General features: G+C 47.9%; 1 protein-coding gene and 1 non-coding gene across 3 annotated transcripts; one reads left to right on the top strand and one right to left on the bottom strand.

Moving 5' to 3' along the window:
* Positions 1-54,395: 54,395 nt before the first annotated feature.
* Positions 54,396-121,723, bottom strand: TOP2A (DNA topoisomerase II alpha). Of its 2 annotated transcripts, none has more exons than XM_078645516.1 (35): positions 121,536-121,723; positions 116,537-116,689; positions 115,670-115,760; positions 108,254-108,317; positions 106,400-106,545; positions 106,154-106,251; positions 105,672-105,884; positions 103,673-103,846; positions 103,277-103,378; positions 102,936-103,073; positions 102,454-102,592; positions 101,923-102,080; positions 92,850-92,975; positions 91,532-91,642; positions 91,077-91,182; positions 88,444-88,553; positions 86,485-86,577; positions 86,248-86,362; positions 86,026-86,147; positions 85,284-85,432; positions 84,885-85,116; positions 84,666-84,800; positions 82,890-83,090; positions 82,250-82,445; positions 81,618-81,709; positions 80,954-81,100; positions 65,531-65,614; positions 64,965-65,156; positions 64,299-64,410; positions 59,007-59,150; positions 58,730-58,895; positions 57,903-57,967; positions 57,177-57,305; positions 56,857-57,065; positions 54,396-56,103 (listed from the first exon to the last, which is right to left on the bottom strand). In XM_078645516.1, the coding sequence occupies exons 1-35, from the start codon at positions 121,566-121,568 to the stop codon at positions 55,927-55,929; spliced, it is 4,722 nt and encodes a 1,573-aa protein (XP_078501642.1). In that variant the 5' UTR covers positions 121,569-121,723; the 3' UTR covers positions 54,396-55,926. The 2 variants fall into 2 exon arrangements, with proteins under 2 accessions (XP_078501642.1, XP_078501641.1); XM_078645515.1 differs by having other exon boundaries at positions 56,857-57,068; positions 121,536-121,718.
* A 1,220-nt stretch (positions 121,724-122,943) lies between these two features.
* TRNASTOP-UCA (transfer RNA opal suppressor (anticodon UCA)) lies at positions 122,944-123,030 on the top strand. Its single transcript has one exon. It is a non-coding gene; the product is annotated as a tRNA-Sec (tRNA).
* The last annotated feature ends 21,149 nt before the right edge of the window (positions 123,031-144,179 follow it).

Below are 144,179 nucleotides of genomic sequence, written 5' to 3'. Positions count from 1 at the left end.
ATTAAAGACAGATAATGCAGCCTATAAAACAGGCTACACTGTCCAGTACTTCGACTAGAAATTCCACCAAAAAATCCACAAAACAGCAAAGCCTGTACAGATTTCCGTTGCTTCAGCAGCAAAAACCCTCTGGAATGATAGAGAGGAGGACCTGGACAGACAAGCCCCATAGACTGCCACTATGTGGCTCAGAATAGGATACCGTGCCTTTAAGAGAACCTTCCAGAACTTCACAGTATCCCAGAATGCACTGCAGGTCCCATTTAGTTTCAGTTCTTTTTGAAGGCGTAACACGCCAGACCTGTAGCATTCCGTACATGAATATCTCTCTCCACCGGGGAGGCGGGCGCTTATGACTATAACAGAGATACCCCACTACATAACTGGAGTTACAGGACATAAACTACTCCTTCTGTAGTAGGGGATCTCTGTGTATACTCATAATCTAGTGAATAGAATGGCAAGCCCATCCCCACACCAAAACGGCGGTGGAGAAAAGAGAAATAACACCACTACTGTGCGAATAGATTTCGCAGCGAAGCCTGCCCAACCTGAGCATCTGCCCTGGCATCAGTGTCCAGGCAGTAATGCTTAGCAAAAGTATGGACCGACTTCCAAGTGGCCGCCTTGCAGATTTCTGCAATGGGAACATTACGAAGCAAAGCGGTCATGGCCGCTTTGCCCCTGGTGGAATGAGCCTTAGGTTTACCCCCTAAGGTCTTATTAGCTTTTTGGTAACACAACTGTATGCAGGACACAATCCACCTAGAGATGGACTGCTTAGAGGTCGCAAGACCCGTCCTGACTGATCCATAATTGATAAACAATTGGTCTGACCTACGAATACCTTTGGTTTTATCCAGATAAAATTTCAACACCCTCCTAACATCCAGGGAATGTAAAGACCTTTCCGCTGGAGATGAAGGATTCTGAAAAAACGTAGGCAAAGTTGTAGTCTGGTTGACATGGAAATCAGAAATAACCTTGGGAAGAAATTTAGGGTGAGTACGCATAACAACCTTAGCAGCATGAAATACAGTATAAGGTTCTTGGCAACACAACGCCTGAATTTCACTCACCCTGCGGGCCGATGTAATGGCCACGAGGAACTCCGCCTTCCAGGACAGGTGCTGCAACGAAGCCTTATGAATAGGTTCAAAAGGCTCCTTCATCAGTCTGGACAGCACCACATTCAATTCCCATGAAGGGGAAGGAAGCCTGACAGGAGGGAACACTTTCTTCAAGCCTTCCAAAAAATCTTTGATCACAGGAATCTGAAAGAAGGAAGTCTGTGAAGGGCATTTCCTGCAGGCAGTCAAAGCAGCCAGATGGACCTTAATGGATTGAACATTAAGGCCAGACTGCGCCAGATGTAAAAGGTATGGAAGGATGACATCTTCCTTGCACGGCGTAGGATCATAGTTCTTGGACTTGCACCAGATGCAAAACCTCTTCCACTTGTAAGCATAAGAAGTCCTAGTGGAAGGTCGCTTAGCCTCCTTCAGTATGTCCATGCAATCTTCTGGGAGATTCAGATGGCCATATTGCACCATCTCAGGAGCCATGCCGCCAAACTCAAAGACGAGAGGTTGGGGTGCCACATCTGCCCCCCGAACTTCGTGAGAAGGTCCGGCCTGCACGGCAGCTTCATGTGAGGAAGGAGAGACCGGTGAAGCAGGTCCGTGAACCACCACTGTCTGGGCCATTCCGGGGCAATCAGTATCATCCGCGCCCTGGACTGGGACAGCTTGATGAGAACCGTCGGAATCAGGGGAATGGGTGGAAAAGGGTAAAGAAAGCTGTTCGACCAGTTGATCCATAACGCATTCCCCAGCGTCCCCGGCTGGTAGTACCTGGAGGCGAAGTCTCGGCATTTGCTGTTTTCGGCGGTGGCAAACAGATCTATGTCTGGAGTTCCCCATCTTGCGAAGACTTCTCCTAGTACGTCGTCATTTGTGACCTATTCGTGGTTTTCCTGAATCAGTCTGCTCAGCGCGTCTGCCTGAACATTCTGCACACCTGGCAGATGGGTGGCCGTTATAGTCAGTCCTCGAGCCAGAAGCCAGTGCCAGATCGCCTGCGCTTCCTGCGACAGGATGCGAGATCTCGAGCCCCCCTGCTTGTTGAGGTAATACATCGTGGCTGTATTGTCCGTCTGTACAAGCAGAGAGTTGGTCTGGAAGGACGGATGAAAGGCCTTCAATGCCAAGTGAACAGCTCTGAGTTCCAGGAAATTGATGTGGTACGTGGACTCCGTCGGGGACCACGTCCCTTGAACCTGTAGGTCTCCGGAGTGCGCTCCCCAGCCCTGGAGAGAAGCATCCGTCACGATAGTCTGAGTGGGAATGTCCTTGTGGAAGGGAACCCCTCTGAGGAGATTCTCCGCTGAACACCACCACTTCAGCGACTGAAGAGCATGTAGAGACAGTCGTATCTTGTCGTCCCAAGATCCTCTCCTCTGGTCCCACTGATCCTCCAAGCACTCCTGCAGCAGTCTCATGTGCAGCCGCGCGTGTGGCGTCAGGAAGATACAAGAGGCCATCGATCCCAGTAGAGAAGACACCGTCCTCACTGTTGTAGATGGAGTGGTCAAAAGAGCTTGAGCCTTCCGAAGGAGTGATAATCGTCGCTCCTCCGAAGGAGACACGCTTGCTGACAGCGTATTGATGGTGGCTCCCAAGTACTGAATGCACTGAACCGGAGTCGGGACCAACTTGGACATGTTGATGTGCAACCCCAGCTTGTTCAATAGAACGCACGTCTTCTGGAAGTGCGCTTGAGCTTCCGAGAAGGAGGAGGCCTTGATCAACCAATTGTCCAGGTACGGGTAGACAAACACCTTGTTCTTCCTCAGGTGAGCCGCTACCACTGCCATGCACTTCGAGAAAGTTCTGGGCGCAGACTTCAGCCCGAATGGCAGTACTGTGTATTGATAGTGATTGGTGCCGACTTGAAATTGCAGGAACTTCCTGTGTTTGCGTGCAATGGGCACATGGAAGTAAGCATCCTGTAGGTCTATTGCACATAGCCAGTCTCCCTGTTGCAACTGAGGATAAATCTGATGCAACGACAGCATGCAAAACTTTTCTCTGCGAATCCACTGGTTTGCCTGTCGCAAGTCCAGAATCGTCCTGAACTCGTTTTTGTCCTTCTTGCGGACCATTAAGAACCGGGAGTACAGACCTCTTCCTATTTGAGACAGAGGTACGTCTTCTATCGCCCTTTTCCTTAACAGGATATCGGCCTCCGCCTGGAGCTCGCGCAGCTGATACAGCGAGCTGACCGGAGGAATCGATGGAGGAGGGCTGGTGAACCGAAGACTGTATCCATTGCAAACAATATTCAGCACCCACTTGTCCTGAGTAATTTTTCTCCACTCTGCCAGAAAAAATTGAACGCTTCCCCCCACCGGAGCGGGTAACGGACGAAGGGGAAGTAGCCGCTCAGGGTCGAGACCCGGCCGGGCCTTTGTTCACAGTAGAGGACTGCTGACCACCTCTACCCCTTTGGCGCTTCTGGAAGGGTCTCCGGAACTGCTGCTGTTGTCCCGAACACTGCCCTCGCCCTTTTCCCTGCGCACTGTACCGTCTCTGGAACGGGCGGCAGGACTTCTTGTCTTTGGGCTTCTCCAAGCCCACAGCCGCCAGGGTCTCCGCCTTCATGCGGGCCATCTCATCATCGGCATGTTTTCCGAACAGTGTCTCTCCGGAAAAGGGCAGATTGGCCACCCGCTGCTGTGCCTCCGGCTTGAGTGACGCAAGCCTGAGCCAAGTATGGCGGCGCTGGTTGATTCCGTGACAATAACCATGGGCCGCCAACAGCGAGATATCCGCCGCGGCGCCGATGACCTGGTTTGATACCAGCATCCCTTCCTTAAGTATTTCCAGGAAGTTCTCCCTCTTGTCTCGCGGCAGAAGGTCCGTGAACTGTTCTAGGGAGTCCCACAGGGCATGGCCGTACCTCCCCAGCAATGCTGAATCGCTGGAGGCCTTCATAGTCGTGGAAGACGTTCCACAAGCCTTCCTTCCCGCCGAATCTATCCATCGGCTTTCTTTATCAGGCGGCACGGTGGAGGACGGGGAGGTAGAGTGTAACTTCCTGGCCGCCGTCACTATCACGAAGTCGGGCACTGGGTCCATCCGCAGGAAGGCCGGGTCCGAATCCGGTGCTCTGTATTTCTTCAGAAGTCGGGAGGGAGCGGCCTTCACCACCGCAGGCGTAAGGAACAGCTCCTCCGCAGGTTCGACCAGCCCTGGCACCAATGGCAGCAGAGGGCGAGACAGATGCTTCTTGTGAAGTGTGTCGAATATCACGGACGTCGTAGGTGTAGGAGCCGTCACCGTGATGCCCAATTTCGTAGCCCCCCTCAGGAGAACCTCCTGGAACGTGCTGATGTCATCTACCGGAGACACCCTTGTCTCCGGTGAGTCCGACAAGGTCGGTGAGTCCTAGAGGAGTCCGTACGTGCTCTGGATCCTCGCCTCCTATGGCGATGCTTAGATCTAGTGGAGGACCTGTGCCTACTCCTCGATCTTACTCTCCATCCGTAGCGTGACCGTGATTTCCTAGGCCTAGGACGCTCTGCCGGTTTCTCCGGGGCGGGCGGCCTGGGTTTGGACGGGGCCTGCGGCTTAGGAGTCCCTTTGGGAGGGTTAGGAAGCCTGGGCAACGAGGCTGCCCTTGGGGGAACCGGGGGCGGCCTATCTGGCATCTGAGGCAGAGGCACCGCTGGCGGCAGAGGAGGCAACGGAGGAGCGGTCGGGGCCCTCGGAGGGGGACCCCTCGGCAGCGGAGGATGAGGCGTAACCTGCTTCTGCGATGGAGTATACACCTCGGAGTACACCGATCCCGGTGATCCGCCTCCAGACCTGGACTTTGGCGAGCCCACAGCATCAGGTCTCTCACCACGCTTCCTTGACGCCGAAGAACGGTGACCTGGCGGCGAGCGCCGGCCCCTCGACGTCGAGCGCCCCTTTCTCGGCGTCGACCGTCTTCCATGCCTCGACGACGATTTCTCGCGTCTCGACGGCGATTTCTCGCGTCTAGACGACGACCTCTTGCGCCTCGACGACGACCACTTGTGTCTCGACGTCGACCTCGATCGCCTCGGCGGCGACCTCTTCCGCCTCGACGGCGGACTCGACGACGAGGATCCCCTCGACGACGATGGCTTCCTCTTCGCCGACGGCGAACGGCGGTGTCGCTTCGACGGCGAGCGCAGACGCCGGGCCCTTCGACATCGATCACTCGACGACGATGAAGACGACGAAATCGTCAAAGGAGACTTCGACGGCGGTCTGTGCAGTTCCCTCGATGCCGACCGTCGACGTCGCTTTGACCCAGAGCCCTGGGGAGACGGGGAACAGACCGTAGTCATCCCTCTCGACGTCGTAGTCAGTGCCACCGACCCAGACGGAGAATGGGGACGTTGGCTGGTCTTCCAGCCCCTGGGGAGCCCCACAGAGGCCTCAGCATGGGCAGAATAAGCCCCTCCAGACCCACCTTGAGCCTTCAGCCTTCTTTCCTCGAGGCCCTGAAGCCTGATCTTCTGTCTTTCCTTCAGGGTCCTTCCAGAGAAGCCTTGACAGATCTCACACTCCTCTGGGATGTGGGAAGAGGGCAGGCAGATGATACACACCTCATGGGAGTCTGACTTCGCCTTCTTCCTGGAGCACTCCGGGCATTTGTCAAATAATGCAGGCATATTGGACTTCAAAAGGAGTAAAATACCAAGAAGAACAGCACCAAAGAACTTAAAAGCACTTAACTTGAACAATAAAGTGAAAAATCACCAATAAACCCTTGAAAAGGGAGAGCTCAAGAGCCGGGAAAAAGAACTGAAACTAAATGGGACCTGCAGTGCATTCTGGGATACTGTGAAGTTCTGGAAGGTTCTCTTAAAGGCACAGTATCCTATTCTGAGCCACATAATGGCAGCCTATGGGGCTTGTCTGTCCAGGTCCTCCTCTCTATCATTCCAGAGGGTTTTTTTTGCTGTTAAAGCAAGGAAAATCTGTAGACTTTGCTGTTTTGTGGATTTTGTGGTGGAATTTCTAGTTGAAGTACTGGACAGTGTAGCCTTTTTATAGGCTGCATTATCTGTCTTTAAATTCTCTCTTAAGTGTCTGTGCAGTTCTGCATTTTTTCGACACTTTTAGAGATTATTTTTGATTGCTCCGGGGTCCACGCACATGGGCGGGACTATTCACTAGATTATGACTATACACAGAGATCCCCTACTACAGAACCTCAGTGTCTCGCGTCAGCATGGTGGTCTTTCTCCTCTGCCTGCCCCAGCAAAAAAATGGTGTTTATATACCCAAAAGGTATCATCCGGGGTTCTACCTTACTGTGTCATGTTGGCAGAGGATGACGAAAGGGACGACCCATATACAAAGTTACTATGCAGAAGATGGTAGTCCTGCTGTGATTGAGAATCCTCATGCATAATAAATGAGGCTACTTTTCTGAGAAAACCACACATTTATGCAGTACTAAACTAGGTAAAACGTCAGCACAAACCAGTTATGTAGTACAATTGTACGGTAAATGTAGGTGAAGGGTTAGGTGACTACGCAAACCTATATTGGGATACATTACAAATAGGGCTCCCGGTTTTCTGTTAAAACTGATTTTTACATATAAATACAGACGGGAAACAAGTTTTCCTTGGTCTATATTTATATATAAAAACGGGAAAATACTAGTATATTTAGTCATTCACTTCAACAGAATCACACCCCCAACCATCTGATGTCTCCCCCTCCTTAGAGGGTTAAGAGGTGTTAGCCCGGCTGAGACAGCTTCCCTGCACACACACAGCCGCACCCGAGTACTTCACAGGTCTTTGAAAGACCATTTACATGTTAATGAGGCTTTATTGTTCACCCCTCAGCCCCATGCCTCTTCCCTCTGCCGATTGCTCCAAGTATAGCAACCAGAGAAGAAAACTCTCCAGGCCAACCTCGGAAAGTCCTGGAGACAAAGCACTGGCCAGCGAGTGCTTTTAAAACTTAAATGAACTTGCAAACAGGACGCACCCTTAAGTCAGCACCAGATGTAGGGGCCCTGGTATCACTGCCCTTGAGCCCCCCTGGCTGTAGATCCAAAATATTCTGCAATTTCAGGCATCAATAAAAAGGACCATTCCGGTGATTAATGTTCTTTCCCGGAGAGAGACCGAAGCTTCGTCTAGTGCAGTTTCTGACTCATTATAGCACAGAGGGTTAATATGCCTGCTGGAAAGAACGTGTCCCATTCACAATGATTTGGGGGCAGCCATGGTTCCTGCGCACGCATAAGTAGGGGTGTGTGGGGGAGGGGAATCAAACTTTCATGTGCAGAAGTCTGCCATCATTTTTGTCGCTTTATTTTTTGTGAATATGTAATTAATAACATCATTTTTGCATGATTCAACGTCTATCAATTGGTAGCCCTGACATGATACAAAATAATGCCCCTTCCCCACAGAATATGTTGAGGGGCCCTGAGACACTTCTACGTCACAAATAATCGTATCCTGGTTGACTGGGGGCCCCAGGAAGGGTGGGCGCCTTCTTGCACCACAGTGAATGCAGGGGTCTGCATTGCCCCCCAACTTTGTAGTGCCACTACACTTAGGACCTGTCAGTTTGCAGACATTGGAAAACTTTTATAGTGCAACAAAGATAAGCAAGTACCATTTAAATGGCTTAACAAATTAGGTTCAGTGAAAGCGAAAGTGGGGTAAATTAACATAATTAACAATCGTATTGAGTAATTAAAATCCTCGTCTGATTTTCACTCAAAAATTAAACGTTTGAAATGTAGGCCTACATTGGCATTCAGTCACGTCTTTACATGCCATTACCACTGTGAGAAGTTGGCCTGATATGCAGTGCTCACTATTCTAGTGATCACTATGTATCATTCCAAACAACCCTTATTGATGATTGGTTGTAAGTCAACCTGATAGACCAGCTATCCTAGTAGCATGGACACAAGCAGTCTTTAGGCTAAACTCTAGAGGGCGTGTTAAGCCAGCTGTTTTACCATCACATTTACCCCTTGAACACCAAGTGAAAGGACACCACACAAGTTGTTATGAAAATAAACTATATTTATTTATAACAAGACTACCCTGATCTCTTTATGAGTCAGGGAGCTAAGCACATAACAAAACTCTTAAGAAAATACTGAAGTCGCACAATTTACACAGATGCCCGAGGGGCACGAAAAACCATATATTACAAAAGTGGAATGCAAAATTACTAGCAGGTAAGTACTACTCTCATAGGCTTTGGGATCGCTAGGACTATTCTACTGAACCTTCAGATTACGAGCAGGAGGCCTAGGGACGTCGTGTGCAGAGTGGGAACTCTCACGCGTAATGCAGAACAAAGTATATGGATCCTAGTAAATGCAAAGTTAGTGTTATCGGACGAATCCGACTAGATAGAGCTGAAACGAAAAAGGATCTGGACACTTAGATAGCTAAGCTATGCTGGAGCACCGAAATGCTCAGGTTACCTAGCCCAGGGGCTGCGGCTGCATAGGTCTGAAAAGACGTCGGGAATCCTCGTTGCAGTCTATGGAGCCTGAAAGAAGAAGTTGCTGGCAGGCGACCAGTGAAGAGATTCGGAGGGATCCAAGCTTGGATCAGGGAAGAAGGAGACCTGTAAGCAGAGGGGACCAAGTTCTGAATCACTAGCCAGTGATTAGGTGGGCACCAGGATGGCACCGGACGAAGTCACCTCGACCAGGTGAGTGGGCGACGCTGGGCTCTGCAGTCTCTCGGACCAGGAGGCGTTGTCGGCGACCAGGATGGAGGTGCGAGCTGTCCCACGAAGGTATCTGCTGTCGACGTCGCTGGACCCAGGATTGGGGCAACAACTCTTGGCAAATGCAAGCCCACGCGGTGGACTCAAAATGGCATCTGGAGTGGACCAGGAGGGTCCGGGGTGCTCCTCTGTTGGAGGGGAGCAAGGGCCAGTCTGGAGCAACCAGACCAGCGGTGTTGTCGTCGTGGTTCGTCGTCAGAAGGGCCACTAGCCAACGGGCAAGTGACCTAGACAACGCGGTGAGCAGCAAAGAGCAGAAGGGCCCCACGCAGATCTCGTGGATGCAAGGGGGCTGGACTTCGGTGCTGGAGCTGCTCAGGGTCGGGGCTTCTCGAACCCCAAAGCACTCACGTGAGGATCCCTCAGTAGTCGTGCTGGGCAAGCGTCGTGCAGTCTTGGCCGGTCCCTCGAGGTCTCGTCACACCCACGAATCTCAGCTGGGCTGATGATGCAGGTAGAGGTCAGAGGTGCCAGGGAAGCCGGTTCTCGTCGAGCTGGGCAGTCTTGATCCGGAGGAGAGACTTACAGCAAACCGCGATGCTTGGATGGTGCCTGCTGCTGCAGGGTGACTACTCCTTAGTCACAAGGGAGAAATCTTGAGAAGAAGTCTTGAGTTCCTTTCGTGGAAAGTAGTTTCAGGATTCAAAGATGATCTGATTTGGAAGGGGGCCTGCTCCTACCTTTATCCTGAGAAAAGGGGCTGGCACGCGACTAAGTCCTGCCCTATGGGTGGGACTAGGAGGGGGTGGTTACACCCCTCTCCCCTGCCGGACTTTCCCCAGCTCAGGGGCTGGTGTGCCCCTGGAACTGGTTCAAGCGGATGTATGACGTTATAACGCATACTTTTACTCCGCAGACCATTACAACGCGACTTTTACTCCGCATACCGTTACAACGCATAGCGCCTTGGGGCGCTGGATAGTGGTAAGTATAATTTACTATTCTAACTCCAGTCCCCGTGGACCCTAGGGAAGGTGTTGGATAGTAAATTATACTTATCCCCTATCCTAGAGCGCCCCCCAGCGCAATGCGTTGTAATGGTATGCGGAGTAATGGTCGCGTTGTAATGGGTCTGCGGAGTAAAAGATCCGTTGTAACGGGTGTATACCGGTTCAAGCCGGCATATGCACAGTGAGCACCGGGGTGCCACTTGCGGTCACCTTCCTCTAAAGCCCTGCCTACCTGGGATACACAAAATCTTGTCTGGGACGGTGCTGGCACTGCCCCTGGCAGGAAACCCTTTGTCCTTGCCTCCCGCGCTGGAAGGACTCCCAGCAGCAGGAGGGCAGACTTGTGTCTCGGTGGCAGCATCCATCTTGTGGAGCTGAGGCTATGTTCGACTTTAACCGGGGTTACAGGTTACCAACATGTCTTCTCCCTCTAGAGGGGTGGAATGCTACCCCCGTCGCCAGAACTGGCGAGGGGGTAGTATTCCAAAGCGTATGACACCTTACACGACATGTTTAGATAATGTCAGGCCAAAGTTACCATAACCGCGAGGATTATAAGGCACTTAAGAGTATATGGTCTGACGCTATCATGGAAACGGCTAAGGGATAGATCCCGAAAGCCGCAGACAGGCTCAGCTCATGCCAGAGCACCATCTCACACGATTCCAAGCACTCTGCCTTCAGGATTGTTAAGGCCTGCCATAGGAGTTACTGATAGATCTGTGTGCCCATTTTAGGTTTAGATATAGGTATACTATATCTAAAGCAAAGGGTGATTACACAACCTTGCTCCCAGCTGTCAAGCAGCCAGTTGTGTCTGTTTAGTTAGTCCGCCCAGGGGTGGCATAATACATGCTGCAGCCCCTGGGAGACCTCTGGGTGCACCTCAGCCCTGGGTACAGGGACTCAGAGAGGGCCCAGTGCCAATCCAGTACCTGGGTACAATTTGGAGTAGAGAGAACAGCTAGGCTGTGGGTCTGATTAGCAGGCCCACAGCCAGGGAAAGTCGTAAACCAGTGAAGCAAAAAGCAAAAATCTGGGTGATCATAGGATTGCAGACCCTACTCTCCTACATGACTCCCCCCCCCCCAAACTTTGGGACAATAAACTAACCTTGACCAGGTGAGTCTTCTTGCTCTAAGTGGAAATACCTGGAGAGCCCATCAGCATTGCCATGATCAGTACCAGGTCTGTGCTCCACTGTAAAATCCATCCCCTGTAGGGAAATGGACCACCTAAGTAGTTTGGGGTTTTCACCCTTCATCTGATTTAGCCACAAGAGGGGCTTATGGTCGGTCTGAATTGTGAAGTGAGTGCCAAACAAGTATGACCTCAACTTCTTCAGGGCCCAAACCACAGCAAAGGCCTCCCTCTCAATAGCTGACCAATTTTTCTCTCTGAGGGTCAGCCTTCTGCTAATAAAAGCAAAGGGCTGGTCGTTACCATCAAAATTCAGCTGAGATAGAACAGCTCCCACACCCAACTCAGAAGCATCTGTTTGGACAATGAATGTTTTGGAGTAGTCTGGACTCTTTAGGAAAGGTGCTGTGCACATGGCCTGCTTTAGGTCATCAAATGCTTTTTGACAGCTTGCTGTCCACTGAACTTTCTTTGGCATCTTTTTACTTGTCAGGTCGTTAAGGGGGGTCACAATGGACCCATAATTTCTGACAAATTTCCTGTAATAACCAGTCAGGCCCAAGAAAGCTCGAACCTGAGTCTGGGTGATTGGAGGAGCCCAGTCCTTAATCCTGTATCTTGCTCTCCAATGGCTGAACCTGGCCTCCACCTACAACCTGTGTCTGCCCTATCTGTCACTTAGTGGCCTTGATAGTGAGACCTGCCTTTTGCAGTGCCTCTAACACTTTCCTCAGGTGGACCAGGTGATCCTCCCAGGTGGAGCTAAAGACAGCTATATCGTCAAGATAGGCTGCACAGAAGTCATCCAACCCAGTGAGAACTTGATTCACCAGCCTTTGGAAGGTGGCAGGTGCATTTTTCAAACCAAAGGGCATTACCACAAACTGATAATGCCCACCAGGGGTAGAAAATGCTGTTTTGGGTTTGGCCTCCTCAGCTAACCTGATTTGCCAATACCCAGCTGTCAGGTCAAATGTACTTAAGTAGTTGGCAGAAGCCAATATATCTATAAGTTCATCTGCTCTTGGTATTGGGTGGGCATCAGTCTTAGTGACTGCATTGAGGCCTCTGTAGTCTACGCAAAACCTCATCTCTTTCTTACCACCCTGGGTGTGAGGCTTTGGCACTAGAACTACTGGGCTAGCCCAAGGGCTATCTGAGGGCTCAATGACTCCCAGCTACAACATTTTCTGCACTTCTGTCTTGATGCAGTCTGACATGATCAGGCTGTCTGTAGATTTTACTCTTGACAGGCAGACTGTCTCCAGTGTCAACCTCATGGGTACACCAATTAGTTTGACTGGGTGTCAGAGAGAACATATGTCTAAAGGATTGCAGAACCTGTCTACAATCCTGTTGCTGATGTTCAGAGAGGCTGCCACAAAAGACAACACCATCTACTGATCCATCATCAGGATTCTGAGTGAGCAGGTCTGGGAGAGGGTCACTCTCCTCTTCCTGTCCCTCATCTGTGGCCATGAGCAAGCTCATGTCCTTCCTGTCGACATATGCCTTGAGCCTATTCACATGGAGCACCCCGAGGGGGCTCCTGGGAGTTCCAAGGTCCACCAGGTAGGTGACCTCTCCCTTTTGCTCAATGATTGTGTGGGGCCCAGACCATTTGTCTTTGAGTGCTGCTGGGGCCACTGGCTCCAGCACCCACACCTTCTGTCCAGGCTTGTACACAGTCAGGACAGCCTTTTGGTCATGCCAAGCTTTTTGGAGTTCTTGGCTTGCCTCAAGGTTTTTAGAAGCCTTTTCCATATACTCAGCCATCCTGGAGCGGAGACCAAGTACATAGTCCACTATGTTGGTTGCAGGCTTTTTGAGAGGTCTCTCCCATCCTTCCTTCACCAAACACAGGGGTCCTCTTACAGGATGCCCATACAGAAGCTCAAACGGGCTGTAGCCAACCCCCTTCTGTGGGACCTCTCTGTAAGCAAACAAGAGGCAGGGTATCAGGACATCCCATCTACGCCTGAGCTTTTCAGGTAGTCCATGAATCATCCCTTTGAGGGTCCTGTTGAACCTTTCAACAAGCCCATTGCACTGTGGATGATAGGGTGTAGTGAATTTGTAGTTGACACCACACTCCTTCCACATTGCAGTCAGTTATCCTGACATGAAGTTTGCACCTCTGTCGTAGACAACCTCCTTAGAGAAGCCCACTCTGGAGAACACTCCAACTAGGGCTCTTGCCTCCACAGGTGCTGTAGTGGTCCTAAGGGGAATAGCTTCAGGATACCTGGTGGCATGGTCCACCACCACCACCAGTATAAACGTGTGCCCTGATGCTGTCTGGGGTTCCATTGGACCAACAATGTCAATCCCCACTCTTTCAAAGGGGACCCCCACCACAGGTAGTGGTATGAGGGGGGCCTTTGTTGTGCCACCTGACTTACCACTGGCTTGGCAAGTGACACAGGAGCGACAAAACTCCTTGGTATCTTCACTCATGTGAGGCTAGTGAAAGTGTGAGACAAGTCTGTCCCAAGTCTTTGTCTGGCCTAGGTGTCCTGCAAGGGGAATCTCATGGGCCAAGGTGAGAAGGAAACCCCTCTGAGACAAGGGGATGACCAGCCTCCTGGTTGCACCAGGCTTGGGGTCTCTTGACTCAGAGTACAGGAGTCCATCTTCCCAGTATACCTTGTGGGCACCTGTGGCGTTCCCTGCAGCCTCAGCAGCAGCCTGCTGTCTGAGGGGTTCAAGGGAAGGGCAGTCTAACTGTGCCTTCCCCAGGTCTTCTCTGGAGGGTCCCCCTGAGCCCAGAAACTCAACTTGATCAAGTTCAAGCTCTTTAGGCTCAGTTTCCCTCAGCTCTTTCAGGTCAGCCTCCTCAGAGACTTGATCCTCAAAGAATAATCAAGATGGCCGCCTGGTAGGAGCTCCTGTTAGAGCTCCCGGTGCTAGGGATCCCAATTTGGGCTTTAGCCCTCCTAAGTACCCACCAGTCTAGGAAATCTACTACCAAAAAGTAACTGGATTGAAAAAAGTAACTGGTTTTGACGCTTACCTGCTTGACGGAGATCGAGAGCCTGCGAAGACCTGCGATCTCCCCTCATCCTCGCCGGACTGCTCCTGGACGCTCTTGGATCGATTCTTCCTGGGCGCTCGCCTGCAGACACCCCCATCGCCCTGCCGAGACTGGGAGGCTGGAGCTCGGGGACGGAGGACTGCTTGGCGGGTCAGTGCGGAGGGTCGGAGTCGGCTGGAGCCTGTGGAGCTGCTGGGGGACTCGCACAAGCCTGGGCGGCCGCGGCTAGAGCCTGCCCCGCCTCGCCGGGCTGCTGCGTTTCCCCTCGGGACCTCGGACGGAGGTCCGGAGCCCACTTGGCCTCGGGCGCTGCGCGGATCAGAGGCGTGGTTGCAGGGCTGCAACGGGAGCATCGGGAGCAAGCACCGTGAGACACCCTGTGTGAGCCACCCGTGAGACGCCTGGCGGTGCGGATCGGCGGGACCCCCGTGCTCTCCTGGCACAGCAGACACTGGTTGCCGGACCGGTGAGGCTGGACGTGCCCCCCCCCCACGATCCTGCCTGTGGTTAGGTGGTGCACACGAGGGCATGCTTGCAGCCGGTGAGCCTGTACCCCAGGACAGGAAGGGTTAAGAGCCCGTTTCATCATCAGCTATCTACAACACAAGCAAGCTACAGCAAGAAGAAGAACAGACCTCAACCTGCCACTAACAGCAGCTGTGCACATTTTTGGCCGGATCATCGACAACTGCAACACTCTGCTGGCAAACTCAACATGCTTTGTGAGCAGTATATACATAAGGTATTTATTTCCCCCCCACCCCACTCGCTGGCTCTCATTTTTAAACCACGTCCTTTTTAAATCACATCCATTGTTCAAAATGGCTGGGGCCATAAAACTGTAGCTATAAATCCCCTCTGGTACCGCTGTTGCCCACGAGGCTCCTTAACTTAACTCCTTCACACAAGACCTCCAAAAATAGAGATAAGACGCTCGCCCAGCAAGCTGGGGGCGGGGACTGCTCAAACAGAAAAGAAAATGCATTTCCCCTGTTCCCAAAGTAATAACAACAGACAGAGGACTAATGTCTCTATCTCCCCTCTCTGATCGGCCATATTAGAATGGCTCTTCGGCGACCATCTTGGACTAGTCATTTTTTGCACCATATGTACTAAGAACTGGACTCCTTAGGCTATCTCTAATCGTATTCTGCACTTTTTACGTAACTGGTACTCATGTCACTTTTCCTTCACCTGTAATGCAACGATCGCTACCTCATATCTAGCTAGGAACTGGGCTTGCTCATACGGAACCTGGAACTTTCCTTCCTTGCTCTCAAAGCAATAACAACAAAAAAAGGACTACCGTCTCCAGCCCCCCTATCTGGCGGCCATTTTAGACTGACCTCTCTCTCTAGTCAGCGGCCATCATGGACTAGTCATCGCCTTTTACTGCAGTATTTTATTTTATTTTATTATTACTGGTTTCCTACATTGTATGTAATATACACCCATCCTCACTTTCACCCACCGACAGTGCACTGATTGCTACCTCATATTCCAGTGTCATATTTGTTATTGCTGTAATTTGTATGCACATATATTGGATTCAGTAATTCATTAGTAGTTTAGCCCTATTTTTACTTTATATGCGGTAAGCTGCACCTATCTCACCTTTATCCCCATCATTCACTGTTCGCTACCTCATTTATTTGTTGGTTTTTCGATGTAAGCTACGTCACGATATTGCACTGAATATTACTACCTCATTCACTTCGCTCAGTCATGTAAGCTGCACCCAGCCACTTTCTACACCTACACTGCTGTTACCTCGTACATTCTGATGTGTAATTTTGCTTCCACCTAATCGGTCCTACCTCTCATATTTGGTACATGGTGTAAGCTGACTGCTACCTCGTATATAGGATACATTTGGTAAGCTGCACCTACGCACTGTTTGTTCGTGGATCACACTGACTTCTACCTCTTATACTTTTGGTCACTCACTAGTGTCATTCCTTGGCCCTGTAACTAGCGGCTGACAGTTTCTATTATCGTCCTATCTCCTACACCCAACACCACAGCCTCTCTAAAATGGAGCTCAACGGCAAGCACACTTTTAAAATTAACTACCCTTCCACTCACCAAAAATGCCACTAAACGTTTTAAACACAACTTCTTGAGGTCGCACCCTGAAACACCCTTTGCCAACACCTACTTCTCACCGGGCAATGGAGCCCTGAATACTGATATCATCTTCCACACCTCACGCAGAGCCCAATGGAGAAAAGCGTTCCTATCCCTACTCACCGTCTCCACCACCAGGAAAACAACTCATGGCCTAACTCTCTCAATCACACCTTCCCACCTCTTCCCTGGCAGGTCTACCATTACTATCTACAATAACGGGATTGTCCTAATTCAATCCACGGACAAGAACTTGGAACTACTAGACAACCTGTTCCCCAAGTTCAAAGAGCACCTCTCCAAGCTGCGGACCCCCACCCAGAACTCCGCCAGCACTATCACCCCTGACGTCGCAGCCACCACCTACAACACCTCTACCCCCAGCACCCCAGTAAATGGCCCACCTGCTGTCAACGCCCCCCACTCCCCAAGGACAGTCACAAATATCTCCACTTCATATACTAGCCGCCCCTCTAACATGACCCCTCTTATCCCCACCCATACCCCCTCCATCCCGCTCCCCCCGGACATAACAACCCCCACCCACAACACACCACCATCTGAACACGCCACCGCCCAGAGTTTATCCACCGCCCCTCCCATCCCCCCCATGACAGACCCCTCTCCCTCCCCATCTCCCTCCCCACTCCCACCCACGAGTCTCTCACACCTGACACAACAACTCTCACCCACAACACGCTACCATCTGCACACCACCATTCGGAGTTTATCCACCCCCCCCTCCCATCCCCCCCACGGCAGACACCTCTCCCTCCGCACTCCCACTCACGACACTATCTCCCTCCCAACAAATGATACAGAACATACCGCCTCCCTTACCTTAGCATCCCCCTCTCTCCCACCTCCTACTCTCAGCCCTCACTACCCTCCTGTCTCCCCCACTGTCTTCAGCCTTCACTCACTCTTCTACTCACCGGCACCGTCTCCCACTGACGTCACTACCTATGCTTCCCACCCACCGCCTGCCTCACCTACTTCACCCACACCCCACGCCCACAAACACGCCCACACTTTGAATGCCATCCCACTCATTAGCACCGCGGAACCTCCCAACAACGCTAGTATACCCCCCCTCGATACCCTGCCCGCTTACCAGCTCACTACTCAACCATTCACCAATGGCTCTTACCACCAACACCATCCCCAATGCTCCTCCTGACCTGACTTTATCCACCTCCAACAAGTCAAAGAGGAAATTCTACAAATCAAAAAAGACGTCCACGCAATCAAAGACCTTCTCTCCTCACAGCCCAGTCTACCTCCCACCATCCCACTACCCTACAAACGACGCACCCTCCCTACATACCCTCGCCTCCGACGACACCAGCGCTGGCCGACTATCCCCGTTCGCAATAACTCCCACCGCCCCCGTAGTGTCCTCAACCCATTGTCGGACCGCGACCTATGCTCTCTCCTACGCTCTTATGGCCCAGGTCCGGTAAAACACATATCCAACACACACATCCCCATACCCACAATTCTTACAAACCCTCTGAGGCTCCCAACACTCAACAACAGAGGCTCCGTCCCTAACAACCTCAGAAAAGTTCCCCTCACACTAGAAAGCTCGACCACCCTTCTCTCTCCCAAACTCAAATGCATCCTACTAAACTGCAGATCGGCCCAGAGACATTCCTCCGACATCGCTGATCTCGTCTCAGCTAGGGATCTGGACCTAGCCATTCTAACGGAAACGTGGCTCACTGAAGCCTCTACCCCAATTATGGACATACTAGTCCCCCCCCAATTATCACATCATTAGGCTGGACAGGTCTCCTGGCAAGACGGGCGGGGGAATTGCATGCATTTTTAGGAGCAACCTCTCCGTTACTAAAGTCACCTCCCCCTCCCTTTCCTCCTGTGAACTCCTCTGCCTCGACATCACCAGCGAGGGCAAACAAGTTTGTGCTTTACATCTCATCTATCACCCGCCTGGTGACAATCTCATATTCACCCAACAACTCATGGACCTGATCACTTCCAATGCCGGTCGGCAGACCACCCAAGTCTACCTGGGTGACTTCAATCTCCACTGGAACGATCAGAAAGACACAGTGGTGAATAGTCTCAAAACTTTCCTTAATGCGCTTGACCTCACCCAAATATGCGATAGACCAACACACGACAAAGGCCCGATACTCGATCTCATCATTGCCAAAGAGAACTCTACACAACTGGAGGCGATTCTACCTTGCGATTGGTCAGATCACCACATTATCACCTTCTTTATCAATGAAAAAGTTAAACCTAACCCGACTCAACCAATCAAATTCAAAACATGGAAAAGAGACATGAAGAATCTTAACCCCTCTACCCTGCCTCCCCACATCGGCAACCTCCTCCTTCCCCCTTCAGGTGCCTCGGATGTTCAATCACTGATTGACCACTACCTTGACTCTATGAATACAATAGTCAATGAAGTCGCCCCTCTGCAACTAAAGAGAGTCTCCACCAAAATTTCTAACCCCTGGTATGATGATAGACTCAATGACGACAGGCGTACTATGCGAATGGCAGAGCGCACCTGGAGATCGGACCCTTCAGCACTGCATCTCAAAAGGCTTAAGAACAAGAGAAATGCCTACTTCAGGAAAATAAAGCGCACAAAGTCGGACTTCTTCAGCCGCCAGTTGGACCAAGCAAAGAACAGGCCAAGAAAGCTGTTCGAACTAATCAAGACCCAAACAAAGGCACAACCCATACAATCAAACAGCACAACAAACGACACCCCACACTGTGATGCCTTCTCTGCTTTCTTTAAGCTAAAGACTGACAACATACGAAATGACCTCATCAAGGATGTAAGCCGATACCCCAACCACACCAGAATGGCTGACACTCAACCTAAAAACAAGGCATCTTGGCTGTACTTCGATACCTATTCGGAAGAAGCAATACACAAACTGCTCTGCACCTTGAAGCCCTCTAATCACCTCACAGACCCTCTACCTGCTAATGCTGTAAAAGACTTCATCCCCTTGCTCCTCCCTCTCTGGACCAAAATCATCAACAGCTCTTTGCAACAAGGCCACATTCCAGACTCCCTTAAGGTGGGGCAAGTCACGCCTATACTCAAGAAACCTACAGCTGATCCGTCTGACCTAAACAATTATCGGCCCATCACCAATATCCCCACCCTAGCCAAACTGCTGGAGAAATGTGTCCAACTCCAACTAACAAAACACATTGACCAATTTGACCTCCTCAACCCTCATCAATCAGGCTTCCGAGCGAAACATAGCACGGAAACAGCTATGACACACATAATTGATGACGCCCTCCAAATTCTTGATCGCAATGAGTCCTGCCTCCTCATCCTTCTTGACCTCTCGTCAGCATTTGACACGGTCAAACATGAGAACTTGCTGGAGCTGCTAAGCACTAGAATGGGGCTATCGGAAACTGTTCTCAATTGGTTTTCGTCCTTCCTTCACAACCGGTCTCAGAGGTTCAAGATCGACAATGTGCTATCTACACCTGTGCCTGCAGATCTAGGTGTTCCACAAGGATCCTCCCTCTCCCCCACACTGTTCAACCTTGTCATGGAACCGCTCGCCACCTTGCTCCAAGCTTCCAATGTCCAATTCCATGTGTACGCCGACGACACACAACTTTACCATCCCCGCTGTGGACTATTTAGTAGTCCGCTCCACTTCATTTGGGGTTCCCCTGACCTGTGTTCTGATTTACCGTCCTCCCCAGTCCACCCCCCAATTCCTCAGTTCTCTTGAGGATCTCTTGGCCACCTTAGTGGTAAACAACGCAGCAGTCTTGCTCCTCGGGGACCTAAACTATTGGCCTAGTGATCCGGCCGAGGACGCTAGATCTAAGGAGTTCTCTGCCTTGCTCACTAGTCTCAATTTTCTTCCCCAGCTTTCCACACCTACCCATACTTTAGGTCATCAACTCGACCAAATATGGACCCTTAACATCCCTACCAACCCCCCCACCGTTTCGCCCTGCCCTTGGTCAGACCATTTCCTCATCTCCTTTGCGCTGAACCTTGGTCGTCCACCTAAACCCCCCCTGCCTAAAAACACCTGGTTTAGGAAGTGGGATAAGGCCGTCCTCCCTGATGTCTGCTCCTCCCTCGCGGGATCTTGCCCAGAGCTTTGTGATCTTTCTCTTCCCACTCAGCTCACAGCCATCAACACCTGGCTGCAAAAGGCATGCAACAGCATTGTTCCCCTTAAGAAAGTAGCCATTAAGCGAGCCCACGCTGCTAACAGGTGGTTTTCCCCCCTTCTTAAAGTTAAGAAGTTGGAGGCGCGCAGAGCGGAACGAGCTTGGCGACGCACCTACTGCCCCCTTCTCAAAGCCAAGTATTGCCTTGTACTCAAGGAATATAAACAAGACATATTAACGGCTAAGGCTGAGCACTTCTCCGGTAAGATCTTGACAGCTGCAAATCAATCGAAGGAAATATTCGCCACGGTGCACGAGCTCGCTGCCTCTGACAGGGTGATCTCCAAAATTCCCCCGTCCCAATCCCTATGCAATTCCCTCAATTCCTTTTTTATAGAGAAGGTGGCTCTCATCAAGGCGAATATCCCTCCCTCACTTCCTATCCTGTCCACTGTGGACCCGCATGCCGCCGCCTCACTTCTTACTCAATTCCCCCTTCTGACACGGGACACCCTTCTCCCCTTACTGGCTCGGGTCAAATCGGGCTCACCGCATGACATCGGACCGGCATTCGCCCTTAAAGAGATCTTTTCCAGTTGTTACTCCCCCCCTCTCACTTTAATCAATAACTCCCTCACTTCTGGCATTGTCCCAACTGCCCATAAATCTGCAGTTATTATCCCTATTTTAAAAAAGCTAGGCGCTGATCCTTCCCTACCTGCCAATTATCGCCCCATCTCCTTGCTCCCTTATCTGGCGAAGGTCTCAGAGGCTCATGTCACCTGCACTCTGAGTTCCTTTGTGGAGTCTACAGGCCGCCTCTCCTCCCGTCAGGCAGGCTTCCGCCCACTTCACTCAACCGAGAAGGTGGTAGTGTCAGTGATGGACAAACTGAGGGAGGGCACTGACATCTGCACCCCCCAGGCCTTGGTCCTCTTAGATCTGTCCGCCGCGTTCGACACGGTGGATCACGACATTCTTCTGAACCGTGTCGAGGCGGCGGGCATCAGGGGCACGGCCCATGCCTGGCTCCGTTCCTTTCTAACGGACAGGGAGCAGGCAGTCCACCTGGCAGATTTTGCCGCCCCCCCTCGCAGAGTGACATGCGGCGTTCCCCAGGGTTCCTCTTTGTCCCCCTTGTTATTTAATTTATACATCTCACCCCTTATTTTTGCTTTACAGCAGATGGAGGTCTCGGTGTTCAATTACGCCGATGACCTCCAACTTATTTTTAACCTTTCTCACTCCCCTTCTTCGGCCTGGAACTTTCAGAGGGTGATGCTCTTCATCCAAAACTGGATGAACTGCAACCACCTCAAGTTAAACCCCGACAAAACAGAGTTGGTTTTGACTGGGGGTGGTTGCAGCCCATGGTCCCCATCTTTCTGGCCCGACTCTCTTGGTTCCCCTCCCTCCCCGGTCCCCAAGGTCAAAACCCTCGGCATCTTTATCAACTCCCAGCTTTCGCTTCACACTCAGGTTCACTCGGTGGTGTCCTCCTGCTTCTTCTCCCTTCGCACTATCCGTAAGGTTTCTCGTTTTTTTTCCGTTCCTGCCCTTAAGCTCATCCTCATGGCCATGGTGCTATCGCGCCTTGACTATGGGAATGTGGTCTACAATGGCGCCCCAGACTATCTGATCCACCGACTTCAGCAGATTCAGAATCAGGCTGCTCGCCTGATTTATGGACTCCCTAAATTTCACCACACCACTCCCCTGTTGCAATCATTGCATTGGTTACCGGTGAAGGAGAGGGCCCTCTTCAAGCTGGGCTGCATGACTTACCAGGCCAGATCTGGGACAGCCCCTGCCTTCCTCTGTGAGATTATATCTACTTACCTCCCGGCCAGAGAGCTCCGTTCCTCCAACCAAGCTCTACTGACAGTTCCTCGCTTTAGGAAGCGGAGGTCTGGGGGGACGAGATTTGCGGTCCTAGCCCCCTCTTTTTGGAATTCCCTACCTTTTGCCCTCAGAGCTTCCACTTCCTACGTGGAATTCCGTAAACTCCTCAAAACTTTCCTGTTTCCCAGACCCCCAGCAGTCTAGCACCCGCATTCGTCCCCTCCAGCTTACCGCTACTTAGCGCCAGGAAACCGCCCCGGTAACAGAGCGCTTTAGAAAACCATTAAAATTCAAATTCAAATACCTAAAGCTACAATCCCCGGAAGATATCCAACATCTGAATTCCACGCTTATTAACACTCAATCTTGGCTGGCCGATAATCACCTCAAACTAAATGCTCTGAAAACTGAGTTCCTACTCATCTCACCCCCGGCGAAAATTTCCACCACCCAAACCTGGCTCAACAACCTAACAGCACTCAATGTCCAACCTACCATCGTGGACTCGGCGAAATCCCTAGGCATCACACTCGACGCCAAGCTCAACATGCAGCAGCACGTTAGCAAAGCCACAAAAGCAGCTAATTTCAAATCAAATTTCAAAGCTTTATTCGACATTTGTCATAAAAGCGTCCTCCTAACCCTAATACAATAAATACTAAATCTAAAAAATACATCCTAAAACACGTATTAAACATTGACAGTCGAATGCTATACATAAAAAGATACAATTACATTTTTTCAAAATTCATAAGGCAATTATTTTTAGAATGGTAATTTAGGATGGTAGATTAATAATAGCAGCCACATTTCACTTTACTGTATTTGACGTAAGAGTACGAGTGCGGATTACCCAAGCCCAAGCAAGAAATGTTGCTACGGCAACTACAAATGGAGCTGAACAATCGGATTCCAATATTCTAAGGGCTATCGATTGGCTACCGGTACCAATGTTTAGGCACACTGGTTTTAACCATTTACGCCTTGGGCTAGTATACAATGGGCAACAGAATAACAAATGGGAGATGTGCTCTACTTGATCTTTACAAAAATAACAATGTTCATCCCACAATGGGGACCAGTGTTTCTTGAACGCATTCACAGGTAACGTTCCTATACGGAACTGAAAATATAGCTTCCTGTCATATGGTCGTTCAATTATATCCCAATATAGTTCACATACCGGATACATTTTTATATCTAAAAAACGAGATGACAGTTTTGATTGGGATCCACTACAGAACATTGTTGTATACACCATTTCCCAATATAATTCTTTCAGTTTTGCTTTTGTAGGAAAACTTGCCACATCATTAGAGCCCCATAAATGGTCCAGTTTTAACTTTACAAGCAGACCTCGTAGATCTTTTAGCCATTCAATGCAATGAAAACGATCGAACTTAACAACGTCTGTCAAAGCCAAAGCATAATGATTTAGCTCTGGAGTCACCATCAAGCATCTCCAATATAAAAGTGGCCGTAGCCTAGCAATATCCTCAATATTTTTCCTGCCAAGGTCCAATTTCAGTGGGATTGTGGGTGTGCTTTGGGGGACCATTACAAGCCCTCGCAAGAATCTATTTTCTGCACGTGCCAGCTCACCCAAGTTTGAGAACCCCCACAATTCAGAACCATATAGGCAAGCACTCAATACTTTCATATTATAAATTTCAAGCGCACAACTTACTGGCTTAGTTAGCGAGGCTCGGTGTTTTAGAGCAACTGCACCTGCGAGCTGGTTGAACTTCAAAACTGTCGTATTTATGTGAGAATTCCACTTCATATTCCCCTGTAAGATAATACCCAAGTAAGAAAAAGCATCCACTTTCTCTAGGGGGGTGCCTTTGTATTTTATTACTCCTTTGAAAGTGTAATGTTGGTTTAGGCACATAAGGAGTAGTTTCTGTCCTGTAACTCCAGTTCTGTAGTAGGGGTATCTCTGTTATAGTCATAATCTAGTGAATAGTCCCGCCCATGTGCGTGGACCCCGGAGCAATCAAAAATAATCTCTTACAGTGTCAAAAAATGCAGAAAATGCATAGACACTTAAGAGAGAATTTAAAGACAGATAATGCAGCCAAAAAGGCTACACTGTCCAGTACTTCAACTAGAAATTCCACCATAAAATCCACAAAACAGCAAAGCCTGTACAGATTTCCCTTGCTTAACAGCAAAATCCCTCAGGAATGATAGAGAGAAGAACCTGGACAGACAAGCCCCATAGGCTGCCATTATGTGGCTTAATTAGGATACTGTGCCTTTAAGGAACCTTCCAGAACCTTCTCTCAGTATCCCAGAATGCATAGCAGGTCCAACTTAGCCTCAGTTCTTTTTGAAGGCGCAGAAAACGCCAGACCTGTAGCATTATGATCATGAACAACACTCCACCGGGGAGGCGGGAGGGCGCTTATGACTATAACAGAGATACCCCTACTACAGAACTGGAGTTACAGGACAGAAACTACTCCTTCTGTAGTAGGGGATCTCTGTGTATAGTCATAATCTAGTGAATAGAATGGCAAGCCCATCCCCACACCAAGCGGCGGTGGAGAGTAAAATAACGCCACTACTGTGCGAACAGATTCCGCAGCGAAGCCTGCCCAACCTGAGCGTCTGCCCTGGCATCAGAGTCCAGGCAGTAATGCTTAGCAAAGGTATGGACCGACTTCCAAGTGGCCGCCTTGCAGATCTCTGCAATGGGAACATTACGGAGCATAGCTGTCGTAGCAGCCTTGCCCCTGGTGGAATGAGCCTTAGGTTTGCCCCCTAAGGCCTTATTAGCTTTGCAGTAACACAACTGAATGCAGGACACAATCCACCTAGAGATGGATTGTTTAGAGGTAGCAAGACCCGTCCTGACTGAGCCATAATTGATGAACAATTGGTCTGACCTACGAATATCTTTTGTCTTATCAAGATAAAACTTCAGCACCCTCCGCACATCCAGGGAATGTAAAGACCTTTCCGCCGGAGAGGAAGGGTTCTGAAAGAACGTAGGCAAAGTGATAGTCTGATTGATATGAAAATCAGAAACAACCTTGGGAAGAAACTTAGGGTGAGTACGCATAACAACTTTAGCATTATGAAATACAGTATAAGGTTCTTGGCAACACAATGCCTGAATCTCACTCACCCTGCGGGCCGATGTAATGGCCACGAGGAACGCCGCCTTCCAGGACAGGTGCTGCAACGAAGCCTTATGAATGGGTTCAAAAGGCTCCTTCATCAATCTGGACAGCACCACATTCAAGTCCCATGAAGGCGAAGGAAGCCTGACAGGAGGGAACACTTTCTTCAAGCCTTCCAAAAAATCTTTGATCACAGGGATCTGGAAAAAGGAAGTCTGTGAAGGTCCTTTCCTGTAGGCAGTCAAAGCAGCCAGATGAACCTTAATGGAATGGACATTAAGGCCCGACTGCGCCAGATGAAGCAGATATGGAAGGATGACATCCTCCTTGCATGACGTAGGGTCATAGTTCTTAGACTTGCACCAGATGCAAAACCTCTTCCACTTGTAAGCATAGGAAGTCCTAGTGGAAGGTCGCTTAGCCTCCTTCAGTATGCCCATACAATCCTCTGGGAGATTCAGATGGCCATATTGTACTATTTCAGGAGCCATGCCGCCAAACTCAAAGACGAGAGGTTGGGGTGCACCATCCGCCCCCCGAACTTCGTGAGAAGGTCCGGCCTGCACGGCAGCTTCATGTGAGGAAGGAGAGATCGGTGAAGTAGGTCCGTGAACCACCACTGTCTGGGCCATTCCGGGGCAATCAGAATCATCCTCGCCCTGGAGTGAGACAGCTTGATGAGAACCGCCGGAATCAGGGGAATTGGTGGAAAAGCGTACAGAAAGCTGTTCGACCAGTTGATCCATAACGCGTTCCCCAGCGTCCCTGGCTGGTAGTACCTGGAGGCGAAGCGTCGGCATTTGCTGTTTTCGGCGGTGGCGAACAGATCTACGTCTGGAGTTCCCCACCTTGCGAAGACTTCTCCCAGTACTTCGTCGTTTATGACCCATTCGTGGTTTTCCTGCACGATTCTGCTCAGTTCGTCTGCCTGAACATTCTGCACACCTGGCAGATGGGTGGCCGTAATCGACAGTCCTCGAGCCAGAAGCCAGTGCCAGATCGCCTGCGCCTCCTGCGACAGAGTGCGCGATCTCGAGCCCCCCTGCTTGTTGAGGTAATACATCGTCGTCGTGTTGTCCGTCTGAACAAGCAGAGAGTTGGTCTGAAAGGACGGATGAAAGGCCTTCAGTGCCAAGTGAACAGCTCTCAGTTCCAGGAAATTGATGTGGTACGTGGACTCCGTCGGGGACCACGTCCCTTGAATTTGCAGGTCTCCGGAATGCGCCCCCCAACCTTGGAGAGACGCATCCGTCACGATGGTCTGCGTGGGAATGTCCTTGTGGAAGGGAACGCCGCTGAGGAGATTCTCCTTCGAGCACCACCACTTCAGAGACTGAAGAGCATGTAGAGACAGTCGTATCCTGTCGTCCCAAGAACCTCTCCTCTGGTCCCACTGATCCTCCAAGCACTCCTGCAGAGGTCTCATCTGTAGCCGTGCGTGAGGAGTGAGAAAGATGCAAGAGGCCATCGATCCCAGTAGAGAAGACACCGTCCTCACAGTCGTAGACGGAGTTTTCATGAGAGCCTGAGCCTTCCGAACGAGTGATAAACGTCGCTCTTCCGAAGGAGACACGCTTGCTGACAGCGTATTGATGGAGGCCCCCAAGTACTGGATGCACTGCACCGGAATCGGGACCGACTTGGACATGTTGATGTGCAACCCCAGCTTGTTCAAGAGAACGCACGTCTTCTGGAAGTGTGCTTGAGCTTCCGAGAAGGAGGAGGCTTTGATCAACCAATCGTCCAGGTACGGGTAGACAAACACCTTGTTCTTCCTCAGGTGTGCCGCTACCACTGCCATACATTTTGAGAATGTCCTGGGTGCAGACTTCAGTCCGAAGGGTAGCACCGTGTACTGATAGTGATTGGTGCCGACTTGAAAGCGCAGAAATTTTCTGTGTTTGCATGCAATGGGCACGTGGAAGTATGCGTCCTGTAGATCTATGGCACACATCCAGTCTCCTCGTTGCAGCTGAGGGTAGATCTGATGCAACGACAGCATGCGAAACTTTTCTCTGCGAATCCACTTGTTTGCCTGCCGCAAATCCAGAATGGGCCTGAACTCGTTTTTGTCCTTCTTGCGGACAAGAAAGAACCGAGAGTACAGACCTCTTCCTCTTTGAGACAGAGGTACGTCTTCGATCGCCCTTTTCCTTAGCAGAACGTCCGCCTCCGCCTGAAGCTCGTGCAGTTGATACTGCGAGCTGACGGGAGGAATCGATGGAGGAGGGCTGGTGAAACGTAGACTGTATCCATTGCAAACAATATTCAGCACCCACTTGTCCTGAGTAATTTTTACTCCACTCTGCCAGAAAAAATTGAACGCTTCCCCCCACCGGAGCGGGTAACGGACGAGGGGGAAGTAACAGCTCAGGGACGGGACCCGGCCGGGCCCTTGGTCGCGGTAGAGGACTGTTGACGACCTCTACCACCCTGTCGCTTCTGGAAGGGCCGCCTGTACTGCTGCTGCTGCTGCTGCTGTTGATGTTGTCCAGCAGACTGCCCCCTTCCACGACCCTGCGACCCAAACCGACGTTGGTACTGTCGGAAGGGTTTCTTTTCCTTGGGCTTCTCCAAGCCCACTGCCGTCAGGGTCTCCGCTTCGGCCTTCATCCTGGCCATCTCATCATCCGCGTGTTTCCCGAAGAGGGTATCTCCGGAAAACGGGAGATTCGCCACGCGTTGCTGTGCTTCCGGTTTCAATGACGTCAACCTGAGCCAAGCATGGCGTCTCTGGTGAATCCCGTGGCAATATCCGTGCGCGGACAGCAATGATATGTCCGCTGCGGCGCCGATGGCCTGATTAGAGACCAGCATCCCCTCCTTGACGATCTCCACAAAGTCCTCCTTGCGGTCTCGAGGGACGAGGTCTGCGAACTGCTCCATCGAGTCCCACAGGGACCGGTCGTAACGTCCCAGCAAAGCCGAGTCACTGGCGGCCTTCATGGACGAGGCGGATGTCCCACACGCCTTGCGACCAGCAGAATCGATCCACCGGCTCTCCTTGTCCGGAGGCACCGTGGACGCAGGGGAGGTGGCATGAAGCTTCCGAGCAGCAGTCACGATGACTGAATCCGGTACCGGGTCCTTCCTCAAGAAGGCTGGGTCTGAGTCCGGAGCCCTGTACTTTTTCAGGATCCTGGAAGGCACAGATTTCACCGTAGCCGGCGTCAGGAATAGCTGTTCGGCGGGCTCAAGGAGCCCCGGCACCAGAGGTAACAGGGGGCGAGACAAGTGCCTTTTGTGTAAAGTCTCAAATATCATCGAGGTAGAAGCCGTAGGTGCTTCAACCTCAATGCCCAACTTCGCCGCACCACGCAGGAGAACCTCCTGAAATGTGCTTATATCGTCTATCGGAGACACCCTAGTCTCCGGCGAATCGGACAGCGTGGGCGAGTAGGAACGGGTCCCAGATGGAGAACGTGACCTGGACCGACGTCTCTTGTGATGACGCCTGGATCGTGAGGAAGATCCACGGCCACTCCTTGATCTGTCCCGTCTCCCCGAGCGAGACCTCGACCTCTTGGGCCTCGGACGCTCCTTCGGCCTCCCAGGGTCAGGAGCTCTAGGCTTCTTAGGAGTCTTCTTCGGAGGCGTCGGAAACTTAGGCATCGACACCGCCCTCGGTGGGATCGGGGGTGGAGGAGCAACCGGACGCGGGTCCCGCGGAGCCGGCTTCGGAGGTGGGGTAGGGGCCTTCGGAGGAGGACCCTTCGGCACAGCAGGCCGCGGAGGAGGTGTAGACGGCTTCATCGGAGTATCCACCCCGGAATGCGCCGGTCCCGGCGAGCCACCATCTCTTCCAGAGCGTGGGGAGCCCCCCACAGTCCTGGGCCTGTCCTTAGGACCTCCAGACGTTGAAGACCGGTGTCCAGACGACGACCGATGTCCCCTCGACGTCGAACGGTCCTTCGGCGTCGACCGAATCACACTTCTCGACGTCGAACCGTGTCTCCGTCTCGACGTCGACCCCGACCAGATCGACGAGCCACGAAACCTCGACGACGGATGTTGCCTCGACGGCGACCTCGACCTCTTCGCCGGCCTCGACGTCGACTTCTTGGATCGCTTCGACGTCGACCCTTTGGACCTTCTCGACGTCGACCTCTCTGACCTTCTCGACGTCGATCTCCTTGACCGTCTCGACGTCGGTCTTTTGGAATGCTTCGACGTCGACCTCTTCGGCGCCGGAGACGCCTTCCGTCTCGACGGCGACCTCGACGACGAGGATCCCCTCGACGACGATGTCCTCGACGGCGAACGGCGGTGTCGCCTCGACGGCGAGCGCCGACGCCGGGCCTCCGATGTCGACCACTCGACGCCGACAGCGACGACGAGGATATCGACACCGGCTTCCACGGCGGCCGGAACACGTTCCTCGACGTCGACGGGCGACGTTTTCTCGACCCAGAGCCCTGGGGAGACCTGGAACTGGCCGTTGACCGTCCCCTCGACGTCGTGGTCAGCGCAACTGACCCAGACGGAGACCTTGGGCGAGGGCTGGTCTTCCTGCCCCTGGGGAGCCCCCCAGAGGCCTCAGCATGGGTAGAAGGAGCCCCTCCTGACCCACCTCGTGCCTTCAACTTTCTCTCCTCAAGTCCCTGAAGCCTGATTTTCTTCCTCTCCTTCAGGGTTCTTCCAGAGAAGCTTCTGCAGATCACACACTCCTCAGGAATGTGGGAAGAGGGAAGGCAGAGAATACAGACCTCATGGGAGTCTGACCTGGCCTTCTTTCTTGAGCACTCAGGGCATTTATCGAATAATGCAGGCATTATGGACAAAAAAAGAGTGCAGAAACACAGAAAGAAAGTCACCAAAGTACTTTAAAAGTACCAAAATTCGAAATCAGTGTAAAACACCAACAAAAACCCTTGAAAAGGGAGAGCTCAATGCTCCAGGGTCCTGCTTGCAGGAGCCGGAAAAAAGAACTGAGGCTAAGTTGGACCTGCTATGCATTCTGGGATACTGAGAGAAGGTTCTGGAAGGTTCCTTAAAGGCACAGTATCCTAATTAAGCCACATAATGGCAGCCTATGGGGCTTGTCTGTCCAGGTTCTTCTCTCTATCATTCCTGAGGGATTTTGCTGTTAAGCAAGGGAAATCTGTACAGGCTTTGCTGTTTTGTGGATTTTATGGTGGAATTTCTAGTTGAAGTACTGGACAGTGTAGCCTTTTTGGCTGCATTATCTGTCTTTAAATTCTCTCTTAAGTGTCTATGCATTTTCTGCATTTTTTGACACTGTAAGAGATTATTTTTGATTGCTCCGGGGTCCACGCACATGGGCGGGACTATTCACTAGATTATGACTATACACAGAGATCCCCTACTACAGAAATTTAGTTTTTGTAGTATTCAGTTCAAGACCCCTCTTATCACAAAATTCTCCAAAGGCGTCTACCACTTTTTGGAGACCGCTCGGCGTACTTGAGAGTAAAAGCGTGTCGTCCACAAACATAAGGACGGGGACACGCGAGCCTGCTATAATTGGCTCATCACTGGAAAGTTTCTTTAGGTGGTCTACTATGCCATTTATATAAATTGAAAATAATGTTGGTGCTAGGACACATCCTTGTCTTACCCCTCGTTCCACTGGGAACGGGTCTGTAACTTCCCCCTGCTTGCCCCACCTAATCTTGGCAAAATTATTTTCATGGAGGCGAACTAGGAGGGTGAGGAGTTCCTGGCTTAATCCTACATCGGCCAGGGTCTGCCACAATTTTTCTCTAGGGACCAGATCAAACGCTGCTTTTAAATCCACAAACACAGCATACAATGACCCCTTTTTTAGTGCGACATTTCTCCAATAGATGGCTATGAAGTATAAGACTTGGTCGACACTGCTAGTCAGGGGTCGGAATCCTGCCTGATAGGGTGACAATATATCCCTTTCATCAATCCATTGCTGCAGTTTGTTTTGGACTAAGCGCCCCATCAGTTTTTGGGCTGTGTCAATTAGACTGATGGGTCTATCATTTTTAGCTAGAGTTTTGTCCCCTTTTTTAAATATGGGGACAATTTCTGCTCCCTTCCATGATGTAGGTACCTCCCCTCCCATCGCCACAGCATTTGCCAGCATTTCAAAATAGGTACACCAGGATTTCCGGTCCGATAAAAATATGTCAGCCGGAATTCCATCCATACCCGGGGCTTTTCCCCCCGCTATACAGTCTAATGCTTTGCTAACATCCATTTCACTGAATATTTGATGTTTAAAAAATACAGGTGGTGGAGGTTTAATGGAGATATAGGCTGGGTTTCGAGCATACTGTGGTTGGAAAAATTCAGTCCATTTACCTTTAGCAACGTGGTTTTGTGGCTGGGCAGCTAACCCTCCCCTTTCCCATTTTACTAAGGACCAAAAACGCTTGGAGTCCTTAGCAGCACAGGCCTCCTTCAGGTCCTGCCAGCATTCCTCATCCCAGCGTTTCCTATCCTGTTTCTGGGTCTGTCTATAATTATCCCTAGCCCCCCTTACTGCTATGGCATTACCTCTTCTCAGTTCTATACTTAAATTAGATCGTGCCAGCCTACAGCTCTTATCATACCACCCTTGCCTAGGTTGCTCCTTTTTAGTTTTACTAGAATCTACTGCTTTAATAAAAAAACTTTGAATATTACAAAAGAGATTTTTGTGTGCCTCCATCATGTAATTTTGGAAGTTAAACTTTCCATAGTGGGACTTAATGTTGTTTACTTGATCGACTACTATTTTTTTGAGAGTCTCAAGTTTTGCAACATCTTCTAGTAACATTCTCCATTTCAAATGTCGTTGTTTGTTTTAACAAACCACGTCTTGCGTGACCATTTCATTTTTATTAGTAGACACATTACTTTCATTATAAGGGTGAAGGGTCAGGCATCGCTTTCTAGTCTCTTTTTCACAACCATATCTACCATTTTATTCCAGGCCCTTACATCCAAAAGTATATAGTCAATTCTGCTAGCTGCTCGACCATTATCAAACGTATTATTCCCCTCTAAATCAGAGGGCGAACGCCCGTTTGCTGCTCTTAAACCTTTTGCTAAACAGAGACTCTTTAGCTGAATTGCCACTGAGCTCCATTTTTTAATAACAGGCACCTCTAGCTGGGGTATGCCCCACTTGGCATCCTCCTCCTCAGATAAGATCCTATCCTCTTCACCTAAGGGTTCAAAGGTGGCATTTAAGTCTCCGCCTACTATCACATGAGATTTTGCTGTTATCATTTCAATATTCTGGTCTAGAATTGTTACAGCCTCTGAAGATTTGCCACTACCAACTCCCCTTGCATAAATATTATACAAGACAAGTTCGTGGCCATTTCCCCAATTGATATCAAGTGCTATGATATCATTTGATGGTACAGGTCTTTGTTTTATAGAACAATTCAATGACTGTCGTATCCAGATTAACAGGCCTCCTGAGGGGCGTCCCACACGATTTCCAGTTGCTGGTATGTGGAAGTTTAGATACCCTTGGCGAAAAGTTGGGGTCAATGACCAAGTTTCTTGTAACATAATTATATCATATTGGTCAATGAAATCCACCCACTCTGGTGTAGATATTTTATTCGCTAAACCTGCTATATTCCATGAGACAAGGGACAATAATGATGTCTCTTGGTGTTCTGACACCTGACATTTCTCAGCATTATTGATAGGTGCCTCGCATTCAGCAATTGGTGTTTCACCATCCATCAGTATTATTTTACTTTCACTTGCCTTACTAACCCTGTTTATACCTTTAAGATCTAACTTTGTCCCTCCCAGGGCAAAAATTGGGGGTTCCCTAGGGCCTATTTTCCGGTTATTTGGTTGAGTACAACTCATAATTTCTGCTTTTTCATTATTTAGGATTATCTGTTTTCTAGGAGAGACAGGTTCGTAGCTTGCGAGTCAGTCGCATTCATTTAGATCAGATAAAGCTGAGTAGCGATTTACCATGTTTAGTCCCCAGTCACAGGTGGGATCTACCTTGGCCCTTCTATTTCCCACTACTGACCACTTAGTTCTTAGTATACTTGGCTTGGCTACAAGACCTCTTCTAGTATAGAAAAAATCTAACATTAGCGGAATTATTTCTGCCGTTCTACATTGTGGAGGGAAAATATTATGCAAAATGTCCGGTAGTACCTCAGGGCCCTTAAGGTTTAATACCACACAATCACCTGCGAATTTCTTAGGTTTAGTCCCTATCCACTTTACCCGTCTCGCTGATAGCAGGTCGTCTAAAAGCTTTTCTTTTCCCCGGGGAGATATATGCATATTGTTACTCAACCACTGCGAAGCTTTGTTTAATAAGGAATCTGGCGACTCACCCTGGCCTGTTTTTAGAGGTGGGACATTAGCAAGTACTAATATCAATGGTGAGGCTTCTACAATTAATTCCATGGGACTTGTTTCAGTGTTACGGTCGGGGGATAAGGTATTCCCTTGATTTGGCAAATGATCTAGGGTTATATAGTTGCTAGGGACATTGCTAGGTCTGGTACTAGTTGGTTGATTAGGAACTGGAATATCTTCTATTCCTTCAGGGATATTTCCCCCTACTATGTTTCCCATCACTTGCTTTTCATCAATTTTATTTAGTACCAGATTCGGTATCTCTCCCACACTATCATTTGTTGTTTTTAGGAGGGACTCCAATTTATTAACTTTATCAGTTAAGTGATCTATTTTAGATATGAGTGGTTTTATTAACCGAGATATCTTGGATTCCAACATGCCCATGAACTTACTTAATAACATATCATCCCATCCATTATTGCCATTCCCCTCCTCCCCTATCCCTTCTGAGGAGCTCTTGTGTTTATTTCTAGGCGGATTTGTTGGTTTATTCCTGCTAGACCGAAGCCCTTCTCTTTTGGGGGGGGCTTTTGTAGACCCTCTTGTTATTCTAGGTGCAGGTACAGGCATTGCAGGAGAGATGCTTTCCTTGTCTATCCCTATCTCATTACAAGATATATTTACCTCCCGCCCAATCAATAAATCGACATTTGTCTCGAGAGCTGGAACAATAGATGCCGAGGAAACATTTAGCGCTATACAATCATTGGTCTCTTCCTCATGCAAATCAATAACATTTATTTCGTCTGAGTCCAATTGGGTTGCACCAAGGTCTACTAGTTGAGCACAAGGTGGTGAACCTACTGGTTGCGCACATGGTGGAGAGTCACTAAGCCCCAGGGAAGACCTTCGTACACTGTTAATTTTTGTCACCACTTGGACTAAATAATTGTCCATTGTATTAGCAGGCGTGATGGGGGTCTTCTGTTTCAACATGTCAAAACCACTCAAAACCTAATACGAGCAAAATAAATTCTTTCCAATAGCAAAATTATCAGGTTTTAGGGAATTTGAACAATTATAACAGCTAAATGAGAAAGCAGCTAACTCACAGCACAATCGATGATAGAGTCCTGGCCCAGTCCAGTCGTAGACAGTCTTGGACTGTCTTAGACTGTCCGCCATTTGTCCGGGCTTCGTCCGGCGTCCTGCACACGCGTCCCGCTATGCGTCAGTGGTATGTTTTTATAGGAGGAGAAGGGGGCGGGAAGAGGAACCAGGTGCGCGCGGTGGACGGCGCAAGCACTGCTGGACCTCGTAGTCCCGCTCCCTATGCAGGTGGCGTGTCAATCACTCCCCCAGGCGAGGTGACCGAGCCGAAGTGCTCCCAGGTCACTAAGGAGGGCAGTCACAGGGCTCCGCTACAGTTAGTGCCTCAAAAACGGCCAGAAACAGAATCCAGTAATCCTCACGCTGCACGAGCGGCACCCGCGCCAGCGGGGGCCGCGAGGAGTTTTAAAGCTTCCAGGAAGGACCAGGGAGGTCAGAGGGAGAAGGGGCGGGAAGAGGAACCAGGTGCGCGCGGTGGACGGCGCAAGCACTGCTGGACCTCGCAGTCCCGCTCCCTATGCAGGTGGCGTGTCAATCACTCCCCCAGGCGAGGTGACCGAGCCGAAGTGCTCCCAGGTCACTAAGGAGGGCAGTCACAGGGCTCCGCTACAGTTAGTGCCTCAAAAACGGCCAGAAACAGAATCCAGTAATCCTCACGCTGCACGAGCGGCACTACTACGCTACTCTCTTACTACCGACCAAGATATGATACACGTTGGTTTACTGATCCACTCTCCCGATGCCCCCACTCATTATTCTCTCTATACTAAAACATTGATATCAGCCATCCACACACCCAAGGGGTACCTGTACACCTCTGTAGTGGGATCAATGACATGTGCTGTCTTATATTACTTCTTTACCTGATTGTATATTGATTTGTTTTATGTATGTTATTACTATCCCTGTTATTACCATGTTATTGACTATTATACTGTTCCCATTATCTCTGTTGACTCCTACTGCCCCTACCCTGTCTTTGTGAAGCGCTCTGATATCTGTAAGGATCCTGTTCGCGCTATATAAAACTTTGAATAAATAAATAAATAAACCTGGGGCAAGGGGTGTAGGAAGGTAGATCCCCGACTATGGTTGCCCCCAACTTTTTGCCTGGTGTTTTGCTGGTTTTCTGACTTAGTTGACCTGGGGCCCTGCTATTCAGGACCCCAGGCCTACTGCTCTCTCTGTAAAATGGATTCCATGTACCTTAGGTACATATCTAATTGGATACTGAGTCGCCTTATCAGTCCCTGTACAGTGTACCTTAGGTGCCCAGGGCATAGGTGTACCCAGGGCCTACCAGGGGCTACAGCATGTATTGTGCCACCCCTGGCTGGCCATCCAAATCTGACAACTGGCTGCATGACAGCTGGGGAAAGGTGGTGTAATCACCCTTTGCTTTAGATATAGTATTCCTATATCTAAACCTACAATGGACACCTATATTCCTATCAGTCACTCCTATGGCAGGCCTTAACAATCCTGAAGGCAGAGTGCATGGGATAAGGTGAAATGGTGCTCTGGCATGAGCTGAGCCCGTTTGCAGCTTGCGGAACCAAGTCCTAATAGCTGTTCCATGATAACGCATACCATATACTCTTAAGTGCATTATAATCCTCGCAGTTAAATGCCAACTCTGGTATCGCTTTATCAAAACATGTCGAGTAAGGTGTCATACGAATTGGAATACTAACCCCTCGCCAATTCTGGCGACGGGGTTAGCATTCCACCCTTCTAGAGGGACACGACATGTATGTAACCTGTAACCCCGGTTAAAGTCAGACATAGCCTCAGCTCCACAAGATGGATGCTGCCACCGAAACACAAGTCTGCCCTCCTGCTGCTGGGAGTCCTCCCAGCACAGGAGGCAAGGACAAAGGGTTTCCTGCCAGGGGCGGTGCCAGCACCATCCCAGACAGGATTTTGTGTATTCTAGGTAGGCAGGGCTTTAGAGGAAGGTGACTGCAAGTGGCACCCCGGTGCTCACTGTGCATAGGCCGGCTTGAACCAGTTCCAGGGGCACACCAGCCCCTGAGCTGGGGAAAGCCCGGCATGGGAGAGGGGTGTAACCACCCCCCTCCTAGTCCCACCCATAGGGCAGGACTTAGTCGCGTGCCAGCCCCTTTTTGCAGGATAAAGGTAGGAACTGGCCCCCTTCTAAATTAGATCAATCTTTGAATCCTGAACCGACCTTCTACACGAAGAACTCAAGACTCTTCTCAAGATTTCTCCCTTGTGACTAAGGAGTAGTCACCCTGCAGCAGCAGGCACCAACCAAGCATCGCGGTTTGTTGCCAGTCTCTCCTCCGGATCAAGACTGCTCCAGCACGACGAGAACCGGCTTCCCTGGCACCTCTGACCTCAACCTACATCATCAGCCCAGCTGTGATCCGTGGGTGCGACGAGACCTCGAGGGACCGGCCATCTTCAGAACTGCACGACGCTTGTCTAGCACGACCACCGAGTGACCCTCGACTGAGTGCTTTGGGGTAAGAGAAGCCCCGACCCTGAGCAGCTCCAGCACCGAAGTTCAGCTCCCCTGCATCCACGAGATCTGCGTGGGGCCCTTCTGCTTTTTGCTGCTCACCGCGTTGTCCAGGTCACTTGCCCGTTGGCTAGTGACCCTCTGACGACGAACTCTAACGACAAACACCGCTGGTCTGGTTGCTCCAGACTGGCCCTTGCTTCCCTCCTTCAGAGAAGCACCCTGGACCCTCCTGGTCCACTCAAGACGCCATTTTAGGTCCACCGCGTGGGCCTTGCATTTGCCAAGACTGTAGGAAGGTAGATCCCTGACTATGGTTGCCCCCAACTTTTTGCCTGGTGTTTTGCTGGTTTTCTGACTTAGTTGACCTGGGGCCCTGCTATTCAGGACCCCAGGCCTACTGCTCTCTCTGTAAAATGGATTCCATGTACCTTAGGTACATATCTAATTGGATACTGAGTCACCTTATCAGTCCCTGTACAGTGTACCTTAGGTACCCAGGGCATAGGTGTACCCAGGGCCTATCAGGGGCTGCAGCATGTATTATGCCACCCCTGGCTGGCCATCCAAATCTGACACAACTGGCTGCTTGACAGCTGGCGGCAAGGTGGTGTACTCACCCTTTGCTTTAGATATAGTATCCCTATATCTAAACCTAAATGGACACACAGATCTCCTATCAGTCACTCCTATGGCAGGCCTTAACAATCCTGAAGGCAGAGTGCTTGGAATCGTGTGAGATGGTGCTCTGGCATGAGCTGGGCCTGTCTGCGGCTTTCGGGATCCATCCCTTAGCCGTTTCCATGATATTGCATACCATATACTCTTAAGTGCATTATAATCCTCGCGGTTATATGCCAACTCTGGTATCGCTTTATCAAAACATGTCGAGTAAGGTGTCATACGAATTGGAATACTAACCCCTCGCCAATTCTGGCGACGGGGTTAGCATTCCACCCTTCTAGAGGGACACGACATGTATGTAACCTGTAACCCCGGTTAAAGTCAGACATAGCCTTAGCTCCACAAAATGGATGCTGCCACCGAGACACAAGTCTGCCCTCCTGCTGCTGGGAGTCCTCCCAGAGCAGGAGGCAAGGACAAAGGGTTTCCTGTCAGGGGCGGTGCCAGCACCGTCCCAGACAGGATTTTGTGTATCCTAGGTAGGCAGGGCTTTAGAGGAAGGTGACTGCAAGTGGCACCCCGGTGCTCACTGTGCATAGGCCGGCTGAAACCAGTTCCAGGGGCACTCCAGCCCCTGGCCTGGGGAAAGCCCGCCAAAGGAGAGGGGTGTAACCACCCCCCTCCTAGTCCCACCCATAGGGCAGGACTTAGTCACGTGCCAGCCCCCTTTTTCAGGATAAAGGTAGGAACTGGCCCCCTTCCAAATCAGATCATCTTTGAATCCTGAAACTACTTTCTGCAAGAAGGAACTCAAGACTCTTCTCAAGATTTCTCCCTTGTGACTAAGGAGTAGTCACCCTGCAGCAGCAGGCACCAACCAAGCATCGCGGTTTGTTGCCAGTTTCTCCTTCGGATCAAGACTGCTCCAGCACGACGAGAACCGGCTTCCCTGGCACCTCTGACCTCAACCTGCATCATCAGCCCAGCTGTGATCCGTGGGTGTGACGAGACCTCGAGGGACCGGCCATCTTCAGAACTGCACGACGCTTGTCCAGCACGACGCCTGAGTGACCCTCGACTGAGTGCCTTGGGGTAAGAGAAGCCCCGACCCTGAACAGCTCCAGCACCGAAGTTCAGCCCCCCTGCATCCACGAGATCGGCGTGGGTCCCTTCTGTTCTTTGCTGCTCACCGCGTTGTCCAGGTCGCTTGCCCGTTGGCTAGTGGCCCTCTCACGACGCTCCACGATGACAACTACTGCTGGTCTGGTTGCTCCAGACTAGCCCTTGCTCCCCTCCAAAAGAGGAGCACCCTGGACCCTCCTGGTCCACTCAAGACGCCATTTTAGGTCCACCGCGTGGGCCTTGCATTTGCCAAGACTTGCTGCCCAATCCTAGGTCCAGCGACGTCGACAGCAAGAACCTTCGTGGGACAGCTCGCACCTCCATCCTGGTCGCCGACAACGCCTCCTGGTCCGAGAGACTGCAGAGCCCAGCAGCGCCCACTCACCTGACTGTGGTGACTCCGCCTGGTGCCATCCTGGTGCCCACTTAATCACTGGCTAGTGATTCAGAACTTGGTCCCCTCTGCTTTCAGGTCTTCTTCCCTGATCCAGGCTTGGATCACTCCGAACTTTCTTCACTGGCCGCCTGCCATCAACTCTTTCTTCAGGCTCATGGATCTTCAACGAGGGTTTCCGACGCAACTTCAACCCTATGCAGCCGCAGCCCCTGGGCTAGGTAACCTGAGTACTCCGGTGCTCCAGCATAGTCCAACACCCTAAGTGTTCGGATCCACTCTTGTTTTCGACCCACCTAGTCGGGTTCGCCCGAGAACAGTAACTTTGCAACTGCTAGCCTCCATAGACTTTTTCCCGCCTTACGCGTGAGAGTTCCCACTCTGCACACGACGTCCACAGGCCTCCTGCATCTAATCCCAGTGTTTAGAATTGTAGGCCTAGCGATTCCTAAGTCTAGAAACGTACTACTTACCTGCTAGCAAGTTCGCATTCCACTTACTGTGTATATGGTTTTTCGTGCCCCTAGGGCATTTGTGTAAATTGTGCGACTTAAAGTATTTTCTTAAGAGTTTTGTATTGTGCTTAGCTCCCTGACTCAAAGAGTTCAGGGTAGTCTTGTTATAAATAAATATCTGTTTATTTTCATAACAACTTGTGTGGTGTCCTTTCACTTGGTGTTCAAGGGGTAATGTGATTGTAAAACAGCTGGCTTAACACGCCCTCTAGAGTCTTAGCCTTAGACTGCTCGTATCCATGCTACTAGGATAGCTGTTCTATAAGGTTGACTTACAACCAATCATCAATAAGGGTTGTTTGGACTGATACATAGTGATCACTAGAATAGTGAGCACTGCATATCAGGCCAACTTCTCACATTGGTGAGCAGCGGTTGGGATTTGAGCTTGCTGTTGTTTTACCACACATATCCTAAGAATATCTTGTGAAAGATCACATAAGTACTAAAGGTACATATAACTTAGCTTAGAATACTCTGAGTTCTACTGAACCAGCTGTTGTAGCTCCTAGGGCCTAGCACACCCTAAACTACAACTCTAGCAAGGGATCAGTAGGTAAACATATAGTGTAGGTAAGTGCACCACTTACACCTCACTAGAAAAGCATGTCTACCCATGGAGAGTCTTCAGAGACTCCCCTTGTGGTTATTGACCCTCCACAGGTCAGCTCAAGATATGCAGCTCTCAATTTCCAGGAGTTGAGACACTTGTGTACCTCCAGGAAATTGAAACAGGGGTCTAACCCCACCACTCCCTTTCTGTTAGGTCTCTTAGAGACTTATGATGCTAGGAAAGCATCTCAGGGAGATGGGAATATGCCAGCCTTAGAAGGGCACCTTGGTGATCCAGACCTCCACAACACTGAAAATGCAGTTGAGGAGGAGGATCTAGAGGAACTCTCTGAGGGTGAGGCAAACAAGGGTCCTGAGTTAGTCAGCAGACTCACTAGGGCCAACTTAGACATACTTGGGGAAGGATCTGGGGGACCCCCAGTACTGACCCTGATGAGGCCTCACATTGGCGTTAGGAGAGATAGATCTCTTTCTAGGGACTCCATTAGATCTCTGCACTCTAATGCCTCTTCTCAGAGGAGAGGGAACTCTCCACAAAGGAGATTGACTTCCCCTCAGAGAAGCGAGCATGAAGCAAGGATGAGACAAGCTAAACTGAGGATTGAAAGGGAAGAACTTGCCCTGGCCAAAGAGAAGCTTGCCTTTGCTAGAGAGCAGCAGATGAGTGGGTTAGCTCCCACTGGTGGCAGCAATCTCCCAAGAGAAAAAGAGAAGGGTTTAGATACTAAACACCTGACAAAGATAGTGCCCCCCTTTAAACAAGGGGATGACATCCAGAAATGGATGGCTGCTTTGGAGAGGGCCTGCACTGTGCAGGGCATTCCCCAAAGTCAGTGGGCAGCTATACTGTGGCTCTCCTTTGATGGCAAAGGTAGAGATAAGCTCCTCACTACTAGAGTTGAGGATGCTAACAATTACCAGGTCCTGAAAAATGCACTGGTTGATGGGTTTGGCTTAACCACTGAGCAGTACAGGTTGCTGTTCAGAGACACCCAGAAAACTCAGTCTCAGGACTGGTCTGACTTTGTTGATTGTGCCACTAAGGCTTTGGAAGGCTGGCTACTGGGTAGCAAGGTTACTGACTTCACAGGATTATATAATCTTATTATGAGAGAGCAAGTCTTAAAGAATTGTCAGAACCAGTTATTACACCAGCACCTGGTAGACTCTGATCTGACCTCTCCACAAGAATTGGGTAAGAGGGCAGACAAATGGGTCAGAACCAGGATTAGGCCCAAGAACCAAGGTGGTGACCAGAAAAAGGAATCAACCAAGCCTCAAGAGAAGGGTGGGAATAAATCTCCAGATCAAACCACATCAGGGCCCCAAAAATCCTCTGAGGGGGGTGGGTCCCAGAATCCTTCTAATAACCAGAAGAAACCTTATTGTTATCCCTGTAAACAGGTGGGTCATTTGAAAACTGACAGCAGTTGCCCAAAGAATAACAATAAGGAGAACATACCCCCAAGTAACATTCCCAAACCTCCTGTTACTACTAGTAGTAATCCCCCAGGTGGTGGGAGTGCCCCCAAGAATTTGGGTGCATTTACTTTGGGAGTTCCTGGGGACTCTGGCCTAACCAGGTCCCCAAACTTAGATACTCTTGTCTGTGAGACTGGCATGGGGTTTGCCAACTTCACAACTTGTCCCAACACTTTGGGCAAGTACAGACAGGAGCCCCTCATCAATGGTATAAAGGTTGAGGCCTATAGAGATACAGGGGCTAGCATCACTATGGTGACTGAGAGTCTAGTCCCCTCAAGGCAACTTTAACCTGGTGCCACATACCAGGTGACCAATATTGATGGAGTACAGAGAGATCATCCCATGGCAGTGGTCAATCTCAGCTGGGGAGGTGTCACTGGCCACAAGAGAGTGGCAGTGTCACCAAACTTGCCTGTAGATTGCCTACTGGGGAATGATTTAGAGCTCTCAGCCTGGGCTGAAGTAGAGCAAGAAACCCATTCTAAAATGGTAAACTTCCATGGTAAGGTTAGTGGGGCAGTGATAGCCACAGCCCCAGTCCAAGATGTCCTCCCTGAACAGGTCAGGAGGGCTGTGCCAGTCACAGCCCAATCTCAGACAACTTCCTTCACAGAACAGGTTGTAAAGGCTGTGATGGTCACAGCCCACACCCAAACTGAACCCCCTCCTGAAAAGGTTGGGAGAGTTGTGATGGCCACAGCTCAAACTCAGACAGATGACAGTGTTGTGAAGCCTGAAACGATGGATCACTCCACTCAGACAGAGAGCATTGAGGAGGAAGAGAAATCTCCCTCCCACCAGACTTTAGGAAAGGATCAGCCTCCTCAGGGAACTGATCTGACCCCTTGTGAAGGAACTACCCCAGAGGTAGTCAGGCCTAGCCTGGCAGAGCCCCAGATGTCAGTGGACCCTTCCAAGGTGGGACCCAGTCTGGAGCAGGTAACCTGCCCCTCTCTACCCTGCCTCAGTCAGCCCAGGGCTGTAGAGGTCAGGGAGGCCAGTGGTGGACCCCAAAGGGCCCCCTGTCCAAAAGAACTTCCCAATCAGCAGATTAAGGGCACTGAAGCTAGTAATCCTAGCCAAGTGAAAATAAAACAAACTACTGAGGGATCCCCCTTAAATTTAGTTAGGGACCTCCCACAGATGGACACTGTTGGGCACAGCCAGACCTGGGACCTAAGGGCCCCAAACCTGACCTGTCCCTCCAGTAAGCCAAACAGAGGGACCCAACCTCCAGCTGTAGGTAGCCAGAGGTTGACCCTGAGAGCCCAAAACAACTCAGTCTTGGAAAGAAAGGCCTCTATGGTGGAAAATGATTGGAGGAAGCTGAGCCCAAAATTAGTGGAGCCTCACTTCAGTACTCCATTTCAGCACCAGCCTTTTCCTTTGCCAAAACACACCACAGGTAGAGATTCCCTATGGTGGAGACCCTCAGATACCCTTAGGGTGAGGGTTTGCTTAGTGGACCATGAGATAGGGGGTAACCATGCCAGTGCTGGTACTTCCTTATATGGCCACTCAGGCAATATAGGCTTACCTGGCAAGGATAGCCTTATCTCCTTTCGTTTGGGGGGGGGGGGGGGGTTATGTAGGAAGGTAGATCCCTGACTATGGTTGCCCCCAACTTTTTGCCTGGTGTTTTGATGGTTTTCTGACTTAGTGGACCTGGGGCCCTGCTATTCAGGACCCCAGGCCTACTGCTCTCTCTGTAAAATGGATTCCATGTACCTTAGGTACATATCTAATTGGATACTGAGTCACCTTATCAGTCCCTGTACAGTGTACCTTAGGTACCCAGGGCATAGGTGTACCCAGGGCCTATCAGGGGCTGCAGCATGTATTATGCCACCCCTGGCTGGCCATCCAAATCTGACACAACTGGCTGCTTGACAGCTGGGGGCAAGGTGGTGTACTCACCCTTTGCTTTAGATATAGTATCCCTATATCTAAACCTAAATGGACACACAGATCTCCTATCAGTCACTCCTATGGCAGGCCTTAACAATCCTGAAGGCAGAGTGCTTGGAATCGTGTGAGATGGTGCTCTGGCATGAGCTGGGCCTGTCTGCGGCTTTCGGGATCCATCCCTTAGCCGTTTCCATGATATCGCATACCATATACTCTTAAGTGCATTATAATCCTCGCGGTTATATGCCAACTCTGGTATCGCTTTATCAAAACATGTCGAGTAAGGTGTCATACGAATTGGAATACTAACCCCTCGCCAATTCTGGCGACGGGGTTAGCATTCCACCCTTCTAGAGGGACACGACATGTATGTAACCTGTAACCCCGGTTAAAGTCAGACATAGCCTTAGCTCCACAAAATGGATGCTGCCACCGAGACACAAGTCTGCCCTCCTGCTGCTGGGAGTCCTCCCAGAGTAGGAGGCAAGGACAAAGGGTTTCCTGTCAGGGGCGGTGCCAGCACCGTCCCAGACAGGATTTTGTGTATCCTAGGTAGGCAGGGCTTTAGAGGAAGGTGACTGCAAGTGGCACCCCGGTGCTCACTGTGCATAGGCCGGCTGAAACCAGTTCCAGGGGCACTCCAGCCCCTGGCCTGGGGAAAGCCCGCCAAAGGAGAGGGGTGTAACCACCCCCCTCCTAGTCCCACCCATAGGGCAGGACTTAGTCGCGTGCCAGCCCCCTTTTTCAGGATAAAGGTAGGAACTGGCCCCCTTCCAAATCAGATCATCTTTGAATCCTGAAACTACTTTCTGCAAGAAGGAACTCAAGACTCTTCTCAAGATTTCTCCCTTGTGACTAAGGAGTAGTCACCCTGCAGCAGCAGGCACCAACCAAGCATCGCGGTTTGTTGCCAGTCTCTCCTTCGGATCAAGACTGCTCCAGCACGACGAGAACCGGCTTCCCTGGCACCTCTGACCTCAACCTGCATCATCAGCCCAGCTGTGATCCGTGGGTGTGACGAGACCTCGAGGGACCGGCCATCTTCAGAACTGCACGACGCTTGTCCAGCACGACGCCTGAGTGACCCTCAACTGAGTGCCTTGGGGGTAAGAGAAGCCCCGACCCTGAACAGCTCCAGCACCGAAGTTCAGCCCCCCTGCATCCACGAGATCGGCGTGGGTCCCTTCTGCTCTTTGCTGCTCACCGCGTTGTCCAGGTCGCTTGCCCGTTGGCTAGTGGCCCTCTCACGACGCTCCACGACGACAACTACTGCTGGTCTGGTTGCTCCAGACTAGCCCTTGCTCCCCTCCAAAAGAGGAGCACCCTGGACCCTCCTGGTCCACTCAAGACGCCATTTTAGGTCCACCGCGTGGGCCTTGCATTTGCCAAGACTTGTTGCCCAATCCTGGGTCCAGCAACGTCGACAGCAAGAACCTTCGTGGGACAGCTCGCACCTCCATCCTGGTCGCCGACAACGCCTCCTGGTCCGAGAGACTGCAGAGCCCAGCAGCGCCCACTCACCTGACTGCGGTGACTCCGCCTGGTGCCATCCTGGTGCCCACTTAATCACTGGCTAGTGATTCAGAACTTGGTCCCCTCTGCTTACAGGTCTTCTTCCCTGATCCAGGCTTGGATCACTCCGAACTTTCTTCACGGGCCGCCTGCCAGCAACTCTTTCTTCAGGCTCCTGGATCTTCAATGAGGGTTTCCGACGCAACTTCAACCCTATGCAGCCGCAGCCCCTGGGCTAGGTAACCCGAGTACTCCGGTGCTCCAGCATAGTCCAACACCCTAAGTGTTCGGATCCACTCTTGTTTTCGACCCACCTAGTCGGGTTCGCCCGAGAACAGTAACTTTGCAACTGCTAGCCTCCATAGACTTTTTCCCGCCTTACGCGTGAGAGTTCCCACTCTGCACACGACGTCCACAGGCCTCCTGCATCTAATCCCAGTGTTTAGAATTGTAGGCCTAGCGATTCCTAAGTCTAGAAACGTACTACTTACCTGCTAGCAAGTTCGCATTCCACTTACTGTGTATATGGTTTTTCGTGCCCCTAAGGCATTTGTGTAAATTGTGCGACTTAAAGTATTTTCTTAAGAGTTTTGTATTGTGCTTAGCTCCCTGACTCAAAGAGTTCAGGGTAGTCTTGTTATAAATAAATATCTGTTTATTTTCATAACTTGTGTGGTGTCCTTTCACTTGGTGTTCAAGGGGTAATGTGATGGTAAAACAGCTGGCTTAACACGCCCTCTAGAGTCTTAGCCTTAGACTGCTCGTATCCATGCTACTAGGATAGCTGGTCTATAAGGTTGACTTACAACCAATCATCAATAAGGGTTGTTTGGACTGATACATAGTGATCACTAGAATAGTGAGCACTGCATATCAGGCCAACTTCTCACAAAGACTTGTTGCCCCAATCCTGGGTCCAGCGACGTCGACAGCAGAGACCTTCGTGGGACAGCTGGTACCTCCATCCTGGTCGCCGACAACACCTCCTGGTCCGAGAGACTGCAGAGCCCAGCAGCGCCCACTCACCTGGCTGAGGTGACTTCGTCCGGTGCCATCCTGGTGCCCACCTAAATCACTGGCTAGTGATTCAGAACTTGGTCCCCCTCTGCTTACAGGTTTCTTCTTCCCTGATCCAGGCTTGGATCACCACGAACTCCTTCACTGGCCGCCTGCCAGCAACTTCTTTCTTCAGGCTCCTGGATCTTCAACGAGGGTTTCCGACACAACTTGAACCCTATGCAGCCGCAGCCCCTGGGCTAGGTAAACTGAGTACTCCGGTGCTCCAGCATAGTCCAACACCCTAAGTGTTCGGATCCACCCTTGTTTTCGACCCACCTAGTCGGGTTCGCCCGAGAACAGTAACTTTGCAAAGTGCTAGTATCCATAGACTTGTTCCCGCATTACGGGTGAGAGTTCCCACTCTGCACACGGCGTCCCTAGGCCTCCTGCTTCTAATCTAAGGGTTCAGCATTGTAGGCCTAGCGTTTCTACAGTCTAGAAAAGTATTACTTACCTGCTAGTAACTTCGCATTCCACTTCTTGTGTATATGGTTTTTCGTGCCCCTCGGGCATTTGTGTAAATTGTGCGACTTTCAGTAATTCTTTAAGAGTTTTGTTGTGTGCTTAGCTCCCTGTCTCAAAGAGCCAGGGTAGTCTTGTTATAAATAAATATACTTTATTTTTGATAACTTGTGTGGTGTCCTTTCACTTGGTGTTCAAGGGGTAATGTGATGGTAAAACAGCTGGCTTAACACGCCCTCTAGAGTCTTAGCCTTAGACTGCTGGTATCCATGCTACTAGGATAGCTGGTCTATAAGGTTGACTTACAACCAATCATCAATAAGGGTTGTTTGGACTGATACAGAGTGCTCACTAGAATAGTGAACATTATATATCAGGCCAACTTCTCACAAGGGGGAAGGCAATGCCTTAACCCTACTGCTCTTCTTGGAAGGTGTCTGGTCCATTGTTCCAGGATCCAGCACCTGTTCAGTGGGGCATCTTCTGGCCTGTGACCTAGTCACAGCAAGCACATGTGCTGGCAAGCCTAACATCTCCATGTGAGTCCTCTGCTCCACTTCTGACCATAGTGATGACTCCACATCATTGCCCAACAAACAATCCACTGGGAGGTCTGAACTAACCACAACTTTCTTTTGGCCACTTACCCCTCCCCAGGAGAAAGCAACAATCACCATACTATGACTGGTAGTGACGTTGCTGGCATTGGTCACCAGGAAATCTGTACCTGCCATGATCTGTCCAGGGTCCACAAAGTTAGGTGTCACCATGGTGACACGGGCACAAGTGTCCCTATAGGCCTGAGCCATTTTGCCATTTATTAAAGGTGTCTGTCTGTATTTGCCCAAAGTATTGGGACTGACATCAGGGGATATATCCATATCCCCTGTACAGACAAGGACAGCCCGAGTGAGTGTGCCAACTAGGTTGTCACACCCCTCAGTACCCAAGGTTAACCCAACTATTCCCTTGGGAGGTGCACTACCATTACTGACTGTACTAGGGGGTGCAGTTGCCTTAGGGGCTGTAGTGGTAGGAGTTTGCCCTCCTCTCTTGGTGCACTCACTAAACCAGTGAGACTTACTTTTACAGTATTGGCACCACCTTTTTGACTGGCCTTCTGGAGTAGTCTTTTTCTGCTGTGAAGCCTGGCCCCCATCCTCTTTGGTTTGTTGGAGACCTGTTGAAGACTTCTGGTCATTTTGTTCACTCTTGTTACTACCCTTTTGGTCTGCTTTCTTCTGACCACCCTGGTTCTGAGTCTGGTTCTGCTTGACCCTTGTTCTGACCCATCTGTCTGCCTTCTTTCCCAATTCTTGGGGAGAGGTCAGATCGGAGTCAACAAGGTGCTGATGCAACAACTGGTTCTGACAGTTATTTAAAATCTGCTCTCTCATGATCAGATTGTACAACCCTGTATAATCAGTAACCTTACTGCCCAGCAACCAGCCTTACAAAGCCTTAGTGGCACAATCCACAGTCAGACCAATCCTGAGACTGAATTTTCTGGGTGTCCCTGAACAGCAACCTGTACTGCTCAGTGGTTAGGCCAAACCCATCAATCAGTGTGTTCTTCAGGACTTGGTAATTGTTAGCATCCTCAGCTCTAGTAGTGAGGAGCTTATCTCTACCTTTGCCTTCAAAGGAGAGCCACAATATAGCTGCCCACTGACTCAGGGGGGATGCACTGGACAGTGCAGGCCCTCTCCAGAGCAGTCATCCACTTGTGGATGTCATCCCCTTGTTTAAAGGGGGGGCACTATTTTACTCAGGTGTCTAGTATCTATACTCCTGTCTTTATCCTTGGGGATAATGCTGCCACCAGTGGGAACTGTCCCACTCATCTGCTGCTCTCTAGCAAAGGCAAGCTGCTCTTTGGCCAGGGCAAGTTCTTCCCTTTCAATCCTCAGATTAGCCTGTCTCATCATTGCTTCATGTTCTTTTCTCTGAGGGGAAGTCAATCCCCTCTGGGGAGAATTCCTTCTCCTCTGAGAAGAGGCATTGAGTGCAGAGATCTATTGGAGTCCCTAGAATGAGATCTATCTCTCCTAACTCCAAGGTTAGGCCTCATTAGGGTCAGTACTGGGGGTCCCCCAGATCCCTCCCTAAGTAGGTCTAAGTTGGCCCTAGTAAGTCTGCTGACTAACTCAGGCCTGTTGTCTGCCTCATCCCCAGAGAGTTCCTCTTCTTCCTCCTCCTCAACTGCTTTGTCAGTGTCAAGGAGGTCTGGATCACCAAGGGTACCCTCTAAGGCTGGCATATTCCCATCTGTATTTATTTATTCAAAGTTTTATATAGCGCGAACAGGATCCTTACAGATATCAGAGCGCTTCACAAAGACAGGGTAGGGGCAGTAGGAATCAACAAAGATAATTGGAACAGTATAATAGTCAATAACATGGTAATAACAGGGATAGTAATAACATACATAAAACAAATCAATATACAATCAGGTAAAGAAGTAATATAAGACAGCACATGTCATTGATCCCACTACAGAGGTGTACAGGTACCCCTTGGGTGTGTGGATGGCTGATATCAATGTTTTAGTATAGAGAGAATAATGAGTGGGGGCATCGGGAGAGTGGATCAGTAAACCAACGTGTATCATATCTTGGTCGGTAGTAAGAGAGTAGCGTAGTAGTGCCCCCATCAAGTAGAAGTATAGTGCCAAAGGACAAGGTGAGCAGTGATGCAAAGCAATGCAGAGTCTCTGATCCAACACCTATAAGGTTCAGGAGATCTTGGCCAGAAGGATGGTTTTCACCTCTTTCTTGAAGAGTGCAGTGGAGGAGATAAGCCTGGTTTCAGGAGGGAGCGCATTCCAGATCCTGGGTGCCATTCCTGAGAAGGAGCGCTTGTATGTTTTCACTTTCCGGAATCTACAAGGTTTCAGGAGTAGATTTTTTGTACTCCTATTGGATCTCGAACCTCCCGATAGACAACTTTTGAGCGAGGTAGTTGGGTGCCTTGTGGTGCACGGCCGCGTGTCTCATAACTGCAATTTTTAGCTGTATTCTGGCTTCAAAAGGCAGCCATTTTAGAGACTTTAAGTCTGGGGATATGTGCGAATGCTTTCTTGAGCCAGTAATGAGTCTTGCGGCAGCGTTCAGGGAGGCTCTTAAGGGTGCAGTTGTGGATAGCGGGAGTCCGCTGAGGGCCGCAATTCCGTAGTCTATTCGAGGGATGACTAAAGCTTGTACAGCAGTTTGGAAGTCTTCGGCAGGGAGGAAGGGTTTAATTTTCCTCAGTGTGTTAATTTGGAAATTAGCTGCTTTTGTGGCTTTGCTAACGTGCTACTGCATGTTGAGCTTGGCGTCGAGTGTGATGCCTAGGGATTTCGCCGAGTCCACGATGGTGGGTTGGACATGGAGTGCTGTTAGGTTGTTGAGCCAGGTTTGGGTGGTGGAAATTTTCGCCGGGGGTGAGATGAGTAGGAACTCAGTTTTCAGAGCATTTAGTTTGAGGTGATTATCGGCCAGCCAAGATTGTGTTAATAAGCGTGGAATTCAGATGTTTAATATCTTCCGGGGATTGTAGCTTTAGGTAAAGTTGTGTGTCGTCGGCGTACATATGGAATTGGACATTGGAAGCTTGGAGCAAGGTGGCGAGCGGTTCCATGACGAGGTTGAACAGTGTGGGGGAGAGGGAGGATCCTTGTGGAACACCTAGATCTGCAGGCACAGGTGTAGATAGCACATTGTCGATCTTGAACCTCTGAGACCGGTTGTGAAGGAAGGACGAAAACCAATTGAGAACAGTTCCCGATAGCCCCATTCTAGTGCTTAGCAGCTCCAGCAAGTTCTCATGTTTGACCGTGTCAAATGCTGACGAGAGGTCAAGAAGGATGAGGAGGCAGGTATGAGAAGCTTTCCTAGCATCATATGTCTCTAAGAGACCTATCAGAAAGGGAATGGTGGGGTTAGACCCCTGTTTCAGTTTCCTGGAGGTACACACTTGTCTCATCTCCTGGAAACTGAGAGCTGCATATCTTGAGATGACCTGTGGAGGGTCACTAGCCACTAGGGGAGTCTCTGAAGACTCTCCATGGGTAGACATGCTTTTCTAGTGAGGTGTAAGTGGTGCACTTACCTACACTATTTGTTTACCTACTGATCCCTTGCTAGAGTTGTAGTCAGGGTGTGCTAGGCCCTGTTGCACAAGAGCTGGTTCAGTAGAACTCAGAGTATTCTAAGCTAAGTTATATGTACCTTGGTACTTATGTGATCTTTCAAATGATATTCTTAGGATACGTGTGGTAAAACAGCAAGCTCAAATCCCAACCGCTGCTCACCAATGTGAGAAGTTGGCCTGATATGCAGTGCTCACTATTCTAGTGATCACTATGTATCATTCCAAACAACCCTTATTGATGATTGGTTGTAAGTCAACCTGATAGACCAGCTATCCTAGTAGCATGGACACAAGCAGTCTTTAGGCTAAACTCTAGAGGGCGTGTTAAGCCAGCTGTTTTACCATCACATTTACCCCTTGAACACCAAGTGAAAGGACACCACACAAGTTATGAAAATAAACTATATTTATTTATAACAAGACTACCCTGATCTCTTTATGAGTCAGGGAGCTAAGCACATAACAAAACTCTTAAGAAAATACTGAAGTCGCACAATTTACACAGATGCCCGAGGGGCACGAAAAACCATATATTACAAAAGTGGAATGCAAAATTACTAGCAGGTAAGTACTACTCTCATAGGCTTTGGGATCGCTAGGACTATTCTACTGAACCTTCAGATTACGAGCAGGAGGCCTAGGGACGTTGTGTGCAGAGTGGGAACACTCACGCGTAATGCGGAACAAAGTCTATGGATCCTAGTAAATGCAAAGTTAGTGTTATCGGACGAATCCGACTAGATAGAGCTGAAACGAAAAAGGATCTGGACACTTAGATAGCTAAGCTATGCTGGAGCACCGAAATGCTCAGGTTACCTAGCCCAGGGGCTGCGGCTGCATAGGTCTGAAAAGACGTCGGGAATCCTCGTTGCAGTCTATGGAGCCTGAAAGAAGAAGTTGCCGGCAGGCGACCAGTGAAGAGATTCGGAGGGATCCAAACCTGGATCAGGGAAGGAGACCTGTAAGCAGAGGGGACAAAGTTCTGAATCACTAGCCAGTGATTAGGTGGGCACCAGGATGGCACCGGACGAAGTCACCTCGACCAGCTGAGTGGGCGACGCTGGGCTCTGCAGTCTCTCGGACCAGGAGGCGTTGTCGGCGACCAGGATGGAGGTGCGAGCTGTCCCACGGAGGTATCTGCTGTCGACGTCACTGGACCCAGGATTGGGGCAACAACTCTTGGCAAATGCAAGCCCACGCGGTGGACTCAAAATGGCGTTTGGAGTGGACCAGGAGGGTCCGGGGTGCTCCTCTGTTGGAGGGGAGCAAGGGCCAGTCTGGAGCAACCAGACCAGCGGTGTTGTCATCGTGGTTCGTCATCAGAAGGGCCACTAGCCAACGGGCAAGTGACCTGGACAACGCGGTGAGCAGCAAAGAGCAGAAGGGCCCCACGCAGATCTCGTGGATGCAAGGGGGCTGGACTTCGGTGCTGGAGCTGCTCAGTGTCGGGGCTTCTCGAACCCCAAAGCACCCACGTGAGGATCCCTCAGTAGTCGTGCTGGGCAAGCGTCGTGCAGTCTTGAAGATGGCCTGTCCCTCGAGGTCTCGTCACACCCACGAATCTCAGCTGGGCTGATGATGCAGGTAGGTCAGAGGTGCCAGGGAAGCCGGTTCTCGTCGAGCTGGGCAGTCTTGATCCGGAGGAGAGACTTACAGCAAACCGCGATGCTTGGATGGTGCCTGCTGCTGCAGGGTGACTACTCCTTAGTCACAAGGGAGAAATCTTGAGAAGAAGTCTCGAGTTCCTTTCGTGGAAAGTGGTTTCAGGATTTAAAGATGATCCGATTTGGAAGGGGGCCTGCTCCTACCTTTATCCTGAGAAAAGGGGCTGGCACGCGACTAAGTCCTGCCCTATGGGTGGGACTAGGAGGGGGGTGGTTACACCCCTCTGTGCCCCTGGAACTGTCTCAAGCCGGCATATGCACAGTGAGCACCGGGGTGCCACTTGCAGTCACCTTCCTCTAAAGCCCTGCCTACCTGGGATACACAAAATCCTGTCTGGGACGGTGCTGGCACCGCCCCTGGCAGGAAACCCTTTGTCCTTGCCTCCCGCGCTGGAAGGACTCCCAGCAGCAGGAGGGCAGACTTGTGTCTCGGTGGCAGCATCCATCTTGTGGAGCTGAGGCTATGTTCGACTTTAACCGGGGTTACAGGTTACCAACAGGTCTTCTCCCTCTAGAGGGGTGGAATGCTACCCCCGTCGCCAGAACTGGCGAGGGGGTAGTATTCCTAAGCGTATGACACCTTACACGACATGTTTAGATAATGCCAGGCCAAAGTTACCATAACCGCGAGGATTATAAGGCACTTAAGAGTATATGGTCTGACGCTATCATGGAAACAGCTAAGGGATAGATCCCGAAAGCCGCAGACAGGCTCAGCTCATGCCAGAGCACCATCTCACACGATTCCAAGCACTCTGCCTTCAGGATTGTTAAGGCCTGCCATAGGAGTGACTGATAGGAGATCTGCGTGCCCACTTTAGGTTTAGATATAGGTATACTATATCTAAAGCAAAGGGTGATTACACCACCTTGCTCCCAGCTGTCAAGCAGCCAGTTGTGTCTGTTTAGTTAGTCCGCCCAGGGGTGGCATAATACATGCTGCAGCCCCTGGGAGACCTCTGGGTGCACCTCAGCCCTGGGTACAGGGACTCAGAGAGGGCCCAGTGTCAATCCAGTACCTGGGTACAATTTGGAGTAGAGAGAACAGCTAGGCTGTGGGTCTGATTAGCATGCCCACAGCCAGGGAAAGTCGTAAACCAGTGAAGCAAAAAGCAAAAATCTGGGTGATCATAGGATTGCAGACCCTACTCTCCTACCACCACTAGCCTCTCAGTGTGGCAGTAAAGTGTTCAGTGGGGGAAGAGGATGTGGCACCATGCCAATGGCAGAAACTGCAAGGCTCTGAGACAAATAGCTTGTGATAGCACTTTTAAGCATATTTGGGACATGCTGCAAATGGCAAAGTTTTCAGATGAATGTATAGCATAGCGTTGACCAATAACAACCAAGCACATGTGTGCATTCACAATTTAAATAAATGTGGAAAAATACTAGCTGTAGCGTAGTCTTTCGCTTGTGACAAAAATAAATGTGGATAAATGCAGAAAAGATGCCCCAAAAATAAATATGGATAAATACAGACGGAAATGGCAAAAAAATAAATACCATAAAACTAGGAGCTCTAATTACAAATCATGACAGGAGACTGGCGAAGACACCCAAGATATATAGCATAGGCTGATGCTTACACCGCATAGACAGGCACCCCACAACCTCTCAGAGGAGAAAGATCGCAATAACGGAGCGAGTCCTAGCTCTATGGTAAACACAAACTGGCCGACTTGAAATCGCAAACAAAACAATGCAAACCACTTTATGAAACGGTCAAAACAACTCCTGTTAAAAACTTTGAAGTAAAGTATTTTATAACTAGATGTCCATGCCAGAAAAGGCAGGCACAAACTTGTGCCCTGTGTAGCAATGGTTTATACATTAGTGTCCAGAAAACTGTACATGTTTATTTGCTAATAAAAATAATTTTTAATAAACAGACCAATCACTGTAAAACCATTTATTACAAAAAGCAGATGTATGAAAAGGTTTCAGAAATAATATACAAAGTAAGAAATAGAGAAAATATTTACAGGCAGACAGACAACAATGATACTGGGAAACAGACTTCGCAAACGCATATTTTACAAAGCAGGCGCCGGAGATGAACATCTAAAAGACCAGGATCATAGCTGTGCTCCAAGTACTGATTGTTGGTTCAGGGGAACTTCAAGTAGGTTCTGTAACTAAATACCCAGGCAACTGGCAGCCATGCTTGCTACTTTAAGAAAAGTTTCCAGATCTCGATTATGCTGCTGCGTCCCCAACCGTGTAGGGAATCGTAAATGTAATTATACAGATCCAGGATTGCCAGAGAAAAAAATTCAATCCATGGCAGAAGAGATGAGTTTATATGAAGTCGCTGAACTCATTAGCAGAGTTTACTTCGATTCTACAGAGGAGCTGCTTCTGTACCAATTGCTTAACTTTGTTTTTCACTTCTGAATCAATTTGCAATCGTGAGTTCTGTGAAGGAAGGTGGAGGGTGGCTACCAGTGACTGAAAAGTTGGGCAATGTATCCTCTCCATTGGAGCTTCATAGAAACATTAACACTTCTCAGTATGACTTCAGCACAGGAGCAATAGTGCAGTGGAAGAAGAATGTAAGACACCTCAGTTTGCAATTGAGGGGGGAGGGGGTAGACATGCCCCAGCAAGGAAATGGCACATTGTAGCTAACCAGGTGCCACTCTGCAGATCCTCTTAGGTTGCAAAGGTAGGACCAAGGATGCATGACAGAATGTTGTAGTCCAAGAAACAAAAATCCATCACAAGGCATCTGGAAGACCGACTACCAACAGTGAGAAAAATATGTGGAAGTGTCCAGGGCTCATAAGTAAACTTTAGCACCATCTGCACTGGAAAGGACAAGCAAAATCACTACACATGCTACTCAGAGGAATGTAGGAGCTTGAACACTATCCTGATTCTTTACACTGGGAAAAAAAGTCTTACAAAATGACAAACATGATGAAGAACGGCTGTATCAGCAGGCAACATAAGAATCCACATTTGCTGCTCAGCATCTACCTGGAAAATTCATTTCACTCCACCAAAGCTCAGATACACTAGTCTTCCCCTCCCCAATTTTGGGACGGCACACAAAGAGTGTGAATCCTTCATTTTATCCTGCTCCACAGCTTCTAGTTCAAGCTCGACTACCCTGCGAATAAACAGTCTAATTTCTGCATTAGAGCCTGACTGGAATCTAGGGAATTAAAATGTGCTCTATAAAACAGACTACCATAAAACCGATAATTTGAGGATCCACTTGGTCATTTTGATAGGAGGACCCTACAGATTGCAGGTCTTCGCAGAGTAAAAATGTGAAGTACCAGTTTAAAACTCATCGGTCATGATATCTTGGTGATAGCAGGCCATTGACGAGGGAGGTCTATCTAGCAACAAATAAATGGCAGTTCGCTTTCACCACATAAAAGCCATAGTATTTATAATGTGTGAACAAAGGAATACATCTAGCAGAACATATCTTCTGTATCTGTCTCGTTATCTGAATCATCAATGGCATAACTAATTGGTTTTTTGGCACGTCCAGGCCTCGCGCGCACAGATGGAGCAGGTGTATGCGCGCACGAGTCCGAGTCGGAATGGAGGACCGCATGGAAACTGTCGTCATCTATGATTTTGCTTTTCTGGAGAAGAGAAAGGAGTAACAATTGTGAGGAAACGTATCATGAAACTGCAAAGCTATTCACAAGTGTACATAAGGAAGGTAAATCTTTGATTTGGTAAAGCTGTGTAGTACACACTTATTGCAGTAGCCCAACAAACACCTTTAAAGTCTTACAATTACCATGGTAGCTAAACATAACCTATAAAAAAAATACATAATTGCCACTCCCTTGAAGTTTTGCTCCAATTAATCAGAGGGGAAGGCAGACACTGCAACCCCAGCAATGTGGCAGAATTATGCAGGATAAAGGAGGGTAACAGACGTTCATAAAAGCACCCACTAGCCATGCACCTCACACTAGGATTTATGACTCAAACTGTCATCCATTAATCTATTGCTGATCCAATCTCAAACTCCGAATCCAAAAGGGATGTAGCATGCAAGACAGGCCATTTGCAATGTGGTTTATTGGGTGATCACAGTAAATGTACACAACTTCAATATCTGCTGATGGAGGACGATAAATCAATTAGAGTCTCTGGACTATTCACAGTACAACTTCAGAGATCAGGTTTTTGGGTTAGCAAAGATCAAACTTACAGAAAAGAAAAGGAATAAAGGTGCAAAAAGGGCTATTACAAAAGATGTCGGAAAATTGCAAAAATGTGTTAAGGAGTCAAAATGCTGCAATGACAACCTAGTTCATGAAAATACGAACCAGCATGTGGCAGGTCAAGCGCACAGGACTAAATATGTAAATAAACATACTGACCTTAACTGCAGTGGTCTTCCTTTTCACACCAAAATCCGAGTCCGAATCCGAAGATGAACCGTCATAGTTTTTTCGCTTCTGGGGTGGCTCAGCTTTTTTCTTTGGTGCTGGCTTTTGCATCCCAGCGTCCAGCGACATAGCTTTGGAGGGCTTTGCCTTGCTTGTCTTTGGTTTAGATAGTGCATCCATTATAGATGGTTGCTGCTTGTCTGCTTTCGAAAAATATTAATCACATACAAAAGAATAATCAGTTGTGAGCATTAACTAGAATTTTAATTTACTAGCAAGAACAAGAAAATATAATTTTTCCATAAAGTTACCGTCTGTGCTGGCTGCTTTCTTGGGTGCAGCTCGCTTTTTAGGGGGTGGTTTCTCAGCGACCGGCTTGGCAACCGGGTCAAGAGAACTAGATGCTCCACTTGCTTTGTCATCACTGTCCAGGACATCAACTGGGTAAGATTAAGAGTGGAAATGTCAGATATCAAAGCTTGAATAAACTAAAAGTAATTGCTGCACATTCAGCAAATTTTACAAAAAACCATTGCGAGGACTCTGTTCATGAGATGTGTGCTGTTCTAGAGGAAACCCTAATGAAGGAAATTTGTCATGGAGCATTGTTGTCATAAATTGCTACCTCAAAACTATCCGAAAGAATGGCACACCAGCAATGTAAGTGTCTGATTAATGTTCTTCATGTAAAAAAAACAACAACAAAACGTATTTGTCCTTTTTCTTGTTTTCAGGCTGTATTGGACACAGCCTATTTATTATTGTCTACACTTATTTCTTTCAATACCCAAGAGTACTTCATGCTGCTCTTTCATCTAGGCCTCCTTTCTACGGTCTATACCTCTGTTCCCTTGTACCTCTACGTTGGCAAAAGGGGTTTCCACATTCTGTAACCAACAGGAGTTTCAATGGCCTCCTTACAAGTCTTAGTTCTGCTTTATTTTGTATCAGAACCAAGATCTAGGCCAATCTACCAAGCACCATCAACTGATGCCTGCTCACCACTGATCATAAACCCAGTCCAGAGCTCTACCTACCAGATGTGCTTACTGAAGACTTCATGCTGCCAAGTGTTTTCGTTTTTTTCAACTTTTCAGTTTTCCTACGGAGGGAAATAGGTCCATGTTAAATAATATTATGATGCCACCATATCACCATACGCTAACTCCTGTAGTAAATGTTAACAGTTCGTTTCCAAACAATGTATGGACCTTGAAGTCAACGACACATTTAGGGCTGGGGTCCTCAAGTATTCCAAACAAGGCCGGCAGCAGTTTTACAAAGCCAGAAGATGGAAACCGCACCAATATCAAGCACTGGGTGATAAGAACTGGCTGTGTGGGAGAAAGGTTCCCTTCCGCTAGGCACGTGTATGGCATGCAAATAACGCAAATAAGAGTAAGCTCTATTCATTCACAACAGTCAATCCAACAAGGTTTGGGCATGAACAGTGAACTAGTTCCTGCCATCTGGACTACATGTTTGTAGACCTTTATGGCCAACACATGGCATTCAGTCCCCAAAAAGGGGGCTAGGAGTGATTCAAAATGTATAAGAAACTCAGAAACCTAGTAATAAAAAGTTTTCAGATTGTTGCAATGACTGGCTGTTGCAGGAAGACTATTGGAAGGAGCATGCTTTCTTCAAAACACATTTTTCTTGAAGATAAATGGCAATAATCAGAGACACATACAAGGCCTTGCCCTGTGGCGCTCAGGCCAAAGGAGCATGATTTAATAGAAGGTTAAGTTGTAGCACAAGTCAGCACTACAACATAAACCACTTAATCGAGGTTATTAATACCCATGCAAAGATGGTAGATGCTGGACTGCTTTGCAGCGAAGCAGTTATATTCAATACTCACTTAGGCCCGGCTTTTAGCACAGGAGCTGGAGGTTTAGGAACTGGACTATCATCGTCTGACATGCCGTTGAACTCATCACTGAGTTCACAAGAACTCCTTTTCATTGGTATATTGTTCTCTGCATCACTTGCACTAAAATCTTGACTCATCAGGTTCCTGGGTTTACCTGTAGGATACAGGGCAGTGAAGGAAGGGTGTGTAAGACCAAGCGTAGTAATCAGTTTGTATTTTAAATTAGAAGCAGGTTATAGAAATCCCAAATAAACGGGTGCCTTACTTGCTTGTGGTGGTCTTTTTGGACTAGCTGATGAATCACCACCTGGTTCTCCTTCACTCTCCGAGCCATCCCACGGATCTTTCACCTTCTTAACAGGTTTAAATGGTAGCACAGCTTGTTTCTTTCCTTTACCACCCTTTGGACCTGAAATAAAATATTAACATTAAACCAAACAACTTGCAATAAACAAGCCTTCGGCCCAGTTGATTTGATGCATCAGGCAAATGCGAAACATTTCAAAATAAAGTGAATAAAACAACAAGGCATTGGTAAGGTCCTTTGCTGAAAGGCACTGATGGAGCAGCACAAGTCCCCGCAGGCCCAGAATGAGGTGCTTTAGCATCGCTCTAATCGTTGTATTTCAACATCCATGGCCCAACCAAGACCAAAGCTCAGAAGAATAAATGACTTACTTTCAGTAACGCCTCGTCTTATAGACAGGATATAGCCGCTGATTCCTAGATCTGAAGTTTTTTGTACAGCAGTAACTGAACGTGGAAAGAGGGAGTCAAACTACCCCACAGCGACATTGTTCTCCGGATGTGAAATCGACCCTTATAAACCCTCCCCTGACATCAGTTTCTACTGTGACTCTTTCGCGCCAACAACGCGGAGCCACTATAGAAACTGACACCAAGATGTCTTTTATTGGCACACTGTTTCCATAAGCAAACAATTGCAAAGTCCTAATTCAGGGCTTCAGAATGCCATGACAGGGATCTTCTCAGTAGCAGGATTTGCAGTTCACAGAGCGGGGAGGATGGGTGGGTCATTAATGAATCTACGGCTGGATCCTGTCTCTACCAGATAAGGTGTTACCAAAGGTAAGCAAGATTCGTCTGATACACATCGAGCCGCAGCTTACTCATCTTCGAATTAAGATACCAAAACACCATCCTTGGAAGTGGGTCTGCGAACTACACTGACAGATATAAACACCTACAAGTCCGTCAGAATACGGCCTCGCACAGCAAGTGGGGAGAATGATCAGTGTAGGAACAAAAAGCTACTATAGAATCGAGGTATCTATTTGAAAGACGGATAGAAATATAAACACATCGGTAACAGACCAAAGATGAAACAGAGTGAAAATTATAGATATACAGATATCACCAAGCTTGAAAACCAGCGAGGGAATGGAGGAGCACTGCCCACACCAGAAAAATGGCAACCACCCATGAACCAATACTGTGATAAGGCTACCATGAGGCAGCTAATGAGATCAAAAGAAAACAGCAGGAAAAACCTGCTATGAAGAGAATAAAGACCACAACCGGAGTCAATCTTGAGATGGTCTCAATAAAGGTCAACACACATACGGTCCTGACAGATAACAATTTCCATCTAACAGTCAGAGATCAGGCAGCAAGACCGGACTGATGCTTCTGATAGAACAAGTTACTTACCTTCGGAAACGCTTTTTCTGGTAGATACAGTATCTGTCTGTGGATTCCTCACCTTGTGAATATCCCCTTGCATCAGCAACGTTTGTAGCTTTGCGCCGACAACGTCACAGACACAATAGGCCCACGCCGGCGTGATGACATCAGTTCCGCCCTTTTTTCCGTGCCTTCGAGGCACACGGATGGACCGACAACAGTAGATATATACACAGTATACAATAGTCAAGATAACACGCAGTGTAAGGACAATGCAGTAATTCAAGAACATATACATTAAAACATTGCCATTATCTAAGGTATAGGAGTAGTTTCTTACCTGTAAATCCAGTTCTGTAGTAGGGGTTTCTCTGTTATAGTCATAATCTAGTGAATAGTCCCGCTCATGCGCAGGGACCCCGGAGCAATCAAATAATCTCTTAAGCTGTCTACTTTGCAGTATTGCATAGACGCTTTAGAGAGAATTAAAGACAAATAATGCAGCATATACATGCAAGGCTACACTGTCCAGTGCTTCAACTAGAAATGCAAGGATATTCCAAAAATATCCCACTTTAGACCTGTCTGCCAGGTTTAACCATGGAAAGCACTTCCCCCTTCACCAAATCCTTGGAATGATACAGAGGAAGGACAGACAAGCCCCCATAGGCTGCCATTATGTGGCTTAAAAAGGGATACCGTGCCTTTAAGGAAACTTTCCAGAACTCTCCTGGTATCCCAGAATGCACAGCAACTCCCTCCACTTTCAGTTTTTTGGAGGTGTATCAGCTAGACCTGTAGCATTCATCATTTAATCACTTTCTCCACTGGGGAGGAGGGCGGGCGCTTATGACTATAACAGAGATACATATAAACAAAAGGAGAGAGAGGGATTTTTTCACATGTGTGAATGGAAAGTACTCCCAGTCCCCTGGACTTAAATATAGAAATAACAAAAGGAGTATCACCACAAGGACCTTAACAAAGGTTCTGAATGGGATGTCAATGAGAAAAGGAATATTTTCCTTTTGTTAAAAACCCCTCACTCACCAACCTGGTTGGTGACATGCTTCATCATCGGGGTCCACCCTGACGGCCGAGTGCCATCAGGGTGTGCTGCGACACCTGAACTACAGTGGAGCTGGTTTTTTTTTTTGAGTGAATAGTGCAAAAAGTGGTGTTAAAAATTGTCCTAGTATGACTTTTTTGAAAAAAAACTTTATTCAAGGGCTACTGGACAAGATTAAAAAAGGGTGAGAAGTCACTGATAGGTGATTATGACCGTGAGTATCTATGTGAATGGTCTACATGTTTCAACCTGTAAACGGTAAATCCCAGGTTTTCATCAGGACCAGAAAAAGGAAAATGGGTGGTCTGCACACACTAAGGTGCATCCAGTCCTAGATTCCTGTAGCCTAATTGCAAAAATCGGCAGTAGGTGTTTACTCAAACCTAAAATAGGCGAGGAAAAAGCAAGACTCCTATTGTGGGTCTAAAGGCTTCGTGGGGCAGAGGGAAGGAAAAAGCAAGACTCCTATTGTGGGTCTAAAGGCTTCGTGGGGCAGAGGGAAGGCTTGCTCAGCGAAGAAACATAATAGTATCGCAGAGTCTCGAGGTCAATCTACCTACCCGGAGGAGGACGCGTCTCCTTAGGCAATAGAGGAGGTGTAGGCGTCCTAGGCCTAGAAGGCGAATAGGTCTGAGAATATACAGAGTCCAGAGACCTAACCACACTTCTTCTGCGCAGGCCTTGACAAGGAAGTTCGAGGCCGACCTCTTCTTAGAGAAGCACCAGCGCCGTCTTGACTTTGATTTCTCGTTCCTCGACCTCTTTTTCGACGTCTAACGTTGAGTCGACCTAGACGGCGAATGGCGGTGTCGCCTCGGCGGCGAGAGCCGTTGCCTCCTGGACCCATCTCGACGTCGATGGCGCCTCAACGACAATGACGTCCTCGACGTCGACCGAGGTCTCGACGTCAGTCCCCTCGACATCGAGCTGTGGCATAGTTTCGACCCAGAGCCCTGGGATGACAGGGAGCAGATGGTTGTCATTCCTCTTGACGCCGAGGCCATAGACAGATCTGTGCCTTTTCCTAGCCTTTTCTTGACTGGGGCGCCTCCCAGAGGCCGAAGCACGGGCAGAGGATGAAGACAGAGTCCCTCCATGCCCAGACCCACCTGGATCCTGATGTCTCCTTAGTTCTTCCAGGCCTTGGAGAGGAAATTTCTCCCCGCCCTTCAGGGTCCTCTTGAAGGATTGACAAATCTCACATTCTTCAGGGACATGTGAGGAAGGGAGACAGGATACACACTCCGAGCGTCCGATTTAGCCTTCCTGGCACACTCAGGGCACTTGTCGAATAAGGCTGGCATATTTGACAAAAGAGTGGGCAAAACTGGCCAAAAAACCCAGCAAAAGGAAGAAGCAGTCAAACGTCGAGTGAAACACTTGAAAAGGGCCAAAAAATTGAAAAACACCCAAAAAGGGAGAGCTCAATGCTCCAGGGTCCTGCTAGCCGGAGCCAGAAAAAAGAACTGAAAGTAAAAGGACTTTGGCTGAGCATTCTGGGATACCGAGGGTCTCTGGAGAGTTCCTTAAAGGCACGGTATCCCTTTTCCAGACACATAATGGCAGCCTATGGGGGCTTGTCTGTCCCTTCATCTCCATCATTCCAAGGAGTTTGTGAAGGGGAAGTTTCTCTTTGGGTGAAACTTGGCAGTTTGGGTTTAATGTGATATTGGTGGAATATCCTCTGCATTTCTAGTTGGAGTACTGGACAGTGCAGCCTTTTAGGTAAAGGCTGCATTATTGGTCTTTAATTTTCTCTTAAGTGTCTATGCAGGACTGCACAGAAGACAGCTTAAGATAATTATTTTTGATTGCTCTGTGGTCCACGCACATGGGCGGGACTATTCACTAGATTATGACTATACACAGAGGTCCCCTACTATAGAACGGACTGCTTCACCGACACGGCACCAGACGCCAAGGAGGCAACATCTTGGTGTCAGAGTTGAAGAGGTGGAGACCGTGACGCATTTGAGTCGGTGGACCGGTCCCAGACGTGGAAACCCCGAAGGGCTGCGCACCGATATCGAAACAGGTTTAGAATCTGGCAGGCAGACACCAAGGGCGAACCCACAATCGATCCAGTCACAGCTTTGTGCACATCCTTGGGGCCAGACAGTTCTCCAAGGGAAGGTGAATATCCAAAGAAGTTATGGAGAGAATTGTAATTCTCACCTGGGTCTACCTCGCCCAGGCTCCAGGGTAGGCTGGAAGCGGCGATGTAGACTCATGCACAGTCTTCAGCTAAAGACTGGTGGCAGGCCTCATGTGGCAAAGTCGGTTGACACTGCGACTTTGACCATATGCATAGAGACTTTCCTTTAGATACGAAGGAGCGGGATGACCACGGGAACGGCTCCTGGATTGGACAGTCCTTGGAGAGCGAGGGGGACCGTGGCCGATGGGATGTCTTGAAAGACTGACAACTGCGCTGCGAGACGCTTCACCTAATGCTCCTTCAGCAACTTCAGTCGAAGTCGTTGACATGGCACTACTCACCATGATGCTCACCTAGGCATCACATGCAAATAGTGAGGGTGCGTGGCAGACATTGGTCATACACGAGACCCACAAGGTTTGAACCGAAGGACATGCGAAAGGCACACTATTCCATTAGACAAAATAGTTGAGGTAGGCCAAGAAACTGACTGAGGGACTGCTGATCGGAACTGCATTGCAAGTGCGGAAAAGGAATGGATGTCAGCGCTTCAGGGGAGGGCTTGTTTGACGCACAGGTACTGCTATACAAAAATGTTCAGATCCAGTAAGGCGCCTGGGGATAGTTCTAAGATAAGGAATCTGCTGCAAGAGGTGTCCATCAGTTCATTTACTTAGAATGCTTACCTCCTTGAGGTTTATCTTTTTTAGCCAGCCTCTCAGCCAGGGTTAGTGATTCAGTTGCCACAGGAGACTCCTCATCTGCGTCAAACTCTATTTTGATAGCAACATCCTCTCCCTGCAAAAAGGAACACAACCTTCATATTGTTTTATTCAAGGTTAGTTGCATGTGCCTTGCTGGCAGGTGCTATTTTCAAACCACTTCTGAATGACAGAACTTTTAAACCTTTCCCCGAATCATTGAATAAATGTTTTTGGGCATGATATGGTCTTTTTAGCTGCAATGGCACGCTGGATCAACTGAGTCATTTTGTGAGAGCAGGTATATCCATGTTATAAACCAGATTTATAGCAAAGCACACTTAAAAAGAAACAAAAAGGCTATACGGAATAACCATAGCAAGTTTCATATACCTACACTCCGAATAAGATCCAAACTAAGCACACTAGCTTGAAGGCAAGCAAAATGTAGACATTAAGCAGTTTAACAACTGGCATGGAGAAAAACATGAAACTCAATCGCAAGATAGTAGAGTTTATCAATTTAACATGTCCTTCTGGGGTAAGGGAAGTATTGCATGCCATGGACTCCAGCAAGCCTGAAGTTGAATTAATTTGTTGAGGCTGTAAAGCGCATTTAACTGGAAACTTGGCACCTCATTGCTCTTTTACCTTAATGCGCTTCTTGACTTTCTTGGTAGCCTCTGCTTTCATTGCGGTCGTGACACGAGGAACAATTCTCCTTCCGTGCGGGGATGGCATGATTTCGTCCAGCTGCGCTTTTCTCGGCTTGCTACTTTTGCCCTTTTGTCCCTTGACAGGGATTCCACAAGCATCATCTGCACGCTCTTTGGCTTCAACCACCTGTTGAGTTTAAAGAAGAAAAAAAGCTCAAATGATAAGATCCTACAATGACAATAGAGAGCTGTTAATGCAGTGGAACCTGCAGGACATCCGTATTTTACCATGAGCTCCAGGCTTTATGCTAGATTGTGCCAAAATAAAGTATCTCAACTTCAAGACACAATAGGGAAAGAATGCTGTACTGATCAACCCTCCAAGACAAGATTCTAGGTCGAAAAACAAGTCTTTAACAGGTTTCATTGTGCATCATTATATTAAAATATATCTATTTTTAACAGCCCCTGAATGCTTCAGAACATGGACAGTTCAGTCCAAACAGAATGCAGAACACAAGACAGTGACAAACTGAGATAATGGGTAATCTAAATACATACGTCTAATTCGTTGATTAAAGAAACAAGGTCATCCTTCCACATGCCGCCATGGGTCTTACTCTTCAGCGCAGTCAGCTCCGTTATCTAAAACAAACAGTGAAGAGTGCTTTAATTTAGGAGCCATACGGATTTTACTCACTCAACTACATAAACCCATGAGAACTACGAAAACAATCTACACATACACATGATAAAGCAGCCATTACATATGGACCAGATATGTTAATAGGATGCATGTACAAAGCCATGTAAAGTACTGATATTTGGCCCATTAAAGGAATCAAACAGTGTAATAACCTGCTATTTAAGCATTTGTTCACTGCAAATAGATAAGTGATGAATTTAAAGTTGGAGATCACTGGATTGGGTAAACTGGCAACATGCTAAATTGTCAATGCAGTGATCTGGTATATCTTTACAAAGAAAATGTCCACATAATCCAGTAGGAAAATATAAGAAAAAAATTGTAGCTGGACACAACAAAGCAAAAATAGAAAGTTTTATATGTGTACAATGCCATAAAACTAAATGCAACAGGTTACTTACCTTTAGTAATGCCTTATCTGGTAGCTACCATCTAGCTGCAGATTCCTTAATGTAGAAATATCCCCAGGCGTCTACTAGGGTTGTATGTCTAAACAACTACTGCCTAAACCACAACTTCCTTAACCACGAGATATTCTTAACCACTACCTTTTTTAGCACGACTTCCTAAACCACGAAATGAAACATCTCGTGTTTGGCCATTAGATGGCACTTTTGTAATTACAATACTTCTTGCGTGAACCACTCGTAAAAAAAGGATCTAAATGTACTATGTTAGAATGCTTTGACAACACATACCATTAGTTTTCTTTATTTATCCTTTTTTGTGGTGGGAGGCCCCCCCCCCCCTTATTTTCCCTTAATTCTGATGAGTGACGTTATACAGGAGAGGAGGGTAGTGGAGAGACTCGTGTTTTGGGAAGTCGTGCTTAAGGAAAGTTGTGGTTTTTGAAAGTCGTGGTTCCGGCTTCGTTGTTCAGGTAAGTCGTTATAAGATCTTCATTGTTAAGGATGTTTCCCGTCTACTAGATCTGTAAACTTTCCAGTCAGCAATTACCGTGAGCCAGTAGGTGGCATCATTAGGCTCCACGTGGCATTATCGTCAGCACCGAAGTGACGCGTGTGGTGCCTAAATAGACGCTACCCCAGCATGCTGATGTGTTTCTTTTTACAACTTTTTACGGAAAGGAGCACTGAGCCAAGAACACTGAGCACTGGTGTGGAAAACTAGGGCCCAGAGAGGTTCAAAACCCTGTTCCTAGAAATCCATTTGTGGGGAGGATGGATGGGGGAACTTGCAGCTCGTCTAACAGATAATGCCGTTACCCAAGGTATGTCACTTTTTCATCTGATAGAGACTTCTAGCTGCAGATTACCTTAGAATGGATTCCCTGAAGCAAAACCTCCTCAGAGGGGGGTTTGCGAAACAGTTTTACACTGTAGAGCTAAAGTCCTGCAGGACTGAATGAGCACAGTGCCCGCCCCGAATGACCTTACTGTCTAATGCAAAAAGAACAATTGATGGACAGAATGCGGAACAATGTTCCCCCAGTACAGGGATGTAGGCCTAGATCAATTGGTTTTTTTTTGCTCCCCTTCTCTTGAATAGGGGTGAATGCTTGATTTGCTCTGCATTCTGTCGATCATGTGTATTTTGCTTTCTCGCCCTAAGGTTGCCGGGTATGCCCAGACTTGGGTCCCGGGCTCACTGACAATGAATTAGAGCTAGCCTGGCTGATGAGGGGCGATGCACCGAAACCAGTCCCAGGATACTGGTTTATGGTCCTGGGAGGACCTGGCTTGGCAGCTCTGGCTGGACTGCTCTAGTGAGGCACAGGGTCAAACTGATTTGCATAGGGCTCGGTCTAAAATGGGGTGGCATGATGAGCAAACGATTGATTTAACAACTCTTGACTGGGGGTGAATGATTTGCCTCTACATTCTGTCCATCTGTGTGCCTTATGCAGACCCGACGGTCTAGGCAGAAGTGCTTGGAGAATGTGCGCAGAGAAGCCCACATTGCTGACTGGCAGATGCCCAGGACGGGACCAGAGTCTGCCAACACAGTGTTCGCAGCCTTAGCCATGGTAGAATGAGCATACAAACACTCTGGATTGCTTCTTGGCCAATGCCTAGCATATTTTAATGTAGCACACAATGGATCAGGAAATGGTCTGTTCCTGCAAGACTTTCCTCTTCCTTGCTAAGACATATCCCACAAAGTTGGACGTTCACTCAGAACTCCTGTGCAGTAAAGGTAGAAAGGCAATGCTATTTGGTTCCAGGTAGTGGAGTTGCTACTCTTCCTTATAGGGATGTGGCAGAGTGTAAAAGGTTGGCAGGGTGATGGACTGGACTACATGAAAGGAAGGGACAACTTCTAGCAAGAAGGAAGCTCTTGTGCGAAAAACTAGCTTGTCTCCAAAGATATTCAGGTACGAGGCCCAGAATTGACAGCCTGAAGCTCACTGACCCTCTGAGCAGATATTATTGACACCCGGAAGGAGTAGTTTCTGTCCTGTAACTCCAGTTCTGTAGTAGGGGTATCTGTTATAGTCATAATCTAGTGAATAGTCCTGCCCATGTGCGTGGACCCCGGAGCATTCAAAAATAATCTCTTAAATTGTCAAAAAATGCAGAACTTCACAGACACTTAAGAGAATTTAAAAACAGATAATGCAGCCTATATCCACAGGCTACACTGTCCAGTACTTCAACTAGAAAATCCACCAAAAAAAAACACAAACCGCACAGCCTGTCTAGGTTTCTTCACATAGAAACACTTGCTTTAACCAGCAAAACCCTCAGGAATGATAGAGAGGAAGGAGTGGACAGACAAGCCCCATAGGCTCAGAACAGGATACTCTGCCTTCAAGAGAACCTTCCAGAACCTTCTCAGTATCCCAGAATGCACAGCAGGTCCCTTTTACTTTCAGTTCTTTTTGAAGGCGTAACACGCCAGACCTGTAGCATTCCTTACATGAATATCTCTCTCCACCGGGGAGGAGGGCGAGCGCTTATGACTATAACAGAGATACCCCTACTACAGAACTGGAGTTACAGGACAGAAACTACTCCTTCTGTAGTAGGGGCTCTCTGTGTATAGTCATAATCTAGTGAATAGAATTGCAAGCCCATCCCCACACCAAAGCGGCGGTGGAGAAAGAAGAATAACACCACTACTGTGCAAACAGATTTCGCAGAGAAGCCTGCCCAACCTGAGCGTTTGTCCTGGCATCAGTGTCCAGACAGTAATGCTTAGCAAAAGTATGGACCGACTTCCAAGTGGCCGCCTTGCAGATTTCTGCAATAGGAACATTACGAAGCAAAGCGGTCGTGGCAGCTTTGCCCCTGGTGGAATGAGCCTTAGGCTTACCCCTAAGGTCTTATTGGCCTTTTGGTAACACAATTGTATACAGGACACAATCCACCTGGAGATGGACTGTTTCGAGGTAGCAAGACCGGTCCTGACTGATCCATAATTGATAAACAATTGGTCTGACCTACGAATATCTTTGGTTTTATCCAGATAAAATTTCAATACCCTCCTAACATCCAGGGAATGCAGAGACCTTTCCGCTAGAGATGAAGGATTCTGAAAAAACGTTGGCAACGTTATGGTCTGGTTCACATGGAAATCAGAGATAACCTTTGGAAGAAACTTGGGGCGAGTACGCATTACAACCGTGGCAGCATGAAATACAGTATAAGGTTCTTGGCAACACAACGCCTGAATTTCCCTCACCCTGCGGGCCGATGTAATGGCCACGAGGAACGCCGCCTTCCAGGACAGGTGCTGCAATGAAGCCTTATGAATAGGTTCAAAAAGCCCCTTCATCCATCAGGACAGCACCACGTTCAATTCCCATGAAGGCGAAGGAAGCCGGACAGCAGGGAACACTGTCTTCGAGCCTTCCAAAAACCCTTTGATCACAGGAATCTGGAAGAAGGAAGTCTGTGAAGGGCACTTCCTGTAGGCAGTCAGCGCAGCGAGATGAACCTCAATGCAATGGACATGGTAGCAAGAAAGCCCCATGGTTCACCGACTAACTCAAGAGCTCCAAGAAGAACAGCCGAGCCCTCGATAGAACCTGGCGCAGAGACCCAACACCGGACAACATGACTGCCCTCAAGCTCGCCCCCCGAAAACACCACCAACTCATCCGCGCCACCAAGAAAACTGCATTCAAGGAACGACTGGACAACAACGCACACAACAGCAAAGAACTTTTCAACATCGTCAAAGAGCTCTCCAACCCCAACGCCGGAAACAACGACATCACCCCTTCGCAAGACCTCTGCAACTCCCTCGCCTCCTACTTCCACAACAAGATCGCAGACATACACAACAGCTTCAGCACTCAACCGACGAACACCACGACCGAACCACCGCCCCCCACCACCACCCTCCGCGCCTGGTCTCCGATTAGCACCGAAGACACCGTCCGCACGATGAACTCCATCCACTCCGGATCTCCGACCGACCCCTGGCCTCATCACGTCTTCAACAAGGCCGACGCTGTCATCGCACCCCACCTGCGGGACATCATCAACACATCCTTCGACACCGCTTCCTTCCCAGAGAGCTGGAAGCACGCCGAACTCAGCGCTCTACTCAAGAAGCCATCGGCTGACCCCACCGACCTCAAAAACGACCGCCCCATCTCGCTGCTCCCGTTTCCTGCAAAAGTCATCGAGAAGAACGTCAACAAGCAGCTGGCCGCCTTCCTCGAGACGAACGGATCCCTCGACCCCTTGCAGTCTGGCTTACGGGCCAACCACAGCACCGAGACCGCCCTGATCGCAGTCACCGATGACATCCGAGCGCTGCTCGACAACAGAGAAACAGCGGCCCTCATCTTCCTCGACCTCTCCGCGGCCTTCGACACTGTCTGCCATCGTACCCTAGTACGCCTCAGCAACGTCGGAGTCCAGGAGAAGGCACTGGAGTGGATCATCTCCTACCTTGCCGGAAGGACACAGAGTCCGCCTCCCTCCCTTCAGATCTGAAGCCACCGAAGTCATCTGCGGCATCCCTCAAGGCTCCTCGCTCAGTCCAACCCTCTTCAACATCTACATGAGCCCCCTCGCAGACATCGCACGCCAGCACAACCTCAACATCATCTCCTACACCGACGACACCCAGCTGATCCTCTCCCTTACCAACGACCCCGCCACCGCCAAACTTCACGAAGGGATGAAAGAGGTAGCCGAATGGATGAACAGCCGCCAAGTCCTCATCTTGGGATCCTCACCCGCCGCTTGGGACGACTCCTGGTGGCCCCCCGCCCTAGGCAGCGCACCCAAACCAACAGACCACGCACGCAACCTGGGCTTCATCCTGGACTCCTCCCTCTCCATGACCAGACAAGTCAACGCCGTCTCCTCGTCGTGCTTCAACATCCTGCGCATGCTACGTAAGATCTTCCGGTGGATCCCCACCGAGACCAGGAAGACGGTCACCCAGGCCCTCGTCACCAGCCGTCTGGACTACGGCAACACCCTCTACGCCGGAACCACCGCCAAACTCCAGAAGAGACTCCAGCGGATCCAAAACACCTCAGCACGACTCATCCTGGACATCCCCCGCCGCAGCCACATCTCCGGACACCTGCGAGACCTGCACTGGCTCCCGGTCAACAAGAGAATCACCTTCCGTCTCCTCACCCACGCACACAAAGCCCTACACAGCCAAGGCCCAGGATACCTCAACAGCCGCCTCAACTTCTACACTCCCAAACGCCAGCTTCGATCGACCAGCCACGCCCTCGCCGCCGTCCCCAGCATCCGTAGAGCCACCACAGGGGGACGGTCCTTCTCCTACCTCGCCGCCAAGACATGGAACTCCCTCCCCACCCACCTCCGCCTGACCCAGGACCACCTCGCCTTCAGGAAGCAACTCAAGACCTGGCTGTTCGAGCAGTAGCAGATCCCCCTCCCCCAGCGCCTTTAGACCCACTGGGTAAGTAGTGCGCTATATAAATGCGATGATTGAAGGCCAGATTGCGCCAGGTGTAGAAGATACGGAAGGATGACATCTTCCTTAACGCCATAAGGCGTCCCCTGCTGGTAGTACCCGGAGGCGAAGTCTCAGCATTTGCTGCTTTCGCCGGTGAACAGATCTACGTCTGGAGTCCCCCACCATGCGAAGACTTCTCCTAGTACTTCGTAGTTTATGACCCATTAGTGGTCTTCCTGAATCAGTCTGCTCAGTGCGACTGTCTGAACCTTCTGCACACCTAGCAGATAAGTAACCATGATCGTCAGTCCTCCGGCCAGAAGCCAGATCGCCTGCGCCTCCTGCGACAGAGTTTGCAATCTCGAACCCCCCTACTTGGTGAGGCAATACATCGTGGGCGTATTGTCCGTCTGTACAAGCAGAGAGTTGGTCTGGAAGGACGTAAGAAACGCCTTCAGTGCCAAGTGAACAGTTCTGAGTTCCAGGAAATTGATGCGATACGTGGACTCCCAACGGGGACCATGTTCCTTGTATCCGTAAGTCTCCGGAATGTGCCCCCCAGCTGTGGCGAGACGCATCTGTCACGATAGTGTGTGCGGGAATGTCCTTGTGAAAGGGAACCCCCCTGAGGAGATTCTCCGCCGAACACCACCACTTCAGAGACTGAAGCGCATGCAGAGACAGTCGTATCCTGTCGTCCCAAGATCCATTCCTCTGATCCTCCACGCACTCCTGCAAAGGTCTCATGTGCAGCCGTGCGTGTGGCGTGAGGAAGATACCAGAGGCCATCGACCCCAGTAGGGAAGACACCGTCCCCACTGTTGTAGACGGAGCGGTCATAAGAGCCTAAGCCTTCCGAAGGAGTGATAATCGTCTCTCCTCCGAAAGAGACACGCTTGCTGACAGCGTATTGATGGAGGTTCCCAAGTACTGTATGCACTGGACCGAAATCGGGACAGCCTTGTACATGTTGACGTGCAACCCCAGCTTGGTCAAAAGAACGCACGTCTTCTGGAAGTGTGCTAGAGCTTCCGAGAAAGAGGAGGCCTTGATCAACCAATCGTCCAGGTCCGGGTAGACAAACACCTAGTTTATCCTCAGGTGTGCAGCTACAACCGTCATGCACTTCGAGAATGTTCTGGGCACAGACGGCAGCCCGACTGGCAGTACTGTGTACTGATAATGATTGGCGCCGACTCGGAATCGCCGGAAGTACGCATCCTGTAGACCTATGACAGAGCCAATCTCCCTGTTGCAGCTGAGGAGAAAACCTGATGCAACGATAGCATGCGAAATTCCTCTCTGCGAATCCACTTGTTTGCTTGTCGCAAATCCAGAATGGACCTGAACTCTTTCTTGTCCTTCTTGCGAACCAGAGAGAACCGGGAGTACAGACCTCTTCCCCTTGAGACAGAGGCACGTCTCCTATCGCCCTTTTCCTGAACAGGATATCAGCCTCCGCCTGTAGCTCACGCAGCTGAAACTGCGAGCTGACCGGAGGAATAGCTGGAGAAGGGCTGATGAACCGAAGACTGACTTAGACCTTTGTTCGCCGAGGAGCATCAAGCTCTCCCGCGTATGCGCACAATATACTTGTGAAGTATTAAAGGCGGCCCGGGACCACAGACAAACCCTGGGAGGAAAAACGCAGCTACAAAGGGAAGAAGGCCTCAAGCCGGTCTCCAAGCCCCAAACCTACAGCCTTCCAAAAGTCTCGAGTCAGGCTTATGCGGGCCACTCACTACCCTCATGGCAGCCCAAGGGTTGCCCAAAGAACGGGAGAGTAGTAGCACCCTGCTGAGCCGCAGGCTGCAGAGACGTCCGACGAAAACAAGTATGGCAACGTACGACAAACACACAATACTTGGGGGTCGGCAGGAGAGAAAACTCCGCTCCGACACCGATGCTTAGAACTGAAACCATCAGGTCTCTTGTAAGGCTTCCCTTCTGTCTCTTGGCAGGGAAACCATAAATCGGTGAAGAAAACACCCCCACACAGGGATCCTACCACAACCGCCCAGCAACAGCGGGCCACAGCATGACGTCTACGTGCCACCACCCCTGCGACCAAGTCAGAAGTACATTCGAAGCCAGAACCTCCTGGCAGGTGGTAGCGGACCAAAGCTAAGTACCGCCAACCAGTTAAGAGTCGGAGAGGGACTCCCCGTACTCTAGGAAGACTCATCAAGGCACGGGGATTCGCAGACTGAGGGGCCAAAGGCCCCAGCCTAGATGATGAGAAGGTATGCGAATACTAAAAACTAAGCAAAAAAGGACCAACGTCCCTCGCTTACACGTGGTGAGTAGCCAGACTCCCCATCAGAAGGGTTCCTCGACGCCGATCAACTGCTCGGCGTCGTGAGTGGACGGTGCCGGGAACACAAAGTCCCCCCCTACGAAGAGGGGCTCAACACGGAGCGAGGCCTGGAACAAGACCCAGGCCGCAAGCACCGGTAAGTGTTCCGCGGCTGTAACCCATGACGTCGACCTCACTATCACTAAGACAGTGACTGTCTCTACGATAACCAACACTCTGACGTCAAAATGTCACCACGGTGTCAAACACCGAGACATCCATAACCGTGACGTCTGGACCCAACGGAAGATAGCGGAGTCCAAGCGACCAACGCCCCAAAAGGAGCATCACCGCTCCATGACGTCGATTATCACCGCTCCATGACGTCGAGCATCACCGCTCCATGACGTCGAGCATCACCGCTCCATGACGTCGAGCATCACCGCTCCATGACGTCGAGCATCACCGCTCCATGACGTCGAGCATCACCGCTCCATGACGTCGAGCATCACCGCTCCATGACGTCGAGCATCACCGCTCCATGACGTCGAGCATCACCGCTCCATGACGTCGAGCATCACCGCTCCATGACGTCGAGCATCACCGCTCCATGACGTCGAGCATCACCGCTCCATGACGTCGAGCATCACCGCTCCATGACGTCGAGCATCACCGCTCCATGACGTCGAGCATCACCGCTCCATGACGTCGAGCATCACCGCTCCATGACGTCGAGCATCACCGCTCCATGACGTCGAGCATCACCGCTCCATGACGTCGAGCATCACCGCTCCATGACGTCGAGCATCACCGCTCCATGACGTCGAGCATCACCGCTCCATGACGTCGAGCATCACCGCTCCATGACGTCGAGGCACTCCATCGACGTCGAGGCAACGAGGCATCTCCACGACGCCGAGGCATCTCCATGACGCTCCACGTCCTCGAAGCCGGCAGGAACTGCGTCATAGCTCAGACGTGCCCTTACCGGGGAGAACCCCAGAGGTTACAGCATGGGACTCGGTAGAGGACCCACCCTCCTTACCCAGAGGCTGAAGATGCCTTCAAACTCCTCTGTTCTAAACCTGGGAGCCAAAGCTTCCCAGAAAAGAAGTCACAGAGAAGACAGGTGTCAAAAGACACAGGCAAACACAGAATACAAACCTGTGAGCTCCAGCTTTGGTCTTTAGTACAGCTGCTGACAAAGCACTTGTCAGACTAGAAGTAGTATAAGACAAGAATACTGCAGAAATTCTGCCAAAAAAACACAGCAGAATGTAGATAAATGCCAAAGACGTAGAGTGAAGCTGTAAAAATCCAAATTTATCACAAAAATAATATAGAAAAAGCTCAAAAAAGAAGAGCTAATGCTCCAGGGTCCTGCTAGCAGGAGCCGGAAAAAAGAACTGAAAGTAAAAGGGACCTGCAGTGCATTCTGGGATACTGTGAGGCTTCTGGAAAGTTCTCTTAAAGGCACAGTATCCTGTTTTGAGCCACATAATGGCAGCCTATGGGGCTTGTCTGTCCACTTCCTCTCTATCATTCCAGAGGGTTTTGCTGTTACAGGCAAGGTTTTCTCTGTAAGAAAACCCTGGACAGGCTGTGCTGTTTGTGGACTTTTGGTGGAATTTCTAGTCGAAGTACTGGACAGTGTAGCCTGTGGATATAGGCTGCATTATCTGTCTTTAAATTCTCTCTTAAGTGTCTGTGCAGTTCTGCATGCTTGGACAATTTAAGAGATTTTTGATTGCTCCAGGGTCCGCGCACATGGGCGGGACTATTCACTAGATTATGACTATACACAGAGATGTCCGCGCACATGGGCGGGACTATTCACTAGATTATGACTATACACAGAGATCCCCTACTACAGAAGTACGCATCCTGTAGGTCTATAGCACATAGCCAGTCTCACTGTTGCATCAGATTTACCCTCAGTTGCAACGACAGCAGGCGAAATTTCTCTCTGCGAATCCACTTGTTTGCTTGTCGCAAATCCAAAGTGGGCCTGAACTAGTTCTTCTTGCGAACCAGAAAGAATCGCGAGTACAGACCTCTTCCTCTGAGACAGAGGTACGTCTTCTATAGCCCTTTTCCTTAACAGGATATCGGCCTTCGCCTGGAGCTCGCGCAGCTGAAACTGCGAGCTGATCGGTGGAATTGCTGGAGGCGGGCTGGTGAAACGAAGACTATCCATTGCAAACAATATTCAGCACCCACATGTCCTGAGTAATTTTTCACAGTACCCATGTGGCGCCAGAAGAGACATCAGCAGCCGCGCTGATGAGCTGGTTCGACACCAGCATCCCCTCCTTCAGAATCTCTTGAAAGTCCTCTTCTCTCGAGGAAGTGTCTCTGCGAATTCCTGGAGGGACTCCCATTGGGCACGATAGTATCGCCCTAGCAAAGCCGCAGCACTAGCCGCCTTCATTGCAGTAGATGCCGCCCCACAGACCTTTCTGCCTGCCAGACTATCCATCGGCTCTCCTTATCCGGAGGTACGTTGAAGACTAGGAGGTGGCATGCTGCTTCCTAGCCGCCGTCACTATGACAGAGTCCGCTGTCGGATCCATCCGAAGAAAGGCCGGGTCAGAATCTGGGGCCCGGTACTTCTTAAGGAGCCTGGAAGGAGCAGCCTTAGTCACCGCGGGAGTGAGGAACAACTCCTCGGCGGGCTCTACCAATCCTGGTACTAGAGGCAGTAATGGTCGAGACAGGTGCTTTTTATGGAGCGACCGCCTTAGACGATGAGGCTCTTCGACAACGAACGTCTGCGAGACTTAAACGTCATGGATCCCCTCGACGCCGACCTTTTCTCCACCAACGGCGGTGTCACCTGGGCGGCGAGCGCCGACGCCGGGTCTCCTCTCGACGTTGAATATTTAACGAGGATGAAATAGTCACCGGAGATCGACGGCGGTCTATTCAGTTCCCCCGACGCAGAGCGTCGACGCCGCTTCGACCCAGAGCCCATGGGAGACGGGAACAAACTGTAGTCATCCCTCTCGACGCAGACGGAGAATGGAGACGCTTGCTGGTCTTCCTGTCCCTGGGGAGCCCCCCAGAGGCCTCAGCATGGGCAGAGGAAGTCTGCCCAGACCCACCTTGTGCTCTCAGTCTTCTGTCTTCCAGTCCTTGGAGCCTGATCTATCTCTCAGGGTCCTGGAAGAGAATCCCTGGCAAATGTCACACTCCTCTGGGACATGAGATGAGGGAAGGCAGATGATGCACACCTCGTGTGGGTCAGACTTGGCCTTCTTCCTAGAACACTCTGGGCATTTGTCAAACAAAGCAGACATTTTGACAAATAAAAGAGTGCACCAAGACACAAGGAAGAAAACACCAAAGTACTTCAAAGAAAGCACTCAAGTACTAGAAAAAAGTGAAAAATCACCAAATAAACCCTTGAAAAGGGAGAGCTCAATGCTCCAGGGTCCTGCTTGCAGGAGCCGGAAAAAAGAACTGAAAGTAAAAGGGACCTGCTGTGCATTCTGGGATACTGAGAAGGTTCTGGAAGGTTCTCTTAAAGGCACAGTATCCTGTTCTGAGCCACATAATGGCAGCCTATGGGGCTTGTCTGTCCGCTCCCTCTCTATCATTCCTGAGGGTTTTGCTGGTTAAAGCAAGTGTTTCTATGTGGAGAAACCTGGACAGGCTGTGCTGTTTGTGTTTTTTTTGGGAATTTCTAGTTGAAGTACTGGACAGTGTAGCCTGTGGATATAGGCTGCATTATCTGTCTTTAAATTCTCTCTTAAGTGTCTGTGCAGTTCTGCATTTTTTGACAACTAAAGAGGTTATTTTTGATTGCTCCGGGGTCCATGCACATGGGCGGGACTATTCACTAGATTATGACTATACACAGAGATCCCCTACTACAGAAGGTAGTCTTGATGGTAAGGAGCCCGAGAGGACATTTGTGCAGTCGCTTAAAAGAAGCCCACATCAGAAAGGAGAGTACTAGATTAAGGTCCCACTGAGGCATGATTAAGGTGTAAACAGGTTGCAGACCTTTCAAAAACTAATTTACAACAGAGGATTTGAACAGGAATGGTTGATATGGCAACCATAGAACAATAGCCTTTTAAAGTGCCCAAAACAGAGACCTGCTGGTGAAGAGAAAGTAGGAGAGGGACACGAGAGAGAAACAGAAAGAGAGTCAACCTAATTCTCAGTACACCATGCCACAAGCATGCCCCAACAGCAGGAGTATACTGTCTTGATCAAGGGATGCCTGGCTACCAAGATAACATGGCAGACTTTGGCAGAAGGTCAAAAGCTATGAACGGTTGAAGCTCAATCTCCACGCATGTAGGCAAAGCTTTGACAGAATTGGATGGAGAACCCTCCAATGCAGCAGAAGGAGTAGTTTCTTACCTGTAACTCCAGTTCTGTAGTAGGGGTATCTGTTATAGTCCCAATCTTGTGAATAGTCCCACCCATGTGCGTGAACCCAAATAGTCTCTTAAGTTGTCTTCTTCTGCAGTCCTGCATAGACACTTAAGAGAAAATCAAAGACCAATAATGCAGCCTAAAAATACAAGGCTACATTGGCCAGCACTTGATCTCGAAGTGAAAAAGATAGCCAAATAATATTAAATTTTACACACTTTGTCAAGTTTCACACCTAGTGAAACTCCCCTTCACAAAAATCCTTTTGTCATGATAGAGAGGAAGGGTTGGACAGACAAGCCCCATAGGCTGCCATTATGTGTCTGGAAAAGGGATACCAGGCCTATAAGGAACTCTCCAGAGACTCTCGGTATCCCAGGATGCACAGCCAAAGGCCTTTTACTTTCAGTTCTTTTTGAAGGTGTATAAAGCCAGGCATTATTGTTTCATCCACCGGGGAGGAGGGCGGGCACTTATGACTAACAGATACCCCTACTACAGAACTGGAGTTACAGGTAAGAAACTACTCCTTCTGTAGTAGGGGATCTCTGTGTATATAGTCATAATCTTGTGAATAGAATGGCAAGCCCATCCCAAAAAACCAAACCAGCGGTGGAGGAAAGACAATATCACTACTGTGCAAACAGATTTCTCAACGAAGCCTGCCCAACCTGAGCGTCTGCCCTGGCATCAGAGTCCAAGCAGTAGTGTTTGGCAAAGGTATGGACCGACTACCAAGTGGCAGCCCTACAGAGGTCTGCAATGGGAACATTACGTAGCAAAGCTGTTGTAGCCGCTTTGCCCCTGGTGGAATGAGCCTTCGGCTTTTCCCCTAAGGTCTTGTTAGCCTTTTGGTAACATAACTAGATACCGGACACAATCCACCTAGAGATGGACTGTTTAGAGGTGGCAAGACTAGTCCTGACCGAACCATAATTGACAAACAATTGGTCTGACCTACGAATGCCCATGGTCTTATCCAAGTAGAATTTCAACACCCTTCTTACATCCAGGGAATGAAGAGACCTTTCCGCCGGAGAGGAAGGATGTTTCAAAAACATAGGTAAAGTTATCGTCTGATTAACATGGAAATCAAAAATTACTTTCGGAAGGAACTTCGGGTGAGTCCTCATGACAACTTTGGATGCATGAAACACTGTATAGGGCTCTTAACACAGAGCCTGAATCTCATTCGCCCTGCGGGCTGTTATAGCCACAAGGAAGGCCTCCTTCCAGGATAAATGCTGTAGAGAAGCCTTATGAATAGGCTCAAAAGGCTCCTTTATTAACCGTGACAGCACCACATTCAGTTCCAATGAAGGCGACGGACGCCGAACAGGGGGAAATACTTTCTTCAATCCCTCCAAAAAATCTTTAATGGTTTGTGAAGGACATTTTCTATACGCAGTTAATGCTGCGAGGTGAACCTTAATAGAATGGAAATTAAGGCCAGACTGAGCTAAATGCAAGAGGTATGGAAGGATGACATCTGCCTTGCAGAAGGTAGGATCAGTGTTATTGGCGGTGCACCAGATGCAGAACCTTTCTACTTATAGGCATAGGAAGTCCTTGTGGAAGGTCTCTTAGCCTCCTTGAGTATTTCCATGCAGGTGTCAGGCAAGTATCCATATTGTATCTCTCAGGAGCCATGCCGCCAAACACAACAATGAGGTTGGGGCGCACCATCTGCCCCCCGAACTTCGAGAAGGTCCAGCAACATGTGGTTGGAGAGACCGATGGAGCAGGTCCGTGAACCACCACTGTCTAGGACACTCCGGAGCAATGAGGATCATTCGTGCTCTGGATTGAGATAGCTTGATGAGTACTGCCAGAATCAGGGGAATGGGTGTAAAAGCGTACAGAAAGCTGTTCGACCTGCTGGTCCATAGCACGTTCCCCAGAGTCCCTGGTTGGTAAAACCTGGAGGCGAAGTCTCTGCATTTTCTGTTTTCAAACAGATCTATTTCTGAAGAGCCCCATCTTTCGAAAAGGTTTCCTAGCACCTTGTTGTTTAGGTCCCACTCGTGGTTTTCCTGGACCAGCCGCTGAGTGCGTCGGCCTGAGCATTCTGCACACCTGGTAGATGGGTAGCCTGGCTAGCAGCCAGTGCCAGATCGCCTGCGCTTCCTGGGACAGTGTGTTCCCGGACCTATTCGCCTCCTACTCTTCCACAACTTCCTCCTCCACAACCGTAGCCTTTGGTTTCCGGCTTAGCCCCTTCCGCAGCCTCCTGGGCCGGTGGCTCCTGCAAGGCCCAGAAAGCCAAGATCAAGATCCAGAGGGAGGCATCGCGGATGTTTGTTACAGGTTTTCAGGCAAGGAGCAAGTTGATTACACCGAATTCTGCCACTCAATCACACATTTTGGTGGATCAGTTGAGGATCGCAGTGGGTACAAGAATGGAAGCTGGGGTTAAAGAACAAGCATGCATGTTATGTCAAACTCGTTTACACTGAACCCCTATTAATGTTTAAAAAAGAATTTGAGTTTTATATAGTGCAAACTAGACCCGAAGCGATCAGGTAGCAGAGCACTTTAAATGAGCACCAGTTTATTTACAGATTGACACATTCATTTTTGTTAAGCAGTGAGTGATTAAGGTATTTGCCCAGAATCACAGGATGTTAAGCGTCGTTGCAGAGACTCGGACCCAGTTCCCTAGCTTCGAAGTTGAGCACTCTAGCCATAAAGCTACATCTTGTTGCTTGTTTACACAGAACAGACTACAGCTCACCTTTGTGTCCCTCTGTTTGCAGAGCTCATCTTTCTTCTCCTTTGTCAGGTACCACATCGGCATGTTCAGCAGGTAATTGAAATCTGGCCCAGAAGTGGGGGCTGCATTTTCCGCCTCTTCCTCCTCAATCATTTCACCAGCCTCTTCCTGTAGGCAAGTACAAAACAATGTTTATTGCACCGTTATCAGCTGATTAGAGTGACTGATACATATTAGAGACAAAGACTTGAAAAGGTGTCTAGACCAGAAATAATGCACATAATCAAAGTGCTTTGTGGACCACCCGTTAACCATGTGTTAAACAGGATATACTAGCATGGAAATACTTCAGGCCTCCATTTAAGTATCTAGAAAATAGTGGGTGGAGGGATGTCACGGCCTGAAGTTCAGCTTTTGAAGTGTCTAATGATACACATCAGCACCAATCGATGACGGCTGATATGCGCATACAGCACAGAAAATTAAGTGAAGTGGCCACGATATAAGGGGTGTTAAATAAGCATCACATCCAACCAGGACCATTCTGACAATTGGACAATTTTGATCCCACTCCTTAGCACAACTGAGACATATGACAGGGACTTCGCAATGGGATGGCTGAGTCCTCTGCTTGGTTGTTTCCTCCGCCTGTGAGATCTGTTGTCTCAGCCACAGACCATCATACCTTTTCTTGAGCTTGTTTCCATGTCTTCACTGGATCAGAATCATAACCTCGGTCCACAAGCAACTGGATAAGCTCTCTCTTTGGTTTATTTTCTGAAAGAAAAAATAAATAATCCAGTTGGCATGGTTATAAAAGGCTAACTAGGTAAACATCCGAATACAGATCGAGTCTACTAGCAAAATAGGCAACAGACTGCACAGCTATATCAAGTCTAAAAATTACGAGACCAATACCTTCATTCACACTCATTTTATAAAAGTGCCACGAAAACCCACATCACTTCAGAGTAAGCTATGCTGGATATATGTTAATCTTTACTATAATCGTCTTCAGTCCAGAGTGTCAGTGGTGAGAAAGGTCCCATACTGAAAAACCAATAACACTCCGGTATGAACTAAATTTAACCAGCCTCACAGAAGGACATTTCTGCAGGTTGTTTCAAGATCTTCTGCTGGCGCAGTTTGGTTTTGTAGCACCCATTGTTGTACACAATATTTTTGTTTACAGGGACAATTTCAAAACAAATCAGCAGAGACTAAAATGTAATACAGAGCATAAGAAATTAAACTTTCACACTACAATCTTAATAGAGACAAGGAGTTTCAAAAATGTAATCTATCCTTTTTACTTACCAATCACAATCTTGCCCTCTATTTTCTCCAGAATAAAGCGAGCCTGGTTGGTGAGCTTGGACGCCTCTGCTGTTAGCATTCCCACCTGCCACTCCTTCCTAAGTCCGTAGTACTGCAGTCGCAGTTCATAAAACTCCTTCAGAATTTCCATCACGGTCTCGTATTTTTTAAGGCAGCCAACATGGTCAAAAAGCACCTGAGAAGGAAGTCTTATTTCTTAAGCAATGCCAAAGTGCCACAAGACAACTCATAGTATTTTATGGACAGTACCAACCCATTGCACATCCACAATGAATAAATGCAGTTCCCACAGCGTTGGCCCTGGTTATAGAAAAAAATAATCTAAACACCCCAACTTTGACTGATTTATCAAGCATAACAACCTCCATGTACAACACATTACTTGGGTGCAATACCCTGCCACCATTAAAGGTTGCATTTGTGACAGACTCCTGCTGCAGTTTAAGCAGCATAGGTTTTTATAAAATAAAATAGCTCGACCAAGGGCAGGTTTTCAGTTCAAAATAAAGAGAATTTGTATCAAAAAGAAAAAACATGCTTCAGGAATCAAACCTACAACTCATTCATTTAAGCTGTGCAGATTCACAACATAAGTGCTGTTTGCATAGCTGAAGCGTACCATGGAGTTACAGGTAAGCGGACTCTGTAGCTTGAAAACCTTGTGCAGCCCAGCAGCCTCTGCCTCAGCCAACTTCTGCTCAGTCATAGTAATCACGAAGCGCACAGTGGTGTCTGTGTGATACTCTCTGTAGTCCTGAATAAGAGGAGGGCTCTTGTCGGTACCATTCATCATGGGCTCCAGCACCTGTTCTTTGTAAGTCTGGGTAAAGGAAGGGAAGACAGATGTGTTGCACACATTGAGCTTCTCATATACACAATGAAGATCTATGCACTGACACCCAGGTACTTATGGACCGGCTTTCTAGTGTCATTGGAGGTTAAGTCAAACCACATACAAAAGATCACAATGGAAATCTTTACACATTGCATTTTAGCACAATAGCTTGAAGGCAGGGGATAGAATTGACTTTTTGCACTTTATCATACCAACTTGTACAGGCAGCTAACCGTGCTAGAAGCATGGCTCCAGACAGTATGCACTTTTTGCCCACTTCGTCTCATTAGTGGTAGAAGTCAGACAGCACTACCACAACACGTTGAAGTTTGGGACATGGACACCTTCTACAGACACAGCAAAAGCTGGTTACATCAGAAGCTCTAGGGTACTACAATGCCAAAGATGATGCTGCCGGTCCAGTTCTTGGGCTTTGGAGGTTTTTATTGCAGTTGCAATTTTTAGTTTCTAAATTGGCTTTAATTCTTCAAATTAGTCCGGAGTTAACGTGTAAGGTTTAGCAGACTATGTATTCTATAACTGGTTTTATATAAAACTGCTTAACTTTCATATATTATGAAGCTATGTAGTTTTCAATTGGGCATAGATCTGTGTTTTAGCGGCCTTTAAATTGGTTGCAATGATTTTCCATGCTTCATTATCTCCTGAATAGTATTTCTGCTATGGTATATTCAGTTTAAGTTGGACATTCTGAAATGTTCCTTAGCACTATGACTGAGTCACGGCTTCTTCCCACCTGGTCCCCAAGAATGGTTAATTCAGTCACCTCATCGACATTGATGGTGATTTATCTTATCCAATCAAACCTTGCCCCTAGCAGAGGCTTGTTTGAAAGCACTATAATCCTGTGCACCCCCCTCCTCCTATTTCAGTGTAAGGATATGGTCCATCAGGCGGTGAATTCACGCATAGTATTTGTGGGCTGCTGAATGCGTGTAGTCCTTCATATTCTGGTGCGATGCCTCATTAGGGATTATAGGCCCGCTTTCATCCAGTTTATGCACCTATTGGAAAGCACTGCCCTATTGTTGTCATCTGCTTCCTTTACCATATATAATAACATTGACCCATTCAGCAAAAGTCACCTTCATACCTTGGGCCCATGTTTGCACACAAGATTAAAGTTCGCTCTTGTGCGAAGGTTTAGATTTCGCAGGCATGAAATTTTTTTTTGAGGGGGGGGGGGACGACGACCATTTTTGCATTAGCCTCTAAGTGCTCCTACCAAGCGAGTTTTCTGGGTCATGTAAATATTGCTTTAATAGATTAACCATGTTTAGGGTTATTGCACGCTTTGATGGGATGTTAAGTTCCCTCTTGTTATCCTTAATCATCTTTGTCAGTGTTTGGCATATCTTGGTCTGCTTGTGAAAAACCATAATTAACACAGGGACATGGTTAGCGTAGTTTGTTCCTTTCTACGAGTGTCTAGAAGTTGCAACTCTAAATAAACCTTCAAATGTATTGACATACAAATTCACCTATTTTCATTTAATTGTCGTAGGCCAAGAGTAAGAAAGCAGAGCAGCGCATGCTTACTTGAGTCCACGTCCGGATGGGAAGCTCAGAAATCTCAAGTGTCGTTTCATCAATCACAGCCACTTCACCATTCACCAGGTACTGACTTGGACCCAAATCTTGAATAACCCCTTTGAAATTCTTGTAGCTTGGAAGCTAAATAAAGAATAAAAGAAAATTCTAGAACGGCCCGGCATCACAGAACAGCTCCAACCATGACTGAGAAGATCACCAACTCACCATTGGAAGGGGTTCCTCTCCATCCAGCATTCGGCGGATATTGTTTATGACTTCGCGGACATCATAGTTGGGAATCCTGCATGCCCAGCCAGTTCCAATACCTTCAGCACCATTCACCAACACCGTGGGAATGATGGGCATGTACCACTCTGGCTCCACTCGCTGGTTATCATCCCGGATAAACTTCAGAACATTGTCATCCATCGAAGGGAACAGCAGACGGGCCAAGGGACTACAAGGAGGACAACAGCATGAGCGGACATTCAGAACTTGCATAAAAAGACATTTATTTACTGGAGTACGGTGGCATCATACCAGCAGAAAGACTGATCCGGATTCAGAGCTGCAGTGAAAGGTGGGTTTGAAAACTTCACAAATGGATCTTAAAAGCAGACTTACCTTAGCATTGTGAAGATATATCGGGGGCTGGCAGCATCTTTGCCACCATGCAGGCGCGTACCAAACTGACCAATGGGCTGCAGAAGATTGATATTGTTGCTCCCCACAAAGTTCTGTGCTAAGTTAATAATGGTAGACATCAAGGAAGCCTGGAAAGAAATACACCACCATGAATGCTTGTGTGGCAGAGCCCACTGATTAATAGCAAAACCAGTAGCCTGGCACCTCAGAGGCAGATATACAATTGTAATCTGTAACTAACCACAACTGAAGTACATTTGCTGTAAGATTTCTTTTTGCCAGGTGACCAACGCGGTCACATGATTAGGACAGAACCCATTGCGCACTCGCCGAAAACCCACTCCTGTTCAAGCTCTGTAGTCGATCAATGCAGGTTAGAGCAGTCAAAAGCCCTTCAGCTTGAGCTGCACTGCTTTGACGGCATCCACAACAAATAACTCACATGGTGGCATTGTGCTTGGTAAAGCTTATGTTTGGGAAATAGCGGGATGGGAGTAGGGGAGCTAATGGGATCTCCTTCCATTCCAAGGGATCCAAACATTACCTGTGGCACAAGGGGCATGGATCTGCACACTTGCCATTTTCAACTAGGGTGAACATAGCCCAGTAGCATCAAGGTAGTGGCTATAAAGGTTTTGTGATATATATAGCAGCAACTGTGCATCCCACTCTGCCCCATGGGGCAGGGGGGGTTTAAGACTGGACTGTTTTAGCTACTTACCTCACCATGGTGATAAGCAGACATCTCAGCAACGGAACCAGCCAGCTGTGCCACCTTAACCTCCCGTTTGTCATTTCTTTTGAAGCATGTGAATAGAACTTTTCTCTGCCCGGGTTTCAAACCTGAGATCGATTTAAAAACACAAACAAAATGAACAAATGTCACTTCTAGCACTCACACTCCTCTTGGGTGTAGAGGCTATCTTGGGTGCAATTAACTCACCGTCCACCAGCGATGGGATGGAGCGCTCGTTGTCAGAGTTGGAGAATAGGATCAGTTCTTTGTTGACGAATTCATTATAAGTCAGCTGCTTTGTGGCTGCGCCGTACAAATAATCCTATGCAAAAAATACTGTGTTAAGTTTTTTATGCTTACATCACTGGAATTCTGAGCAAAGCAGTGGACCACCCAAACATACTAGAGTACAACAACAAAAAAGGTAAAAAAACAACAACTTACCTCTGGTAGGCCAAGTAATCTGCGCTGCCTGCGGTCTACCATGAAGTTAGTCAGCCATTCCTTACGGTCATCAATCTGCTTCTTACTAAAGGCCTATCGGATCAAACAGGACACATTTAAAAAAGGGAAACCATGTATTCAATTTTGAGAATCTGTATTAAGGTACAAATCTACATCGGAGTGAGCAAGAGTTCAAGCACAGAATTAACAGGAGTCTGTCTACAGATACGATGGTCTCAGATCAAGGGAGCAGCCAGAAAATTAAGACACCCACCAGTTAGAACCAAAGCTCTTATGGCACCAAAGTAAAGTGATCACAACCCTCCTCAGAAGAGCTCTATTGTCTCTACCATCCATGCATCTATCCATTCATCCTTCCATCATCAGCCGATCCCCACAATTTCACCCTTCTAATCTGTCATGCATTCAAGCTTTCATCCATCGTGCAGTCTTTCACCATTCCGTCTGTCCACCCATTTCCAGACCATTTGTATCCATCTCCAAGCCCATTCATCCACCCTTTCACTCATCCTGTCATCCCTTGTCTTCCACCTATCTACCATTTCATTACATCTACCCTTTCACTCAGCTCATCCATCTGTTCACCCTTCTTCCCACTCACTCATCCATTCATTCATCTATCACGTCTCATCCGTCCAACCTCCTTCACTCATCCATCTACCCTTTAATTCACCCTTCTTTTCACTCATCCACCCACCCTTTCACTTCATCCATCCGTCCATCCTCCCTTACACTCAACCCATCAATCCATTGGCACTTACTCAGCCAGCCATCCACTCAGCCACCCTCCCACGCATCCATCTGCCCATCAACCATCCTTTCACTCACTTCCCTTTGTTTGCCAAGTTGCAGACAGAAGAGGCCTATAAAGACCTTCACCCTGTCGCAGCTTCCTAAGTTGGGTTCCTCGACGACGCAGCATTCACCATTTCACCCATGCATCTTTCTAACTTTTGCTCATCCATCCTTACACTCCATTCATCCACTAATCCAGCCATCCTGCCTCATACATCCACCCTTTCACACATGAATCCCCCTTTCATCCATGCACACCTACCTTTCATTCATCCATGCATTTACCCTTTCATCTACCCTCCCATTCATTCATCTTTTCATACATACTTTCCCTTTTATTCATTCATCCATTCTTTCACTTATTCATCCCTCCACACTTGTATCCAACCTCCTTTAACTCACACCTACATATCAGGCATTTCACTTACTTAACTAATCACCCACCCTTTCATGTTGGAGCCTTTTTTTTCTGCCAAACTGCAGACAAGAGGCCGATTCCGAACTCCAACCCCGCTTTAGCTGCTAAAACAGGGGGTTCACAACGCTAGAGTCTATCATGTAAAGCAGTGTCACGAGGATGATTTTCGGGGGGGGGGGGGGTGGGGGGGAGGTTGCAGTGTTAAAAAATGCGAAGTGCAAAAAAAGAAAAATCAATTTCTGTACTACGGTAGTAATTTAACCATCACCAACATTCATTTTGGCAGCAATAACTAAGAAGCACAATTACAACATGAGAAAACCAATTAACAAAGCAATACTAAATGTGGTATCTGCACATTATTATTGACCTTCAAGAGTCCGTTTAAAAAGAATAATATGTGCCTGCCTTTAAAATAAAATGTGTACAGAAATAGTAGGGAGTTTCTTTGGGGGGCGGGGAGGCAAGTTTCGCAGTGAGTTTTTCAAACAGTTTAGTTAAGGTAAACGTACATTATAAATTGTGTTTGATGCACGTCAATATTTGAAAAATTCAGTTCACTTGCTAAAACCCAACCCCAGGAAAATCAGAGCTGGAACTAGGACATTGGGCCACCAAATTGGATTCCAAGCAGAGTTCAGCAGCATCCTTGTTCCAGTGGCTAAGGAGAAGCTATACATGTCTACAAGCCTGAGTACCAGGAGCAATATATAAGCATCCATTACCAGGGTGATCGCAGCATCATCTTCAGGGCCGGCATACTTGAATGGGATGCGGTGCCGATTCATTTCAGCAAAGTATTCTTTAGCCTCTTTAGATGTGCTCGTACCCAAACCTAAAAGCCAAATTTTGCTTGGTTAGTTATGCACACCACAACAGCACTGCACGTCACGTGCAAGTCAATTTTCTCCCAGCCCCACAGCATTTACTTACCTGTCTGAACTACTAGTAACATAGGCGCTTCCATGAACAACTTTGGGTCCCGGGCTTACTACCATTGGGTTCAAGCTACCCCTGCTGATGAGGGGGTGATGCCCCAAAATCTGTCCCAGGATGCTCGTTTCCGTACCAGGGAGGACCTGGCCTCGCAGTTCGGGCTGGACTGTTCCCATGAGGCATAGAGTCTAGACTGATTTGCATATGGCTGGGTCTAAACTGAAGTGGCATGGTGAGCAAAAGAACGATGGATTTAACCCAGATCTCTTGACTTGGGGGAACGTCTGATCTGCATGCCATCCATCTGTTTCTTAAACTTTCATAACCTGGCACCATTCTTTTGTGCTTCCAGGACGAAAACACTTTGTAAAGAGCCGGAAAACATGATCTAGTACTTTTTACTAGGGAACATTTGGGGTGGCAGGAAGAGTTCCAGGAGAAATAAACTGCAGTGTTGGGTGGAAAACCTAAGGTACCGGCCGGTATGTAAGGCAACCAGTTCTGTTTTCACTAGTGCAATTTTGCCACTGGAAGAGACTCCGTGCTGGCAAGCAAGCACCCCCTGTTCCGCTTGCACTGAAATGGGAGCAGAAAAGCATAGTCTAACGAGAGGTTAAGTGGACACCGAGGCATGTCCATGACAGGTCACAGGAGTTTTGGTGAGCGATGCTGTGGCGAGGGATCTATCTGGGCATTTCATTTATAGTTGTGCCAGGCTGGGTGAGCACAATTTTACGGTTGTAACTTTGGCATTCCCCTTATAGAGTCCCCAATGAATAAGCTCAAAAGAAGACCATGGCTCTCATGCCACTAATTCTGGTTCCATGCAGGCATGCTTTTTTGTTTTTACTTGCTATGAAAGCTCTGGAGCAAATCACATGGCATAACGGGGCAGTTATATATTTCATTGAGTGGCACATTCCACCTTATTCAGTACCAGCGGGTCCAAAAGCTGCCTACTGTACACTTACTCAGGAGGTCAAAGGCTTTTTTCTTTCTTTAATTTAGGGGTCACTTGTGTAGTCTTCTCAGCACTATAGGCAATGGGGAAGAGTTATCCTTGAGCTATTGCACTATCAAGTGACATCATTTACAGGAGAAGCGCACCACCGTGGGATCTGTGCACGTCTTCATACAATACACGTTCTTCGGGGGTTGCATGTTCTTTCAACGAACTCCGTTGTAATGCATGCCTTTACCACGCATGCGTTACTACGGAATGCTATTTTCACGCTCATCTTTCTCCACCTATTTTTCCGTGGAGACGTCATACGTAGGAAAAAAGAAACGGCCGTTTCCTTCCTCTGCGACGCAGATTGCCTGCACATCTCGTCTAAAGGTTAGTGTTTTTTGGGGGGGGGAAGCCCCCCAAACCCCTTTTATTTGTACCCTTTACCACACATGCCTTTACTACGTACCTCGTAGTAAACGTATGCGTGATAAAGGCTGTCGTTGTAATGCATGCGTGGTAGGTTTTCGTTGAAACGGCCGCGTTGTAGTGGCAGTTTCCCTTCTTTGGGACCATTCACCGTGCAGTATTGTGCTCCTCGGAAGGGATGACATCTCCTTGTGTTACCACCAATAACTTGCTCTGGTCACTTGCTATGGGGACACAAATCCACTTAAGAGACCAAGAAATCATTGCACACGACTCACTACAGACTGGATTCTTTTCATCAGCACGGCTGAACATCTACTTGTGGAAGCATCTTACTTCCTTTGGGTTTAAGAAGATTCAATTGAATGGTGAATTTGCTAGTTACCGTGAGTCACAGCACTGCGTGACGCTCGATGTTATGGGCTCAAGGTGACTGCAATAGTACCTGCTCTATGGTCCTCTTATAGATTTAAGATTTACATGGAGCAATATTACAGGCAGCAAGTGCATTTCTCGATCCAGACGTCAAACTGCAACTTGGATAAGAGCATTTTTAAAGTGGATTTTATTTGAATTACCTCCACTTCAATAGAATTACCGCTGAGCAAAGTCCTGCTTTCGAAATTTTTATTCTGGTCGTTTAACTTTTGTTTTTCTTTCCCATTTTAATGATGGTCCGGTCAGTCCAGTATGCAGTTAGCTAAATAGCCAAAAAGTATCAGGAATGTCTCTACATGCAATGGGTCCAGCAGGCGGCCAATCATAAATGGTACTGGTATCCAAGGCCAAAGAATACATGGCCAACAAACCAGAATTTATTAGGCTTTACTGCTAGTACCATATTAAAATAATGCACATAAAATAAATTCACTGCAACACTTGCAATCTTAGAGCCCCCCCACAGTCAGCACTGTAAATTACCCCATCAAATTTACATCAGCAGTGATGCAGGATCTAGGCCCAACCCAAATACCACCCTAACTCAGAACAAAAATTGCTTACTTGGCTCATCGTGAGCACTACCACACAGGGTTTATAACAAACCTTTGTAGTACTTGATCTTCCAACTTTTATGGGAGTCTGTGTTGTTTTTCCACTCTTCAAATTCAGGGATACTGTAGAATGACAACTCTTGCTTGTTTTTCGAAACCTATGGTAAAAAAAGAATCATTAAACCCCAAATCTCATAACACCAGCATCTCTTGTGAGGGAGCATTTCCTTAGATTTACTACTTTGACGAACACGCAATGGATGACCTTCCAAACAGTAGCCTTTCTAATGATCACTGTGTACTCTTATTCTCAACACCTCTCCCAATCATATCCAGACAGTTTCCAAATTTTACCTTCTGACTAGACCAGGCAGAATAAAGGTCTTTGCTTAGCAAGATGGGTCAAGTGTGGTGGGCACTAGGTTTCCCTCAGATAACGCTTACAGCCATAGTCAATCTGCGGTCTACAAGTGTAGCTAAAACAAATATGTGAAAATGTATATTTACCTTTACAATAGGAGTGATAAACTCTTCGAGGAACTTGTGTCGCAGTAGAGAAGGCCAGTTGTGGTGGATGAAATTAATCAACAAACCTTTGATGTGAGAGCCATCTTGATCCTGCAAGGTAAGCAAATTTAATGAGCAGCAATCCAAACAAAGTCAAACTAACATTGTTCCTGCAACTAGACCCCTGTACAACTTCAACTTCGCACAATATCTACCGGTTGCGTAAAAATGGCACAGATGGGTGGATGTAATGGGGTGGTCAAACAGTTGCCAACAAAGTCACTGGATATCCGTACAGAAACTGGACAGCTAAACATTGTATTTCGTGCCATATGAGAGCCTAGGACTTCAGGCACCAACACCCAGGCCCCCGCATCCAACTGAATTCCATTTAAGCGTAACTGCACTAGACTATTCCCCTTAAGGAGTGGACAGACAGGAACCAAACAATGAAGGAACAGCCTGAAGCCATGTGCTTTCGTAGCGGTTACAAACACTTTGCCTTGGAGCAGAGTGCCAGGATATTTACAAATGTAGTCTATGTAGCAGTATTTCCAGGCCAGTTATAAGAAAATTGTTCCTGCAGAATCCCACCATGCACGTCTACTATCTCGAGCAATGACCAGCATGCTGGTCGCACTTAGACGTACAGCCACCTCTGCAGTTTAGAATGTAGGTAAAAAAAGCTGCTGTCTCTTTATTCAATGGGGGTTTTTTTTTTGGATTAAAAAACAATAATCCAGGTGAGAGCAGGATTAGAACCTAAGCACTAGTTAACGTTTGTGAAAAGAATGGGGGTCAACATGTTTCATGTCTATTGTCTAAAGGACCATGACATTTCATCAGGACCAAAGAATGCTTATCTACTCTTGTAGGGATAGTAGATGCGTACAGGAGGAAGATACCATACCCTAAATCAGTGTAATGTATAGTATACCATCTGGGGGAGAATGGGGGGGGGGGCCTAATTGTGAAGTCAGAGGGCCCCAGTCGTATTGAGACGAGCTACACTGGCGTACTGACTGTTAGTTGACGGTGCTCTTTGGCTCGCCGACTTACCCATCATCCTGCTGATATGGGAAGTGTTTTTAAACGGCAAAGGGAATCCCAGCCTTGACTTCAGCCTTTTACTTGTACCTAATTTGCAGAGAACTAGTTATTTCAAGCCGGAATTGGACGTACACAGCATAAGGCTTCTCAAGGAGTCATCTAAAGAGTTTATCCAAATAGGAATCCTGGCCCACAAAACTTCCAGATTACATGGCTTAATTCATATGGCGCAAGATGCCTTCACTTCATTTCACGAGGAAAGCCCCACCTGATCGGTCATGATCATTAGCCTTCCGTAGCGCAGGGTTCGCAGAGACTCGTCGTCATCATACTTTTTCTTGTATTGAAGCCCCATTATCTTGATGATGTTGTTGATTTCAATATTTTCCATGATCTAAATACAAAAAGGTCATTTTAAGGGAAAATAGAGAAACTGACTGCTTCCTTACAAACCAACCATATTTAGGACCTCAAAACATAAGTTGAGACATTCACAGCAAATTCCTGCAATTCATTTTAATAGAAAATACCTGTTGAAATGATTCATGCAATCTAAAAACAGTACTAGTTGGTGCAATGTGCCGTACAAATAAAACATTTTAGGTGAGAAATTGTGCAAGATTTCCAAGATGAACAAGTAGGGACTACACATTAATTTGCGAGCCAACAAACATGTACAACTTTTCAGGAATGCCTTGTAAGTGACCAGTCTACCCGATCTCTCAAACTCAGCTGGTGGATCGTTTTAGCAGTAGATGCCGTTAGGTGTTTATGGTATAATATTTGCACCAACATGGTGAATGAAAAATAGGAATTTTCATAAATTACTTGAAAATATTCACGTGACAGTACAAGAGCACTACTGCACACAAGCGTTTCCATCTTTCAGGCATGCATAACGTTTCTTGGTTTCCAAAAATGGAGTCACCCATACAATGATCAAAACATCACTGAAAAATATCTATACTATTAAGTGTACTCATACCGGCTTTGGTACTAGCCAATGGAAGGACAGCTCAAACATAGCAATGTGTTGGGAGTGCAAGCATGCTCGATGCCACTGCACGCTATACTTTTCTTGAACTCCCACCCAATAGAAAACAAGTATGTTCAATGCAATTAAGAAATCAACAAGGGAATTGTATAGCTACTCACCCGTGAGGGTCTCAAGGCGCTAGGGGTGGGGGAGTCGAAGAGCCAGGTCTTGGGGTTCTTTCTGAAGATGTATTAGTGGGTGCCAGTCTGATATTGATTGGGAGCTTGTTCCAGGTCTTCGCTGCTACGCATGAGAAGGCTATTACACCGGTTTTCGTCCTGCGGATGCATTGTTTTGGCGAGGTCTGCAGATAGTAGGTGTTGGACTTGGCCTTTTCCCCCCAAATTTTTCGCTTTTGACCCCCTGGTCTAAGATGTCTCCCCCATGGGATTAAACCTGTATAGGCCATGAGTGGTGTGAGACACCTTGTTGAAAATGTAATGACATGTAATAATGTGAGCACTTGTAAATTTCCCCATTTTAGAACTGCACCTGACTGAAAAGTATTGTATTTAAAATGTATGTCATGGGTTTTGTCACTGGACTGCCATAGGTCAGCGGTCTAGATAATATTACCCAGCTACCCCTAGCTTTTGGAGGGAAAGCCTGGCACCCAGGGTGCTCACCCCCTCCCCTTGAGCCAGTTTGGGCCAGTTTTGCCAACATTCTAGAAGGTCCTGGCACTGCCTGGGAGGAGGGTATAAGTAAGGGGAAGTGCCACCAGAGAGTCAGTCAGCGCTGGGACAAGGAAGAGAGGGGACCTGCTGTGAGGTGCTACCGCCACATGGGTCTGTGAGCTGGGCCCTGCACCCCTAGAACCCCACCCCCCCCTCTGCTGTCCCCATGGGCCCCTGACAAGGGAGGGCCCCTAGGTCCATGACGCTGTGGGACCTTGGACTACGCCAGCGCTGAGGGAAAGAGGTGCCCAGAAGAGGAGGAGTGTGCCCCTGGGGCTGGCTGTGGAACTGTTCGCCCCCCTCCGTGAGGTGCGCCTGTCAGACGCTGTTTGGGGAGGTTGGTGCCCCAGGAAGCTATGGCCCCTTTGGAAGGAGCGGCGTGTCCCTAGAAGCCCTGGACTGCCTACTCAGCGCTGTGGGAAGAAAAGCGCTTTGTTCTGAGGGCCTGTTGTGCTCCCCCTAGGGAGCGCTATAATTTGGAAGCGCTATTCTGCCCCAAAACTGCTGTGAGGGCACAAGGGGCAGTGCGCTGTGAATAGCGCCGTGGTTTGAGGAGCAGTGCGCTGTGGAAAGCGCTGTGTTCTGAGGAGACTGTGGCAGCCTGTGAATAGCGCCGTTTGTGGAGGCGCGTCTTTGCCGCTATATAAAGAATTAATTAAAAGGGAGCCTACCCCTTATTGCCGCCGTGAATGACCGCCGCGACTAGGCGCCGCCTTGAGGGACCCCCCACTGCCGTGGGAATCGTCACGACGGCCCCCGATGCCAGGAGAGGGCCGCGCTAGGCCCTGAGGCCGTCAGGTCCCCCATCACGTGACGGGGGCCAGGCCGCGTCATCGGCCCGCCCCCGCCAACGCCGCGCACGGATTGGTTGTCGGCCGGGAGGAGAGTCGAAGCCCCGGGTCCCCGTGAGGTAGGGGAAGGACCCGGGTGAAGAGTCGGTGCGGGGCCCCCGTGGACGCAGGGGGAGCCCCGAAGCAAGAGCGACCGGAGCGGGAGCCCACCCCGCCGGTCTGAGCCCCAGAGTGAGGGACCAGTGGAGGAGGCGGGGCCGGGGCACACTGTCGGTGCCAATCCCGCCGGCACGGAAGAAGCGATCCAACGGAGGAGGGAGGAAAGCCAGGCAGGCTTCCCCCTCCCGGGCCAAGTCCCCGCGCTTGCCCCTGGTGGCCACGCCGACGCCATTTAGACACCCCGGGCCCCTGTGAGGAGGAAGGGCCCGGGTAAAGCAAATCGCCAGGCACCCACACGGCCAGTGAGTGTCCCGGGTCCCCGTAAGGCAGAGGGACCCGAGAGAAGTTGAAAGATACCGCCGGGAGGGGTGCTCGAGGGAACGCGAACCCCTCCTTCCTTCCACCCCGACGTGTCAGTGCTGCAGGGGCCTCGAGGCACATTGTCGGTGCCTGGCCCCTACTGTAGAGAAGAGTCCTGGGGAAGCCGGTGAGTGAAGTCTCAGCTGTGTAGTGGTTTGGAGGGGGGGCTGGAGTCGGGGCACAAGGTCGGTGCTCGCCCCAGGACTAGTGCTGCCCCTGGAAACTGTTCTGAGCTTCATTGGCCCTATTGGCCCGTTTTAAGCCTCTAAACTGGGCCGGGACAAGTTAACCCCTAGCTAGGCGTTAGGCCCTGCAGAGTGAAGGGCTGGGTAACTCAGCCTGTTTGTTAATGGCTTGATGATCCCAGAGTCCTACAATGGTTATTTGCAATGTTTATTTCTGATTAGGACGCTGGTTGCCCTATGGTAACGCAGCATTTCATGTTACCTGTCCAGGTGTGATGCGCTTCTGCGCCTAGTGGTTATTGTCTGCTGAATGTTACCTGCTCATGCCAAGGCTTGATACGCAGAGCCAGGTAATATGCCTAAGGTAATGCACATTTGTACCTGTTGCCAGATGTTCCCTGAGGTTAGGCCTGACTCCTAGGTTACTGTTTACACGCTTATGGTGAGCCCAATTTCCTATCTAATGGTTAATGGTATGCTTTTGTGCCACTGTGCAGGTGATTGTGCCTTTTATTACAGGTGTCCTACCCCCTGTGCTGAACTGACGTGTCATTCCAGGCCCCTGGTTGTATCCAATGTTAATAAGCAAGCATTGCTGATTTATTGCAGGTGTGCCCCTATGCTGGCCTGATGAGTTATTTCAGGCCCCTGTTTATGCCCCAGGTTTATGAGCTGCTGTACTGATCTATTCCAGGTGTTCCTGAATAGTGTATACTGTGATAACCTGTTATTCCCTTACAGGGGTGGGGATTGGCGTATAACGCATGTGATGTATGTGAGCTAAGGTGGGATTTTGAAATTACAGCCACCCCCTAAGGAAGAGAGCCTGAGTTGGCCACGCCAGATTGGTCCCAGATCTATTGTTAACTTAATCACATTCTTCTTTATTTCAGCTATGGACTATGGACTCAACCCCTTTTGTCCCTTGTAAATAAATCCCCCTGATGTACTTGGCTCTGGCGCCAGTTGGCGCCTTGTTGTGATTACCACTATTTGGTTCCTTTTTACCTTGCAGGTTGGAGATATCACTAAATTTATTCTTTTTCCAACCAAAGTGGTGTCGTGACTCTTTTGTGGTGTGATTGGTGTGTCGTCTGTGGATACTGCGTGAGTGCTTCACATGTCCTCGAAGTTTGGCCTGCCCGCTTGGTGCCATGCTACCCCTTTTGAGATTTGGGTAACCCCCATTTCCTACAGTAGGTTTCTCTTGGGTACGTGGAAGGAGATATTGTGGTCCGATGTGGAGGAGGCATTTGTATGCGTGGGCTAGTATCTTGAAAGTTACTCTCTTCGACAGGGAGTCCGTGGGTCTTGCAGGTGTGGGTTGATGTTTGTGTCGGGGGATGCAGAGGACGAGTCTTGCTGCAGTGTTCTGTATAGTCTGGAGCTTGCAGAGCAGGGATTTGTTGATCCCAGCGTAGAGGTCATTTCCTTAGTCTAATCTGCGGGTTATGAGTGCATGGGTGACTGCCTTTCCAGAATCAGGGAGGGGGTCTATTTGAAGGTCTTGAAGGATGCGGAGGGTGTTGAAGCAGGTGCAGGCGGCTGCGTTGATCTGTTGGGTCATGGAGAGGGAGGAGTCTAGTATGATGCCGTGGCTCCAGTTGTGGGCCACCAGGTGCTGTCCCATGCAGAAGGGGCATGTCCGAGGACTTCTGTCTTCAGACTTGAACTTCAGGCAGCTGCAGCTCATCCAGGTTGCGACGTCCTTCATTTCTTCCTGCAAGCGGACTCTGGAGGTGAGTGGGTCCTTGGTGAGGGAGAGGATGAGCTGGATGTCGTCGGCATAGGATACTATGCGGAGTCCATGCTGTCTGACTATGGCAGCGAGGGGGGGCCATGTAGATGTTGAAGAGCGTGGGGCTGAGCGATGATCCTTGGAGTACTCCACAGCGGATATCTGTGGGTTCGGAGAAAAGGGAGGAAGTCAGATTCTTTGGATTCGGTCGGTGAGGAATGAGAAGAGCCAGTAGAGAGTAGTCACCTGTATGCTGACATGGAGGAGTCTGGCGGCGAAAGTGTGGTGGGAGACTGAATCGAAGGCTGCAGAGAGGTCGAGCAGGATCAGGGCTGCGGCGTGTCCTTGGTTGAGGAACGAGCGGAAGTAGTTTGTGGCATTAAGTAGGGTGATCTCAGTGCTGCAGTTGCTGCGGGATCGGTCAATGGAGTTCCCTTCTATGAATTTCGTAAGTTGGACATGGACTATCTTTTCTGACTTTGGCTGCGAAGGGGAGGACAGATGGGCCAGTAGTTCTTGAGGTCCGTTGGATCTGCTGAGCGATTCTTGAGGAGGGGCTTGACTTCTGCACGTTTCCAGTCGTCGTGGAATGTGCTGGATTCCAGTGAGGCGTTGATGGTGCATCGTAGCTCTGATGCAATGGGCAGCTCTGTGGAAGATGTACGGAGGGCAGGGGTTTCGTGGGGGCTCCTGAGTAAATGCCTGCCATGGTCGATGCAGTGTCTTCGGTTGTGACTGGGGTCCAGGAGGAGATGGTAGGCTGACTTTCGTTGCTGGGGGGCAGAGTGGGTTTGGCGGCCTGTGTGTTTGTCGAAGTGGTTGTAGAGGGATCTTATTTTCAGGTGCAAGTAAGAGCAGAGTTTGTTGCAGAGGTTCTGGGAGGGTGTGACGTCTGTGGGTTCGCTGGGCAGCTTAATGAATTCCTGGATGATGTTTAAGTTCCTTGGAGATGCTGGTGTTGGCGTGGATTTTGTTGCAGATGAAGGGCCTATTTGTGGATCGGAGGAGTTGGTGGCATTCGGTCATGGCTGTCTTGAAAGTGGAGTGGTCTAACGAAGTTTTGCTGTTTCTTCAGTTCGAGACGTCGGAGGTGAACCATGAGGCCTTCCTGTGTCGCTGTCTGTCGGGGTTGCGGAGGGGGAGAGCTCGTCTGCAGAGTTGGTGATCCATCTGTTAAGTTTTTTGGCTGCGGAGTTGGCGTTGGGTCGTGAAGGAGATTATTTCGCAGTTGAGGAGCTCCTATGATCTTGCTCCAGTTAGTTCATGGTGGGTGCGGTGGGTTTTTTGACATGGAAGTGAAGTGGTCAGTCCAGATGGGTTGCGTGGTGTGGCTGAAGTGGATGTTGTTGCCTCCTGCGAAGACTTGGTCGAGGGTGTGTCCTGCTTTTTGGGTAGGGGTGGTGACTAGTTGTTGCAGTCAAAGGTCAGCGAGGTTGTCCAGGAGGGTGGCGGAGTTCGGGTCGGGGAGGTGGAAGTTGAGGTCTCCAATGAGTATGTCGTTTATGGAAGCGATGGCGTGTTTAGGGCAGCGATGGCAGTGGTGAACGCGGTTCGAGGTCCGGGAGGACTGTAGGCGAGGGTGCCCCGTAAGGTTGTTCTGGGGCTTGTCTGGATATGGAAATGGAGGTGTTTGGTGGTGGGCTGGGAGTCGCTCGTGCGGGAGGCGGTGAGTCGGAGGGAGTCCTCCTCCTGGGCAGTCTTTCCCCAGGACCTTGTATCCACCAGGAATGGCGGTGATGTAAGAGGTGGGTTTGGTCCAGGTTTCCACGAATGCAGCGATATCTGGCGAGGAGGTCCCAGACTACAAGTCTGTGCAGGGTGAGCACGTTGCAGAGGATGCATCCCAGTGCTTAGGGCTGCTGGCGACCGGCGTGCTTACGTTTGCTGTGGCGGTGCGGAGGGAGGTAAAGGTTTGTAGGCAGGAGAACTGGCCCTGGGTGGCGGCAGGCGTAGACAGCTGGCAGTTGCCCCTTCCGGTGCAGAGTCGTAGCGGTGGGTGGTGGGAGAACGAGGGTCCCTGGCGCTGGTTGGGCTTGCCTTCAGCACACCCGCTGCCACCATTAAATAGGGATGGGGAGAGGGAAGCGCAGCTGGGGGCGGGCAAGAGGACGGCAAAAACCGGCATGGAGGTTAGACAAGGGCACAAACAGTAGTAGTAGTTTATTTACTATGCATAATTAATTAAAACCGTTGCATACACATAACATTAACAATTTAATATATGTAATTCAATGGATAAAACACTTAAAAACCATTATTATGCTTCATGTTAAAGTTAACATTTTGGTCCTAATGCGCTTCATCAGATCTAAAGTGCCTGTGCATCAATAAAAACTGAGCTAGCCCAAGCTTTGCCAAGTTAAGCAACAGTAACAGCCTGGCCAGGCTGTTTTTGTTTATCCAATGTCCACTTGCAGTATGTGTTTGAGTCTCTCTGCCACTGTCAAAAATGTTTGTAAGCCTGCCGTTTTGCTGTGTTTCGACCGGATTGAAGCACAGTTTTACAGTCTGCCTGCAGGTCCTGGACCGTTATGCTTGATTATTAGTCAAAGTAGGATGTCTCTTATCCTTTAGGTTGGCCATTTAAGGACCGGACAAAGTAACTCCCCAATTTAGACCTGTTTTATGGTAATCCAGGCCCTTTCAATTTCTCTTCTGCCGCCCCCATAAATTGTACAAACCGGCATGCCAGCTGTATGTCTCCTCCACCAAAGCAAGCCTTCACTGCTTGCCTGCAGGTTCTTATCCTCTTGGTGTTAAAGATAGATTTCAATAACAAGCGTCGTTCTAGGTCCAGACCGTGGCAAATGCATAGTAGATGCATGATACTCTCTTCAGCTTCTGCGCAGAGGCAGCACTCAGTTGTTTCTGTGGTTCGCTTCCATGGTGGTAGATGCAGGAGGACAGGAAGAATTCCCAATCGATGCCGGAGGTATTTCTCTTTTAGCTACTGGCTGAAGCCCGCATGCAGGTAGTCTTGAGGACCAGGTGTTGTGTAGCTCTGCAGCACGCACCAGCCGTGTGATCGTCTTGTGAGTGTTTCCTTATCTTCAAGTACTGATAGATTTTTAACTGTCTTGTTTACCAAAGTCTTAAAACTATTCTGCGTTCCCGTAGTAGCACACAGTTCCTTCAGGCCTAGATGGTTTATCGATGTGGTCAGGTAATCCCTTGGGATACAAGCTCTGCTTGAGTTTCTCTTTCCATAGGTGGAAATTCAGGGAGCAGTTATCGGAGCTTCTGATTCTAAACCAACATTTCACGCAAGCTATTTTTTGTGCCTGTAGGCCAAGCTCCAGCCTGATTTGCGCGGGAGAGGCATAATTTGGTAGGCTAAAGATTATTCTTGCAGCTCTTAGCACAGTTTGTTCCAAGAGCACAAACAGGCAAAATAAATAGAGACAGAAAGTTACAGGAAAAAACCAGACAAAAGACATAACTGGCATAAACACAAGACAGACTACAGCGGACCAGCAGAAGAGCAAGGCTCTCACACTGAACCACCAGGGATGAGGTGCAGGCATGAGTCTGCGGGTGGAGAAGGGCCTCGAACACCTAGGGGGGGGGGGGGGCTGGTCTCTGACAGAGGAAGTCAGAGGTCTTCAAATGTGTATAGCCAAGTTTTCCACAAGATCTGCAATGCACCTGCAAACTAAGCTGCACTGCTTAAAAGAACCTCAATACCACATGGATGAAGGACTCCTACTGCAACCATTGAGAATAACCATCTTAAGGATGGTGTATTTGCAGGGCTGGCTGAGCAATCTCGCTATCAGTTTAGCATTAAGATCCAGACATGCTCAGCTTGCAGAGCTGCTGCATTCAGAGCAAGAGAAAGCATAAGTTAGTCAAGAGCAGTAGACAGGTAGGCAGTACTCCGCGATCAATGGTTTATGCATCAAGTGGTTGATTATGGGAAGAAATTTCACATATTGTTGGATACTTTAGAGAACCATCATTTAACCCAGAGAAACTATCTAATTTTTGAATGATTCGGAGAATGGCCTCATAATTGGTATCCATAAATCATGGCTTAATTGCTCAAAGTAAGATGCAACATACATTTGGCCAGGTTTCAGTATCCACCAGATGACAGAACCTAATGCTATCATGTTGCCATTAAAGGAGAGAGGAATGCGACCTACAACCTGGGCCTATTCCAGGACACGTTATAGCACCGCTCTCACTAGCGAGAAAAACACTACAGAAAGGAGAAACAAATGAAGTATACAATGTTACAGAATGTAAGGGTTCAGGCTAAGCAAATCACAAATCAGAAATAAAGCCATGGTCCTCCCACTTCTAGATGTCCCAGACTGTGGTCCGTATGGATGAACTTTGTTGTATGACAACCAGACATATCAAGAGTGGATGAAAAACAAGGAGCACACTTACCTGTTTATGAGAAGCTTCACGAACGTTGAGCAATTTCCCCCTCAAAGGGAATACGCCATATCTGTCCCTTCCAACTACTCCAAGACCAGACACAGCCAATGTCTTGGCTGAGTCTCCTTCAGTTAGAATGAGTGTACACTGCTGGGAATTCTTGCTTCCTACAAAGTGTAGACACTTCATTAGCAAGAAAGACAATCTGCATTTAAATTTGTAGTTAGAGGCAAGTAAAGCTCTACTTTCTGAAGTTGAACGAAATATAACACAATCCTAAAAAGTGCTTCATTTCAAACAGCCTAATACATCCAGGCTATGGCAACGCCACTTGTCCTACCCACCATCAACTAACAGCTGAGAATGCACACAAAGAAACATCAAGCACTCCGGTCCCAGCCTATTTTCTAGTGGTTCATATGCGGGGAAAACTAGCAGCAGACCAGCTACAGTGCTGAAACCTGATGCATAAAAGAGGTAAAAGCACATCATTCACACCTCCTTATTCAACGCCATAATAATAAACTTTTAAGCACAAACCTGCATCGTTGGCATCATCCAGTTTAGGAATGCCTTTGATTTTTGTGTGCTTCACTGCTGAACATTTCTTATTCAGCTGGGACTGGGCTTTGAACTTCACCCAGTTCAGGATGCTTTCAACGATTCCACAAGCAACAGCCTAAAACAAAACAACTTGACTTGGTCAAAAAGTTTCTTGCTTTCAGCGTGACATAGGGGTGAAAATTTAGACATGGTTCCCAGCCACAATAACCAACCACATTAGTTGAATAGTTTTCAATTTTAGAAAATATAAGCATGTGGAAGAAAAATGATCCTCTTTAACCACCGAGTCCGCAAGAAGCAAAGTTCATAGGAGCATAATTATTCAAGCAGGTGTGGGGAATGTAAATATGCGAGACAACCAAACCTCTTTCTTTGATCAGGTTCCCCTGGCCATTAGATTATCGAGAACTGATTTCATTTTCATGGATCAGGGCAATCTTTGAAAACCCCACACTTACTGCTTTCACAAACTTCTCAGATAATGGACACTTGGATCCAAAGCTTTTGGCCTGAAGAGTCATGTTTTCCTTGGTCTGGGAGTCAAACGTTGGGTTTTCGATCAGGGAGTTCACAAAGATCCACATGTGGTTCTTCACCTGCGAAGGAGTAATAAAGGTGTTAGAACTTCCATGTGGAAACACCAAAAATATTCATTTTCCAAATCGATTTCTGCATCTACTTCAAAATGTAGCCAAAATGGTTAATAAACAAGTAATTGTGAGAAAGCCCTATCCTCTAGTTAATTCCATTAATGTCGCAAGGAAAAATCCCCATCTGAGCTCAATGAGTGGGAACATACCTGAAATGGCTTCACTGCAACACCACCTTTGTTTCTCCTCTTCACAACATCAATCAGTTTGGCAATAATCTGGTCAGCAACAAAGTCAACGTGCCGACCACCCTAAAGAGGAAAAAGTTAAGTAGAATTATTGTAACCTATAAAGTGCTGTGCACAAACTGAAAAACGTATTTTAAGTTTACCAAAATACTACTAAGGTACCAATCTGTAGGCTTCATTGCAACATTCCTCCACCTCTGCATGCTTTAATAGACAAACACTTTTAGTAGACCAGAAAGAGTGGTGATGCGGGGTTCCAAAAGATGGACTGGGAATTTAAAGATCACTTGAAATTCAGACTAATTGTGACAAATGACTCCCTTAACTATAGCAAACATTAGTGAGAGAATAAGATACCTTTGTGGTGGCAATGCTGTTCACAAAGCTGATCTGCTGGAAGCCCTTCTCGCTCATCGTCAGGCACACCTCCCACCGATCATTCACTACTTCATGGATAATTTTCAGGGGGTTGCCAGTCTCATCAACTTTATCCTTCACGTACATCTCCACATAGCTACGGAATCCACTGACCTGTTGTGGTGGTTGTAGAGAGAAGAGACATCAAAACAATTATGTACATTGATCAGTGGTAAAGATCTCAACCGGCTAAGACTGCTCTCTTCTGTTTTAGCCAAAAACACTGGTAGATATTGGATATTGCAACACTTACTAACAAGTCTTGGATACAAGCAGAAAAGGCATTCCAAGCCCATTCCGGTAGCCGGTACAGTAGTATTTTTCAGAATAGAAATTATTTTCCATCATTTAAACTCCTCGTAATGCCAAAAAGTCACTGAATTATACCTCAACGCATGCACTTTGAGATAATGCACAAGGAGAATTTGGTGAAAAAAATAAATTTTAACGCCATTTCTGATAATCTAATATGACAAGATTTAGAAACTGGAGAGGATAGGATCCTCAATTCTAGTATCATTGGTTATGGAACCTCTTGCAGAATAGGTGTGATGACTCAGCTGAAGGGGTTTACTGGAGAAAAGATTAGGAGGCCAATGCCTCAATATGCTGATGACAAGCTTACCTGTATGTATCCAAGAGTCCGATAAATAACGTCCACAGTATGCTGGTGCACTCCCTTATACATCAACTGGATGGTAACTAATGAAACCCCCTAGTGAAAGACCTGGCTCTACCATGTGGTGAAACAGACCCAACTCTGGGACCTCAGAGGTTTATTCAATCTGGGATACATCTGGGACTCTGATCATATAAAATTGTTTTGAAGAGAATTTTCCCCACACAATATACAATTCATTTCCGATGTTAACAGCTATGCCACGGTCTGGAACACTGGTGGGATAAACTGTGCTGAATTTAAGCCTCCATGACCTAAATGACCATTAGACCAGATCAGCCAAAAGCTCATTTGTGGACTACAGGTTGTTGGGAATAAAGCCAGACCGTTTCAAAAACCTATGCGGTAAGAGAGCAGGAGCGCTGGGAGAGGGTGAATGGGCAGAGGCACAAATGGGCTCACGCACTCATCTATTTCCTCCATAGACTGACCCAATTTAAAAGTCTTCAAAGGACATACTTTCATCCGGCTACAGTGGAAAACAGGTAGGTCTCCCAACCCCAATAGTCTGCGGTGTACGGACATCTAGGTCACATTTTCCCATGCAATGCGTTAGTGCCCAATGATTACTCAATACTGGGGGAAATCTATCAAACACAGGGGAAGGTGGTGAGTTGCCCCATTGAACCAGACCCCAAAACAGGGCTCTATTACTGCCAGATCCTGACCAGCAGTGGGCTTCCTGGTGCCCAAGAGGGACCCTGCATCTCGATGGAGGAGCGAAGCCCCTCCACTGGGAGAGTGACTTAGAAGCAAAGGAAACTGTTTACAAACCAGGAATACATTAAGAAATGCAAGACATGGGCTCTGTTGCACGTTACTTGACGTACATGAACCATTGTAACCATTAGTGCCTGTCATGCCAGAAAATGCAGAATGGCAAAAAACCTGGGAGATTCCCCACAAGACAGTAGACAATCTGAGATTAGTGGTTTAGTAGAAGTCCTACGCTTCTCCAATGCATCTGCAGCAGTGCATAAGCAGATGATTAGGTCAGTCTATACAAGCCCCATCACAAGAAATCTTTAATACTGCTGTGTGCACCATTTTTATGGGAATTCACAAGAAATTAGTCAAAACACGCAAATCTCTGAATGACCCAATGCAGGGGAAGAAGTTTACATTTTAACAGTCAATAAAACACAAGTGCTTACACTGTTGAGACAAATTAAGGAGTCTGCAAGTTAGCTGCGGATAACATTTTTCAAGTAGAGCAACAGAGCATCCAACAGGACTCAAGCGATGTTCTTTAATACTCACTGGCAGCTTCTTCCCGTTGAGGAAGACTTTGAGGCCCTTGGCAGCGCCAGCAATGTCGTAAGCTCTACGCGACATGAGGGCCACGATGTCCGCGTCCAGGATGTCCATCTTGAATTTGCTCAGATCAGGTTTGAAAGTGATGCAGGTGTAATCGTCACCATCAAAGTACTTCAGCTTGGCGTCCGCTGCATTTGACATGTTCTCTGTCCAAGTCTAACAAAGAACAAAAGCCACAGGTAAATCTCAGATGCAACAGCACTGACAAAGCTGGCTTCTATTTTGCTGTAGGAGGCGAGCGACACAATAGGATTATCTGTCTCTTGCCCCATTAACGCCTTGCCCAGGCAGAGGGTAGAAAAATATTACTTAAGGTATAGACCCGAAACTATTTTTCTGCATACTTTAGTTAACTTAACCACTTGCTTCGACATTGCCTCATAATTTCAGTTGCCCTGGCTGGTATTAAACACACTGCTCTGTACCTGTCTGAACAGTTTCTTGTACTCCCGACATGCAGTCTCCACTGTAAATTTGGTGCTGAAGATGTTGCACAATTTTGCTCCATAGCCATTTCTTCCACCTGAAAAACAGTTGTGTTGAAACATGATACTATTATAGGAATCACATAAAAGACAGCGCTGGCAGCAAAACATGGAACAAACTAGTCAATTGGGTGCTGGTTATCGGCCATGAACTTCCAGCACACACCATTTTCTAAAATGGCTTACCTGTAACTTTCTTCTGGTCGTCGTCATAGTTACTGGAAGTTAAAAGCTGCCCAAATATCAAAGCAGGAACATAGACCTTTTCCACCTTGTGTTGTACCACTGGGATACCTTTTCCATTATTCCACACGCTGATCGTATTGTTCGCTCTGAAAAAAAGTAAAAAAAACATGCAGCAGTCAAAGGGCACAAAATTCCGCTCCTCAAAAAAAAAAAAAAACTCGACAGACCATCCCAGCAAAGCGCCATGGTCAATAGCATGGCACAGAATCACTGGAGTATTCCAGTACGACGCCCTACCTTTGTTTACACCCACACCAAGCAGTAACGACAAGAACCGTGCAGACATTGTCATGACAATGCGTGGATGCCTGCAATGCCCAAAATGGACACATGGTGGCAGCAGAATGCCATGCCGTACAAGTTAAAGCTGAATATTTATTTTATTTATTTACTTTATTTGTATAGCGTACTATCACCTAACATGCATCCTGGCGTTGGCAGGCGCAGAGGACAGTATATCTAGTGCATAAAAAACAAAGTCAACTAAATCTAGGAGAACAACCAGGTTTTTAATCTCCTAAAAGGATGGAGGTCACTGACTTTTTCTGATCTCCGAAGGGAGTTCATTCCAGTGTAGCGGCTGCTACTGCAAAAGATCTAACCCCCCCCCCCCCCCCCCCTCCTCACTTAACCTGCTTAAACCTCAGTATCTTCACCAATCTAGCCGACGAGGAGCAGAGATTCCTGGCAGGGACACGCCAAGCAAATTTTCTCTGCATGGAGACAGGCCCCTGCCCACGAAGGGCTTTAAACACCAGACAGACTTGAACTGGACTGTCTCAACGGGAGCCAGCGCTGCTATGCCAGAGCCAAGGCGGACCTTCTAGACCACCCTAGAGCTAACTTGGTAGCCGCCGACTGAATTCTCTGTAGCCTGTCTAGAAGGTAGTTCGGGAACTCAAGCAGAAGCGCATTACAATAATCTAATCTGCCAAGAATTGGGCTGCGCACCACTAACGCCATTTATCACCGGGCTCTAGTCCTTCCGACACAATGGAAGTGAATGGCAAGGTATATTTCCGCGATTTGAACTACGTCTCATTAGCGGCTGGAAACCACATTCTAACATTGTAGCCAGACGCTATAACAATTTCAGATGATAGCACTAACACTATGCTTTATTTTTAAACACTGGTACCATCACACCATATATTTTTCATCATCCAAGCTGGCTGGGTGGGCTTTTAAAACAAAGTGGCAGTTTCTGATACACAAGAAAATAGTTTGTCATGCCTAAGGAGGACCACTGCAATTATGCGATTCTGTGGCGTTTTCCGCATTATGGATGTTACCGCATTTGCCACAGCCCATTTTGCTGCATAATCTGCAGTCAAAAAATATTTTCAGATCAAAGGGAACAAAATGTAAGTGGTGCGATCCAGGATGCCACACAGTGGAATTCCCTATGCATCTTTCAGTTAACTGCTGTTTGGATGCTCAGCTGGTACTAAAGAGACAAGCCGGACAGCGTTCACGCGAACCGACAACATTATGAAGCAAAATACCATCAGAAAATGCGCCGCATATGGTTGCATAATTTGCCGTCTTGGTACATAATTTAGTCAACCCAGACCCACAATGTGGCCCTCCCCTGCTGCATAATTCTGGTAGCCCTGTGCATAAGTCACAAGAGAAAGAGCAGACTAAAGCATCCGAGTGGACTAGCAACAGTCATTTTGCCAACTCATTAGTACTAGTTCAGTCAAGGCTTAGGATGAAAGCCGGAGCCGGCCACGCAGGGAGTTTAACATGGGAGGTACAAGGCAGATTTAGAAGGAGGGCGAGATTACTTACGGGTCAATATCAATCTTGATGCAGGACATGCTGCTGTCCCTCTGCTTGTTATCAGCAGCGTTCACTGAAAGAGAAGAGGGTGCTTAATGCAACAGGCAGCCATTTATTTATTTATTTTATTTTGAGAGTTTTATACAGCGCGAACAAGATCTTTGCAGATATCAGAGCGCTTTACAAGTAAAAATACAAAGTAGAAATACACAGTAATAAAGCGTATATACAAAGTAATATATGAGGTAGTTAGGTACAAGGTGCTAGTTACATAGGTAGGTCAAAGGACATGAGGTAGGTTACAGGTGTGGTAGTGTAGGTACACAGAGTAGACAAACAATTGCGTCAATAGCATAAAGTGCGATACCAAGGAGCATATACTTGCTTAAGCGTGTTTAGAGTATTTAGAGTTTAAAGGTGGGCCAAGTTGAGGTGGGTGTGTGCAGGATGTATAGTCCCACAGGTGCAACAGTAGAAGGGATGTAAAGATCGTTGAGGTGGAGAGGGTAAAGTGTGCAAAGTCAACCAGGTGCGTCAACACTATAACAATATACATAATCAACCAGGTGCAACGAGCATTATAACAAAATACAAAGAGTGAGCGTATACAATTACGTAATTCGATAATACGGGTGGTACAATAGGCCAAGGTCGGACAGGCCTTACAGAGCAGATTTATGAGTGATACGGAGTAATAGGTCATGTGTATTTTGCCATGAGGATCGCTTTAACTTCTTTCTTAAAGATTGTATTGGAGGAGATGAGTCTTGTTTCAGGAGGGAGTGAGTTCCAGATCCTGGGTGCCATTCCTGAAAAGGAACGTTTATACGTTTTTTCCTTCCGAAATCTTCGAGGTTTCAGCAAAAGATTGTTTGTGCTCCTAGTAGTTCGGGAGCCACCCGAAATTGTCAACTTTTGAGTGAGGTAAGCGGGTGAATTCAGATGCACAGCCTTGTGTGTCATGCATGCAATTTTCAGTTGAATTCTGGCTTCAAAAGGTAGCCAGTTCAGTGATTTAAAGTCCGGGGAGATATGCGAGTGTTTTTTTGAGCCTGTGACTAGTCTCGCTGCGGTGTTAAGGGACGCTCGTAGGGGTGCCGTTGTAGTTAGGGGGAGCCCGCAGAGGGCGGTGCTCCCGTATTCTATGTGCGGGATGACTATAGATTGAACTGCAGTTTGGAAGTCTTTGGCAGGAAGGAAAGGTTTAAGTTTTCTCAGGGTATTGATTTGGAAGTTCGCTCCTTTGGTTGCCTTGCTGATGTGCTGCTGCATGTTGAGATTGGTGTCAAGTGTTATGCCTAAAGATTTTGCTGAGTCTACTACGATGGGCTGTACATTTAGAGCCGTTAATTGCTTAAGCCATGTTTGAGCCGTGGATATTTTAGCGGGAGGTGAGATCAGGAGGAACTCGGTCTTCAGAGCATTGAGTTTGAGGTGATTCTCAGCAAGCCAGGATTGGGTGGTTCTGATCGTGGTGTTCAGCAGCATGATGTCCTTGGGAGATTGTATTTTGAGATAAAGTTGGGTGTCGTCGGCATACATGTGAAAGTGCACATTAGAAGCCTGTAACAACGTAGTGAGAGGTTCCATAACTAGGTTGAACAGTGTTGGGGAGAGGGAGGATCCTTGAGGGACACCTAGCGATACAGGTACCGGAGAGGACAGCAGGTTGTTGCTTTTGATTCTTTGTGTCCGGTTGTGTAGAAATGAGGTGAACCACTTTAAAACAGTCCCAGATATGCCCATCCTTGTGTTTAACAGTTCGAGTAAGTTCATGTTTAACTGTATCGAATGCTGAGGAGAGATCCAGAAGGATGAGGAGACAGGTATCATTTTGGTCTAGGATTTGGAGGGCATCGTCCACTATGTGAGTCATTGCAGTTTCGGTACTGTGCCCTGCTCGGAAGTCTGACTGATGAGCGTTTAGGAGGTCAAACTTATCTATGTGTTTAGTCAATTGTAGTTGTACACATTTTTCCAACAGTTTAGCGAGAGTGGGGATGTTTGTAATAGGTCGGTAATTGTTTAGATCAGTGGGGTCTGCTGTTTTTTTTAATAGCGGTGTGACTTGCCCTACTTTGAGGGCGTTGGGGATGGATCCTTGTTGAAGAGAGCTATTGATAATCTTAGACCAGAGTGGGAGAAGCCAGGGGGAAAAGTCTTTTACAGCGTTAGCAGGAAGGGGGTCAGAGAGGTGATTGGAAGGTTTCAGGGCGCTGAGCAGTCTGCCAATTTCTTCTACGGAGTAAGTGTCAAAGGATGACCAAGTAGCATTGTTCTTAGGTTGAGGCACTGCTGTGTGTCGGGGGTTGGAGTACAGGATAGCGTCATTGAGGAGATCGCTTCTTATTCTCTCAGTTTTTTGGATAAAGAAGGCAGAGAAGTCTTCGCAGGAAGGAGTAACGTCCATGGCCCTGATTGTCTGGGGTTGCTCTTTGGATTGTGTTCTGACTAACTCAAACAGTTTTCTTGGACGGTTTTTAGCTTGGGCGAGCTGGAGGCTGAAGAAGTCTCTTTTTGAGCGTTTTATTTTCCTGAAGTAGGCGTTTCTCTGTTTCTTTAGACTTTTTAGGTGCACTGCAGAGGGGGCTGACCTCCAGGTGCGCTCTGCCATTCGCATCGCCCGTCTATCCTCATTGAGGCTTCCGTCATACCATGGGTTGGAAGTCTTCTTGGACGAGACTTTTTAGTTGCATGGGCGCCACCTCATCGATTATTGTGGACATAGTATTTAGATAGTGGTCAGTCAGAAGTTGAACGTCTGTAACGCCGGGAGGGGGAAGTAGCCTATTGCCGCTGTTGGGTGGTAGGGAGTTTGGGTTGAGTTTCCTCAAGTCTCTTTTCCACACTTTGTGCTTAGTGTGTTGAACTGAGTTAAGTCTGGTTTTTTCCTTGATGAGGAAGGAGACAATATGATGATCTGACCAGTCACAGGGTTGGATTGACTCCAGTTGAATAGCGCCCTCTTTGGAGATGATAAGGTCAAGGGTAGAGCCTCTCTTATGGGTCGGGCTGTTGCATATTTGGTTGAGATCAAGTGCGTTGAGAAAGCTTTTGAGGCTGTTTACCACTGCGTCACTGCTGTCATTCCAGTGGAGATTGTAGTCGCCAAGGAAAATTTGGGTGTGCTGCCGTCCTGAGTTGGCTGTAATTGTATCCATGAGTTGTTGGACGAAGGAGAAATTGTCCCCAGGTGGGTGGTATATAATGTGTAGTGAGCATACCGGTTTGCTTTCGCTGATGATATCAAGGCATAGGTATTCACAGGAAGTAAGTGTGGAGACGGCCACTTTGGAGACTGAGAGGTTGCTTCTGTAGATGCAGGCAATTCCACCACCTATCTTTTTGTCCCTGTCAAGTCTAATGATACAGTAGTTAGGAGGGACTAGGATATCCAGTATAGGTGTAGAGGAATCAGACAGCCATGTTTCAGTCAGAATGGCTAGGTCCAGTTCCAGGGACATGATGAGGTCAGCGACCTGCGTGGAATGTCTTTGGGCCGATCTGCAGTTGAGCAGTATGCATTTAAGGCTAGGGGTGCAAAGGGTGGAGGATGATTCCAAAACGAGGGGTACATTAGTGAGGTTGTTGGGGACAGCGCCTGTTATCCTTTTGTTGCCTGAGGTGGTTAGATATAATCGTAGGGATGGACATGTTGTTGGTAACTAGTGGCTTTTGGGGAGCCGGGTCGTAAGAGTGGAGAAGGGTGTGTACGTCAAGGTCAGAGATCGTGTTGGTGGTGCGTCTGGGGCGATTGGTGGTATTGCAAGAGGGGGTAGAAGTCCAATGTGGGGAACGATGTGTGATGAGGCGAGTAGGAGGTGTGGAGGAGGTGTTGTTAGGTGTAGAAGAAGGGGGAGTATTGCGCTTGGTAGTAATGAGAATGCAATTGTTATTGCGATTGTTGGTATTGCAATTGTTATTGCGACTGTTGGTATTGCGAGGGGGGATAGAGGTCCGGTGTGTGGAGTGTTGTGTGGTAGGGCGAGTAGGAGGTGAGAGGGACGTGGTGTTAGGTATGGTAGGGGTGGTGATGGGGGGCGGGTGTCTGATGGGGTGTCTGAAGAGCAACTCTTTAATGGAATGAAATTCTTCTTTCAATTGGAGGAGGGTGGACATAATAATGTCCAAGGTGATGATGGGCGCGGAGTTGGGGGAGGGTACTGGCGCTGAACCGGCGGTTACGTTGACAGGGGGCAGTCCGGGTGGAGAGGCGGAGCTGATGTGGGTGTTGGGGGCATTAACGAGAGGATAGGTGTTATTGGGAAGCGCATCCGTGCTGGGGGGGGAAGGGAATAAGGGGGCGATGTGATGGCTGGCTGTTGTGGGGGAGGAGGTGGAATATTGAGGAGTGATCGAGGGGGGTGGGAGGTTGAAGGAGGGATGCTGTCTAGGTGTGGCGGGAGTGCTAAGTGTGGGGGGGGCGGAAGTCGGAGAGAGAGTCATGTTGTGAGGGGTGCCATTGGGGGAGGAGGGGTGCTCTGAGAAAACATGTGCGGGGGAAGGTACGGGAGTGCAAAGTGTGGGGGAGGAGACAGGAAGCTGAGTGGAGGTACGCAGGTTAGTAGGGGGGCTGGGAAAGCGAATGGTGTGTGGAGGGACCAGGTCTATGTCTGTGTATGAGGGGCGGGGAGGGGAAGCTGAGACAGGCAGGTGATTGATTGAGGAGCAGGGTGTGAAGGTGCGGTGCGTGTCTTCTTGCTGCTGAACTGGGTTAGGAGAGTTAAGGGTGGGAGCTGTGACGTTAGGAGAGGTAGGACAGGGGGTGATATGCGTGTAAGTCCGAGGATTGGAAAGGTGCTCTTTGAGAGAGGGGAACATGTTGTCAAGTAGTTCCAGGTTCCTGTCTGTCGCTTGAATTAAGACAATCCCGTTGTTGTATATAGTGATGGTGGTTCTGCCTGGGAGGAGTTGGGACGATGTAATGGAGAGTGTTAGGCCATGTGCGGATTTCCTGGAGGTGGAGACGGTGAATAGGGTGAGGAACACTTTTTTCCATTGCGCTCTGCGTGTGGTGTGGAAAATGATGTCGGTGCTCAAGGGTCCATTGACCGATGAGAAGTAGGTGTCGGCAAAGGGTGTTTCTGGGTGGGACCTAAGGAAGTTGTGTTTAAAGCGTTTAGTAGCTTTTTTGGTGAGCACGGGAGGGTATTTAATTTTATATGTGTGTTTGCCGCTGAGCTCCATGTTGGTATGGTGGCAGTATAGCGCAGGAGTTGGCGAACACTAGTGATATGCCGGAGCACGCTGCACATGCACACACAACAGGTTATCAGGATCAGAGATGGCACTAGCAGGCAGAAAATACACTAGTGAGACGACAGGCATATGTGCAGTCATAAAAGGGGAGATTGTGCAGAGTAGAGCAGTGCCCAATTGGGGAGTAGTTATGTTAACAGGTAAACCTAAAGATAATATACAGTGAGTGTAATACTTGTAGAGCCGAATGCAGCTGCAGGTAGTCTATTAGATGAAACAGGTAGGTGTGCAACAGAGTGCAATAGGTCACAGATCCGTATTTCAGAGAACAGTAGTGGTAGTAGTTGGGCTTAGCCTAAAAAGGTGAGTTCTTGATGCACCTCCGATAGTGATAAATTGAATAGCCCAGCAACAGTGACTAGTCCAAGATGGTGATCCGAGAGAGAGACTTTACTTTACCAAAATGGCCGCCACCGAGGGGGAAGAGACATTAGTCCTCTTTTTATTTTCATGCTTTGAGAGACATTAGTCCTCTTTTTATTTTCATGCTTAGAGAGCAGGGAGAGCAGTTTCGATTTCACCCTGTGGGGAAGACTGTCATCCCGAGGGAACCTCATGGGCACAGAAGGTGATTTATGGCCTTAGTTTTTTGTGTTTTTCAGGCGCCCGCCATCTTGTGCAATGCAGATTAGGGCTGAAAATGTGCATAAAATAAATACCTTCTTTTCGATGTTAGAGCCTGTGCCTCCCCAGTGTCTGCATCCGCCTACCCAGCCGGCGTCCCCCACTCCTTTCAGCCCTCCAGTCCGCTGGGGTTCCTTCACTGCGGAGCGGGCGGGAGAGGGGGGGGGGGTGGGGGGTGTTGTCTTGGCCTCGTCCCTGTGTGCGACCGGCGTCTTCTGGGTGGGGGGGGTCGCTGCTTCACCTCGTGTGTGGAGGCGGGGTCCGGTGTTCGTCCTGGTGCTCCGTTGCTGCGAGTGTTGAGCAGCCAGCATCTGCCTTTGATCGGGAGGGGGGGGGGAGGGGTCCGGTGCTCCGTCCGTCCTGGTGCTCCGTTGCTGCGAGTGTTGAGCAGCCAGCCTTTGATCGGGAGGGGGGGGAGGGGTCCGGTGCTCCGTCCGTCCTGGTGCTCCGTTGCTGCGAGTGTTGAGCAGCCAGCATCTGCCTTTGATCGGGCGGGGGGGGAGGGGTCCGGTGCTCCGTCCCCTTTGGCCCCGGTGCTGCTGGGGTGATCTGTTGTAACTTGAAGTCCTCTGCTGCGGTGGTGTGAGCGCGGGACACGGGACAGTCCTCAGAGCCGACTCGGCAGCTCAGCAGGCTCCTCGGTGCTTCAGCCGTGCCGCGATGGGGTGTCTGGAGGCACGGGTCCTTCGGCAGGTCGCGGGGGCTCCTCAGTCGTCAATCCCCAGTTCAGACTCTGTCTCGGTGGGTGCGCGAGGGCTTCAATCCAGTGGCTGCTCGGCCGGCACCCGCAGCTTCAGGCTCCAACCTCCGCGAGAGGACCCCTCGGGCAATCCAGTTACTTGAAGGGCGCCGACTGGCAGGCCACTGCACAAATCTATACAGGTACTATACGCAGTTCATCATGCAGTTTACAATAAGGCGGCTTCACACACCCTTCGTACCAGAGCTACCATGACTGCTGTATGGCATAAATATTTGAACAAGCCGTGCAACGTGGTTAAAGTTTTAAAAAATAAAAGTGGACAGGGGAGTGGAAGAAATGTGGTTGGGGGGCTAATGTGGTAATATTGAACCAACAGGTTTTGGGGAAGGAAAACAGGTTGGGGAAGCACGGGAGAAGTACACGGGCAAGCATTAAGGGGGCGTGGAAGGAGAGGACACGAGGGCATAAGCTCAATAAAATATGCAGTCAAAGAAAAATAACGGTGCAGCAACTGGTGGACGCCGATATCAGTCGATCAATTGCAAAGAGGGAATCCCGTGGGAGGGACAGATGCACAACTGGCAAGCTGGGGCACAAATAAAAAGTCAAATCAGAGGTGCAAGACATCTAACGAGAAATGGGCAGGCTCCAAACTCATGTCCTTGGGTAAGCAACAATACTCCTCACAACAGACAATGAATGACTCGACCTAAAAACGGGAAATCCGTGATTTTCAAATTGTGCTCATCATTAAGTCTGTGTTCCCTGTCCGACGTGTCATACTATTTTAGACAGGAGTTTGATTTCCTGGCGGCGTAATGTGTACAAATTAAACATACCTAAAATTTCATCAAAGATTTTGTACAATCCAGGAACAAAGGTCACCTCTCTGCAGTTCATCCCAACAGATTCATCGTACACCCACATTTGCTGAAAGAAAAAATAAAAGATTGTATTTTGTGCATGACTTTGAGGGGACAGCAAATATGGTTTTATAGATCGGTTCACAAATAGGCCATAATCAAGGTTTCCAAAGTAAGCACGAACAATTTCACGACCAATCTTTTGAGGTACAGTTGTAGCTCAGGCAACTCTAACCCTAGCTCGTGGGCTACTGGTATCTCTCCAGCTACCCGCAAGTAACTCGCCTATGTGCAGCCCAGCCTGCTAAATTAGAAGGTTTTGCTTGGATGAATTCATACATTTATTCCAAAACTGAGTAGCGTGTATTCAAGACGTGTCTATATATATATATATATATATATATATATATATATATATATATATATATATATATATATATATATATATATATATATAATAACTCAAACTGATGTTTGGAGAAAAATGGTTGGACTGCAAAAATATATTTAATGTTTTTTTAAAGTTGATAACTGAATGTTAAATCGTGAGACAGTGGGGAGTCTCATTACTACTATTACCCTGGTGGGAGGGGCATTGGAACGATGACTTACCTATTAACTATTTAGAAGCTATCCAAATATAGTATTGCATGGGGTGGCCACTACTGTAATCCTCTAGGACGTTCACAATTACCACAGTAAATTGAATTTTAGCTCAGCATCATTTTCCTTGAACATAATTAGCTTTTATTACAGAAAAGGTTGGAGACCCCAGCTTGCAGCGTGACATAAGGGGCTCTTTCATAGTATTAGTAAATATCACATTTTCTCCTCCCCCCTTACCTGTGTCACCGGTTCGACAGAGCCAATGTACGTGTCCGGTCGGAGCAGAATATGCTCCAGCTGCGTCTTCTTCTGGTAGATCCTTTCGACGGACAGCCTTCTGTCGGCATCACTGCTTTTCTTGACTTTTAAGACCGGCGTGTTCTCAATTGCCTGAGACGGAAGCAAACGCAAACCAATTAACTACGAGCACTAGTTTCTACAAGCACATGATTTATTAATGTATTTAATGAGTTTTATATAGCGCTGGCTAGAACCGAAGGTATCAGAGCGCTTTACATGAGAATCAACAATGTAGCAGAAAAAGTTCAACAATTACACAATACATGTAATCCACTCTAGAAACCTGCTCGATTTACAAATCTAAGTGACAGCTAGATTTAAGATGTAAGGTGCAAAAAGCTCGAAGAGCAGGATGCAACTACAACAAAAAACACAAGTACCTGCGTACAGATTTCACCACAATGTAATAGTTACTGTACATTTGTGAATGGCTCAGCTGGGAAAGAGTTGGATTGTTCACGATACACACAGAGCTTTAAATGGGCCGGTACTGAGTACCGGTGCTTTTTTTTCTATTTTGAGAGGGAGAGTACCGGCACTTTGCATGCGAAATGCAACACTTAATTTGAGAGTACCGGCGCTTCCTAGACAGAAGCAGATCTCAGGTACAGAGTACTTGCACTTCTATTTTTTCTATTTCAAGCACTGGATATACACACACGAGATACAAATGCTGTGAAAGTGTTAAATAGAAAGGAATCGACTACATCGTTAATTGATCAGAACTATCGATTAAATCAAATACCCCCGACAGTTATCAAACGTTGTGCTTACACCCGCTTTCCCTTGTTTTGACGAACAGGTTAAGGGGACAAAATGCCAAATCAGTGAGTAGTATCTGTGGCAACATGATAGGTCTCAGAAGCCTCTAGAACAGCGATTTAAAAGTTTCCCTATCAGTCAACTAGATACTGGCGATTGTGAAGTTTGGCGGTGAAGGAAGTGTTTGGCGAAGGCCAGATGTGATTCCATTAGTATTAGGGTCTTGGTCCGAGGGAAAGCGCTTTATTTTGGCTACATTTCTGAACTACGTTCCTTGGTTGTTTTCATACATCATTGTGAAATGAGCCCCTCACTTTTTACGAGTAGTAGCTAATGTGTAGGCTGAGTTCGTAGGCCACAAAATGACTTCCAATGGTAAGCAGAACGATTATGAAAGGTGCATTTCGAACAACACTGGTGCAATAAAACCAAACTAGTCAGCCTTGAAAGGTAAAATGTCAAACATTTCACGACCAGGAATAGCAAGAAAAAAATCCAGTTGTGTCTGCGCCGACGACCACCACTCACTATGGTAAACATTACCGGGCTATCAACGGCCACCAGGTGTGCCATTACAGTCTCGTCAGCGCTATACAAATGCAAATGTGATTAACGAGCCAACAATGACCACTCAGAGCCAGCGCAAAACCATCAATGATATCCACGCCTGTAAGGAGCGGAGAACGGGGGCCACCAGTCCCCGTTGCCAATCACCCCCACTAAACCCACTCATAGTAGGCTGGACTTCTAGAATAACTACCTCCCAGCTCCCCGCAGTGCGAGGTAAGTTATGTTATGTTATGTTAATTTCGATTTATATAGCGCCAAATCACCGACAGGTCTCTTAGCGCTTGCTTTGGGAACCCGTCCTGGCTTTCCCTGCGAGATTACCCCTACTGGGTATCCCCAAGGTGAAGACCAGGCATCCCGCCGCAGGGGGGCCGTAGTGGAGATTAAGCAAGCTATTGCCCAGAGCTGCAGAGTGTGAACCCATGATTCGAGTAGGCACCGAGGCGAGAATTATCGAGTCCGTGGACATTTTGGGCTCAAGACCCTGCCGCGTCGGGAATTGAACCCTGGTCCCGGCCTGACCTCTGCATCAGGGTCTGCCTCCTCTAACCAGTGAGCCACACTTCTCCACAGTCAATTGGAGTCTTATCCATTGGTGAATAAAAGATCTACAGGAGGCCTAGGACACGCTGGCTGGTCCAGCCGTGTAAGAATATGGGCCTCAGACATTGCTCCGAGACCCTAAGACTGCTAAAGTACGACACTCAAATGCCCGTAGCCTTTTCTATTTCACACTTTATTTTAAGTGGCAAATTCGCAGCGCTACCTTGAAAAGGCAATTAACAAGGCTACAGGCTAACAAACGTCCATTACCAGTCATTAATGATTTCTGGAGGACAGGCGCGTTTTCCAACAAACGCTGCAGTGATGCCTTTTTCTCATTCTTTTGCACATTGTGTATAACTAGGTTTTAAAGGATAATCTAGTAACCACACGTTTTATCTGATACTGTTAACTTTCTGTATTTGGTCTCCCGCTTGCCAACTAGTGCAACATGCGATTGTCCACACAGGACTGCACTTAGCCACTATTCCTGTTGACCCGAAATTCAGAAAGAATCGGAAAATTACATTGTTCCCGGACACCCTTCTATCCTAATCATGTGTACCACTCAGGTGTCCTTTCTCTTAAGATTCTCTAAGATATTACCTCCATTTTAATTGAAGTACTATGATGGTTAATACTGCTATTTTGATCCAACACTGCACTTTATCAGGACATAAACGAAGGAAAAGTAGTATCAGTGTTCGGAACACACATACAAACTTGGACTGTCTGGGGATCCCTTGAAGAGATGTATTTTTGCACTTGGTGATTTCGTGCTTGTTCAGCAAATCAAATTGTGGTATTTTTTCTATATAGATATTTTAAAGTATGTTGATAAAAATTGTCCATAATGTTTTATTCTTTCTTATGTGCTTTCATGGTTCCTAGTGGCCGAAATAAAGATCTTTGACTTTGAATAAAAGATCTCATCCATCGAGCTACTGAAGGCCCAAAAGCGAACCCAAAATATTACAAAAGATAGTCAGTAATAGCAAAGGAAAGTCTCAGCCTATCTAGGGACCCCAAAACCAACGATGCAGGAAAGTTAATGCACCACCCCCCAGAAAAATTAATCTTCCACCACAGCCATGTATGCCATACCTCTGAGTCGAACCGAGCAAAACCAAAGGGGATGATGGACAGAGTGTAGAACATTGCAGGCACTCACCCCAAGTCAACTGATTTGGGTTTAATCCATCATTCTTTAGCTCACTCAGCCACCCCAGTTCAGACATGGCATATGCAAATTAATCTTGACCCCTGTGCCTCATGGGGACAGTCCAGCCTGAACTGCCAGGCCACGTCTTCCCCTGCACCGGAAACAAGCATCCTGGGACCGGTTTCTGGCTCATCAGTCAGGCTAGCTTGAATCCAGTGGCAAAGTGAGCAAGGGACCCACGTCTGGGCATACCCTGCCAACCTCTGGGTCGGCTGCAGCCATGCACGTCCCACCACAGCATCGCACCCAGAGACTCTCTCCCTATAACAGCCTCCTAGGCAGAGATGCATCTACCACCAGTCTGGGCCGCAGACAAGCCTCTCCCACTCCAAGCTCACCCGCAGAGACCTGCATCCCACCTCCAGACATATGCATTCTATGCCAGTCTCTCCTGCTCAGACATGCATCCCGACGCCGCAGTCTCTCCTGCATAGACATGCATCCCGACGCCGCAGTCTCTCCTGCATAGACATGAATCCCCACGCCGCAGTCTCTCCTGCATAGACATGCATCCCCACACCGCAGTCTCCTGCATAGACATGCATCCCCACGCCGCAGTCTCCTGCATAGACATGCATCCCCACACCGCAGTCTCCTGCATAGACATGCATCCCCACACCGCAGTCTCCTGCATAGACATGCATCCCCACGCCGCAGTCTCCTGCATAGACATGCATCCCCACGCCAGTCTCTCCTGCATAGACATGCATCCCCACGCCAGTCTCTCCTGCATAGACATGCATCCCCACGCTGCAGTCTCCTGCATAGACATGCACCCCCACGCCGCAGTCTCCTGCATAGACATGCATCCCCACGCCAGTCTCTCCTGCATAGGCATGCATTCCCACGCCGCAGTCTCTCCTGCATAGGCATGCATCCCCACGCCTTAGCCTCTCCTGCACAGAAAAGCATCCCCACGCTGCAGCCTCTCCTGCACAGACAAGCAACCCCACGCCGCAGCCTCTCCTGCACAGACATGCATCTCATACCGTGGTCTCACAAGCAGATAACACACACAAAGCACTTCACAACGCCGGACCAGCCGACTCAACTTTTACAATCCGACCCGCCAGCCTCGCTGATGTCCCCCACATCCAAAGAACAACCTCCGGCAGCAGATCCTTCTCCTACCACACCACCAAGATCTGGAACACCCTCCCTACCCACCTATACCAGATCCAAGACCTACTCACCTTCAGAAGACTCAAGACCTGCTCTTGGAGCAGTAGCGGCTCCCCTCCCCTCAGCGCCTTGAGACCCTCACGGGTAAGTAGCACGCGCTACAAGTACTCCGATTGATTAATTGATCTGCCCAGCCATGCGTCCTCCCCTGCAGTCACATCCCTACCTCGCTACAAAACTCCCCCCAAGAAACACCGCTGCCCCAATGAAAGGAACTAGACTTCATGAAACATGACCGCCACACGCCTCGCTCGGTGCCCTGCCACCTCACTCAAGCGTAGGCCTGCACGGTGGCAATAGACAGACTGGAAGCCGCGGTTTACTTTCGAAGCGTCTCTGGCGCGATCAGGCCAGACCTGGCCACTCTCACCCAAACGTCAGTGGCAGACATGATCAGCCCGCTCCGCCAAAGTCACGGCCTCACACAGCCCCACGCCGAGCCCCCACAAAGAACACTTTCAGGCATAGGATGATGACCTCAAAGTCACTGCCCCCCAAGTCTCGTTTTCAGGAGAACGTCTCCCTGTGTGCTCTCCAACCCTAACTCGCTCAGCAGATGCTGCCCCCTGATGAAGATTTCCCTCCAAGATAACAGAGATCAGCGCTCGAAAACTCGTGTGTAATCCGTTCCCCAAGTTTATCTTAACTCCGACTCACCCGCAGGGGCACGGACTCTCCAGATTCTTCCATCGCGCGAGCAGATGGCGGAAAAAACACGCAAAAACGATGAAGCCGGACGCGACGAGGAGCAGATGCACAGACCCCGAGAGAGCGCTGATGACAGCCGACCGATGAATGAAGCGCGGGCGCCAGATCCCGCTTTCAAAACTTTCAAACTACGACCCGCCCCTTTCGGCCCACAGCCAATAGGCTACGACGTAACGGCAGAAATAGCCAATCAATGCAGGCTCGAAGATACGAAATGGCCAATCCGCTACCACGCAGTAAACAGGAAGTGAGAGGAGGAGGACTTCTCAGTTGGTTCCCGAGGGATTTTTTTTCAAATTTTAACCACTCAGGAGCGTGCTCGATACGGTGAACAAGTGCTTGAGCGAATGGAAATTGAGACGTTTTTTCTGTGATTGTCTTTTAAATGCTGGAAGTTGATGACAGCCGCGTGACCGGTAACATAGAGGAGGGACTAGCAAAGTCTATTTTTTTAGTACTGTAAATTTCCAGTGGCCTTTACATCCCAAACATAGTTGTATTGTTTCCATCACGTGCCTTTTCAGCTTTATATAGTCCAATAACAGACACAAAATGTCGAACAGTAGATACCGTGAAATCTTTCATAGAATGCAATTTGTTTAAAACGGATATGTCCCGTGTATTTTCATTCAACTGTCTGACAGTTAGTACCCCCCACGTCAAACGTCACTCCCCTGGAGTCCCGCCCACCGTTTAATGGGCTCACTTTGGCATATTAATAAATCCCCCGTGTTGCTCTGTCCTGCTTCCGTTTTCGCACTTCAACGGCGGAACCCAGTTCGGTTCCGCCTGACACTTAGCTAGTAACATATTATGAAAAACAATATTCTGTAAAAATAAAAATAAAAAACGGATAAACAAACAGGTGCCAAAGTAAGGTGCTCGTAATGCAACGCGGCTCTTTAAAAATACGTATTTTCAAATGTCAGCTTCCAAAGCGTAGAACTAGAAAGGACTGCATGTTGTGATGGAGAGGATACGAGCAGCATTTTCACTGTTTCGTGTCTACTTCCTTTGCCTGAGCTTGATTAACTCGTGATGTGCTTATTCAAGTACTGCACCGGCTGCTCGTTGCTATTGCAAGTCGTCCTCCTGGTGGCTTTGCTTTGGTCACGTTAGAAAAGCAGGCAGCAGACCGGTCTCATTTACCCAGAAACCCTTGTTCTAATTTCCATAAATTAAAGATTACCTCCTGAACGTTTGGCTTCAAACAGTAAAGATATTCAAACAAATCGATGTTCTAAGCACCGAGAAAATGGTGAAGGAAATAGATTACAAAGCATTAGAGAACTCACTCTATTAATGAATAGTTCTGTATTTTTGTGTTATATATAAGTCTCCATGTTGCTCATATTTTGCCCGGATGAACCTCAGTGGTCTGGGGTGCAGGCTTCAAACCTGTAGCTGTTTAGCGACAGAGTGGTTCAATTCCACCTTCTGGGCGGACACGAGGTATATTTTGCTATAATATTCATAAATAGTGTTATGTCTGATGGCAGTTAAATATGAATTTTAAACAGCCAAGCGGATATGAAGCTGCCACTGATTTCGGTCCGAAAAGTCTACCTAGCTGCGGATCGCGTACAGTTCATGTGAGCCAGGCACGTGCACACCGCACATCACACATCCACACCATTGCCAGCCACATCCCACACCATTTGCCTGAGCCTTGGCATCAGACTTCGACGGAAGCCGCTCCCCCCCCCCCCCCCCATCACACTTCAAAGGAAGCCGCTCCAGCGCCACGCAATGCCGAGAGCTTAACGGAACTTCAAACTTTCTTGTGCAAAACATTGTAAACTTCACATAAATATCTCCCACAGCCTCTTCGGGAGTGTCTCGTCACAAAACCAATAATATCTTTCTGCGTAGATGGGAAAACACTGCGAAACAGACCGTTCTCGCTTCTGTAGCACCGCCTGAAAGAGCTCGCTCTGCGGCAACCCGAAAGCCTGAGGCAATCTATTAAGAACCTTGCATATTACCAATCCGAGATTCAACTTAGAAGCACAGTCTTATTTTGGGCTAATCCTCTTAAAGATTGCAATAAGTAATTGAAAGGGTTGGGAAAGAGAGGATTTGTTTTTTAACCCTGACCGCTCGTACACTGCTTGGGTAAATGCCACCTCCCCCTCCCCCAACCCTATTGCTTGCAGAGCAATGAAATCAGGATTCAACGGGCCCCTCTGGCATCTGGGCCCCGGCGCCACAGTCAACTCGGAAATATATACTGAATCCAGGATCTTTCAGTTTGCCAGATTTTTTTTCACCTTCAGAATCCAAACCTTACAGTAATGTATGATTTCCTTGCCAAGGTCGCTAAAGAAAGCTGGTATTCTTCAATCACAGGCACTCCGAAAAATATATTCAAAAGGCATCGGTTCAGCAAAGACAGGGCATTTTAGAGTAGGTCTGCCCTTCAAAACAGTTCAGTGGAAGCACTATGTTAGCCTTTAAACGCATGGCTACAGGTCGGGTTCTATTGAAGGAGTTATGAGAGAAAGGTTTGTGAATTGTACAAGCTTGGGTTATAACATGTCTTCTTGTGTTGAATCACATCGCAAACCATTTGGGAGCCTGTGCGCCTCAGTATCAGACTTCAAAGGGATCCGCTCCCCCCCCAATCAGACTTCAAAGGAATGCGCTCCCCCGCCACAGCAATACCAAGAGCTTGTTCTATTAACAAACACTACAAAACCTTCAGCTGTCCACCCCACCAGGGCCCCCAGCAAACTACAACTCTGTGCCCCTCCGCTTTACCGCTGCCATGCCTCTTATCGAACTGCAATGCCAAGCCTCACACTTCTACCCTCGTCAGGCCCCCTATCAAACTACAACTCTGTGCTCCTCTGCTCTATCCTCGCTATGCCCCCCATCAAACTACACCTCCGTACCCTGTAGTTTACTCTGCTATGCTGCTATGCCCCCCCTCACACTACACCTCAGTACCCTGTAGTTTACTCCGCTATGCCCCCATCAAACTACACCTCCATACCCTGTAGTTTACTCCGCCATGCTCCCCATTAAACTACAGCTACGTGCCATGTGCTCTATCCCCGTCAACTCTCCCATCAAACTGCAATGCTAAGCCTCACAGTTCTACTCTTGTTTTTTGCGTTATGGATTAGATTCTGTGCTTTGTTGGACTTGTGGCCCTTGTATTGGAATCGGAAGATGGAATAACAGCCATGCCGACATTTCAGGAAAAGTCCTGTCTGACAATCCTCCCTCCGTTTGGGCCACACAGACAGTGCGATTGTTTATACACGTACCCGTTTTCATGGCCTTTCTATTTGAGTGACCGTGAAATGGGCCGAGCACCGTGACATTAGGACATGCCCGCAAAATATCATGAAATTAACCTTTTCTGTTTGAGGCCTGGCCCCGCGTCACTTTTACGGGCTGTCCAGGAAGTTACTGGCGCTTCCTGTGTTCACTTTCTGGGGGTGTCATTCAGCACGCGTCGTTGGCTATTACCGTCGGTCACTTTCGTTCGATTTTTACTTAAAGATCTTTGTCTCTTTTCCAGTGTATGCTGAGTAAATCTTACGTACACGTGCCTTGTTGTGAAAGATGAATAGCTGGTGGAGATTTCGAAGTGTTTAATATATAGGTAGATGCAAACGTAATTTTTGGCTGGAGAATGTCGGTTTAGACGTAGGAACCCAGTGCTAACAGTTTCCGTCATTCCTTGCGGTGTACTTTAAAGTATGCGTCACACAGACTTCGTTCAGACAAAATGATGCATTCTTAGGTTATACCGAGCCCCGTGCAAACAATTTCCAGCTTTTAGTGTACATTAGGGCATGCGGTGGACTATTAAAGTATACGTGGCACAGGGCAGCATGGCTTCACAGGTTTTACTCAACAGCCCTGAGACGGTGTGGCTTTACGGCCAGGCTTTACGGCCAGGCCGACTTTTCTGAAAATGCGCAATCGGATTAGAGTACCGGCGCCTGCTCCACATTCTTTGATTCTGTGCACATTACTTCATTTCACCATGCCATAAAAACACCAAAATATATTCTGACCCTGTGCAGTGTAACTGGTCAAACACAAGGAGATGATGGACAGAGCGCTGTCCTTCCTGGAGGGGCAGTTACTTTTCCGCCTTTTCTTCTGCTTTTATGGGGAGTTCTCGTGATTAAAGCTGGCTCAGCCACACTGCACACCGCTCACCGCTCCCCGCGCACCCATCATCCTGACACGGCACACATGGCAGGCTGCACCCGGCCTCGCCGCTTCCATCGGCGCCATCAACTTTTGTATTGTATTGTATTGTATTTGTTATTTGTATCGCGCAACTGTCACCCTACGGGTATCCTGGCGCCCAAACAGGAAGTAGTCAGATGGAACAACAATACACTGGCTGTCATAACATGTAAAACAGCCGCCAGTTCTATTAAATGGTGTCAAGGGGATTAAACTTTGTCAAACAGCCATGTTTTCAGACTCTTTCTAAATCCAAGCAAGGTGTCAATTTGCCTGATGTTCTGGGGAAGCTCGTTCCACATCCTAGACGCGGATGTGCAGAAGGCTCGGCCTCCCATCCTCGATCTCCTGATCCTGGTGGTTGCTGCCAAACCTAGGCTAGAGGAACGCAGGGACCTGGTAGGCTTATACCAGTTGAGCCTTTCCTGTAAAGGAATAGGACCCGTGTTGTGCAGGGCTCTATACACAATACATAGGGACTTAAAAGCGACTCTACTCCCGATTGGCAACCAGTGTAGATCTCTGAGCGCCAGCGTAGTGGAAGAGCTACAAGGTCTTTTAAGTGCCAGCTTGGCCGCTATGGACTGGACTCTCTGGAGCCCCTGTAAGATGTATAAGGGGGCCCCTAGATATAGGGAGTTACAGTAGTCCAGTCTGGCCAGGATCACACTCCTAACCACTAGCGGTCTAGACTCATCAGGCAGAAGGGGCAAAATCTGTCTGAGCGCTTTAAGCAATCCAAAGCAGACACTGATGGTTTTATTGGTCTGAGAGGTCATTTGGAGATCCGCGTCAAACATTACCCCTAAATTGCGCACGGTCTTGACTGGGATGCAAGGATCGGCTCCCGGCGCAAGCCTGATCTCATAGGAAGGTTGCTGACTCAGTTTGGCTGACGAGCAATAGACTACCTCTGTCTTACCCTCGTTAAATTGGAGGGAGTTTATTTTCAGCCATCTGGAGACCCTGCTCATGCAGTTCTGAAAGGTCTCCATGGTCACCGCCTGTCGTCCCTCTAAGGAGAACACCAGTTGGGTGTCGTCAGCGTAGTTTATCAAATCTATTCCATAAAATTTGATCATGGGGATCAAAGGCTGCAGATAAAGATTAAAAAGAATAGGGCTGATCGAGGAGCCCTGAGGTACTCCATGACTGACTGGGGACTTGGAAGATGAAAAAGGTGCTAGGGTCACCATCTGTTGTCTGCCTGTCAGGTAGGATTGTATCCACCTCAGGGCCTTGCCCTTCACGCCCAGTTTTTCCAGCCTACTTAGCAGAACTGCATGGCTAACCGTATCGAATGCGGCCGACATATCCAACAGCACCAAGACTGAGGAATTGCCAATGTCGGCTCGCATTCGAAGATTGTCCAACATGGTTGCCAATGCAGTTTCTGTTCCGTGGCCTGGGCGGAAGCCAAATTGGTCCTTGTCCAGTAGACAATTGTCTTCCAAATATCCTGACAGGGATCTGCTGACCAGCCTTTCCACGATTTTTATCGGGTAGGGCAGGAGGGATATGGGCCTGAAGTGTGCCGGAATAGTAGGGTCCAGCAAAGGCTTTTTTAGCAGGGGAGTAACCACTGCCTGTTTCCATGCTTCCGGCACTGTGCCTTCCTCAAGGGATTGGCGACAAATCTGATGCATCCAAGGGAACAGCTGTGGCCCATATTCCTTCCAGATCCTATGCGGAAGGGGGTCTAGAGGCGACCCTAATGACACATTATGGGCCAAGGTAAAAAAGAGCTCCTCTGTAAGAGGGATGACATTTTCCAATGATGACGATATTGGTTTAGGTTCCTCTTCTTCTATCTGCACCTCTTTGCAGCTAGTCCTTTCCTCCTTCAGTCCCCCTACAATTTTAGCAATCTTTTCCTCAAAGTGGAATGCAATCTCATCACATAGTTCTTAGGTAGCAACCACCTTATTACTAATACAAGTGGGGTGTGAGAGATCCCTTATGATATTAAAAAGGGTTTTACTACTGTTAGGGGACTGGAGAATAGTAGTGGCATAGAAGAGTGCCTTAGCTTTGGCAATAGCTCCTTTATATTTTGCCTGTTCTATTTTCAGCAGTTTTTTATCCGGTTCCGAATAGCATCTACGCCATTTCTTTTCTGCCTGTCGGCGTGCATTGCGTAGGGATTTCAGCTCCTCATTAAACCAGGGAGCAGATGGTTTCCTCTTATTTTGTATATTTTTCAGAGGGGCTAACTTTTAATGGCCAGGCTGGGGCGGCGGAGCCCATTAAAACCCCTCTTCCTCGATGCTGCATTAACAGACTCATTCACTCATTCATTCACAACTTTCCAGCCCTGGGTCTGTGTATGAACCGCGCTGCCAAGTATGCCTGCAAACGGCTGGAGCTGGCAAGCTTGTACGGGGAGGAACATGACATTCACCGGAGGCGGGTTTAAGAAAATGATTTTTGCCTCAGTTAACACCCATTCATATACCTGGGTGAGTGAACTTTTACTGAATATATCTCTATATTTCTCTCTCTGCCTGTATTTCTGGTGTGTATGCTTGTAGGAAGTGGTAAGGAGTTGCATGATCGTACACTTCTGCCTTGCATCCTTCTCCACTTTTCATCCTTCTCATGCCGGTCAATAGGTTAATGCACATACGAGAGAGAGTTAAGCATACACTCTGACGCTCAGGGGCTGGAACATTGTGGGCTGCCTGAAACTGAATTCCTTCAGCAGCTGGTAATGTATATCAGTGGGTTAATGCGCATACTGCAGAGCTCAGCTTGTAACCTTAAAGGAAGGGACTGTCTCAGCCTTTCATCCTTCCTTATCCTTCCTTAGTGCCACTAAGCTGGATAAATCCCTGTGCCTAATAATCATCGAGTCAGTACAGTTTCTCCTCTGCACTAGTAACTTAAGAAATATTATCGCCCTCACTCTATCTATCACCATCACTCTATCACTCTATCTATCTATCTATCTATCTATCTATCTATCTATCTATCTATCTATCTATCTATCTATCTATCTATCTATCTATCTATCTATCTATCGCCCTCACTCTATCTATCGCCCTCACTCTGATGAAGCAAAGCTTCGCATATTTTGCGGCTTGCCGAAATCAAGAACCTCGTTTATGTATAACAAGGTAATAAATGTACGTCTTACTAACATTTATATTAAGTTTGAGTAAAAGTTTAAGACGCTTGCCTATGTGTATTTCTAATGAATTTAATCTGTGTCCTCTAAAATGGCCGCCGCTTGTATTTTAGTTACTGCGCATGCGTCAGCCACACTCACGTGTCCTGACGCGTCTGCAGAAGTGGAGGGAAAGTTGTGCGCATGCGTAATTCATAGCTGTGCTTATCATGTGGTACAGCTCGTGCCACTGCTCTTGTGTCCGTCTCAATGTAGCTAACATTTAATTGCATAAGTTTATTTCTTGATGATGAGTTAAAAGTACAAACCCTGTGATATGTTTTCATAATGACATTATTATGTATTAATTTGTTTTCGCTTACTTTTCATGTACCGCGGGAAATGGGGGTCTGAGTGAGAGGAGAGCCATATTGGAGGTCCCTTCTGCGCCTGTGCGACATTCGGCAGCACAAGGGACCTTGGCTGATGGAACATAGCCAGCTGGCAGTGATGGGCGAGATGCTCCTGAGAAAGTCACCTCTGCCCTGCGAGAACAGCGAATGTGGCTCCTTATGTGATACAATGTAATGTTGCGCTACTGTTAGCTCATGGGAACCCCAAATCTGCTAGGCGGTACCCAAATATGTTAATGAAGGCTTCAATTCGTGTATTGTGATTGGTGTGTTACCCAAACCCTACCTTAGGACCAATCGAAATTGAGGGATTCTGACACTTTGCAACATTGGGGGGTGGTACACTGTCCCAAAACTGTATATCTACCCTGGGTTCACCTAGTGAACCGTCCGACTTGTCTGGTTTAGCTGACCTGTCACTGACCCAACGCACTCAATAGGTGACTGAAGATACAGAGCGCTGCGGAGCACTCTGTCCGAATTTGACCATAGACTAAGGTTCTACTGAACCTTAAAGTGCTGGCAAAGCACTTAGCTGGGAGTTCGCTGACCCAATCGGGGTCTTGATCGATAGCTGCAGAGCGGGTGGAGCGCAGGCGTTGCTTCCGAACTGTGGGTTCCGGTCCTGTCCTGAAGAGGGTCCTGTCCTGAGGGTTTGCTGTCCTGTCCTGAGGGTCCTGTCCTGATTCCTATTCCGAGGGTATCCTGTCCTATCCTGGGTGTCCATTCTGCACCTGCTGTCCTTTGAGGGGTATCCTTCCTTGAGGGTTTCCTGTCCTTAACTGACCCGTGGCCAGGGTTTGGTTTCCACACCTTTTCTAGGTAAATATTACTCTGAACCTCTTGAAATTCTTGCACCTTCTGAATTTCTAACTTTCGCTTAAATAAAGTTCAACATTGCATATGTTATATTTCCATGCCTTTCCGCAACTATTGAACAGTCATTTATACATTTTGCAAAGTTATTCCTATGTCTTCTCATTTGTTAGAAATCATATTTTGCATAGCAGTGTGTCATTTCCTGATATGGTCTAGAACTTCGTTGCCTAGGTTGTTCAAAGGCCCTTTCACCTTAAGTGAAGAGTGTTATTCATTATAAGTTCTTCTATAGTCACACACACTTAGTCTATCACTGTCTAGATAATACTGACTTATATAGTATCTTTTCTCGTTACATTTTATTAGTACTTTGATGATTACTCTGTCATTATTTCTTTATGCATATGTGATTTACATTATCTTGATTATTGATTGCCTTGTTTTATTGTACCTCATGCAAGAAAATAATGAACTTTAGATAAACATTTTAAAACTTCCAGTTGTCCGTGGTCATTTAAACAGTATTTGAATGTTATTGGTTGGGTTTGTATTTTGCTGCCTTTCCTTTACAGCTAGCTCCCTGATTCATTGTGGTCATTAGGCACCCGCATCGGTGGATGGTAAGTCGGGTGCACCGAAATTTGGTAGCAGGGAACACACACACATCAACCTGGTAGAGCTCGTGAAGTCACCTGATCGATATATATGGTGATTTGAAAGTATATGGGCCCTGAAGCCGGAAACGGCGAAAACTGTTGGTCGGGTGGCCTCGCGCGCTCTATCAGTTTTCTGGTAGCTAGAGGATGGTTAGGGACTAGTTGAGAGTAAGGCAGGACTAGTTAGACTAGTGAAGTCGGAAGCTGCTATTATATTAATGCTGCTATAAGAGCGGCTGTTCTAAAAGAGACCTGATCAATCTCTTGTGAATACGCACGAATAATATCTTGTAAAAGCAATTCATGAATTGCTGTATTGTTATTATTCTTGTTCTTATATTGTTATATGTACTAATCCATGCATTTGTAAATCGAAGCGTTAAGTGTTGTCCGAACTCCCCGGGGAATTGAAAGGGCAAGTGGTGAATAGAATCCATTGTCCTGAGGTCACAGGTTCGAGGAAAGTTAGGTGCAGGTTAGGATAACCGGGAAGCACTAACTAGGGTTTTCTGAATACATGTGCGAATAAATGACAGTAACGGGGTTCATTGGCAAAATTCCCATAGTGGCGTAACCTAGTAAGGGTCACATCGGAAGAGTAGCAGGTTCCTCGGAGCTAGCGTGAAAGCAGAGGGGTCCGCTGAGAAACCTTAAACTCGGAATATATCCCGGAAAGAAGTGGATGAGTTTAGGGGAATAACAGGTTCACCGATGCTAGAGTGAAGGGTAGGCGGAAGAGATCTGCCCGCAGCGCGTGAAAAGTAAATGGAAGTAGTTTACTTGCTGTAAAAGAATTCTTACTCTATCTAGACACTTGAGCACTGTGGCGAATGTGTATTTGTTGTAAAATAACCAAGCACTGAGCACTTTAAAAGAAAGAAAGTTTCCGTTACCTTGTGAAGGGAGGGAGTCAGTCGCGAAGCGCCTCTGACGTCACTCTGTGCCGCGCTGGGATTGGTAGAAGCAGCGGGCGGGTAGCGGAGCTGAAGATTGTAAAGGAGGGGTGAGCGCCAGAGCGTGGGAACTGTCTCACGAAGGGGCCGCGCACCCATTGGCGGAGCTTATTTTGTGTCGCGCACCCATTGGTTGCACGAATTTTCTGAAGAGTATTCTGATTGGAGGTAGTTTGTAAACAAAGTTAGCGCAGAAGTCGTATGTGGCACTCGCGGACTACAGAGACGCGACCTGATCCAAGGCATCTAGGGTTTGAAAGGGATCAGTGGAAGGCTAACAGATACGATATTATGTACGGAACTAAGAGAAAAATGTCCCTTGTAAATAAGGTGAAAAATTATTTTAAAACGGACAAACCGATTAAATCTAGGGAAGGTGTTCTTGTCCCAGCACCCAATACTCCCGCCTCATTCATGATGTTTGACCGAGGGTACAATACCTGTGTGTGGCTGGAGAATTGGGTGAAGTATACAAAAGATGACGGAGTATTGGCTTTTCCGTTAGATGGTACTTTCAATGGTAGGATCTTATTTAATTTAAGAACCCGAATGAATGAACTGCATCCCAGACCGAGACTAACGCAGTATGAGGCATTAGAGGAATGGGAGATTGAGGCTTTTGAAAGAGAAAGACCCCGAATGGACAAGGGTTTGACCAAGTGGTACCCCAGGCAGAAACAGGAATCCAGGGATAAAAGGATGAAACAGTGGAGGCAGAGCATGATTGTTGAGGGTCTGTTTCCCATGATGCCGGCATGTCATAACGTTGGAGCGGGTGAGAAAAGTACTGAAAAATGTAAGCATTGGGGGGCCCTGGGGGATTCAGATGATGAACTAATAGATGACATCTGTACCAGAAGTCCGCCACCTTACAATGAGGGAACCCGACCTTCCAGTGTAGGAGATGTTCCCCGACGCCCCTTCCTAAAGGAAGAAGACAGGTCCCTGGGACTGGGAGGGGGTGGTCAAGTATTGCCCTATCCTAAAAAACCCGAACTGACGGAAACAAGGGACATATATCCCAAAGTGCCCGCAAGTCAGGAAGAAAAATATTCACGTACAAAAACCTTTTTTCCCAGACCCTTGTATGAAAGCGAAGAGAAACCCTCGAATTCAGGACTGCCTTTTGTTCAACCTCCATATAGGGAAGAGCGCAGGTCCTTTAATACTGGAACTTTATTCCCGAAACCAAATTATGGGGGAGGACTAAGTGAAACGCATCCTACTGCCCCGAGTTTTACTCCTCCATTGACCCCACAGATATTACATGACACAACTCTAAGAAGGGTACTAGTGGAAAAAGAGCAAGAGGCTCTAGCTAGACAAAGAACAGAAATAATTCAGAAAATTTCTCAGATAAATACCAGTCCTGAGGCATTGACTATTCCAGTAACTATTGGACCGGTGGTCCCGTTATACGGAAATGGTCAGGGAAATCCGATTACTCCAGTCATGACCCCAGTCATAGCAACCCCGAGACAGGAACCAATCATCATAGATGATCAGTCCAGTGAGTGTGAGTCTGAAGTTGCATTCTTGGAATTGCCAAACAAACAGACTGGAAAGGGAATACAGCAGAGGTATAACCCTTTTAATACAAAAGAAATTAAATTAGAGACAGCAACAGGTACTAGGAATGTCTCTCTGGTAACTCCGGATGAAATTGAGAGTTGGAGTCGTGAATTAGAGAAGCAGACTCCGCAAACAAAGCCTTTAGATCTCTACAAGCTGAGGGTCGAAATAGAAGAATTAATGGCAGGAAATGTGGGGTTGGATCGATTGAATACCTACTCTGAAGAAGAATTGTCGTTCATATGTAAAAGCTTTACAAGGAACACCAGAGTGCTCCATGAAAAACTGACCGAAACAGCAGTTAGTATGGGGGTAGATATCTCAAAATCCAAGCCCTTACAGAAACCGTACAGAGCAGACTTCTCAGACAAAGATATAGAACACCTGAATGTGGCAGGGAAGAAGTTGCAGATTAAAGAATTAATGGGGGTACTGCAGAAATGGGGAGATGTGGAAAAATGGAGAAGCAGGTGGGCGAAAAAGAGGGAAGAGGTTCGCTCCCGACAAGTGACTCCCGAGTTTGCTTTAAGAGAGGTAGAAAAACCTGAGCAGTTATGCCCCATGCGCGAAGTTCCAGGGGGGAAATATGTGCATGTCCCCTGGTCTAGGCAGGATATTGTGTCTTTCACGAACGATTTTCCAAAATTACGAGAGAAACCAGTTGACTGGTACCGGCAGGTGGAGAGGTTCGTGAAGGTACAGAAATGTCTGTGGAAAGACCTGGATGGGTTTTTCGACATTGTGGTTCCAGTAGATTTATGGACCCAGTGTAAAATAAACATAAATTGGCCCAGTGAAGAGTATCCCAGAAACAAGGAAACAGGGGAGCCATCAAAGGAAGTCATGCGAAAATATGAGCAGGTAATTCAGCACTTGAAAGAAAAGGTGCCCGCCAAGGAAACTGATTGGACAAAAATAGATAGAACAACACAGGAAAGGGACGAAACAGTGCACTCCTTCTATGAGAGGTTATTGCAGGTATTTAAAACATACAGTGGTATTGACAACATCGACCTGAAGGATATGACACACTTTATTTACAGGTTTGTAAATGGTTTAAGACCTGAAATTTGTCAGTGGATAAAAGACAATAAAATCTGTTGGCATACTAAGAAAATGGATGAGGTCCTGCGGTACGCTAAGTACTGTGAGGACGAGATGGCAGAAAAGAAAAAGGCCCTTAAGGAGAAGGTTATGTGGGCTCAGGTGAAGCTCGCAGAACAACAGGAAAAACAATTGAGTAACATGGTTAAAAATGCTGAGAACAAAAGTCCTGGGGGAGGGGGTGGAGGAAAGCCCCGGCCCAAATTTAGCAGGGAAGAGGCTATGAAAAAATTTCCCTGCCATCAGTGCGGCGAAATTGGACACTGGCGAAACGAGTGTCCCCAATTAGTCGATGTTAATGAGACAACTCCTGATTTAATTCCACAGACGCAGAAAGAAAGACCAAGAAAGACTCAACCCCAGGTAAAAACAGTTCAGGTGCCTCGAGCACCCAAACAGGTATACAGGGGAAGACAGGCAGAAAATGAAGAGATAGAGGTTTGGGAAAGCGGGGAGAACAGAAATACAGCAACTTCGCAGTATCTGCTGAATGATACCTTCCTTTGTAATGATCAGGACTGACGGGGCCTGAGAGGGGAGGACGAGGAGTGCGTACTTGGCGCTTCCTTGCCGGTAGACCAGTCTGGACCATATATTGAAGGAAAGGTTGACGGAATTGATGTCACCTTTCTGTTGGACACTGGCGCTACCCGTTCTACTGTAAGAACAGTGGACGTTCCAAACCTACCCCTCTCGGGAGAAAATATCCAAGTAGTAGGTGTATCTAATCAATTGATTAGTACTCCTGTTACCGAACCAATGGAGATTTCAATTGGAAATTTTAAACAGATGCATAGATTTGTCGTCTGTGACACCAGTCCAGTAAATCTACTGGGACGTGATTTGCTGTGCAAAATGAACTGTACCATCTTTTGCACACCAAAAGGTGTTGAAATACAGACCCCAGATGAAGACGGCATTTATAAATTATTGTTGCTTAGACCTGACTCAGAAATTAAAAGATTGACCCTGCAGGACTTGCCCCAAGAACTACAGGAAGCCGTAAAACCAGAGGTGTGGGATTTCACTGGTAAGGATGTGGGGTTGATGAAAGATGTGGACCCCATACAAATAGCCATCAAAGACAATGCAGTATATCCTAACACTAGGCCCTACCGAATGAATGCTGAGGTGAAAGCAGGTGTCACTCTGGAAATACAAAAATTATTGGAAGGAAACATCATACAGGAAGTGATGAGCAGCCCATGCAACTCACCGATTATGGGCATCAAAAAGCCTAGTGGCAAGTATAGGGTAGTGCAGGACCTGAGAAAGGTTAACAAAATTGTAGTTCCTTGTTGCCCTATTGTCCCGAACCCTGCAGTAATTCTGTACCAGATTCCTTGGGATGCTGAGTGGTTCACTGTGATTGATTTGTGTCATGCATTCTTTTCGATACCCCTGCACCCCGACAGCAAATTTCTTTTCTCATTTGCTTTCGAGGGTCACGTGTATTGTTGGAACAGGGTCCCTCAAGGGTATACAGAGAGTCCCTCTATCTTTAATCAGATCTTGAAGAAATGTCTAGAGACTTTGACCTTACCTGGGAACTCTGTCTTAGTGCAGTATATAGACGACCTTCTATTGGCGTCTAAAAGTCACCGGGACTGTGTAGTTGACACCATTGCCCTCCTAAATCATCTGTGTGAGAAAGGGCATAAAGTGGCCCCTGACAAACTACAGTTCTGTGCAAAATCAGTGAAATATCTAGGACACCAGATAGAAAAGGGTGTCAGAAAAGTCACTTCAGAAAGAGTGAGAATAATTCAAAAGATGCAGTTGCCCCGTACTCAAAAAGAAGTCAGAATGTTCCTGGGTGTATTAGGGTACTGCAGGCAGTGGATTCTGGGATTTGCAGCCTTAGCCAGGCCCTTGATAAAAATGACCACGAGAGGAATGCCAGATGTTGTACAGTGGGACGATGAAAGTCTAATGGCTTTCACAAGATTGAAAAACTGTCTGTGTACAGCCCCTGCGTTGGGAATGCCAGATTATTCCAAAGAGTTTGCACTATTCTGTGACACTCGCGATAATTGCGCATTGTCAGTCCTGACTCAAGAACATGGCACAACCAGGAGGCCTGTGGCCTATTTCTCTGCCACACTGGACCCAGTAGCTGCTGGGTTACCAGGCTGTCTGAAAGCAGTAGCTGCTACCTGTGCAAGTTTGGAACAGAGTGAGTCCATTGTCATGGGACATCCTGTGACCGTGTATGTTTCACATGGAGTGGTAATCTTATTGACCAGAACTAAAACACAGTATCTCACCCCTAGTCGGCTGACTAAATACGAGAGGATTCTTGTGGGTGCAGCAAATGTGAGCATTGTTAGGTGCGGTATTCTGAACCCTGCCACCTTACTCCCCGACCCCTTGGAAATGGAAGGTGGGGATGATGATGAACATGATTGTATTGACCTAACAGAGTTCAGTACCAAACCACGCCCAGACATAAAAGAAGTACCATTGCCTGAGCATGATAAAGAACTATTTGTGGATGGTTCCTGTCTAAGACATGAATTAGGAGGCTTGAGTGCTGCTTATGCAGTAGTGTCTTTCACAAAAATTGAACAAGCAGGTTACCTATATAACATCAAGTCTGCACAAGTAGCCGAATTGATAGCCATGATAATGGCTTGCAAAATTGGGAAGGACTTACGCATAACAGTGTATACTGACAGTCAGTACTGTTATGGCGTTGTGCATGACTTTGGCCAATTATGGCTGCAGAGGGAATTCATGACTTCCTCAGGTACTCCCATTCGGAATGCAAAAGTTGTTCATGACCTTTTAGAGGCCATCCAGTTGCCCAAAGAACTGGCAGTGGTAAAATGTACTGCTCATCAAAGGAGCATGGACAGAGTATCTCTGGGAAACGATTATGCTGATCGAGTGGCTCAATGGTGTGCCAAAGATCGGTATATTGTAAATCCAAAACGAGGGGGGCCAGGAACCAGCTGCCAGCTTCAGGTGTTTGAGGAAGTGCCTACATGGGATGAGGTGAGAGAGTGGCAGGAGTCGGCTCCTTGGCAAGAAAGAGAAAAATGGAAGGAGGATGGCTGTAGACCGAGGCGTGTGGATGGTGTGATTTTGGGCCCAACTGGTATGCCGGTGTTACCCCGACACTTGCTTGGCACAATGGCAAGATTAATACATGAAGGATCACACATTGGTAGGGATGCCATGATTCTGGTATTTCAACAGACTTGGTACAGCAAGAAATTCAGGAAGGTAGCAGAGTCCCTCTGCCAGAGGTGCCTGTCATGTCAACAGATGAACCCAGGCAAGAGGACAATGGTTGAACTGAGCAAGATTGGGAGGTCAGGGGGTCCCTTTATAAAAATACAGATTGATTTCATCACCATGCCCCATTGTGAAGGAAAGCGATATGTCCTTGTCATTGTGTGCGTATTTTCGAAATGGGTAGAAGCTTACCCTACTCCCAAAAGTGACGCACTGACAGTAGCGAAGTGTTTACTAAAAGAACTGATACCTAGGTTCGGAATACCATGCATTATTGAATCAGATAAGGGTGGACATTTCCAGAATGACATACTGGCTGAACTCTGTAAGGCCTTTGGAATAAGGCAGAAACTCCATTGTGCATACCACCCAAAGGCTTCTGGAATAGTGGAACAAGTAAATGGAACTATCAAAAACAGACTAGCAAAGCTGACAGATGCTACTGGCATGAACTGGGTGAAGGCCCTGCCCCTGGTCCTGATGGGACTGAGAAGTGTTCCAGACCGCAAGACAGGCCTAAGTCCCCACGAAATCATTATGGGAAGAGTGATGAGACAAGCATGGGTGCCAGGAAGCAAACTGTTGAGTATTACTGATGATTTGGTGCTTGAATACTGCAGAAGATTGGGTGACCAAGTGCGTTCTATCTCTCGCCAGATTGGAGACGACGGCATCCTTAATCCAACGACTCCTCTCCACAACTTGGTTCCAGGAGACTGGGTCAAAATAAAGAAGCACACTCGATCAAGCTGTCTGGCACCAAGGTGGGGAAAGAAACGCCAAGTAATCCTGGTGACAACCACTGCAGTAAAAGTCGCAGGTGTTCCCCAGTGGATCCACGCCGGACACACCCAGAAGGTATTGCCAGACAAAGGATTTGAAGAACCAGGGCAACCAGCAGAGGACCCTGAAGAAGTCAGACCAGTAGCAACTGACAACGAGCAGCCCAGCACCAGTCAGGTTGCAGGAACAGCAGACGTTGGCCCAGGAGTAGTTGACTGCGAACTGCCAAGAACCCAGCCTGCTGAAGAGGTCCAGGAAACTGAGCCAGGAGTAGCTGAAGACGAGCTGCCAAGCATATGGCCAGAAGAATGGATACCGATGATTGATCTGACCGAAGATCCTATCAGAACAAGAGAACGACTTAGTGAAGGTAGAGAGTGGACTAGTCAGGAAAAGCAAGGCACAGGCGAAGATCCTCAGCCACTTGAGATTCAAATCAAAACTGAGGAAGGAGAAGGTCAGACAGGGACAGAGCACGTGATTGATACAGATCCAGTGAATAAGACTGAACAAATACCCGATACTGAACAAGTACCCGATACTGAACAAGTGCAGGATACAGAGCAAGTGTTTGATACTCCTCCGCTAACTCCTGATGTGGATAAGGGACAGACTAGACATAGAGTAATAGTTCGAGCAGAAGAAAATCAAGAGATCGAAGTGCTTGAACAGGATCAGATAGGGTTAGAAAAACGGGTTCAGGAAACAGAAACAGAAACAGAAACAGAGACAATTGAAAGCCAAAAACAAAATATTCCTGAACAAGGCCAGATTAGCAACCAGGCAGAAAAATTTGATGCTAGCCCTGGAACTAGTCAGATAAGGGAAGTAGAAGAAGAAAGTGGAGAAGAATTACCACAAGATAAAGAGAACAAGAGAATAAGAAAAGAAAGTGAAGTCAAAGTACCGACTAAGAGACTAAAGAAAAGAAACAACCTTGAGCCTAGGTTTGTAAAAAGACTGAGACTAAGGATAAAGACAGTGGAAGAAAAACGTGCAGAAGCAAGAAGAAGTGCTCGAATAGCAGAACAAGAAGAAGACTCTTCCAAAAGAAGGAGTGAGCGAATAAAAAGACAAAACAAAAAGTACAAGTCTCCTGAATGGACACTGGTTTTGGAAGAACTTGAAGATCTTGATATAACTGACGTAAGCGACGGAGAACCTGTCCCAGAGTACTCAGCTGAAGAGGAAGACGAGCCACCGTGAATTTGCACAAAGTAAGCTAGTTGTGTAAAAAAAAAAGTAAAAAAAGAGGGGTGAGAACACTCCTACTGAGCTAAAATGTCTGATTCAACAGTGAATGGTAGTCCTAGTTGCAGCCGTTTTAAGACGTGTTGCAAGGTGTGTATATGTAGTGTAGTAGTGCTGATAGTTATCTGGATAGGATTAACAATTTTCATTCCCTTTGCTGTAAGTAAAGATACTAACATTGTCCCTACTGAAGTTGTAAATACTGACAATGAGGAGCTGACAACACAGAGTGTAGAAAGACATGAGAGAGCATTGAGACAAACTAAACGAGACTTAGAAGCATCAGATGAGAAAGGACTACATTACCATGGAATGAAAAACAGGACACATTTGAATGTTTTCGCAAACTTGTTAATACACTATGTAGAAACTATGGAAATTGAAGATTGCTATGTCTGCATGAAGCTACCTACTTCGGTGGCTGAAGGCGTGACATACCATCATCTGCCATTGACATATGGAATTTCCTGTAGCATTTTAGCTAGTTTATTTTACAAAAGGGGACCGTTACAGTATTATTACTCTAACAATGACGTGATCTTTTCTGAACTTCCTATACGTGGGAACTTGAATCCTGTACATACCAAAACTGACACCATAAGATATATGGGAGACTACTTTCTGACTATAGGGAACATTGACATAGCAGACGCACACAGAGATAACTTGACTTGTTCTTTGCGTGAGCAGGAAAAGATGTTCCTGAACATGGCAGAGAAAAGGAGAATTAAAATTCAGAAGAAGGCTAATGACGAAAGTCAGAAAAAGCCAAAGTGGGCAGAGAACATGGAAGGCACCTCATCTGGTGGAGCGGGTCCTGCTCTGTTGCTGGATTTTGAAAAGAAAGGCAAGCTATGTCTTCACCGCGAGAAGACTAGCTATTATAATAATGTTTTCATTGGTTCCAGTGAATGCGAACATAATTACAAGGTAATTGGAGGTTGGGGTTTTAAAAATGGGTCAGAGCCTGTGTTTCCTGGAATTTATTACATTTGCGGGGACAAGGCTTATTTCAAATTGCCGGATCACTGGTATGGGAGCTGCTACTTTGGCATTGTTTTCCCGAAAATATACCATGTGAATGGAAAAGCTGGAAGCAATGAAGATACTAATGGCTTAGTGCGTAGTAAAAGAGAAAGTATAGGTGAAATTATGGGTAGTATTTTCAGTGCACTGATACCTGGAGTGGGAGTGGTTCTGAACACTCACAGAATTTGCAAATTGTCTACTATAGTAGATGTGCTGTCTACTGAAACAGCTCATGGATTTCTGCTGGTCAATACCGAAATGGTTGCGATCAGATCAATGGTTTTACAAAATCGACTTGCTCTTGACACCTTATTAGCGAAAGAGGGCGGAGTCTGCCGGATGTTGAAGGCGCAACATTGTTGCACTTATATTCCGGATAAAAGTGTACAGATCAAAAGATATGTGAAAAACATTACTAATTTGGCAAAGGAACTCAAACCACTCGAGGTTGATAGTGCCTGGAAGAGACTGGTAGATGGTCTCTCAAATGTAGGTCATTGGCTTGCTAGCATAGGTAAAAGCTTATTATTCAAAATTCTGATGCCAATTGGTATTATAGGTCTTATTATACTTTCCATTTTCTTATGCTGTAAATACCGCAAGCGCACCAAAAAGCACGAGGTTAATGCAAGAGGAGTGAAACGAAGTGTGGATGAGATTGAATTAGAGGAAGTGAATGATCAGATATACAAAAAGGTGAAGACTTCTCACCCTGCTAAAACTGAAAGAGAAAAGCTAGAACGGTTGCTGGAAGAAATAGAACTTTATAAAGTGTGAAAGAAAGTTGGCATCTGGTTCCATTATAATTTGTGATGATAGTAGATATCATCAAAGAGGGGATTGATGAAGCAAAGCTTCGCATATTTTGCGGCTTGCCGAAATCAAGAACCTCGTTTATGTATAACAAGGTAATAAATGTACGTCTTACTAACATTTATATTAAGTTTGAGTAAAAGTTTAAGACGCTTGCCTATGTGTATTTCTAATGAATTTAATCTGTGTCCTCTAAAATGGCCGCCGCTTGTATTTTAGTTACTGCGCATGCGTCAGCCACACTCACGTGTCCTGACGCGTCTGCAGAAGTGGAGGGAAAGTTGTGCGCATGCGTAATTCATAGCTGTGCTTATCATGTGGTACAGCTCGTGCCACTGCTCTTGTGTCCGTCTCAATGTAGCTAACATTTAATTGCATAAGTTTATTTCTTGATGATGAGTTAAAAGTACAAACCCTGTGATATGTTTTCATAATGACATTATTATGTATTAATTTGTTTTCGCTTACTTTTCATGTACCGCGGGAAATGGGGGTCTGAGTGAGAGGAGAGCCATATTGGAGGTCCCTTCTGCGCCTGTGCGACATTCGGCAGCACAAGGGACCTTGGCTGATGGAACATAGCCAGCTGGCAGTGATGGGCGAGATGCTCCTGAGAAAGTCACCTCTGCCCTGCGAGAACAGCGAATGTGGCTCCTTATGTGATACAATGTAATGTTGCGCTACTGTTAGCTCATGGGAACCCCAAATCTGCTAGGCGGTACCCAAATATGTTAATGAAGGCTTCAATTCGTGTATTGTGATTGGTGTGTTACCCAAACCCTACCTTAGGACCAATCGAAATTGAGGGATTCTGACACTTTGCAACATTGGGGGGTGGTACACTGTCCCAAAACTGTATATCTACCCTGGGTTCACCTAGTGAACCGTCCGACTTGTCTGGTTTAGCTGACCTGTCACTGACCCAACGCACTCAATAGGTGACTGAAGATACAGAGCGCTGCGGAGCACTCTGTCCGAATTTGACCATAGACTAAGGTTCTACTGAACCTTAAAGTGCTGGCAAAGCACTTAGCTGGGAGTTCGCTGACCCAATCGGGGTCTTGATCGATAGCTGCAGAGCGGGTGGAGCGCAGGCGTTGCTTCCGAACTGTGGGTTCCGGTCCTGTCCTGAAGAGGGTCCTGTCCTGAGGGTTTGCTGTCCTGTCCTGAGGGTCCTGTCCTGATTCCTATTCCGAGGGTATCCTGTCCTATCCTGGGTGTCCATTCTGCACCTGCTGTCCTTTGAGGGGTATCCTTCCTTGAGGGTTTCCTGTCCTTAACTGACCCGTGGCCAGGGTTTGGTTTCCACACCTTTTCTAGGTAAATATTACTCTGAACCTCTTGAAATTCTTGCACCTTCTGAATTTCTAACTTTCGCTTAAATAAAGTTCAACATTGCATATGTTATATTTCCATGCCTTTCCGCAACTATTGAACAGTCATTTATAAATTTTGCAAAGTTATTCCTATGTCTTCTCATTTGTTAGAAATCATATTTTGCATAGCAGTGTGTCATTTCCTGATATGGTCTAGAACTTCGTTGCCTAGGTTGTTCAAAGGCCCTTTCACCTTAAGTGAAGAGTGTTATTCATTATAAGTTCTTCTATAGTCACACACACTTAGTCTATCACTGTCTAGATAATACTGACTTATATAGTATCTTTTCTCGTTACATTTTATTAGTACTTTGATGATTACTCTGTCATTATTTCTTTATGCATATGTGATTTACATTATCTTGATTATTGATTGCCTTGTTTTATTGTACCTCATGCAAGAAAATAATGAACTTTAGATAAACATTTTAAAACTTCCAGTTGTCCGTGGTCATTTAAACAGTATTTGAATGTTATTGGTTGGGTTTGTATTTTGCTGCCTTTCCTTTACAGCTAGCTCCCTGATTCATTGTGGTCATTAGGCACCCGCATCGGTGGATGGTAAGTCGGGTGCACCGAAATTTGGTAGCAGGGAACACACACACATCAACCTGGTAGAGCTCGTGAAGTCACCTGATCGATATATATGGTGATTTGAAAGTATATGGGCCCTGAAGCCGGAAACGGCGAAAACTGTTGGTCGGGTGGCCTCGCGCGCTCTATCAACTCTATCTATCGCCCTCACTCTATCTATCACCCTCACTCTATCTATCTATTGCCCTCACTCTATCGCATCACTACAGCATCACTCAGCATTGCCACAGCATCACTCAGCACCGCCACAGCATCACTCAGCACCGCTACAGCATCACTCAGCACCGCCACAGCATCACTGAACGTTGCAGCATCACTGAACGCCACAGTATCACTGAACGCCACAGCATTCCTGAATGCCACATCATTCCTGAATGCCACAGTATTCCTGAACGCCACAGCATCACTCAGGGGCACCAAAGCATCACTGAATGCAACAGCATCATCCAGGGGCACCACAGCATCATTGAACGGTACAGCATCACTCAGGGGCACCACAGCATCACTGAATGCCACAGCATCACTCAGGGGCGCCACAACATCACTGAACGCCACAGCATCACTCAGGGGCATGACAGCATCACTGAACGCCACAGCATCACTCAGGGGCACGACAGCATCACTGAACGCCACAGCATCACTGAACGCCACAGCATCACTGAGCGCCACAGC

The sequence above is a fragment of the Lissotriton helveticus genome, chromosome 5_1 (assembly GCF_964261635.1).
Source record: "Lissotriton helveticus chromosome 5_1, aLisHel1.1, whole genome shotgun sequence".
Taxonomy (NCBI): domain Eukaryota; kingdom Metazoa; phylum Chordata; class Amphibia; order Caudata; family Salamandridae; genus Lissotriton; species Lissotriton helveticus.
Note: the sequence above shows the minus strand (reverse complement) of the source record. Positions and strands in the feature narration are given on the sequence as shown.

Bases quoted from the DNA above. Each gene is read 5' to 3' on its own strand.
- TOP2A (XM_078645515.1), bottom strand. From the start codon at position 121,568: ATGGAAGAATCTGGAGAGTCCGTGCCCCTGCGG. The intron at 102,081-102,453 runs GTTTGTGCTTAA...TACACTTTGTAG, and splicing joins GGATGATGCCAACGATGCAG to GAAGCAAGAATTCCCAGCAG. The intron at 86,578-88,443 runs GTAATGGATGCT...TTGATCCGATAG, and splicing joins ATGATGCTGCGATCACCCTG to GCCTTTAGTAAGAAGCAGAT.